This window comes from Solanum verrucosum, unplaced genomic scaffold (genome assembly GCF_900185275.1).
Source record: "Solanum verrucosum unplaced genomic scaffold, falcon-dt-bn FXZP01000009.1, whole genome shotgun sequence".
Classification (NCBI taxonomy): domain Eukaryota; kingdom Viridiplantae; phylum Streptophyta; class Magnoliopsida; order Solanales; family Solanaceae; genus Solanum; species Solanum verrucosum.
The window spans coordinates 1,735,748-1,858,031 of NW_026020231.1; the positions used below are offsets into that span (position 1 = coordinate 1,735,748).

General features: G+C 32.7%; 14 protein-coding genes across 15 annotated transcripts; 7 read left to right on the forward strand and 7 right to left on the reverse strand.

The window, feature by feature from the left end:
• The first annotated feature begins 6,633 nt into the window (after positions 1 to 6,633).
• On the forward strand, positions 6,634 to 7,656 carry LOC125832399 (uncharacterized). The gene is made up of 2 exons (XM_049511543.1): positions 6,634 to 7,319; positions 7,412 to 7,656. The coding sequence occupies exons 1-2, from the start codon at positions 6,660 to 6,662 to the stop codon at positions 7,493 to 7,495; spliced, it is 744 nt and encodes a 247-aa protein (XP_049367500.1). The 5' UTR covers positions 6,634 to 6,659; the 3' UTR covers positions 7,496 to 7,656.
• A 1,054-nt stretch (positions 7,657 to 8,710) lies between these two features.
• LOC125832391 (probable xyloglucan 6-xylosyltransferase 5) lies at positions 8,711 to 12,240 on the reverse strand. The gene is made up of 2 exons (XM_049511535.1): positions 10,674 to 12,240; positions 8,711 to 9,115 (listed from the first exon to the last, which is right to left on the reverse strand). Exon 1 carries the CDS (start codon positions 12,059 to 12,061, stop codon positions 10,709 to 10,711), a length of 1,353 nt encoding a protein of 450 aa, XP_049367492.1. The 5' UTR covers positions 12,062 to 12,240; the 3' UTR covers positions 8,711 to 9,115; positions 10,674 to 10,708.
• Positions 12,241 to 13,788: 1,548 nt separating this feature from the next.
• Positions 13,789 to 15,577, forward strand: LOC125832387 (probable xyloglucan galactosyltransferase GT11). Its single transcript, XM_049511531.1, has one exon. The coding sequence runs from the start codon at positions 13,835 to 13,837 to the stop codon at positions 15,569 to 15,571; it is 1,737 nt and encodes a 578-aa protein (XP_049367488.1). The 5' UTR covers positions 13,789 to 13,834; the 3' UTR covers positions 15,572 to 15,577.
• A 14,736-nt stretch (positions 15,578 to 30,313) lies between these two features.
• LOC125832400 (vesicle transport v-SNARE 13-like) lies at positions 30,314 to 33,969 on the forward strand. Of its 2 annotated transcripts, none has more exons than XM_049511544.1 (6): positions 30,314 to 30,439; positions 30,664 to 30,785; positions 31,969 to 32,027; positions 32,114 to 32,302; positions 33,169 to 33,339; positions 33,572 to 33,969. In XM_049511544.1, the coding sequence occupies exons 2-6, from the start codon at positions 30,692 to 30,694 to the stop codon at positions 33,722 to 33,724; spliced, it is 666 nt and encodes a 221-aa protein (XP_049367501.1). In that variant the 5' UTR covers positions 30,314 to 30,439; positions 30,664 to 30,691; the 3' UTR covers positions 33,725 to 33,969. The 2 variants fall into 2 exon arrangements, with proteins under 2 accessions (XP_049367501.1, XP_049367502.1); XM_049511545.1 differs by having other exon boundaries at positions 30,328 to 30,441; positions 30,667 to 30,785.
• A 400-nt stretch (positions 33,970 to 34,369) lies between these two features.
• LOC125832240 (uncharacterized) lies at positions 34,370 to 36,231 on the forward strand. Its single transcript, XM_049511388.1, has 2 exons — positions 34,370 to 34,702; positions 35,974 to 36,231. Exons 1-2 carry the CDS (start codon positions 34,370 to 34,372, stop codon positions 36,229 to 36,231), a joined length of 591 nt encoding a protein of 196 aa, XP_049367345.1.
• A 234-nt stretch (positions 36,232 to 36,465) lies between these two features.
• LOC125832388 (two-component response regulator-like APRR1) lies at positions 36,466 to 42,581 on the reverse strand. The gene is made up of 6 exons (XM_049511532.1): positions 42,195 to 42,581; positions 41,185 to 41,346; positions 40,963 to 41,096; positions 40,521 to 40,688; positions 39,118 to 39,214; positions 36,466 to 37,762 (listed from the first exon to the last, which is right to left on the reverse strand). The coding sequence occupies exons 1-6, from the start codon at positions 42,328 to 42,330 to the stop codon at positions 36,801 to 36,803; spliced, it is 1,659 nt and encodes a 552-aa protein (XP_049367489.1). The 5' UTR covers positions 42,331 to 42,581; the 3' UTR covers positions 36,466 to 36,800.
• Positions 42,582 to 49,335: 6,754 nt separating this feature from the next.
• LOC125832390 (protein NEN1-like) lies at positions 49,336 to 53,428 on the reverse strand. The gene is made up of 6 exons (XM_049511534.1): positions 53,124 to 53,428; positions 52,806 to 52,963; positions 52,055 to 52,101; positions 51,538 to 51,601; positions 50,230 to 50,861; positions 49,336 to 49,804 (listed from the first exon to the last, which is right to left on the reverse strand). Exons 1-6 carry the CDS (start codon positions 53,401 to 53,403, stop codon positions 49,570 to 49,572), a joined length of 1,416 nt encoding a protein of 471 aa, XP_049367491.1. The 5' UTR covers positions 53,404 to 53,428; the 3' UTR covers positions 49,336 to 49,569.
• A 1,204-nt stretch (positions 53,429 to 54,632) lies between these two features.
• On the reverse strand, positions 54,633 to 56,291 carry LOC125832241 (pentatricopeptide repeat-containing protein At5g66520-like). Its single transcript, XM_049511389.1, has one exon. The coding sequence runs from the start codon at positions 56,289 to 56,291 to the stop codon at positions 54,633 to 54,635; it is 1,659 nt and encodes a 552-aa protein (XP_049367346.1).
• Positions 56,292 to 56,683: 392 nt separating this feature from the next.
• On the forward strand, positions 56,684 to 58,019 carry LOC125832395 (putative pentatricopeptide repeat-containing protein At1g74400). Its single transcript, XM_049511538.1, has one exon. The coding sequence runs from the start codon at positions 56,684 to 56,686 to the stop codon at positions 57,962 to 57,964; it is 1,281 nt and encodes a 426-aa protein (XP_049367495.1). The 3' UTR covers positions 57,965 to 58,019.
• Positions 58,020 to 61,375: 3,356 nt separating this feature from the next.
• LOC125832386 (vacuolar fusion protein MON1 homolog) lies at positions 61,376 to 70,954 on the forward strand. The gene is made up of 14 exons (XM_049511530.1): positions 61,376 to 62,237; positions 62,924 to 63,003; positions 63,147 to 63,218; positions 63,311 to 63,350; positions 63,770 to 63,871; positions 64,040 to 64,161; positions 65,888 to 66,020; positions 66,127 to 66,218; positions 67,587 to 67,668; positions 68,031 to 68,095; positions 68,320 to 68,622; positions 68,709 to 68,800; positions 69,763 to 69,827; positions 70,620 to 70,954. Exons 1-14 carry the CDS (start codon positions 61,728 to 61,730, stop codon positions 70,713 to 70,715), a joined length of 1,854 nt encoding a protein of 617 aa, XP_049367487.1. The 5' UTR covers positions 61,376 to 61,727; the 3' UTR covers positions 70,716 to 70,954.
• Positions 70,955 to 71,133: 179 nt separating this feature from the next.
• On the reverse strand, positions 71,134 to 77,486 carry LOC125832398 (ribulose-phosphate 3-epimerase, chloroplastic). Its single transcript, XM_049511542.1, has 10 exons — positions 77,024 to 77,486; positions 76,049 to 76,163; positions 75,639 to 75,779; positions 75,433 to 75,546; positions 73,953 to 74,031; positions 72,503 to 72,612; positions 72,375 to 72,431; positions 71,869 to 71,938; positions 71,665 to 71,765; positions 71,134 to 71,349 (listed from the first exon to the last, which is right to left on the reverse strand). Exons 1-9 carry the CDS (start codon positions 77,143 to 77,145, stop codon positions 71,716 to 71,718), a joined length of 858 nt encoding a protein of 285 aa, XP_049367499.1. The 5' UTR covers positions 77,146 to 77,486; the 3' UTR covers positions 71,134 to 71,349; positions 71,665 to 71,715.
• A 1,121-nt stretch (positions 77,487 to 78,607) lies between these two features.
• LOC125832242 (galactoside 2-alpha-L-fucosyltransferase-like) lies at positions 78,608 to 80,592 on the forward strand. The gene is made up of 2 exons (XM_049511390.1): positions 78,608 to 78,851; positions 79,130 to 80,592. Exons 1-2 carry the CDS (start codon positions 78,608 to 78,610, stop codon positions 80,590 to 80,592), a joined length of 1,707 nt encoding a protein of 568 aa, XP_049367347.1.
• Positions 80,593 to 81,276: 684 nt separating this feature from the next.
• Positions 81,277 to 98,471, reverse strand: LOC125832243 (uncharacterized). The gene is made up of 20 exons (XM_049511391.1): positions 98,258 to 98,471; positions 98,092 to 98,161; positions 95,088 to 95,130; positions 93,636 to 93,713; positions 93,425 to 93,509; positions 93,137 to 93,219; positions 92,733 to 92,790; positions 92,489 to 92,598; positions 91,558 to 91,616; positions 91,306 to 91,402; positions 90,433 to 90,468; positions 88,578 to 88,714; positions 86,560 to 86,630; positions 86,399 to 86,452; positions 85,158 to 85,300; positions 84,203 to 84,343; positions 83,144 to 83,368; positions 82,296 to 82,355; positions 81,490 to 81,810; positions 81,277 to 81,390 (listed from the first exon to the last, which is right to left on the reverse strand). The coding sequence occupies exons 1-20, from the start codon at positions 98,418 to 98,420 to the stop codon at positions 81,277 to 81,279; spliced, it is 2,148 nt and encodes a 715-aa protein (XP_049367348.1). The 5' UTR covers positions 98,421 to 98,471.
• An 8,138-nt stretch (positions 98,472 to 106,609) lies between these two features.
• LOC125832216 (NAC domain-containing protein 100-like) lies at positions 106,610 to 108,174 on the reverse strand. The gene is made up of 3 exons (XM_049511365.1): positions 107,848 to 108,174; positions 107,420 to 107,697; positions 106,610 to 107,332 (listed from the first exon to the last, which is right to left on the reverse strand). The coding sequence occupies exons 1-3, from the start codon at positions 108,047 to 108,049 to the stop codon at positions 106,811 to 106,813; spliced, it is 1,002 nt and encodes a 333-aa protein (XP_049367322.1). The 5' UTR covers positions 108,050 to 108,174; the 3' UTR covers positions 106,610 to 106,810.
• Positions 108,175 to 122,284: the final 14,110 nt, after the last annotated feature.

Sequence of the window (122,284 nt, forward strand, 5' to 3'; positions counted from 1 at the left end):
AATGCAGCTATTTTTATTTCTTTTAACGGAACGATGTCAATTTTTGTCAGAAGAAAATCGATCCGTCATAAGGGATTTTGCCCTTTTGGTTAAATTTTTTTTTGATGTGCCCTGTTTGTTTTTTGAAGGAAAATATGACCCTTTTAGCTTCGGACTCCCTTTTTGTTGATATTTTAATTCATTAGAGTAATAAGGTAACCATATTGTCAAACTACAAAGGATATAATGTTTTTAAAGAATTTTAAAAAATGTTAATAATAAAAAAGGAATTAAAAAAATGTTAATAATAAAAAATGAATAATGTGACATGGCATCCTATTAGGAGAGAGATAATATATTTTTTGTATCAAGTATATTTGAGAAAAAGAGGTAAAGTTGGGTGATATTGTGGTCCTAAAACAAATATAAGTGATACTCCTAGGTAATTTCTCAAACATGGGTGTCTATCTAGGGAAATTACTCGACATTTCTTATATATTCAACCCATTAAACGAGTGGCATTACTTCTTGCTCTTAAAAAATCAGGAGTAATTTCCCTAGATAGTCACCCATGTTTGGAAAATTACCTAGAAATATCACTTATGTTTGTTTTAGGACTATAATATCATCTAACTTTGCCTATTTTTCTCAAAATATACTTGACACAAAAAATACATTATCTCTCTTCTACTAGGATGCCATGTCACATTTTTTAATTTATTAATAGTATTTTTTAAATTATTTAAATGACAGCTTGTTTAATGTATCTATAAGAGAGCATTAATCTATTCTCTATGAAAATCTAGTTACTTCAATTTTATAGCGAAAATCTTTATCCTATGTTTCATTTAGGAGTATTTGCCGTTATATCCATACAAAAATTTAGTCTTGTTGTCGCGGAAAAAATTAAACTAGCTACTTGAAGTTGATGAAGAAACAATAAATTTAGTTGGATATTTAGAGATAAACTAGATATTAGAAACATTGATTTTTACACAAATTATAAATATCTGTTGCTTGTTCACGGTAAAAAATCAAAGGTTTCTTGTTCATGGTAAAAAAAGATTTTTACACAAACTATAAACATTTGTTCAAAGCTTAGGCAAATTTAAACAATAGAAATATCTGATTCAAAAACAAGTAATCAAAAAACCCCTAAATTTTAAGAAAATTACTCCAATATCATGCTAAGTATTCAAATTATTTCACAATTTACACTTCAAAAATAAAAGAATCAGAAGAAAACTTGAATTTTACCTCGTGGCGATTTCTTTGGTCATCAAAGGTATACAGCGGCTCAGGAGACAGTTCCTTATGCAAATTCGTTAATTTATTCCTTGAAGAACCGGAGAAACCACATATTTTCTTGAAGAATCGGAGGAGCTCATATTAGAGTTCGTTATGTAATTTTTTTTTATTGGGTATAATATATGGATCGTCTAATTTTTTTTAAAAAATTGTTAATAATAATAATAAAAAAAAAAAAGAATAATGTGACTGGGCATCCTAGTAGGAAAGAGATAATGTATTTATTGTGTCAAATATATTTTGAGGAAAATAGGTAAAGTTAAGTGATATTATAGTCCTAAAACAAACATAAATGATATTTCTAGGTAATTTTCCAAACATAAATGACTATCTAGGGAAATTACTCTACATTTTTAATTACAAGAGCATGATGAAAAATAACTGAGAATTAATTCAAGCTGTTTTGTTTGCTTTCTAATTTTTCTCTTGGAAGCATCAAACGCCAACTGTATAAAATATTTTTTAAGTACAAAAAATATGAACCTGAAATTTATTATCATTTAATTAAAACAAAATATTACTTCTGTCTAATTATAATTGTCCACTATATTATTTTGGGATGTCAAACAATATTTATCTATTTCATGAAATTAATAGATAATTTTATACTTAGTTTTCAATTTACCCTTATCATTAATTATAGTTATTACTTTATTATATTTTTTAAGATATTATATATTCAAAGGGTGATATAATAAATTACTATTATATTTATAGTTTCTTAAGAAATGTGCAAAGTTAATAGTGGACAAATATTAGACGTAGTAAATTGTTATTACTGAAATGTTAAGGGGAGGAGGAGTTGATGCAATTTGTCATGTTATTCGTGGCACGTTTCTAAGGCAAGTTAATATAAATAAAATATAATTTTTTTCGAAATAAAGCTATGCAATATATACTGTCTTAATTTGTTTCTCATGTAAAACTCAAAGTATGAGTTGGATCCTCTGAGGAAACACAAACAACAAATACCTCAAAGCAAAATCTTTTGTACCACAGACATGAGACATGCATATAATCAAAAAGAAAAAAACAAAGTTACGTTGTCTACACAAAGTTAAGCAATGTCAAATAGACGTAGATTGAATTGAATTGAATTGAATTGAATTAATAAAAAGATTATGTCCTAATATATCTAGATTATTTGATAGTTGACTAGAGTTATGTATCTCTTAGTAATATATGGAATAATTATGAGGAAATTATGTAGGAAATATAGTTATGTATAGAGTTTACTTATTCATGTATTAATTATTAGTATTCATCTTCTATCCTGCATAAGATTATACATAGATACTCTCATAAGTTATACATATTTTAGTTATGCAAAATTTTAAATTAATTTTATATGTAATTTTAATCAACTACCAAACATGATATTACTTATACATAATCTAATACGTTTATAATATTTCTTCTAACCAATTACCAAACAATCCCAAATGTTTATGATTGTTGTGACTCGTGACACCCTTTCATGAGCTAAAAGGAAGTATAGTTCAACGCTTTGTTTAAACTCGAATTTATTCTTTCTTTTACATTTTTCCTTATTTAGTATCTAATCACCCACCAAAGTATTTTCGTTATCAATAGTTTGTATTTCTTTTAGTAAAAAATTAGAAAAGAAACAAAAACACACTAAATCTAAGTTGTCTTATGGATCAATTTAGCTTCATGAAATAGTTACCCAAAATCTTTTGTATATGATCGAGGGATAAGATCCCTTCGACCGTAATGAAATGAAGAAAATCTTGGTAGGAATTAAGCTGTGGAAAACAAATAAATATTTTTAGTGTAATCTGTTTAAATTTGAACTATGAAAATTGAATAGATTAAATTGGACAATTTTATACAGATTGGAGGACAGCCACAAATAAAGCAATGCGATTTTTATGACTTTATGTGAAGACTTGTTTTGTTATCAAAAAAAGCCAAGCATTATCTTGTCTTGTTTTCAGCAACTTCTTTGTGATGTTCAATCAATTCCTTCTTGTCTTCTGGCTAAGTAGAAATTAAGCTTACTTCTTTTACTGCCTTCCCCCGGGAAATCGGTGTTCGGCATTCAGTTCAGTATTTTCAAAGTTTGATTTGGATAATGGTAATTAAAAATAGATATTAATTGTCAAATTCTGAAAAGAACAAAAGGCAGGACCGGTCATAATTTGATTAATTAACGAGTGTTTAATTGTTTTTCAGTTGGATTTTGGATTTGAAGGTGTAAACTGAGAAGTTAAAAAACAAGTAACGCCGAATGTTGAACCCTTCAGACAGCACTAAGCAGAATACTCCACCACTTGTAATTTTTAATTCCGGCAACCATTAATTTGGAGATTATTTGACTAATCTCTTAATTGTGATTTATTAATAACACTGTTGCTGGATTGTATTTAAAGAAAAAACGGAAAGGGTCAAAAATATCTGACTCACAAATTCAGTGAAAGGAGAGTATTTATGAGTCATTTTTAATAAGAAAAAAGGATAAAATAGGAATATCTTGGGGTCTTTTCATTTAAAAAGCGAATGGACTCGTGTAAATGTTTGTTTATTTAGAATGTCAAATCAAGCATTTAGCAAGGGAGATATGCTGGGCCAACGATGGCCCAATTTTTCAATTTCATCCACTCGATCATGTATGGATGGATATGCCTCTTTTGACTGTTAAATTGGTCATCTAACAAAGGGAAAATGATTTGATCTACTCCTCAATTTTGTCATTTAGTACTGATATGTCCCTCATTATGAAAGTGACTCATCTATATTCTTATCGTTATGCAAACGGCTCACATATATCCCTACCATTACAAAATGAGCTCGCATATACCCTTAATTTAACGGAAGTGAAAAAAATAGTTTTAAATTTATATTTTTGACTTTTAATTTTTAATTTTTTTTTATGTAGGTGTATATATGAACTTCTAGCAAAGTTCAAGGTATATTTTAATCTTTTTTATACATAAATTATTTTTTGACGTCTTTGATTATCATTATTTGAGTTTCTTATTCTTATTTTATTATTTTCTTTCGTTCCTTAATTAGTGGAAAATTTTAAAACTAATTTTTTGTGGCTATATTATAATTTAAAACTATTTTTTCGACTATATTGTTATTTAATTTTTGTATTTGAAAAAAAGGGTCATCTATGATAAATTTTACAAGAAAATTAGTGAAACATAAATAAATTTGATCATCAAAATAATAACTTTAAATTAGTCGTTGAAACAAAAAAAAGTAAAAAAAAATTATGTCTGAGTAGGATTAAATATACCCATATGAGATTATGTTTTTTTTAAAAAAACATATTAAAAAAATAAAATTAAAATTAATTTTTTCACTTCTGTTAGAGGAAGAGGGTATATGTGAGCCATTCGTATAATAGTAGGGGCATATATATATGAGCCACTTTTGTAATGAGGGGTATATCAACTCTAAATGACAAAGTTAAGGGGTATATCAGGCCCTTTTCCCTCTAACAAAAATGAATATTTTGGAATTTGGCGTGTTGGTGCGAAGGAATTTTTTTATCAAAAAATTTTTTTGCAATAAATTAAGTGGATTTTTTTTTATGATTGTTATGTTAATGTATATAAAAAGTTTGATTTAATTATATTTATATATAATTTAGACAAATATTATGAGAAATCAGTGAAGTGTAAGGGTGTGGGGTGGTAAAAATGAAGGGTGGGAAAGACACCATTTCTCGCCAAGGAGAAGATGCGAGTTAGATTCCCGCTATCCACCCAAGATCCAACATAAAGTATTTTTTTTTTACTATTTATCTTTGTTATTGAATTTCATAAAATAACATTAAATATATTATTAAGAAAATTAAGGAGTCGGTAGAGTTGGTCGTGATAGTGTAGTGATTCTACTCCTCTTCTATGTTTTCTTTTGCCTTCCACCCCCAAAAAGAGAAAGGTATGAATTAATTACTAGTTAGCAGAACAAGATGTTGCGGAGGCAAGATTTAGATTTGGGACCTCAAGTTATGAGTCTTGCGTGCTACCAAACCTACAATGCATGCAAAATGTTTTCACTTCACAAAACTTGTTTTCCCACCTCCGCTAGAAAAGTCATTTTCCTCATTTCTAAAAAAATATTTTTGACAAATTAAATATAAAAAAATTGAAAAATATCGAAAGTGGGAATTCATCTTTGAGAAAATGGATTTTGTTATGTATTCTTGAAAAAATGAAAAGGGTGGTTGGGGGTTGTGGTGGTGGTGGGATTCCATGGGAAAGTCATATTTTTTGGGCTATCATGATTATTTCGTTGTCAAGGTAAGTACCGTGACTTTTAAGTGACAAAACAAGTTTGTGTTAGTACTTTGGTGCAAAAAATTGTATTCGTGTGAAATTTAACCGGCACTATAATTGCACATTTGTTGTTTATTTTACCAAACATGTGTTTGTAGAAAAAATATACTCAAGATTTCAGGAAAAAATTTATAATTTCTGATGCAAATTTTATAGGAAAAATTACAGAAATTCCACCTTTTAGTTTACTTATTACCATTATCCCCTATAAGTTTTACAAATCTTCAAAATCCCTCATTTTCGCGCATCAGATTAGTGTATCTCGCGCATCAGATTAATGTATCAGCGCTTATATTATTGTATCTCACGCATCAGATTAGTGTATCATGTATAAAATGTATATCAGATTAGTATATCATGTATAAAATGTAATGTATCTTACTTAACGATTAATGTATCTCGCGCATCAGATTAATGTATCAACGCTTATATTATTGTATCCGTTTGAGGAATTTCTGTAATTATAAACTTTTAAGGGATATATTATAATTTTGCCTTAAAAGTATGTGATTTATGTAATTTACCCAATTTTATAAAGTAACTAGGATTGTGTAATTCTAAAGTGACTAAACTTGAGTAAATATTTTGTATGGAAAAAATTATCTAATTACACAAATATTTCTACTATAAATACTAATCTACTTGAAATAATTACATGGTCGTCTTATTAATAATAATTTCATATTAGATTTCAAATCGAATACACCACTCCTTCAAATTTCAAGTCAGATACATGTATCAAGAATAATAAATACATGTATCTTTCGTTTGACTCTCATGTATTCGGCGAAGTTAATATGATACAGAAGATAATTTCAAAAACTAGTGAGATTTGTGTTGTTGGCTGATTTTGTATACTATGGCTAAAGCTTAAACTGGGTACCAAAATTGTGTATCTTTGCACTAGGCTCGAATTCAAGGCAAACATATATAATTGGGCCATAGAATGTCCAGTTGGTAAAATTTGTCACGGGCCTCAGATGTGTGAGCAAATTTGGATGTAGTTCACTCTAAGTCATTTCTATTTGGAAAATGGAAAGTGGCAGGCACTGATTAGTAATGGTGATGGCGGATCCCGATGTAGAAGAAGAAGTCGCAATAACAGAAACTCAGCTGGAAAAGCTTAAGAAATGGGAACGTAGGAAGGATTTTCGATCTCTTTCCGATCCACCACCAGTCGGTTGCTCTATGTTCGAGATCCGTGATAATCCACTCCACAAATCTTCCGGCGAGTTCGCCGTCTTTCCTCCGGTAAACCACGAGAACCTTTACATATCCGTAAATTCACTTCAAAAAACTCATAGCCAGTCATCGTCGCCTCCGTTTCCCTCATCCCCGTCGCTGTCGTCGTTATCATCATCCTCATTTTCACCTTCTCATAGAGATAACGATGATTCGTCATATTCATTCGCAGCCTCAGATTCCAATGTAGTGGATCCAGTGAAATCTGTACCAGATAGTCCTCGTCCCCCAGCCAGAGCATCTTGTTTTCAAGGAAGATGGTGGAATTTGGGACTGCAAGTGTTGTTTTCTAGAATCGCCTGCAATGGTATGTTAAACCGGGGTTTCACTTCAGCTCGAAGGGCTGTAACGATTGTTCTGTCGCCGTTCGGAATGGCGGCAATACTTGTGATGTTTGCGTATTTTCGTAGGCGACGAAGATTGATTAGAGCACAGAATGGGGAAGAGCTGAGACGTACCATTAGAGCGAAAGATGAGGTATGTTAATTTTTGCTACAAAAATTCCCATGAGTTAATCAGTTTTAAATGCAGTCTTGATTTATAATCCCTGGTTGTTCGTTTTTTTGCAGAGAATAAATCAACTTCTAAGTCAAATAGCAGAGATGAATCAGGTATTTGTGGCTATGCACAAACGTAATCTGTCCAAGAATTAGCTGAAATTAGTATGTGTAGTAGTATTATGCAGTGTAGGGATAGTGGTCAATAGGCACACATTCATCGTGCTGAATGTGAATGCTCCAAGTCCATTAACGTACTGCTGTGTATGTATGTAGTTTGAAACTCAATTCTTGCAAATATACTAAAAATGGTAGAATAGCAGCTTCATTGTTTGTTTAGATAGTCAACAAAATATGCAAATGGCCGAAGATGTAACAGCTAACTAAGCATCATATGTCCTGTTATTCCAGAGATACGACACCCCGGACCAAAGAAAGTCATTGATCTCAGTTTAACCCTTTCCTTGTTGCTTTCAGGTTTAATCTTTCCTTTAGGCTCATAATCTTATGCAACTGAACTCATGGTTCTACGCCCTGCTTGTTTGCTAGGTCACTCACTCTACCGAGGGGGTAACAAAGGCTCCAGCTCATTGTAGTTGGCTAAAACCTATAATCTTTCTGTTTAGTGTACATCCCGGAAACAGCTCTGTATCTGCACCCATATATTGGAAAGCCTGCAACTCTAAAATTGTGACCCAGAACAGCTTTAAGAACAAACTATGAGAGCTGTGTGACAATGAGGAAGAACAAAGTTTACAGTGAATTATATAGATTGTTAAAACGATACCTAGGCTACCACCAGGGAAGAAAATACTTGCTAGTCCTTGGCTTCCTGCAAGTACTCCATCATGGCCTCAATCTGGTACTTAAGTGTCAAATTCAGTAGCTCTCAAATGCTAGGGAGTATTGTATCTTAAGTTCTTTTCCTGTCCTCTATTTTCCGTTTTCCCCCAAACACAACTCAGGCTACGTAAATAGCACTGTACGTGAAGTGTCTCATTTCCAACTATTTTAAGAGATCATCAATTAGTGAATAAACATTCTGAACTCCCAAACCATATATGGAGGAAAAATTGAAGCTGATCAATTGCATCAATCAACTGTAAGATACAAAACTACATTGACAAGAATACAGGATTATATCTATGTGAGTGCTTGCTTCAACAATTTTCTGCAATGGCCTTGTAAATGATAGTTTTGTGCAGAGCTTGTGGATGTACTGCACAACTTTTGTGGCCTTTCAAAAAGAAAAAACAGTTGCCCTCAAACCACCATCTGCTGGACAAGTTATCGATATGATGGAACTACTCAAACTTTGGTGAAAAGGCTAAAGAATGAAAGAAGATGTATTAATACTGGTACATTTCCAAGTTCATATAACTTTATGATCCACTATCATATACCAAAAAATCATTAACCAAAAGAAAAAACCGTCCAAGAATTGCAATTATACAAGTGTGATTACATCTTATACCTACCAAAGCTGTAGGTTGAGAGTGAGTAACTCGTGTTGAAGCTATCTAGACGAATTCTACACTCATTCTATTTGATTCCAGCCGTTTTTTCCAAACACATCATTCATACAGTTCAAAAGTCATCTCGCTGAGAAACTAAAATGTTGCTAGAAATAAGTAAACCTAACACAAACTTAAAACCGTGGGAGGAAAAAAAAGATGCAAGGCTTGACCACCAAAGTATAACAACCAGAAGAAGCACGACCACTTCATTCCGAGAGTGCCATTCTCATCCATGACAGGTCAAAACCTCAGTCGCACCCTGTGGAAAATTACTGTTATTATGGACGGTAAAAGATCAAGAAACTTGGGAAACTGTTTAGACCACAAATAACAAATAGTGTATAATGATAACAAATTCCGTCCTTTAGCTCTGACACAATGTTTTTAAAAAAAGGTGCAGTAGAGAGAACAGCGCTTCAGAAATAGGAAGCCTAGATTAGCAGTATTTTCAGTTTCAATGGGATTTGCATGGCAGTTAATATGCAGCGCCGTAAAACCAACATCATCCAGCCCAAATCCATAGTTGCACATCCACTAATCATAATCCCAAGTTATATGGAACTGAGGCATAGTAGTTTTTATTTGGTGTATGTTACTTCATCATAGAGTTTAGACAAAACAGAGGACTCAACAAAGTACAAGCCATATCATATGAATACATTATTATTTAACAGGTGACTTGAGATAAATCATTGAATAGAAAGGTAAAAAACAAATCAAAATCTAATATCTAATGATGAACTCGATAAGCCAAAGCAGATACTTCATAAGAAGAAAACAAACAACAACTACTATGCCTCAATCTCAATCTAGCTATGATAGGTTATATCTATGTCGTGTATTCTAAGATTCATCACATATTAATCAGCTTTACACGCTGGTTGTTGATCTACCACAATCCTCTTCCTTATGATAATAAAAGAGATTCAAAAAGACCATCACCAATATAGACATTTTAATTCGAAGGAGACGTACTAATCCAAGCTCTCAAATAAAACAATATAGCAGTCCTCTAAATCAGTTACCCTCACCCACCCCTGGTCCCCATTCTAAGGTAAGGCATGCTTTCTCATTAGAAAGATAGGGCAAGTCATCAATACTACCAACTAGAAGATGTCCCACCTCAAATTAAAGAGGAGAAGGGAGAACTGCCAAGATTCTTAATCTCCCAAGTCACAAACATCATAGAATTTACAGAGAAAAAGAACTCAACCCTGATATATCGACATCAATCTAGCAATTAAACAAGCATTTTCATTCAGAAATTCCATTTTTACACTTTTCCCCCTCTCTTTTTTTTTTGGGTGGTGAGGGGGGTAAAAATGGAGGCTGGGTAAAAGGTCTAATCGCAAAAAGGCCCCTGCTAGAATGTAGAGCTAAAGTTACATTTGACTACTTGGAAAACCTAACAGCAAAACAGAACACCAAATCTGATGTCAGGCATTCGATTAACAAGCCAATTAGGAGTTTCCATGTGTTAAGCTGGACAAATCTAATAGAAGATAGGGGGATGTCATTTACAAAACAGGGTCACAATGCTGATAACTCAGGCGGGAGGAGAAAATAGATGAACAGTGATTGTGCATCAGCAATACAACAGTTATGGTAAACAAAAATACTAATGAGAAACTAAAATCTTGTCAACACATTCGGAGTACAAGTTATTCAAGAATGACCGAAACACAATTAGGAAATGTGCAATGGTTACTCAGGTTTCAAGACGTAACATGATGCGGAAGGGAGCTATGTGACATGTTTACATTAGTGTGTTAAAGGTCAAACTACATACTCAACAAACCAAAATGTGTCTCATATACCTGCAGATTCTTCTGTGCAAAAGCTGGTGTGGCCACTAGCTCTGAGTTTCTGTGCTCTCATGCTTTGCATGTCGAACATCTAACTGATCTACATACTGTAGTGGATTATCTGTTTCATTCCTAATCCTTTTGATGTTTGGGCTCAACAATCCCTTATGTCTAAACCCATACAAGTTAAGCACTTGATTATCTGCAAAATTGAAAGCCTTCTCCATATTTTTCAAGCACCTCTCAGCAGGATAATCTCCATAGCTCCCACATGGCTTGCATCCCACAAAATGAGTCACGAATGGCCATCTTTCATCGCCCAAACCTGGATGGTACTTCTCAATCATCTCCTCATACCTATCAACTAACCCTGCCCAATATCCATGTAGATAGTAAGAATTCTCAATGGACACCTTGTCCATCCACTGATCTTTCTGTGAGGTCAGCAAGTATATTAGGGCAGACTGATCATCTGCTTCGAATGCTGGTCTGCCCTTTAAGTTAGCTGTCAACACCTTCCCAGCTTCTTCACGAACAGGACCTTTCGGCCCCATTGGTGCCCATGTATCCAACAAATCAAGAGACCACTGGCAATTCCTTAAGAGGAAACTACCCGTGTTTATCGCAACCCATGATTTCTGATCAAACAATAGATCTGGGTAGCCATGAATAACAAGATTGTGATCTTCGTACTTGGAAAAAGGGATCTCAAAAACCATATCAGTGAATAAAGCATCACTGTCCATCCACCATATCCACTCTACTTCAGGGTGTGACAACATTAGCCTACGAATCAACGGCAGTTTAGCCCAATACCCAGCCATTTCCATTTCCAATTGAGCTAAATTATAAACAATTTCAATCCCATGGATCCTACAATAATCAATTTTATTCTTTATAGCCTTCAACAAGTAATGATCCCCAATTGGATTATCACAAGGGGTCGGCGGCGAACCAGTTACTAGCATAACACGAGGCTTACCTTGAACAAAATTAGGGAATTCAGGGTTTTTCTGAAGCCAGAGTTTCTTGTCTTCATCCCAGGCAGTAATCTTCGGACCTAACCTGTACGTTGCATTAAGGCTGAAGAAGTCATCCGGGTCCTTATCGGATCGGATCTCGGCTATGATCCGGTTAGTCTCCTCGATTAGATTCAGGTTCTCAGCATCAGGTCCTGATGAAGCGAGATTGCCGAAACCAATTGTGCCACGTAGGACAAGGATAGTAACAAAGCCGCAAAGAAGAGTAATCTTAATGTTGTTGAAAGTACGTTGGATCTGTCTTCCCCGAGGTAAAATGGAACTGGCACGGCCGCCTCCGGCGCCGCCGTTGGGTGTGGCGGTGGTGGGTAGTGCTCCACCAGCTCTTTTCTGAGCTGTGAAGCTGTTGTCTGGACCCATTAAGCTCAGCCTCTCTTTTTTAGTGTAAAGAGAAGAAATTGGGTAATGGGGGGTTTTAGAGGAGAGGAAAACAGAATGACATGGGAGTCAAAAGAGTGAGAAATGGAGAAGAGATAGGAAGAAGTAAGGAAGAGACAAAGCACCGACGATGGACTGTAGTTTTTCTGAGGAAACTACAGTAAAATTATTATTGGTTTTGTAATGGTTTGTTTCGTTAATTTAAGCTTTGTCTATGCCGTTTTGAGTTTAGTTTATACATAACAGTAATAAAATCCCGCTGTTTGCGGGCTGGATTTAACGCGTTATTATGAAGCCCATGTTCTTCTTCCTCCGTTTGTTGAACTAACATTTAAATAGTCATTACCAGCTTCCTTTCAAGTTTCCTCAATTACCAATTCCACCCTTGTGTGTTTTTCTCACGACATTGTCCTTCAATTCATTCTATTTCACACCCACGACTTTATGAAAGAGATCAAGAAAGATTAAAATATATTTAGAATTGACAGACAGGTACGAGTTTTAACTTTACAACAATATAGGTGAAAAATACTTGTTACTCTTTTAAGTTAAAAATTAAAATTAAAGTTGAGAAGACTAGGATAGAGATTATTTTATTGTTATTCCATGAATATAGGTATAATAGAGTAAATGAAAAGTCAGACAAATATAATTTCAAATGCTAGTTATTCACAATCACAATTATCACATAAAACATCTCACCTGAATAAGTCAAAATTATACTCCTAAGATATTTTAATAATGCGATTCAGTCAAAATTAAACATCTAATTTCACATGATAAAAATAGTGTTTTTTTTTATTGTCTTTGCTATGTTATTACGATCTACATTTAATAATTAGTACCCAGTAGGCTAATACTCTAGAAATGCAAGACCTTAGTTTTCGACAATTAAAGTACCATTAATTAACTCTAGAGAAAATTAGATTTAGAACTAGATGGCCACTCATATTCATTTGTTCTTGCCGGCTTATCTTAACTTTATCATGTGCAATGTGCTCAAACTACCATTTAGATCCCATCAAAGTACAAAAAATAAATAATAGTAGAGTATTATTTTAATGCACATAAATTGTGTGCAGATCCTTAAAAAATTAATATATAGCCTAATATCATATTAGACTAATAGGATGATTAACGACATATATAGGCTTGTTTGTCCAAGGTTTATCTCAATCAAAAGTTTCATATATTAATTCAATACTCGATACATACCTTTTCAAAATTGAGATTGCACAAATAGTTATATTCTTGTTAATTCAGTTGGTTAAATTTTTTCTGCAAAACTAAACGTAAAATTCATCAAATTACTTTTAAAGGTGAAATTTATTAACTCATAAACTAACAAAGATAGAGTTTAAAGAGATGTTTAAAAGTGGTCAGATTAGTGATAGTATACACCCGTAGCATGACGAGATGGGCCTTGGGGGCTACTATGATGCACAACTTTTCTGAATTAAATTTTTAAAAATCTCGTATATGAGACAATTATTATAACATCTGAATTTTAATATATACTTTATTATATTTTATGTCAAATGATTAAAGATTGGTCCGAAATTAATTGAGTCAGTGATTTAACTAATCATATGAACAGTCCAAACAGAACAGGCATATTTATAGCATCTTACCGCCCTTTGTTATCTGCCAAATTATCAAATATTATTTTATTTTTCGTCATGGTCAAAGCCAGAAAACACCTTTTATATGCTTAATAGAAAACAGATAATTAGATCAAGAACATTTGTAAAGAAGATGGATAATTCCTTCACAACAAGGTCTCGCAATAAATTTTGGTTTGTTTTCTTTTTTTTGTTTGTTTCTTGGTACTTATTGCTTTATGGAATTGATTGGTCTTCTTTACATGGAATTGTAACAACGTCACGATACGAAGTGAATTCAATTGAATCCTTTCATCCAACTTCTATTCCTCCGCCTCCACCTCATGTTGATGTTAGCTCCAATTTCAATTCTACAAGTTTTGATAATGCCACCAACGAGACGCGATCCAAGGAGGAAGAATCGTTGTCTAATGAAAATGATAATGTGGTAGTACCTGATTTGGAGGAACTCCAGAAAGAATTGGAACCTTTTTTAAGAAAAATCGAACCTCCAAAAGAAGAAAAGAAGGTTGAGAAAAAAATCGAAAAAAAGGATGATAACAGGGGAGGAAAATGTGCAGGACGATATATATATGTTGCAGAAATACCTAGTAAGTTCAATGAAATTATGTTGAAGGAATGTAAATTGTTGAATAAATGGGAAGATATGTGTCAATATTTGGTGAATATGGGGCTTGGCCCTGATCTTGGAAACCCACAAAGGATTTTTTCGAACAAAGGTTGGTATACTACAAATCAATTTTCGTTAGAAGTCCTGTTTCATAACAGAATGAAACAGTACGATTGTCTAACGAATGATTCCTCTGAAGCATCAGCAGTTTTCGTGCCATACTATTCAGGGTTCGATGTTGCTAGGTACTTATGGGATGATTTCAATACATCAATGAGGGATGCAGGTGCAATTGAGGTCGCGAAATTTCTTAAGGAAAAACCCGAATGGGAGACAATGTGGGGCAGAGATCATTTCATGATTGCAGGGAGAATTACTTGGGATTTAAGGAGAGGTATTGAGGAAGATGCAGCTTGGGGGAACAAGTTAATGTTGTTACCTGAGGCAAAGAACATGACAATCTTAACAATCGAATCGAGTCCTTGGAACAGGAATGATTTCGCCATTCCATATCCAACGTATTTCCATCCTTCAAGTGACAGTGATGTAGTCCAGTGGCAGAACAGGATGAGGGGGTTAAGGAGGAAGGTGTTGTTTTCATTCGCGGGGGCTCCACGTCCTCAACTTGAGGACTCAATAAGAAGTGAAATCATGGAACAATGCTCAGCCACGAGGCGAAAATGCAAGCTATTGGAGTGTAAGGACTTACACAACAAATGCAACAAGCCTGTACATGTAATGAGGCTATTTCAAAGTTCAATCTTTTGCTTACAACCCTCAGGGGATTCATTCACTAGGAGGTCTACTTTCGATTCAATTTTGGCTGGTTGTATCCCAGTGTTTTTCACTCCTGGATCCGCGTATGTCCAATATATATGGCACTTACCAAAAGATTACACCAAATACTCGGTGCTTATTCCGGAAGATGATGTTAGGAAAAAGAAAGTGAGCATTGAAAATGTACTATCTAAAATACCAAAATCACAAGTAGCAGCAATGAGAGAGGAAGTGATAAAGCTTATACCAAATGTAGTTTATGCAGATCCAAGATCAAGATTGGAGACAGTTAAAGATGCATTTGATTTGGCAGTGAAAGGGGTTCTTGGAAGAGTGGATGTAATAAGAAAAGAGATGAGACAAGGCAAGAATTCAAGTATGGTGTTTGATGAAGAATATAGCTGGAAGTATCATACATTTGGGACATTAGAAAAGCATGAGTGGGATAATTTCTTTTTGAGAACCAACAAAGAGAAGTACTAAATTATTTGTTAAATTCTTGCAAGTTAGTTGTATGTAGTCTCTAGCTTGCTAGTTTAATGTAAAGTATGTATTTTATCTCATATCTGTTGTATACCCTATAGAGTTTTTTTTTTTCCTTCTTCTTTTAAAGATTTTTATAAGGTTTTGGTTGACATGGAAGTTCTCCTTGTCTCTTTAAAGACAAATATGATTCTCAAATATTCAAGTCGTGTTTTTAATTTGTCAAAATTGAGTCCTCTAAGTATACTATAGTGATAACGGGTTGATCTTTCCTAAGAGCTCATATCGATCCCGTTTGGCCATGTGAGGTTGTATTTATGTTTTCAAGGGTTGGATTGTTCGCTCATTAAAGCGTACATGAGTTGAATTTAAGATATTGTGAGACAGTTTAATCCATATCAAGTTAATTAGGCTTTAGAGCATTGAGAGGTCTTTTCCTAGTACAAGAGGACCGGGAAGGACGCACCTACAATTTCAATTATCGTATCCGTAACAAATGAAAAGGCATCTAAGCTATAAGACCATTTTAAAATGAGTGCTCTCCTATTCCAAACTTTCATACTTCAACATATATATATGAAGATGATAATGCTTTTAGTTATACAAGTTACTATAAACCAAAAGTATCCCTATAGATCCTCCCTTGTCCTAATATTATGTCTTCTAACAATAATATAAGATGTCTCAAGGAGCCAACTAACAAGATAACAAAACAAATGTTACAAACAACTACATGGGCCCAACAAGTGTGCACTGTCGAGCAAGCCCAACACATTCAATTGGAAGGACATGAGCTACCTCACAATTTACTAGGTAACTCGATAAATTTCACATATGATCATAAACAAATTTTGAATTTAAACTTGATGGATTAAATCTTTAGGATCTTTAGTACCAAATCCATTGCAAGTATAAAATTAAGAGTTCAAATTTTATTAGATTTTCACTATATATTTATACCTTTTGTAGAAAAAAAGAGCATGATTTTCATTAAAAATCAACAAGAAAAAAATGCACTACCACGAGCAACATAAACATAACTAGCAGTGCTCTAGAACATAGACACATCACACAAGAAAACGAGAGGGAAAATGACTCTTTAATTAGTTAACTTTATTTTTTAAAGTGATAGTGGTCTGACTAACTTATTTATTTTTTACTTAAATTAATATTTTGCTTAATTACTTTAGAATATTGCTCGTCACACATACTTGCTTAGCATGATTTATCTTTCTTGTATAACTAGTAAATTTGGCCGTGCTTAGCGCGGTCCTCAATAACGACTTTTCAAAAATAATGATCAACTTTTTACTTTTTACTTCAAAATTCTTCTTTTAAAAAAATTCAAAATATAATTTTGTATTAATATAAATTATAATTTGAGATCAAGACCTTGTTGTTTGCTAGTAATAACTCATACATATATCAAACTAGATATGGGACCCCGTGCCAGCACGGGGCCCAATATATGTTACTGTTTCTGTTTTAATTTATGTGGTACATATGAACTTTGAAGTTAATCAATTTTTTAGTATGTTTTTATATATTTTAAGTTGCTAATTATTTTTTTAGAGTATGTTTTACGTAAATATATTATAAATCACAATAAATAACAAGTTAATTTAAAAAAAAAAAACTTATAAAAAATTCATTGACTTTTGAAATTTCATTTGTATCACATAAATCAGGACAAAGCGTGTAATATATATGAAAATGACATAAAACGTACTATAACTCACAATCATTAGCAACTTAAAATATCTATATATCTATATTTCTCCCAATTTATGTGGTATAGATGAAATTTTGAAAGTTAACAAAAACTTTTTATATGTTTTTAAATATTTTAAGCTATTAATTATTATGATTTATAATACTTTTTACATAAAAAAATTATTTATATAAAGTATAAAAGAATTTTTTTTAAAAAAGGAAACATAAATGTTAGCAGGAGTCCAATCTATGTTAATTTCTATGTTTTAATTATTGTAATACCGATTGAATTTGGAGAGCCAACTAAATTTTTTTAAAGGATTTTTTTATAAATTTTAAGTTGTTAATTATTATAATTTATAATATTTTTATTAATTTTAAACCAATATATGTTTTTCTCTGTCTCAATTACATGAGACATATGGAATTTCGACAGTCAACTAAAATTTTAAAATATGTTAAGTTGTTAATTATTATACCTTATAGTACTATTACGTGATTTTCAAATAAAATATGTAATTTTTTTTATTTCAATTTATATGTCATTGATATAATTACATATATTAAGTAATGAAGAATTAATGTCTAAATTATGTGACACCTATGAATTTTGGAGTGTAAATCAAATTAGTTATATAATTTTAAAAAAAATAAAGCGGTTAATTATTACAATTTATAATACTTTTATATATATATATGATATTGATATTAGTATTATAATAAATTAAATTTTATTATTTTTAAATTTATGATCTCAATTGTTAGCTTATGCCACATTATAAGATGTTCCAAAGTAGATATCAGATTTACAAAAGTGTCGATGGCAGCTAAAGTAATAAAATAACATCTAAGGGCATGAACATATATATGTATATATAAAGCTGAATATAGACAATCTGATGTGGCATCTCTCTATGACCAGTATTTCTATTCATCTTTTTTCTCATTTTTTTGTCATTTTATCTTTGTTTTGTATTTCTTATTTGTATTTTTTTTTTAAAGTATTTATATCATACCTGATTAATTATGCCTTTTATAACATCCAATACACTAATATAGATTTAAGTAAATGAAAATGGAAGATGAAAAGATAAAAACTATTCATTTTTCATAACTGTTTATAATTATTTAGCCTATAAAAAAAATAGTTGACCATTTGTAACAAATAAGAACAAATTTCTTCACTTTGGCTCTTCTTCTTCTGACGATGATGATCAATATATGGTATCAACTTCTGTCGCTAAGATGTCCATCAAATTTCTAGGTCATGTGACTTTTTTAACAAAAGAGAAAGAGAGAATATCTCATGATTCTTGTGAAAACATTGATGTAAAGAAAGAGATTGTGTAACAAAAAGTTCTTTTCAAAATAAAAGACTTTTTGAAAAAATGTTTATTCCTCCTACAAGGAGAGAAAATTCATTGTGGTTGACAAATTTATAAGAAGGCTGATTAGTGTTTCAAAGGGTAAGAAAAATTATTTGGAGAAAAAATCATTCTATTTATGGAATTCGTATCAAATTAGGAGGAGAACAAGCAAAAATTTATTTTGTGATTTGAAAAGAGAGAAAATTAGATATTATTTCTTTCAACCTCATTATTCTTCTAATTTCTTTCTTCTTTTATTTTGTCTTTATTTTTTGTATCTTTAAAGTTTTTTTTTCTTATTTATCTTTAATTAAAGTTTATATATATTTTCTTAAAAAAGAATTTAAAAAGATGATCATATTTAGTTCCTTTCCTCATCAATGCTATTAATCTCATAATTAGTGTTATTTATATTATTTTCTTAATTACTTTTTTTTCTTTCATTTAATTATTCATTTGAAGAAATTAGTTATTATAACTTTATAAGAATTACACATGTATTTTTACATAATTGATTTGTTATTTTAAAATATTTTGGATCATTCTTCATCTTAAAGTTTCTATCTATATGTAATAATAAAGCTAAAATAAAAAATGTGGGGTGACACCTTCTTAGCAATAGATACTTATTTATTCTTATCAATGTTTCTGACATTTTTTGTTATTTTTTCCTTAAAATAATTGTTTCCTCGATTTTTAGTTTTAGTTTTATTTTTTTAGCATTTTCTAATTTTAAAAGACTGAAAAATTTATATTGAAAATTTACAAAAAATAAAAAATGATTTATTTAACTCCTATCATCATCAATATTATTATTAATTTGTTTTTCTTCTTTTCTTAATCTTCATTTCATCATTAATGTAATTTATATCATTTTCTTATATATATATATATATTTGTGACATTTCTTAGAAGTTAGGATTATTATTTATTTAATTTTTTAAAATTTTGAATTCTTTTGTCATACTAAATACAACATGTTTTATTATAATTACATTTAATATATTAATGAATATGTTGTACGAATGAAAAGAAAATTATCATTTCACAAAAACAAAGGTTAAAATATAATTTATTATGATTAAGGAAAGATAAAATTATTATTCCAATATCCATAACCATATATAATACATTAAAAATTAATTGAAAAGTTGTAAATGGAAAAGGAATCACCATTTAAGGAATCATTATTTTTAAATTTTTGAATCATTTCTTCTTCTAAAAGTTTCTATCCATATGTAACAATAAAGTTAAAATAGAAAATGTAGTGACACCATTCTAAGTAATAGATACTTATTTATTTTTATCAATTTTTTCTGACAATTTTGGTTATATTTTTCTTTAAAATAATTATTGCCTCAATTTTTATTTTTATTTTAATTTTAAAAGATTGGAAATTTTATGTTAAAAATTTTAATAATAGAAAAAATGATTTATTTAACTTTTATCATCATCAATACTACTAATTTATTTGACGTTTTTTCTTAATCTTCATCTGATCACTAATGTTATTTATATAATTTTCTTAAATCACTTATATTTTCTTTTTTAACTCTTTTATATATATAAAGTTGGATATGTAAATGATGATGTGACATTTCTTAGAAGCTAAGATTACTATTTATCTAATTTCTCCAATTTTTGAGTTCTTTTGTCATACTAAATACAATATGTTTTATTATAATTACATTCAATATAGTAAACAATATGTTCTAGGAATTAAAACAAAATTATCATTTCAGAAAAATAAATGTTAAATTATAATTTTATTATGATTAAGAAAAGATAAAGATATTATTTCAATATCCCATAACCACATTCAATACATTAGAAATTAATTGGATATAACTGTAAATGAAAAATGAATCACCATTTAAGGAAAATAAATGTTTGCAATACCATAATAATTAAGGAGAGAATAAGATATTATTTTAATATCCTAATTCAGAACTTTTAATCTACTACTCAATTAAAAAGAAAATGCATTTAATAACATTAAAAAGTTATTAGTTTAATATTTTTTCTCATTATACTAATTCAATTCAATCAAACTTAATTTTAAAGATAAAATAACAGCTTCATTTTAATTGTCATCAATATATTTTAAGAAATTATCGTGAAAAGGCTTTTCTTGCACCTTATTTTAATTTTCATATACTATTATTATTTTTTCTATCATTTTTCAATGATTTTTTATTTCGATTTAAAATTTAATGTTTATTCTTAAAACTCTGATGGTACAATTAAGGTGGAGTAGAATATAATAAATGATGATTCTTCTACTAAACAAGAAGATATAACGAAATTGAAAGGGTGAATTTTTTAAATTTTTTTAAATGGATAGGAAATTCTATTAAGGTATCATTACGTCATCATTCATTTAATATAAATTTCATTTGTTGATGCATTTGTTTAGTACTCCCTCTGTTCCTAATTATTTGTTCACTTTTCCTTTTATAGTTGTCTCTAATTACTTGTCCATTTTGACAAATCAAGAAAGAACATTTTTTTTACCTATTATACCCTCAATTAAATGAGTACTTTGAAAATTGCAGAACTTTTCATCTACTTCATAATTAATAGGGGTAAAGTGATAAACTCACTATGTCATTAATTGATTTCTTAATAAATGTGTCAATTTAAAAGTGGACAAGTAATTAGGGACAAAGGGAGTATTACAGTGTTATTTGACATTATGAGATATTTCTTACACATTTAAGGAGAATGGTACACCGGAGTATATATTATATATTAAAGGATCAACTTCATGCAATGGAAGAATTTGTTATTAGCAAACATATTTTAACTTATTTGATAAAAAATATATTCTTCCTCATTTAATAGATGTAAAATTTGTGAAGCTTTATTTTTTTCACAATCTTCATATTATTAAAACAAATAATAATATTACGATTAAACAACAGAGTAAATATAAAATTAATCAAAAATATTTAATTTTAATGATAGTGCGAAGTGCGGCCAAGTTCTCTAATTTAAAACAAAAAAGTCAAATTTAAATGGGTTTACTATAGAATTCCTAGAAATCCAACTTCAAAAATTATGTTAAAAATGAAAACTAAAAAGTGAAATAAATTTAATTGAGAGTTATCCTTTGTCTGTCCCATTTTATGTGACACTTTTTATTTCTCAAGAATCAAATAGTTTAAATTTGACCATAAATTTGCGTATGATATCTTCAATTTTTTTAAAATGAAATTTATATATTTGTAAACTACGTAAAAATCAAAACATTATAATTCATAATAATTAATAATTCAAAATATTTTAAGGATCTATGAAAAATTTAAGATGAAAGATAAACTAAAGAGAGTAAAAGGGGAGAATGGAAAGTAGAAAAAAAGAATAGTTCATCTTTTTGGTGGGCCTCAATGTACAATTTCTATAGCTTTTAGTCCAACTCTTTAGTGCAATGTTGGTCCTCCCAAACTCCCATTTCTAAATAAGAGTAAAAAGTAATGATAAATAATTTAAGCATCAATTATTTTAATAATAATCTTCACCTTACACTTTGATGTTTTTATTATTTAGTTATTTGTTAACCATTTTAGTTATATGAATATAACAATGTCAAACATGAAATGAGTATTTTATTTTTTTATCGGACATCATTTTAAAAAGAAAGGCACAATCTTTCCAAGATAATGGGAGGAAAAATAATAATATATAAAAGACTTGATTCACAATTAAATATTAGGATAATGACATAATTATAAGATGAATGTCTACTAAAATAAAACTAAATGACAAACATTTATAAACACTTAAAATTTTTTTATATTTGTCCTGTCTAATTGAGTTCCTTGAAACACCATCTAAGCCCAAATTAACTTATTTAAAACATGAGGACAGAAAATATGAGAATAATATAAATTTAAACACTTCTAACATTTAAATAAAATAAATAGAAAATTTATGGTTGCAATAGTTCATGCACTCTTAATTAGTAACACCTTTTTTTTTTCTTGATTTGTAATAATTTTTGTGTTTCTAATTAAGCTATATTTAAAGAAATTTATTAAACAGTACTATTTGAGTTTTTAAAATATGTTAAAAGAACAAAATAAAAGGAAGAAAAATACTCTATCTATTTTTATTAGTTATCAACATTATTAAAATGATTGTCCCAAAATATTTATTAGCAAAATTAAATTGAAATTAATTTATTTTTCATTTTGGCCTTAAAATTAATTATTCAGAAAAAAAAATTCTTCTTGTTTATGATTTCTTAAAGAATTTGTAAAAGAGAAATGTCACAACTAATATGGGATGAATAGAATAAACAATATCAACAAATATATTATTAGACAACTCACCTTAGACAATTTTATTAAAATGAAGGAAATGAAAGGAAAAACAAAACAAAATGAAGAGAATCGTATATTAAAAATATAATTGAAAATGAACCCTTATATAAATTTGATTACAAAATATTGAAAACAATTTCATATAAATAACAGGCTAAATAATATATTTTTATTTATCTAAATTATGCAATATTTTATTTTTGTGCAAACCTTGTCAAATTAAATGTTATAGTTAAATCACAGTTAATATCATTTTTTGTATTTTTACAGCTAATTAACCACTATCTTAATTACAATAATATTCTTGGTACCATATTTCATAATTAAACATAAACATATATGAAATTGATAAATTAAGAATTGAATGATATGAAATGAATGATTGAACAATTTAAATTAAAAAAAGACATACTAATAGAAAAGAAAATAAGGTAAACAATACATACTTCTCTCAATTGATTTCGCGTGACAAATAACTTCAGTCTTCATTAGATTCGCAATTTTTCAAAACAATAAAATTCACGACTAAAAATTCTAATTGCCACTAATATTATTTTTCAAAAGGACAACGTCAAAAATTGTGTTTCAACATAAATTTGACAAAAACATTTCAGTTGATTTTGCTTTTATGACTATTTTAATTTTTGTTTCATTCTTTTTCTCTAACACAATTTTTTACTCTCAAAACCGATGAAAAGACAAATAAAAAGAAGAGGAAAAATTTCACGAAATATCGATTCTCTTACGTTGTCAAACCTGATGTTAATAAAGAAAAAAAAAAAGAACAATCAAGAAAATCAATCACCTCTATTTCAAAATTATTCAACTATACATATAGTCAAGAAATCACTAAGAAAAAGGGGAAAAAGTTTACCAAATGTCGATAGTTGATGTTAGTGAAAACTTACAAGTTAACAAAAATACAAGATTACAATTGAAAATAAAAATGAAGAAATAAATCTCTTCAGGCTGAGGCGCGGATATCTCGCTCTCTTTAAGGAGATTCAAGCCCACTGCAGCAAATGTTTTCACCGGTCCAGCAGTAGTCCTTCTTGACTTGTCCCCTCCAGGATACAACAGCCCTCACAAAGTATAACTCAACAACTCTGGACAAGAGTTGAGTCCAAAGCTCCACAAAAAGAAAACCTCCCTTCAACTAATAAGAACTCTCTTTTTGACTAACTCTTTCACTCTATATTTTTCTTGTGTGTAGTATATTTCTTAAACCAAATGAAGACCATCACTATTTATACTAGAAGAAGTCTTCCTAGCAATGAATATGAAGATAATGGAGTGGTAAATAGTGAAGATAAATAGCTTTAGGAGTTACATATGTTACATAGGTTACAAGAATAATGGAGGATGAATAATGAAGATGTAATTGTGTGGGCAACAAATGCACCAACGTGCAAATGCAAAACTGCCCAAGGTGTTGACCCAACGTTCAGTGGAACGTTTTTGTAACCAAAAAATAATGGGCAATAATATCTATGTGCATTGATAGGTGAGTAATGTCATATATGCCTCACCAACAGATGCAATGTAAGAATGCCCACTAACACTCTTTTAACTCAAAGTAAAGCAAATTAATATATTAAAATAGTAATATTAAAATGCTAAAACCAACATTTTTCAATGTAAGAATGCCCACTAACACTCTTTTAACTCAAAGTAAAGCAAATTAATATATTAAAATAGTAATATTAAAATGCTAAAACCAACAGTTGATATCTTATTCTCTTATTCTGTCAAACACCTGATGTTAGAAGAAGAAAAAAAGAACAATCAAGAAAACAAATCACTTCTATTTCATAATCATGCAAATAAAATATAGTTAAAAAATCATATAAATAATACTCAACAAATTATCAAATTGTAAGGCTAAACATATAGTCAATAAATCACTAAGAAAAAAAGGAAAACGTTTACCAAATGTCAATAGTTGATATTTTATTCCGTCAAACACCTGATGTTAGAAAAAGAAAAAAAAACAATAAAGAAAATCAATCACTTCTATTTCATGATCATACAAATAACATATAATTAAAAAAATCACATAAATAATACTCCATCAATTACCGAATGGTAAGACTCAAAATTCAAGCATTCAAAGGTAGTAGCAAGTAGGATGCTTGAAAGATATTCATCATTGGTTGTGATGTGAAGAAATTGTGATTGTAGCTATTTATCATTTATTTTCTTGGGTTAAATTTGCTGAAAAATAAATACACAATAATTACCTATCATTATTGATTGTTTCTTCATATTCTTCTTAAATTCTCCATTTAACTACAATATGTCATATCATATATAAATTGTCTATTCTCTTCAATTACCCATTTTCATGTTGACCCTTAGTCTTCATCCGTTTATTGTTACAATATTATATAGGGAAATTTAATTTTAATTACTAAGGCAAATTAAAATGAATCAAATTAACGGAATGGCTTTAGAGAAAAAGGAGAAGGGGGAAATTTTTTAAAAGGAGAAAAAAAAATTTAGGTCATAGAAAGGTGTCATATCACCTTATATATATATATTTAACTTTATATTATATATAGATATAGATTAAGTAAAAAATTGAAAAGTGTAATTCATGGATAATTATTCATTGTAACAAGTTAAATGATAAAGAGGAAAATGTTTAAAATATGTTGTCATTTTATAATTAAAATAAGGTAAAAAAGAGAGAGAGAATAAATAAATAAATTATTAAGAGTAGAAATTGGAGAGGTGTGAATTATGAATAATTACTTGGCATGTGAGGAGTCTTTATTGTAAATGTTCTTCAATGAATAAAATATTTATTTGTAATAAATTAAGAAATTCACTTTTACAATAAAATCTATCTATCTATCTCTCTCTCTCTCTCTCTATATATATATATATATATATAAAGCTGAATATAGACAATCTGATGTGGCACCTCTGTATGACCAGTATTTTTATTTATCTTTTTTCTCCTTTTTTGACATTTTATCTTTGTTTGTATTAATATATGTATTTTAAAAAAAATTGAACGTATTTATGTCATACCCAATTAATTATGCCTTTTATAACATCCATTACACTAATATAGATTTAAGTAAATGAAAGATGAAAAGATGAAAAACTATTCATTTTTCATAATTGTTTATATTTATTTTATCTATAAAATAAAAATATTTGAGCATTTGTAACAAATAAGAACAAATTTCTTCACTTTGGCTCTTCTTCTGACGATGATGATGAATATATGGTATCAACTTATCTAAGATGTCCATCAAAAGAGAAAGAGAGAGTATCTCATGATTCTTGTGAATATATTGATGTAAGGAAAGAGATCATGTAACAAAAGTTTCTCAACAAAATAAAAGACTTTTTGGAAGAATGTTTATTCCTCCTACCAGGAGAGAAAATTCATTTTGGTTGAGAAATTTATAGGAAGGCTGATTAGTGTTTCAAAGGGTAAGAAGAATTATTTGGAGAAAAAAACAATCTATTTATGAAATTCGTATTAAATTAGGAGGAGAATAAGCAAAAAATTATTTTGTAATTTGAAAAGAGAGAAAATTAGATATTCTTTTAATTTCTTTCTTCTTTTATTTTGTCATGATTTTTTTGTATCTTTAATTAAAGTTTTTTTTCCTTATTTATCTTTAATTAAAGTTTATATATATTTTCTAAAAAAAATAATTTAAAAAGATGGATCATATTTAGTTCCTTTCCTCATGCTATTAATCTCATAATTAGTGTTATTTATATTATTTTCTTGATTACTTTTTTTCTTCCTTTTAATTATTTGTTTCAAGAAATTAGTTATTATAACTTGAATTACATATGTATTTTTACAAAATTGATTTGTCATTTTAAAATTTTTTGGACCATTCTTCTTCTTAAAGTTTCTATCTATATGTAATAAATAATAAAGCTAAAATAGAAAATGTGGGGTGACACCCTTCTTAGCAATAGATATCTATTTATTCTAATCAATGTTTTCTGACATTTTTTGTTATTTTTTCCTTAAAATAATTGTTGCCTCGATTTTTATTTTTAGTTTTATTTTTTAAGCTTTTTTTAATTTTAAAAAGACCAAAATTTTTATATTGAAAATTTGTAAAATATAAAAAATGATTTATTTAACTCCTATCATCAACAATATTATTATTAATTTCTTTTACTTCTTTCCTTAATTTTCATTTCATCATTAATGTAATTTATATCATTTTGTTATATAAGATAATCTTCATTTTTACATGATGTGTCATTTCTTAGAAGCTAGGATTACTATTTATCTAATTTCTCAAATTTTTGTATTCTTTTATCATACTAAATACAACATGTTTTATTATAATGACATTCAATATATTAATTAATATGTTGTATGAATGAAAAGAAAATTATCATTTCACAAAAATAAAGGTTAAATTATAATGGGTAAAGGGTCAAATATACCCCTAAACTATTCGAAAAGGTCTAGATATATCCTCCGTTTAAAGTTTGGCTCACTCGTGCCCTCGTCATCCAACTTTTCGTCTAGAATGCCCTTATGAGCGTTAGTTGGCCTGCTGGAAATATCCAACTCATTTTCCATTTCTTTAAATGTCACATGGAATTGCCATGTCATTTTGACTTTACCACATGACATTTATATGAAAATGGAAAGGGATCAATTAAGCCCCTAAAAAATTCGAACCCATAAATCAACCCCCCTTTTAAATAAACTACCCAACCCGTTTTCAATAATTTTGTTTAATTTTTTATTTTTTTCGGTAATCCGAAAATGAGTAATTGATTAATAAAAAATATGAAAAAATAAATAAAATTAACGCCAAAAATTCAAAAATAAATATTGTAACCTTAAATTCAACAAAAATTTTTTTTGGTAAATCCCGAAAATGAGTAATTGATTAATAAAAAATATGAAAAATGTGAAAAAAAATATAAAATTAACGCCAAAAAATCACAAAAAAATATAGTAACCTTAAATTCAACAATTTCAACAAATTTTTTTAATTTTTAGTTTTTCGGTAAATCCCAAAAATGAGTAATTTATTAATGGAAAAGGAATCACCATTTAATGAATCATTATTTTTAAAATTTTTGAATCATATCTTCTTCTAAAATTTTCTATCCATATGTAACAATAAAGTTAAAATAGAAAATGTAGTGACACCATTCTTAGTAATAGATACTTATTTATTCTTATCAATTTTTTCTGACAGTTTTGGTTATATTTTTCTTTCAAATAATTGTTGCCTCGATTTTTATTTATAATTTAGCATTTATTTTTTATTTTAAAAGATTGGAAATTTTATGTTAAATTTTTAAAAATATAAAAAATGATTTATTTAACTTTTATCATCACCAATACTACTAATTATTTCACCTCTTTCCTTAATTTTCATCTCATCATCAATGTTATTTATATAATTTCTTAAATCACTTATTTATTTATTTTTAACTCTTTTATTTTCTTTTTTACTCTTTATATATATAAAGTTGGATATGTAAATGATATACATTTCTAATTAGAAGCTAAGATTACTATTTATCTAATTTCTCAAAATTTTTGGGTTCTTTTATCATACTAAATACGATATGTTTTATTATAATTACATTCAATATAGTAAGCAATATGTTCTAGGATATAAAGAAAATTATCATTTTAAAAAATAAAGGTTAAATTATAATTTTATTATGATTAAGGAAAGATAAAAGATACTATTTCAATATCCCATAACCACATTCAATACATTAGAAATTAATTGAATATAACTGTAAATGGAATATGAATCACCATTTAAGGAAAATAAATGTTTGCAATACCATAATAATTAAGGAGAGAATAAGATATTATTTTAATATCCTAATTCAAAACTTTTGATCTACTACTCAATTAAAAAGAAAAGGCATTTAATAATATTAAAAGGTTATTAGTTTAATATTTTTTTTCTCATTCTACTAATTAACGATTTTATTTATTTTTAGCATTTATTTTTAGTTTTAATAAATTGGAAATTTTATGTTAAAATTTATAAAATATAAAAAATGATTTATCTAAATTTTATCATCATCAATACTACTAATTTATTTCACTTCTTTCCTTAATCTTCATCTCATCATTAATGTTATTCATATAATTTTCTTAAATCACTTATTTTTTCTTTTTTAACTCTTTTATTTTCTTTTTTACTGTTATATATATATAAAGTTGGATATGTAAAAGATGATGTGATGCTTCTTAGAAGCTAAGATTACTATTTATCTAATTTCTCAAACTTTTGGTTTATTTTGTCATACTAAATACGATATGTTTTATTATAATTACATTCAATATAGTAAGCAATATGTTCTCTGAATTAAAAGAAAATTATCATTTCAGAAAAATAAAGATTAAATTATAATTTTATTATGACTAAGGGAAGATAAAGATATTATTTCAATATCTCAATCCCATAACCACATTCAATACATTATAAATTAATTGAATATAGTTGTAAATGGGAAATGAATCACCATTTAAGGAAAATAAATATTTGCAATATCATAATAATTAAGGAAAGAGTAGGATATTATTTTAAAATCCTAATTCGGAACTTTTGATCTACTACTCAATTAAAAATAAAATGCATTTAATAATATCAAAAGGTTATTAGTTTAATTTTTCTTCTCATTCTACTAATTCAATTCAATCAAACTTAATTTTAAAGATAAAATAACAATATTTAAAAACAAAAACATTTAACAATATTTTTTACACAATATTTCCACTTTGGACAAAAATATCCTTGGAATGTGCAATTTCTTAAAAACAAAAAGTCGGACTCATTATTGATGTATTGAAGGATGCTTTGGTAATTTCCTATGATGAATTCGTTTTGTTTGTTTCTTTTAAATTTATTTTACTATACTAAATAATTCTATAAAATATTATGAATCACGATAATTAATTACTTAAATATTTAAAAGATATAAAAATATATAAAAGATCTGATTGTAATTAAATATCAAGAAGTTTAAAATAAAAGATTGAAAAAAGAAGAAGATAGACAACATATATTGAAAATTGAAAACATATAAATAATAAATGAGCCCAAATGAACACTTGTCATGTGCTAAGTAGTAGATATTTCCACTTACTATATATATATATATTTATCTTGTCCGCATCAGAAAAGATAACAACTACGAATTTTCTCGTTATTAAAAAAGATTATATATAAAGTATTTATGTAAAGTGCATGCAATATTTAAATTTGAAACGTGCGATCAATTATTATTTTTTCAGAAAAAAGGGGGATTTTTTTTAAGGGTAATAAAGTCTTTTGGACATGTTTTACATAGTGCTTGAAGGGTCTCCTATAGGATAATCATTCTATTATTCGCGATAGTTCCCAACAGACCGTGCCAACGAACTTCCGACTAAGTCTCCGATCGCCGACCGGTCGGCGTATTAGTCTCCTTTCTCCGATCAATTCAAGGTGCGTATCGATCTGCTCTGTGAATTATTTAAATGATCTACTTGTATTTGTGAAATTATCGTATCTTTAGGGTTTGATTTGTTCGGTTGTCTAAGAATCATGGCTCCAGCCGATTCGAAGGATCACAATTTAGTGTATTATTTATTTTTTAACGGAGAATCTAATTTAGGGAAAAAGAGATAGTTAAATTGACTGAAATTTACGGTCGTTTCTTTGATCTGAAGGTATTTGTGAACTTTGAGAAGGGGCAGAATGAGTCAGGTATTCGAAGGATATGAAAGACAGTACTGTGAGCTTTCAGCTAATTTAACGAAGAAATGCAACTCTGCTACTATCCTTGATGGAGGTGAGAAGAACAGCCATTTCCCTCCTTTTCTTTGAAAGATGCTCTTTTGATGCATTCTTGTTCTCTTCTGAAGAGTTTATGCATAATATGTCAATTTCTGCTTGATATTAAAAAGAACAAGCCGGTGCAAACACCACAATTATTAAAAAGAAAATTTCTGCTTGATTTTTTTGATCTTTTAAATCTCAAAGAATATTTACAAGAATAAATAGCACTGCTCTTCATGCTGGATTACACAACATGTCCTATAAAACCAATTTGTTTTTAAAAATGGAAATAATATGTCAATCTGTGGTGGCTATAGCTTTTACTAAAGTTGGTTAGATTGTTTTGGTTATTTGGCTAATTATTTACTTTCTCATAGCTCAGTGTTTTCCTGCTGGCCAGTTCTATATATTTTAACTTTGGCAAATGGATGAGATTTTCTATCAAGTGAGCAATTGGGAAGATTATAAAAATGGTTCTTAATTGTAGAACTTTGTTTAATTTTCCAAAATGTGTAGTCTCTCTCTGCTAGCATTTCAATTGATTTTTGTGAAAAATGCATAAGCTATTTTAGCAGGTGTTAATAAGATATCCAAAATGAGGAGTATAGAGTTAGCAATGGGAGGAGATATTACACGTGCGAGGTCAAGATATCTAGTTTGCTTTTAGATACACATTAGGTAATTGGAGTGCCTGAAAGTAATTTTGGCATTACTCTTATGTGTAACTGTGTTCCAGATGATATAACTACTGATATATTGTAATGATCTTTGACTGGCATCATACATATCACTATTTCAGTACTGTTGTTTATGGAAGCAACTCGTAACAAGAAAGTTACAGTAATACAAATCCTGTAACTAGGGTGGATTATGCAGGCGATAACATTCTCTTGATCTTGTAAAAAATGGATATAACATTCTCTTGACATAATTGTCCTGAAATCTACCCCAGAAAATGCTGCTAAGTTACATTTGAAACCTCCGCTGTTACTACTTGTTTTTGTGTTCTTCTGCATTTTTTACCATTTGGTGAGTTATTGCCTTTTTGTTGCTTCTGTTACTTCTCAATCACAGGGCTCATTAACCTGAGATTTCTGTATTTCATTCTATTTTGGACCTCTGTTACAGCTTTACTCTTTGACCATTAGCTCAGTTGCTTTTTAAAACTGTTTCTGTGTCTTTTGTTCAACTTGCAGAACAGAAGAAACAGAAAGTGTCTGAAATAAAAGCTGGCCTAGATGATGCTGAAGCGTTGGTAATTCGTAAAGCTTTGGCTGCAACCTGTTTTTGCTTGTTTCTGAAATATTTTGGTTTATAATGCTCTTTTGTCCTCATTTCCAGATTCGCAAAATGGACCTAGAAGCTCGGAGTTTACCTCCAAATGTTAAAGCCACACTTCTTGCCAAGTTGAGAGAATATAAGAGTGATCTGAACAACTTAAAAACTGAAGTGAAAAGAATCACATCAGGAAATGCAAACCAAGCTGCAAGGGATGAATTGTTGGAATCGGGAATGGCAGATGCTAACATGGTAATCCCCTTTCCCTATCGTGTTTTCAAGAATCAAGCTAGTCAGTTCGTGAAAGTAGATTCTCATTCCCTTCTTGTTAAACGTAGGTGGCTAGTTTCCAATTGCTACTTCAATCCTAATGGCATGCAGATAATTGTACTGCACAGACTGACTATCATAGTTTTCCAGACATCTGAACCAATAATGCTTTTCTCACATTGTATTACTTTACTGGTTTACATTTTCAACTTTCTCTTTGTGGTCTACATCAATTTTAGGTTCTATTTTTGGCCCCCTCTTTTGTGTTGTTTGAATGGTTTTCCTTTACAAGGGAAGTACCAGTGTGGTGTAGTTTATGTCAAGAGGGAGAACAGCAAGTAGTGTAAGCTTCTAAGCAGGTTGGAACTTGTATTACTCCGTCCATTCCATTTTATGATAGAGGTATTCGATTGGGCACAAGGTTTAAGATGTTAATTTGATTTTTACTATATTTGTGATATTGGAAAAGAACGTTAAACTAATAGTTGAAAATTAAATCTGATAGAGAAACTTCTCTTCGAGTTAAAATCTAAACATTTAAATGAGTTTATAATCTTGAAAGTTGTGAAAGTGGTATAGAATATAATTACTTGTGGAATGGTGTCAAATACGTCTGGAATGTTGCATGAAGGAAAGAATATTCATATAAATTGGAAGGAGAAACATGAAGTTATAAAGACCTCTATGGCAAGCTCGTTGCTTGAGTCTTCTTTTCGAGCAATCATATCTTTTATCAATGTACTGTCAGGATATCTTATGCGAGAGTGAAAACTTCTTCACTTTTTGATTGACGCTTCATTGGAAATTATGCTCTTGCTTGATCAAAATTTTGATCTAATGCCATACAGGTGTCTGCTGATCAAAGGCAAAGGTTGATGATGTCAACAGAGAGATTGAACCGTTCAAGCGACAGGATCAGGGATAGTCGAAAGACAATGCTAGAAACTGAAGATCTGGGGGTCTCAATTCTTCAAGATTTGCATCAACAACGTCAGTCTCTTCTGCATGCACATGACACGGTACACAATCAATTCATTTTTATTCATCATATCTGAACAGCCTAAACAAATTCTGAAACTAAGAGGTGGACAAACAGAGATTCTGATATGCCATTAATGTGAATATTAAAAGATCATGTGGTTTGATAAATCTAATTAAATTTACTTTAAAGAAAGGTTTCTGTGGAATAAGCTTGAGATTAACATGCGTAATTATGTAAATGCAATGATCAGTAAGTTTCTTCCTTCACAGCTCCATGGAGTGGATGATAATATTAGCAGGAGCAAGAAGATTCTGACTACAATGTCAAGAAGGATGAGCAGGAATAAATGGATCATTGGCACTATCATTGTTGTCTTGGTCCTGGCTATCCTATTAGTTCTTTACTTCAAGCTCGCCCATTAGCTCAACGGATGGTTTTCAGGATTCTGCCGCTTCTCATTTGTTACAGCAAAACATTTATCTTTGGACACACTGCTTCTGATTTCACAGTTAGTTGCCTCATTTGCGGTCTGTGTGGTGTGGTTTGGTAGTGTGCTTCTTATACTGGCAATTTTCATAATATTAATTCCCATGTTTGTCTATTACTATGTTTGAATTTGGTGATCCTTGTCTGAAATGAGTAAAATGTATTTAATGTTATGCACCAATTTAGTCTCTTTCCCTTCTTTTCATCACTATCGCTCTTTGCTTTAGCCCACTCATATCCCCCCCTGTTCTTCTTTGGACTTATTATGGTTAATCTTTCCAAAGGATTGGATCAGATAACAACCAAGGTCATCTAAAAACGAATTATTATCTTAAAAAAGATAAACCTTTTCAGATCCAAGAGTAAGAGTTGATTGCCCTTGTGTACAGTAATTCTTTATCCCCCTTGGAAACCTACGCTTTTGAATGAGATTTAGCATCTTTTATGAGGAGGATCCGTCTGTTATTGCTTAAAGTAAAATATGTTCCTTTAGTACATATGTTCAGAAAACACTTGGGTGTAAAATGTGTGTATATACATAGGTTTTATTTTTTGCAAAATAATATAGGGCGATAAAGGACATGTACGGTGGAGCCAAGACTCGGGTTAGAACGGTGGGAGGTGACTCGGAACATTTCCCAGTTGAGATGGGGTTGCACCAAGGATCAGTCCTTAGCCCTTTTCTATTTGCTTTGGTGATGGATGAGATGACGCGGTCTATTCAGGAGGAGGTCCCATGGTGTATGTTATTTGCGGATGACATAGTACTGATTGATGAGACGCGGGACAGAGTTAACGCGAGGTTGGAGGTGTGGAGACAAACGCTTGAGTCCAAAGGGTTTAAGTTGAGTAGGACCAAAACAGAATATTTGGGGTGCAAATTTAGTGATGCGTTGGATGAGGCAGATGTAGAAGTGAGACTTGCCACACAGATCATTCCTAAGAAAGAAAGTTTTAAGTATCTTTGGTCTGTAATACAAGGAAGTGGCGACATCAATGATGATGTCACACATCGCATTGGGGTTGCTTGGATGAAATGGAGGCTTGCCTCTGGAGTCTTGTGTGATAAGAAAATTCCACCTAGACTTAAAGGTAAGTTCTACAGAGTGGTAGTTAGACCGACCTTGTTGTATGGAGCGGAGTGTTGGTCAGTCAAGAACTCACATGTTCAGAAAATGCAGGTTGCGGAGATGAGGATGTTGAGATGGATGTGTGGGCACACTAGGAGTGATAAGATTAGGAATGAAGTTATCCGGGAGAAGGTGGGAGTGGCCTCTGTGGTGGACAAGCTGAGGGAAGTGAGACTGAGATGGTTTGGTCATGTGAAGAGACGGTGCGCAGACGCCCCAGTGAGGAGGTGTGAGGGGCTGGTTGTAGAGGGTACGCGGAGGGGTAGAGGTAGGCCTAAGAAGTATTGGGGAGAGGTGATTAGACAGGACTTGGCTCAGCTTCACATTACCGAAGACATGACTCTAGATAGGAAGGAGTGGAGGTCGCGTATTAAGGTTAAAAGTTAGTAGGGCTAGCGTGTTGTCTCTCCTTGCAAGGGTAGGGGTTGTTAGCGTGTGTAGTAGTCCTAGTCTTGCACTTGCAGTTCTTGTCTGTGATATCGATAGCCTTATGTTGTTTAATAATGCGTTTCACTTCTCTCATTGTTTATTGATGTTACTTTCTTCCTTTGTTGATTGTATACTATCTTTCGTATTAGATGGTATGTATATACACTGTTTTCCTCGCCTTTTACTTGGATTTGATGTACCTGAGCTGAGGGTCTTTCGAAAACAGCCTCTCTACCTCGCACGAGGTAGTGGCAAGGTCTGCGTACACTCTACCCTCCCCAGACCCCACCTAGTGGGATTCCACTGGGTATGTTGTTGTTGTTGTAATATAGGGTCAAGGAAAATCTCAAATCTTGTACTTGGCAAGTATGTTCTGAGATCATGCATTTTTGCAAAAGTGGTCATTTTTCACCTGTGAAACTCATCTAGTCTCGGTTGAACATGGGTCAGTAACGGTCTGCAAATACCACACCTTGTGACTATTTTGCCAACGGAAAGCTCTCCAGGTTAAGCTTGCTTATGTCCGATTAAAAAATAAACCACAGAGAGCTCCCAAAACTCACAATATTGTGAAGGCAAGAGGCTCCAACTACTCTTTAAAAAAGTAAAACATGCATAACTTTCAGGTATCACCTAATGCTACCCGTATGCCACCGTTATGGATAGAAGCAGCAAACAATGATATACTAAGCTTTGGCAATATCTCAGAGTTGACCACGCAATCTATCTGTTACATACAGATTCCATCTTTCTTCTCTTTTGCTATTGTAAAATTGAAAACAGTTTTCGGAAAAAATGTCACTGTCATCTCATTACTTTGCTCGACTGTGAAATCACTGGCTCTGGCCACCTCACTCTCCACGATAGTTCCTAAATTCCAGTGACATTAGACAGGAAAAGCCAGTGCCGCTATAACACAATTAGGGCCTGTTTGGATTGGCTTATGGCTTATGGCTTATGACTTATAAGCCAAAAGCCATAAGTTAGAATTTCTAACTTAAGACTTTTTGACTTATTTTGATTTTAAAATAAGTGTTTATAAACACTTTTTAACTTTATCCAAACACTTCAAAACTGCTTAAAAGCTATTTTTGACTTAAAAGCACCTAAAATAAGTCAATCCAAACGGGCACTAAGTTCTCCTGTCCAGATTGTTTCTCTTAGAATCTTGATTTTAGCTTTATACATTTCCTTGTTAACATATAGTGATATGATGCTGAAAAGCAGTGGGATCACGAGGATTTCTTAATTTTTCATTGCACAACTGATCATGCATGTAGACACAGTCTCTGAAGGTAAGTTGAAAGCAAGCCTGTTCCATTTGTGGGCTGTTGATCAAACTGAAGCATCTTTCTTTCTGCATTCATCCTCGAGGTATAACAGCTCTTTGCACAGGTATTCTGAGAACACAAACCATTCATTGACATGGAAAACTACCAAAAGATTGCAATCATCATAAACACATCGATGGATCGTCCTCAGGTGAATCAAAGTTTCCAGTTTGTTCCTCCTCATCCTCCTCTTCATCAACATCATAATCAGCTGACGCAGGATGCCCATTAAGATCCACATTCACACCATTGACCTTCCTTACAAACTGTCCTCTCACACGAGGTCTCCGTTCTGCCAGCTTTTTTCGGTTAACATACCTGATCTTCTTGTCAAAACATCTTTCCTTTCTCTTCTGTCTAAACTTCAACAGTGCGGCTTTTCTACGATCAACTTTGCTCCACTTACCTTCAGCCGAAGGCAAATTTCCAATTGTGGGCCATTGATGTGGTGTTGGCATTTCGCCAGGTCGTAAGCATAGGCCCATAGGGTAGTAAGGAAATGATGACATCCCATGCATATGAGGGGGATATGGTGGCATATGATTGTATTGAGGTGACGCAGCTGAATTAGCATGGTTGTGGAGATCTTGCAGGTTCTTCTGATACATTTGTGCTGATGGTGGCATCATGACTTGATTCATTGCTCCAGGCATAAAATAGGAATAAGCATTTGGAATGTGAAAATTCACAGCATCACGCTGGGCTTCATTGCGCGGATGCATGTACACCTGCGAGAACTCCTCCATCCTTGAGTTCCTCTGTTGCGGTAATTCTAGTGATAAAGGGGGAGTAGAGGACCTTTCCATGGAATACGAATCTGGTAAACTGTTACTACTTGGATAGTCATCAACATGTGAATGATTTTCAACTGCATCTCCATTAACTTGCATTTGAGTTTCAATCTCTAAATGCCCTACAGCTGCATTGGTCTTCTCTTCCATCCTTGATTGGTGAGCCACATTTTCATGGGTAGAGATCATTCCTTGGTCATTGCTTTTAGGCATGCCTGATTTGACATAGGTAAAGAATGCTGAGGACTCACCTATCTTCAGTTCACTCTTCTTAGGAAATGAAGAAATTCGTCCTGTTCAATAAGCATAATATTAAACTTAAACCCATCTGTAGAAATAGGAAAGGTTAATCTCATATTGTTATAATTCTCAGAAGCATACCAGGCAAAGCATATTACCCGTAGTAATCAATTTCCGGGTCTGTTACATATACTAGAGCACAGAGATTACCATTGAAGTTGCTTATTAAGTAACTCATTTAAAAGGGCTATTTGAACACAAAAGTTTAAAGGCATTTGTACATCCGTTAACAAGTACTCAATGATTGCCCTAAACCATTCCAACAACAACATACCCAATGTAAGTGTAATCCCACAAGTGGGGTTTGGGGAGGGTAGGATGTTGGTGGACCTTGCCCCTACCTTTGTGGGGTAGAGAGGCAGAATTGCAAGAAAAATATGACAAGTAAAATAGCAATGCACAAAGAAAATGCAACAGCAGATAGTAATATACGCAAAAGAATAAAGACACGTGACTACTAAATAAGAAGAGGAGGCTAGCCCCCTAAACCATTCCAATGATAAAATACATCAAACTCGACTTTAGGCAAAGGAATACAGAACCTACTCAAACTTTTCCTCAGCACATGCCAAATCTACAAACAGTGGTAAGGCCTGCTTCTATTACTTGCTTACACTACCACTACCTTAGACATGCCTCACATTTCCACTAAATAGTTTATGCTCCAAAATTTGAGTGTTAAAAAGACTAAATATGTTGCTCAGGCTCTCCAAGAACATTGTTGTACCTGTATCGGATCCTCAAAAAATGCACCACTTTTGGAGATTCGACACACACCAATCGATATTTTTGAAAAGTCCGAGCAACATATCACTGGCTAATGATTTCAGGCTAAAGTAACAGCAATATACACAAATACCTAGAATATACCTTTCAAGTATGAAGGAAAACTGGAAAAACAGAATGATTTTAGGCTTAAGCAACAGAAATATACTCGAATGCCTACACTTTTAAGTACCCATAGAGCATGGAGGAAAGTGAAAATGCAACCCAAGTAACAAGCTACACTTCTCTCTTCCTTCTTTGGGTTGGGGAAGAATGTCGTGTGTGTATGGGCAGGAGGCTAAGTGCCGTATATGGGTGAGAAATATGTAATAGGTAACCTACTCTGTCAACCCAATGTTGCTTCCTTTAACAAATAGCACTAAACAAACTTGACAACAGAAAAAAAAAAACTAATGAAAGGTAGTATTCACTTTCTAGAGAGATCAGTGAATCATTTTTTTTTTTGAGAAAGGTAACATAGATCAGTGAATCATTTTGTTCCTCAGGTTGAAAATAATGGCAAGTTAATCGCATTACAACAATCAAGGAGACTGAATGACTTAAAGCCATATGAATCACTGACCTGTCTGTCGATTATTAGTTCCTGGCACATTATACTGACACTCAAATGGAACCACAACCACAGTCTCTACAGCAGCAGTAGTGGTGGCAGCATTGATCTGAAAATATAGTAACCAAGAGACGGGAAATGCAAAACCATCATATGTCAGTTTATTCCTCTCTAATCAGGAAGGAAACTATTGCTGAATGTTAGAAAACAGTAACAGGTTCATAAAAAGGCATGAACAAAGGTTATTATATCACCATAGGATGTCAGAAAACCGCACTCCTAAAGATTTGCAATGTGAATATCATTCTTTTAATATTTGTATCAGATAATAATTTTTGACAAATAATTGTCTGATAGGAGTAATGATTAAGTCTCTTTAAAAAATCTGAAGGTTGGGTGTAAGGATGCAAGAAGCCCCTTCTCAGTCTGTTGTTTGTCACTTGGAATTGATGCAAAACTAACGTGCATTACAATTGTTATATAGTGTGCTTAGCTGTTTAAGATCTGCTAGCAGGAATTAAATTGCTTTAGCAATTTATTTAGTTGTTAATAAATTGCTTTAGCATATTACCACCCTTTACAGTGGTCTGAAATTATTGTAAGATAAGCTCAACAATTTGGCAGTTACAGCAGGGAAACAAGAAAAGAATATTTTAGTAAAGGGGTATGCCTATATCTGTTAATGACGACATTTAAACAATAGCTTAAATCAGCTCATTATCATTAAGAAAGGAGGAAAACAAGTTTTAACTCTATCTAAAAATTTAATAAACAGCACATTGACAAATGGAGGTAGACCCCAGAAAATGACTCAGTGGTTGCTGAGTGAATTTGTGCTGCAGCTAGAAAACATAATTTGCAAGTAATTTTCAAAACAAAGGGAGCTTCTGGTGCTTCCAGGAATTTAGGTTCATCATCCAGGTATTGGGATATTGATGCTGCTAGCTACCATGAATTATTCCAAGAGATTTGAGTTTGGTCCATGACCACACTAAACCATATTCAAATAAAAACCTATCTTGCTAAAGAAACCATAAGTATGTAAACCTAAAAGTAACACCCACATCAACACGATTAGTCAAAGGTCTGATGACAGTTCACCTTCCAGTTTCCCTGGAGGAGGAAACAGAGTGTGTCAACGGCAGCAGAGTGATGGCATTAAGTTTTGTAATTTTTTTTAACTCCACCCCACAACCAAGAAGTCACCCGTAAAATTTCATATACCACTTGGTTATGTCAACTTTCAATTCTGAAGCCTCCACACTTTCAAGGCTTATCTCAAAATTACAGACTTACAAAAGAACAAGTCACTGATGCACACAAAACAGTCACCTTGAATACAGAGAAAATATGAAAGCACAATGATGAATTTTAATAGTGATGTTATGAAAATTTGGACTGCCATGCAAAATTACCTCATCTTCGAACTGAATAGACGGACATAATTCCAGATTGACACTCTTCCGGGACTTATCATCAGTATCATCAGAGAAAAGAGTAGTGCTATTTGTATTATGATCACTGGGGTCTGATAAAATCAAATCAAAGTCGTAACTCAGGATGTTCTTCTCTGCTAGTCCAAGCTGTACATGGAACAAAAGAAAAGCAAGGAACATTAAATGGATGTTTGTCATAGACCATATAAGAATCCAAAATTATAGGGTAGAGAAGTTCCCTTCATGCAACTAAGGAAAATGATGTCAAAAATAAAAAGGGTTCAAACATTTTTTGTTTCTTTATTAAGAACATGCGCCTAGACCCTTCTATTTACCTTTACACTAAATCAACCAAAGTCTTTCAAGTAAGAGAAATGCAATTGCTAAGAAGAATTGTTAAGCGATCAAGTAAAATACATGCCATTTGCCTTCTTCTCCACATGTGAGTCCACAAGTTCAACAGCTCATTAGTGCGGAGAGGCTTCACAAGGTAGTCAGCTGCTCCAAATTTGAGGCACTTGACGACAATAGAAACTTCATCTTGTGATGACATCACTAGGAAAGCGAAAAAAACAATGAAATTATTTACTGCTCTTTCAGTACAGTCGAAATCAAGTTATAATTTATACAAAGTTATGCTTACTGATCACAGGAATGCGTCGCAGTTCTTTATCCTTCATAATGTATTTCAACATCTTGTATCCTTTGGTAATAGGAAGGTCAACTTCAGAAAGAATGATATCTATATCAGGTCCTTCAGCATTCAGTGCATCAATCACTTGTCTGGGTGACCTCACTAAAGTCACTGCAAAGAAACAATTACCACCATCAACACAAGAACATGCAGTGCTGCCTTAAAAATATCATGTGTATTATAAGCCAAGTAGCCAACTGCAGACTGACCTAGGAGCAAACAAAGAGTAACTTACTAACAGTGATACAAGCATCTTACCCCAGTCACTGCTAGCCCCCAGGTGTTCTCTGTCCTTTAGTTTGTTTTCATTATTCATCTATCTATTCTGAGATGGAAATTAATTAATACCAACTAAGCTAATATGTGCAAACTATTTCCTTTTTAAAGATCAAGTTCTACACTCCACCATTTTCTTCTCATTTTGTTGCAATTTTCAATTTGGGAAGGGGGAAGAACTGGGGATTGATGAACTTGAACCTTTTGGCAAAGTTGCAAAACTGAATTCTGCCCCACTCCTCCCCCAGACCTTCAATAATTAGATGAGGGAAAGAAAGCCTCTATATCACTATTATTACAAGACATCAACAATTTAATTAGAAGTGAGCTGAGAGATAAACTGAATGAACATTAATCTTCAAAATGATCAAGGAGAAGCAACATGGTTAAGTTGGGAAAATCAGAGCTCATATTTTGATAAAGCAAGTGATCTGTCATCTGTAAAAACACGGGAGTCAAATTAAAATTAACAAAAACATTCCACTCAGAAGTCAGAACAAGAGTACTTATAAGACCTTAGTTCACATTAATCTACTACCTGCTTTAGGAGAAAAACATAAATCATCCCATATCAAATCGCATACAACACATACATATTACTAACAATAATGGAATAAAAGAAAAAAACATAAACTAGGAGCTCCAAGAACTTCATTAAACACAAGAGCTAACTGAAATATTACCTTGATAAGAACATTTGCATAAGAGTGTTAAAACTTCCTGCGAGCTACTGAGATCTTTATCACACAGTAAAATCCGCACTTTACTCCTATCAATGAACCCATCCCCACTCTTAATAATCTTATTCTTCTCCATCATCACCAGGAAAGTAGTCAAATCAACAAACTTCAAAATTCCAGCTCCAAACCCCCACAACTCCCCCAATATCACTACTACAAAACCTCCATTAAACGCACTCCCCTCTCTTCACAACTAGTAAAATTAGAACTTAGGGTTTCTAATTCATCCGGTTTCATTAGCGGATCACCTAGTCAATCTTATCCAACGCAAGGACATACATCCCGTTTTCTGCCCTGTACTAAACAAACAAGCAGCAAACTCTCCGGCACATCGGACGGAATCAACAACCGGAAAAAAACATAAATTCACAAATCAACATCACCGTTCGTCTGACCGATCCGCCGGCGCAGGTTAGCAAGAAACTACTTCCGGTAAATCTGTACAACACTTCCTAAATCGATTCTACCTAACCTAGAGTAAAAGTCAAGTTAGCAAAAAAAAAAGAAAAGAAGAGGAAGAGTCTCTTCTGGTTCGTAAGGTTGTGAGTGGTCGTCGAAAAGTTTCAGTTTTTTCTCAGGCCGACGAAAAATGAAATATTTTTAATATAGCACTCTTTAGGTAGATGGTGAGAGCTAAAGTGCGCTGTGTTTTAGGGGTGAAAATATCTGAGCCGTAGAATAAAGAAAGAATGAAGGGTGATGATTGGATGAAGTAGGCGTAGGTGGCACGCGGCGTAAGATAGTGGAATGTAATTACGTGGAAAAGAAAAGTGAAAAGAAAAAGAGCAAAAAGGGCAAAAAGTGAGTGGGAGGATATTTAGGGGGTGTGGGAGGATATTTTGTTAGAGATAGAGGAGATGCCACGTCACATGGAGATCTGGTAAGGGCGTGTTTGGATTGTGAATTTGTTGAAAAGGGGTAAAAAATATGTATAAGGTTTCTTATTGGTTATTAGATTTGGATTTGGATTTGGATTTGGATTTGGATTCGGGTCCCAAGAAATAAATTGGAAGGCCCAATTTTCCACACACATATATTCCTCACGTGTGAAACCAACTTGCCTTAAATCTTCAACATGCTATTCTTTTTCTGATCTTATCCATTCACTTCTCTTTTTCCTTTTTAGTATAAAGAATTGTACGATTACGGTAATCAATGAAGTGATTGAGATTGAGAATTTAACGTCTCAAGTGAAGATAAAAATACTAGCTAATTCTTCCATATGTCTTAGCAATAAGAAGAAAGAATTTAATTACATGAGGGATTATGCATCATGGGATTGTTATCTTTATTCTTCATTTGTTATGTTAGGATGACTCAGTCATGTATAAACATATCACAGATAGAATATATATATAAAAGTCTTTTGAAAATATATTATCTTATTAATATTAGTGATTTTTGTCATTGGCTCAAGTTAAGACTAGACAATGATATCTTTACTTCTTTTTTCTACTAGAAAATCCTAGAATTTATTCCTACCACACATGATATAGTGCTCCAGCTAATGTCATTCTGTAAATTTCAATAGTGTTTCTTCTTCCATTGCAATTTGTTATAACCAGGGGTGTAGGCACATGCAACTCGTCCAATTGGACACCCTTCGTCGGAAAAAAATATCGTATATATACGTAAATTGATACACAAAAGTGATTAAATAACATATTTTGGACACCCTTGATATAATAGGTTGTTATAGCCTAGTGGTTTTAGACCTTTTTAATGGGTTTCAAACACCTTGAATGAGTTAGTGGTCACATGTTTGAATCTCAGTAGCAACAATTTTTAATTTTTTTTTAAAAAGACCTTTTGTTATGTAATTTCTCGACATCCTTCATTAAATTTCTAGCTTCGCCACTGGTTATAACCCAGTTACAATCCAATGGAGGCCTTAATAAGCCCTACCATCTTAATAAATCTCCTTCATACCTCTAATAAGATGGTACATTCAAACAATAATGTGATGTTTGTTTCATCTACAGTTTGGCACAAATTAAAGGACATGCTGCTTTATCAACAAGTCCCCATAGTGTTAGCTTGTCTATGATAAGCAACTTGTCATAGATTGTTGAATTGTGTTCGCGATAAAGTATTTTTCGTAAAACTTTCGATCGTCATTACGTTAATGCATATTATCCGATTGCCAATAATAGCTGAATGAAATCAAAAATTGAGAAACAAAGTGTGTATTGACTATTGACCATTGATGGAAATTGTGGATTGAATTGAATGTAAGTTGGCTTCACACGTAAAGAATATATATATATATATATATATATTTTACTAATATAAGTGGTGGGGAAAATTGTGGCTTTGAATTAAATTTTGGAAGCCGAATCCAATTCAATAGCCAATAAGAAACGTTTTACATATTGCAGCACCATGTGATCCTGTACTCCCTCCTTCACAAATTCACAATCCAAGCACTCTTTTTACACATGGCATCTCCTCTATCTCTAACAACATATCCTCCCTAAATATACCTCACACTTTTCTTTTACCCTTTTTGATCTTTTTCCCTTTTCACTTTTTTCTTCCTACTTTCCACGTATTATAATATTCTATTATCTTACAACCACATAAATTCATGTGTTCTATCTTGATTCTTGACCCCTATGAAACCAAACAGAATATATTCTTCAATAAGATGTTTTTTTCATTATGCGGAGGTGATTAGCTATAATATGATATAATTTTAATGTATTGAGGATATAATCTCTAGATGAAAGCTAAACGGTAAGAGATAATCTCCTTGAACTCTAAGTTTGAAGAAGAGTTTTGGTTTGAAGTATAGGGAGAGAGGAAGATCACTGAATCATTTGGCTTAGGATGAAAAACTGAGAGACGAGAATTTGTTTTTACAAACCTTTGAAAACTTCTCCTTTTCATAGAAATTAGAGAGGTGAATTAATATATTTATTGAATTGTCGAAACTAACAGGACTCAAATTCACAACTTTTGCTTTGACATGGTGGTGCTTGATGCTTTCCCTTATTAGCATTATTATTTAGTAATCATGTTGTTCTTTTTCATCGATATGTGTATTACTACATTTTTTTTTTACTTGCTATGTATCTCGCTATTTTATTATATCATACTTTGATTTCCTTTTTTATTTGTCGAGTTGAGGGTTTTATAAAAAAAAACCTCTCTACACCACAAAAGTTAAGGATAAGGTCTATTTGTATTCTATTATATATGCCTTGATCTAATTTATGAGATTATATTGAATATGTTATTGTTGTTGTTTGAAATACGGAAATAAAAAAAAGTTTGCTTTTTCTTAGAATATATAGCAATCTTTTTAGTACACAAAAAATTAACCCGATTATCATATTCCTCAATGTAAATTTTGCTCTCGCTTGCATACCTCAAATTAAATGAAGATAAACATATACTTCCTTCTTTCATTTTCACTTATTCATGATGAATTTTGCATTTATTTTAAAAAATAATAAAGGATTAATTACTTGAGTGGATCCTTTTTAAAAAATAATTACTTATTTTAGACATACTCTTTTATTATTACCATTTATAGCAATATAAAACAATATTATATATTTTATTACATTTTTCTTTCTCTCGCCTTTTTCTCTTTTTTGTCTCTCAGCTTTTTAATTTTTCTCTCTTTCTCGCTCCTTTCTTTTTGTTGCCCTTTCTCTCTTACTTTCTTTTTGCTGTTTTTTCTTTTTTTGCTTTCCTTTTGCTGCTCTTTCTCTCTCTTTTTCTGTTGCTTTTTTTTTTCTTTTGTTTCTCTCTCTACTTTCTTTCGTAGAGTAGTCAATGATTCGTAGAATGAATAAAATTTGTATCAATAATTAATTAATTAAACAAATAATTTAATTGTTACAAATGAAGAGACATAATAAATTACAAAATGAATTAAACTTGAATTAAAAATGTATTACACACATTTAAAGTTGAAGTCAAAATATATTACACACAATGATCTATAGAGTAAATTAAACTTGTATAAATAATGAATTAAACAAGTAATCCAATAGTAGCAAATAAATAAAAAATTTGCAAAATAAATGAAATTGCTTTAAAATTGTATTACACAATATTAAAGTTGAATTAGAAGAGATAATTAGAATGAATGAAAAACGTAACTAACAAAAGACAAGACAACGATCTATAAACTGAATTAAACTCATATTATTCATGAATAAAACTTTTATCATATGTATCTTATAAATTATCTTTGCTTTTATCACTGAGAAAATGAGCGATAGTTGCAATATGTATTAAAAATGTATTATTAGTGTGTTACCTAAATTATTCTTGTTGGTATCCGTAAGAAATGAGTGAAGTGTGCAATACGTATTATAAATGTATTATTCATAAATAAAACATGTATTATATGTGTCTTATAAATTACTTTTGGTTTGTATCACTAAGAATGTGAGTGATGTTTGCAATATGTATTAAAAATGTGTTGTGCATGCATTATAAATGTATTATAAGTGTGTTACCTAAATTATTTTAGTTGATATCATTAAAAAGGGAATGAAGTTTGCAATATGTATTATAAATGTAGGATGTATTGTTCATGATTTTAATACAATTATGAAACATATCTAATACAACTTTAATACAAATGTGATATAATTCCGTAAACTTCATCCTTTTCGAGCTTCAATCCAATTTTTTCCTAAAATCAATTTCAAACTTAACCAAACCCTCTTAAAATTGGGATATAAACTCCAAACGATATTTTCAACTATTTGTAGGAACAACCTATCCAAACTAATCGCAAACGAAAGAGCAGTCAATGATTCGTAGACTGAATAAAACTTGTATCAATAATTAATTAGACAAGTAATCTAATTGTAACAAATGAAGAAACATAATAAACTGCCAAATGAATTAAACTTGAATAAAAAATGTATTACAGACATATTAAAATTGAATTAAAAGCGAATTAAACATGAATGCAAAATGTAGCAAACGAAAGAGCATTATGTGATTTGTAAACTGAATAAAACTTGTATTAATAATGAATTAAAGAAGTAATTCAATCATAACAAATCAACCAATAAACCGCAAAATGAATTAACTTGTATTAAAAGTGCATACACAAATATTAAAGTTGAATTAAGCATGGATAAAAAATGTAACTAATGAAACATCAGACAATGATCTATAAAGTGAATTAAACTTATATCAATAATGAATTAAACAAGTAATCTAACAGTAACAAATAATAAACAACAAAAAACAAAATTGCATTAAAAGTGTATTACACAATATTAAAGTTGAATTAGAAGAGAAAATTAACAATAAATGAAAAACGTAACTAACGAAAGACAAGACAATAATCTATAGACTGAATTAAACTTGTATTATTCATGAATAAAACATGTATTATATGTGTCTTATAAATTATTTTAGTTTGTATCACCAAGAACATGAGTGATGTTTGCAATATGTATTACAAATGTATTGTGATATGTTATAAATGTATTACAAGTGTGTTACTTAAATTATTTTGGTTGATATCACTAAAAAAGGAGTGAAGTTTCTAATATGTATTATAAATGTATTGTTCGTGATTTTAATACAATTATGAAACATATCTAATACAACTTTAATACAATCGCGATACCGTTCCATAAACTTCACCTTTTTCGAGTTTCAATCTAATATTTCTCCTAAAATCAATTATAAACTTAACCAAACCCTCTTAAAATTGGGATATAAACTCCAAACGACATTTTCAATTATTTGTAGGAACAACCTAACCAAACTAATCACAAATTCGTAAAATTCAAATAATGAATTCAAAATTTGAATCTTTATAATGACCATCAATGGTGAACTCTTGTTTCTATAATTTTAAAGATTTGAAATTTCTATTTGAGAACATGATATTGTACAATTTTTTGATTTTTCTATTCCTCTTCTCGTCGTGTTTTTGGATAAAAATAGTGAAATATGGGCAAAAACTGATTTAAAAACAGTTATTTAAATGAAAATTTCAAAAAAAAAAAAAAAAAAAGAAGGAAGAGAAAGAATGACACAGAAAGAAACGATGAAGAAGAAGAAAAAAAAAGAGGAGGAGAAAAAGGGCAGAGAAAGAGACGAAGGAAGATAAACAGTACAATTTTTTAATTCTAAAAAATTGTTATATTTAGTTAGAAAAATTGTATTGCCATAGATGGTAAATATTTTTTTAATATTGCATATTTATGTGATTTACCCAATAATAAATGAAATGCATGTTTCATTATGATATCCATATTCACTGATGTCATAGTCTTAATGGACTTGACAAATAATTTGAAATGAGTGATATAATTAGTGTTAATGGCAAAGCAAAGTAATAATTATTATTTTTCTCTTGATACACTAAAATGGATAAGAAAAAATGAAAATATGTTTTTAATACAAGTAAAATTAATCGGAGAGAGTAATTTTCTAGACAAAATAATGAAGTTTTCTGCATACATCATTTTCAAGTTCTACTTGCACTTTTGTCATTTAACTAAGCTAATAAGTTTTTTCTTAATAAGTAGGTATTTATTTTCCAAGAGAGCTTACCAGTTAACATGTCCTTTTCTCATCCTTCATTTTCATAACAATTATTTGTGCCAATATGCCTTTGCCTTTCGTTCTTGAAAAAAGCTAAATAAAAGCAATTTAAAGTTTTTTGTGAGCTAGAGAACAAAAATGTACATAAACAATCATACAGCAGAGGACCACATGGTGGCGTGCGGTCACGTGGCCGTTTGAGAGACAAAAGTTACAAAACAATCAGATCACCACATATTATCTCACACTTGTACATGACATAATTCCATTAAATGAAAAATTAAAAGTAGAATTAGCAAAACAAGAAAAAGCTAATCCAAATTAGGAAAAGATGTATTATTTTACTAGACGCCAAGGTGAATTAAGTTAAATTATGGTGTACTAGTAGTATTATGATTGAGACATCATCCACTTCCCACAGGCAAGTGGCGTTAAGAGACAAAAGTTGCTCAACAACAACTATATACCTGGTGAAATTAGAGTATACGCAAACCTTACTCCTACCTTGTAAAAGTAAAAAGGCACAAAAGTTATTCAGTTGGTACCTAAAAAGCGAGTTAAGGAGTAAACATTGGTTGCTTCTATATTTGGAAGCGATTGATCTAAAAATCATTTACAAAGTCAAAGTATGACAAACCTTTCATTTTTCAATTCATCCAGCAAGAGACAGCAAATTAAATCTCACTCTTGACAGATTTCACACCGACTTTCTTGTGAAATCTTATAAACAGTCCAAGTTCAACCTAAGTTTAAGATATACAAGTCAAATCTGGGATCTGGTTTATCAGGTGGAATGGATAATCAACTTGTTTGCTACTAAGCGGATGCCAGCATTCTGTTGGACGTCATATGAATCCACTGAGAAGTAAGCATCCACGAACGTTCCCGCTGTTATCAAGGATTCCAGTTCTTCCACATCAAATTTACTAAAGATCACGAGCTTCTCTGTTGTGGAAGATTCTTTCTGGTATATCTCCGTGATCCAACGGAAAATATTGCCATCTATAACAGTTGGTAAACTGCATGTTTACACATATTAGAAATTAGCTAATAGCACAAGAGGACTATCATCAGTAAAAAGAGACTGCTTGCTCCGATAAATGAAGCAGGATTAACAGAGGATGTAAAATATCACATCGCCACTTTATCTGGTGTATTTCACAACTCTTATGTCCTAATTTATAATAAGAATCTTGGGATAACCATAAAACTAAAGAACTCGTAAGTAACTCATGTAGTGACTCGATCAGGATAAGGGCACATAATTTGTTAGTGACATATATCCACCCACCCTCTAACATTAGAAATCCTGAGGTGAGAAGGGATGATTTTTTATTTTTTTTAACATGAACTATACATGCAAGAAAATGGCAAGCATGTTACCTGGTCTTGGAAAACAAAGCATATTCACTTGTAGGAGGGGGAGAAAAAGATCTAAACTTACTTTAAACGGACAGTAGGATAGTTCATAAATCCAGGCTTTCTAGTTACCACAGGCCTCCACTCTGAGCTGCTACTTGAGTCCACAGATAGCTTTTGAGCCCGATCATCAACTACATCCAAGATTTTGCACAGGTCCGATGATGCATCAACCACAAAACTCAGTCGTGGCCAACCAGCCTTATTAACATACTTTTTACTAATATCAAACCGCACCTTCATTCGTCTACAACAAACTAGTAGTTCACCATAGTCGTGCAATACTTGTATCTTCTGAGACCCACGATAAAAAGGGATAAGACTTACAGAGACAGAAGGTATGGAGATTTCATTTGGTTCTAAGAAGTCAGTCCAGCCAATGAAGCTCTCAGTTGCAGTTGTGGCAGATCCTGGAGAATATGAACCAGATTCATCTTCCATGACTTCTGACAGAAGGGACTCTTCCAATTCGTCCATGTTAAATGGATTGATTTCTGCTGTAGATTCGACATGACTTTCTATCTTGATGCTTGGTGAGGGTGTATCTGCACTGAAGCCCGTCTTCTCTGGAGTAGCTCTCCCAATTGTTCGGCTTCTTGTAATAGCATTAGGAGACACCCAACTATTCTCTGTAAATATGTCTGGCAGGCTAGATTCCTGCAGCAAAGCCAAATTCATTACTCTGTTCAGCCCAAACAGAAGTGAAGAGAGCAAATAATATCAAATCTGAGTTCATAGAATGACAATATAACATCTACGTGAATGAATCCATTTAAGAACGAACTAAGCGTCAGAGGGCCAATGGAAGTACCAGAACCAAAAGGAATGAAAATACAATAGGATCCAGTCTGGGACACTGGATTAAAATTCAGACAAGGCTTAACTTTATTACTTGCAAAGCTTCAGTATTATCTAAACATTTGATGAATTAAATTTTGGTCAGTCCACCAAAAGCCATTCTAAGGGTCATGACAGAGGCTCCGCAGTCGCAACCTGTCCTTTGACTATATATCAACACATAAAGTGTTAAACCAGTCAAGTTGTGACGAGTTCTACATCATATGTTATCCTAGTTGTCAAACTCTTGCCTTTACCAGTAGTCAGCCAAAAGCCAACTCATATGGCAAGAAATTAACTTTCAACATTCTCCAACTTTTAGCGCGATGCACCTAATTTAGATGTATCCCACTCAATATTAATGGCTGTCAAAGGACCTGACAAGGAACAATGAGAGTAATGTGACAAGTAATTAACTTTAAACATTCTCCAACTTTATGCATCATCACCAAACATACAAACAAAAAACATTAGCTGTGATTGATGACTGGCTTACCATAAACAAGACAGTTGCACAGTACTTCAGCACTTCAAGATTCATTCGGACATCATCCAAACTCCTGAAAATAGTCGCAGGGAATATTTGCAAACTCAATATCAATTGAAAGAGTAAAACTCTTAATTCCACATAAAAGAAGCATCCAAAGTATCAAACGAAGAGGACATTACATTTCCTATAACAAGAGTGACCATCTCAATCCCTTGCTTCAACAGGGGCCAGAAAAAAGAATGCTAAAACAAGGTGGTAACTTACAGAACAAAGTTGAGGAAAACAAGAAAAAGAAGACATGAAGCAAACTGTATGAACATATTCTATTATGCTTATTTTAGTATACTGAGCAAGAACAAGCACATTGAGAAGTTAAAAAGAAGGAAATAAGCCTAGTCCACGTTGTCCAACCTACTAGTCAATAAAGGTACACAGCGGGACCAAAGAACATAAAACTCACGTTAAAAAAAATATTTTTCAACAAAGGGGAAAAGCACACACAAAAAAGGAAAAACTCTTTTACCTATGTATTTGCTGTCCAAGGCCAAAATAAGTAGCAAGAGAGGCCAGCTGATAAATGAAATTAAAAAAAAAAAAAAACCAATCAGCAGTCAACCCAAGAGAGTAAGAATTCATCACTTGTACCCTTGAGATAACATCCATTACCGTACCCAAAACTTAAGCAACCTCTCCTATTTAGCAGAAGTGACCTAAACTGCAAGTGCAAAATGTCCAATATGCAGTGTAAAGTATGCTTGCATTAAACACTCCTGCTTGTTTCTCAGTGTCTGGTATCTAGTGATGGATACTTTTCCAATTTTCTCTTTTTTTAACTTCCTAATAAAACTCAAACAAAGTTTGCAGAAATAGAAGTTAGAACAGAACTACAGTAATCCATTTTACTAACCTAAAAAAGTGAGATTTGGGAGGATGGAAATTATCACACTTCAAGTTTGAAAAAAGAAAACCCCGAAGGTGACAAAAGAAAGTATATGCTCCTAGATGACATGCTTCACAAAAATAGGGAAATTTATTAGGCTAATATAAGCACATATTGGATGGAGTATTTGTAAACAAAGTCTTTTATTTCTGTTTCCTTCATTGTTCAGTGGCTTGAATAGAGAAAAAGATGTCGATAACCATTGAAGCAAGCTCTTACCAAATCTGATGAAGAGAAAAATGCATCAACCACATTGATTTATTAATTAATTGATTAGTTCTAGTCCAGTAACTAATATTGCCTACTTTTCCATATAGGTGGAATATTTATATACCTTCATGTCACCAGCTCTCCTTCCAAATCTCTGAGTCAATAAGGCCAATGTATCAATAATTCCTATAGGCTCTGGTGCTGGCTTATTAATCCCAGCAAATGCTTCCCGTATCCGGTGACAATCAAATTTCAGTATATTGTGGCCTGCCCATATTCTCCCTGCACAAACAGCATAACAAGCACATTTGCCCTTTGCTAATAAGCCATCCAAAACTCAATTTATCGAAAATACAGCTCAAAAATACTGAAAATGAATAAACACTCAAATGGCACGTAGAAAGGGATAATAAACAGGGGAGCTGGATGGTGTAAAGCTAACCATGGAGAATGTCATAAACTTTGTCAGCGATTTCAGCGAAGGTGGGAGCAGATGTGACTGCTTCCGGGTTAATGCCGTTACAGCGAACAGAGAGGGTGGGAATGAGGGAGAGATCAGTGGGCCTTACGAGAGTAGAATAAGTCTCTTGCTCGACGAGCTTCCTTGGACAAACAAGAATAGCCCCAAACTCTAAGATCGCAAATCCTTGTCCGGGTCGGGTTGGTACAGTAGTTTCAACATCGAAGAAGGCAACCTCCATCCTCTCATCGCCCATCATCATCAACTCCGAAAATTAAAAACTAGCGAGGAAAAATGGTTCTTTCTTCCGGCAGGTATTATGGATATTAGATATGTATAGACGTGCATGAGAAATGTTTCACAGGAAGAAGAAGCTTCCTTTATTTGCTTACTGATTTTGCAGGTTCAAATTTTCTATTCATGGTCTATCCCGCCAACATTTTTATTTTCAAAATTTTCAGAAAAAAATAATTCATAAAATAAAATAAATGAGACCTAATACAGGATTTTATCACATATTTGTACACATTGGAATTTTGTGGAACTCTACAAAATGCGTTCAATTCGAGTTGGGACTCTACAAATTGTGTTCAATTCAAATTAGGATATTTGGAGGCTACTCAATTCTAAACTCTAGTTCACGCCTATATAAAAGGTACAAAATTCCACAAAAGTCATGAAATATTCATATAGAGGTCAAATTTAAATCATCCTAGGAAAGTAGAATCAAGACCCTTGAATCATGTAGGAGAGTAGAATCAAGGAACAAACAAAATAATCATGGATAAATCTTAGGAGAGTAGAATCAAAACCCTCAAATCATGTAGGAGAGTAGAATCAAGGGACGAACAAAATAATCATGAATAAATCTTAGGAGCGTAGAATCAAGACCCTCAAATCATGTAGGAGAGTAGAATCAAGAGATGAATAAAATAATCATGGATAAATCTTAGGGGAGTAGAATCAAGACTGTCAAATCATGTAGGAGAGTAGAATCAAGGGAGGAACAAAATTGTACCCGCAAACTTGATGAATAAAATTATGTTTCTTCATATTTTTTTGTGATTGTAATTTATTTTCTATCATTTTAAAATTTGTTGCAAACAATATTATTTCCAAAAGTAATTTGATAAATTTAAAATAGGTTTAATTTTTGGGCAGGGAGGGCATAACTGCTGAGTGCTGAGCCATATTCTTTGTTTAGAGCGTCAAATGAATTACTACTATATTGTTAGTAGTTCAAACGTGTATGCCTCACTAACCTGAACATTAGTATACCTCGACCTCACGTCTATCTTCCTTGTTTGCTTACAAATCTATATGAAGAAGCTTGAGATGTTTTCAAAATTTTGGGTAATGTCTATCTTTGTGAACAAATTCGGATCTGATCATATAAAAACTGGCTAATTCGAACAAAGAAACTTAGTATATCATTTTGTTCTCAAACTATTCAACTTGGTGAGACGGATCTATTTTCAAACACAATGTACATCAAACTATTAATTCCCCCTCCGAAATATTTTGCGGGTAACCTTGCAATTTGGCTTGACTAGTGAGCAGACCAAGCATCTCATAGACTGAACAAGCATGCTTGTGACTTAGGTCACTGGCCAGAAAATTATGAGTGGTACCGTCAGCTTCGATTTTGCTTTGACCTGGAGACTTTTTTACTCCCATTCCAAACATCTTCTGTCTCGTGATTACAACATCTTGCCACCTCTTTTCAGTTGCATATAGATTTGACAAGAGCACGAAGTAGCCAGCAGCTCTATCAGGTTCAAGCTTCACAGCCAACTTTTGAGCTATGCTAGAAGCTAGTCTCACATTTTTGTGTATCTTGCATCCACCAAGAAGAGCACCCCAAACAGCCTCATTTGGCCTCATAGGCATTGTCTCAACAAGCGCCACGGCGTCATCGAAAAGTCCAGCACGACTTAGCATATCAACCATGCATCCATAGTGCTCAATCCTCGGCTCGATATACCAAGTCTCTTTCATACATCTAAAGTATCGGTATCCCTCATTGACATAACCAGCATGACTGCAAGCAAACAGAACACCTAAAAATGTTATCTCATCCGGCCTAACATCATTTCCTCCCCAGCTTTCCATCTGCTGGAAAATAGTTAGAGCTTCATGTGCATACCCTTGTTTTGCAAAACCTGTGATCATACTGGTCCAAGAAATGGAGTTTCTTTTAGGCATCTCTTCAAATACTCGATAACCTTCCTCTATTTCACCACAACTAGCATACATATGTATAAGTGCATTGTAAAATGACACCAGCACCGGCTCATTCCTCAACTGTGAGGACTCAACAACACTTGAATGAATCCACTTCCCCAGATCTAGAGTTCCCAATTCAGCACACGCTGATAAAACAGCCACCAAGGTCACCTGATCGAATTCCACATGGTTCCTTTGCATAAGGCGAAACAAAGCTAGTGCCTGTTGACATCTTCCATTCTGCGTACATCCTGCAATCACCGTCGTCCAGGAAACAACATTCTTATCTGGCATCTCATCGAAAATTCTAATTGCCTCATCAACATCCCCATTTCTAAAATACCCAAACAGCAACGAATTCCAAGTCACAACATTTTTCTCGATCATTTCATCAAACACCTTCCGTGCATCATCAATGCAGTTTTGCCCTCTGGTAGTTGAATATAAATTAACCAAATTAGTCTGAACAAATACATTTAGCAAAGACCATTTTTTTACAATCTTCCCATGAACCTGCTGACCTTCCCTGAATAAACCCCCTTTTGCGCAGCCATTAAGTACATAGGAATATGTATACCCATCAGGCATAGCAGTTGATATCTCCATTTGATTAAAAAGTTCAATAGATTTCTGTGGGTTTTCGCGACGGGCATGACCCCTAATAATTTGGTTCCAAAGGGTGGTGCTTGGACTTCGAACTTGACTGAAAATATGGTCGGCATATTTGAGACTGTAAGATGTTAAGAAAGGAGAAAGTAGTCTTACAAGAATGAAATTTTTCTGGGTAAATCCATTGGTGATAACGTGGGCGTGGATTTGTGTTAGCTGTTTGATGGATTTGCAGCTCTGCAAGAGAGAGAAGAGTCGTTGTTGGAGAGCTCTTGATCCTCTCTGCTTGGCGGGAACTGATTCTTCAACTGACATTCAACCTCACAATTAATTGAAATAGGGTATCCTTTTATTCTAGCAACTCATTATTTGGACTTCGGTTTATTGACATACTCAGTGTAATTGCACAAAGTGGGATTAGGGGAGTGTATAGACTCTGCAATAGAGGGTACATAGAAGTAACAAAGTACAAGAAACAATGAATAGTAATACAATAACTACAACAAAATAATACGTGAAGAACAAGAAACGGAAGTACCTATTTTTAAACAGATGAAAGGCTAAAAAGGAAGCTCATTTCCATTAATTCAGACACTGTTGTAAATGAACATAGTAGAGTACAAAGACCAGACCTATAAGTTAAAACTTATAAGTTATAGCAGAGCTACTTCCTGGCCATAAAATCTAAGCTCTGCACATTGTGCCAAATGATAAGATTCTTGCATAAGGTGGCCAAGCCTTTTACAAGCGCAGCGCAACCCCTAATCAATCTCCCTAAACATCTTAAACCAACAAGAATTAATCTGAGTCTGAAAAGTTACCTTAAGTCCAATCCAATCAAGACCGTATTGTTGTTCTCTGACTTGCTGAGGAAAAAGATTTCTGCAGTAGATAGCTACTCTCTCTTGTATGTCATCAAAGCTTGTGCTAAGAAATCATTGGGAACTGAAGGGCAACAAACCCATACCCTTGTAATCAAACTCGGCTACGAACCCATCATTTTTCTTCAAACATCGCTCATGGATATGTACGCTGCAACTACAAATGTTGCTGATGTGCACACGGTGTTTGACGAAATACCCAACAAGAATGTTGTGTGCTGGACTTCACTGATTTCTGCGTATATGCGAAATCAGAAACCATACAGAGCTATAGAGATATTCAGGCAAATGCAAATGGATGGTGTAGAGCCTGATCAGGTAACATTCACTGTTTCCCTGTCGGCCTGTGCTGATATGGGGGCATTGGATAAAGGGGTGTGGATTCATGATCTTATAAGTCGAAAGCCGGAGTTTAGTGAGGATTTATCTTTAATGAATGCTCTGGTGAACATGTATGTAAAATGTGGGGATATCAGAAAAGCTATGTTAGTGTTTGATAATATTAGAGTTAAGGATGTTAGGACTTGGACATCCATGATTATTGGGCATGCATTACACGGCCAAGCAGAGGAAGCGCTAAGGCTGTTTTCAACATTGGAAGAAGAAAACAAGTTAAGATCAAGTCAAAGCCGAGGAACTAAGGACCAATTACTTGTTCCGAATGATGTTATGTTTATAGGGGTTCTAATGGCTTGTTCCCATGCGGGGATGGTGGAAGAGGGGAAAAGATATTTTAGAAGTATGATTGAAGAGTATGGCATAAAGCCCAGGCATTCTCACTTTGGCTGCATGGTGGATCTGTTATGTCGTCTTGGACTGCTAAAAGAGGCATATAGCTTTATTTTGGCAATGCCAATTCAGCCAAATGCAGTTATATGGAGGACCTTATTAGGTGCCTCTGGTGTTCATGGCAACGAAGAACTTGCTGCAGTGGCTCAGTCTAAATTACGTGAGTTAAACGCTAGTCTAGTTGGTGATGATGTTGCGTTGTCTAATATCTATGCTGCCAAGGGCATGTGGGAGGATAAAATAATGCTTAGATATGAGATGACACAAAGGAGAACTCCTGGCTGTAGTACAGTTGAGGTGGGGAAGTTGCATTCTTGAATGTTAGTGCAGAAAAAGTGATTAACCTTCGGATTAGTTTCTTGCTCACTTCATAGGTACATAAGTGCCAGCTTTTTATCAAGGACATTAAGGGTGTGTCCATGAAAAATATTTTGTAGGAATATAAGTGGATTTCTTACTTATTTTCTCGTGTTGCTGCTCCTAATCCGCTTTTTCCTACTCCGTCTCCTCCTCCTCCTTCGTACAATAAATTGTTTTCTTAGTTATTTAACGTGTAGTTAGTATTGACAAACTTCAGTTAAAAATCAAAAGGGTTGTTGCTCCTCTTCCACTTCTTCCTCCTAGTCTCCTCCTCCTCCTCTTATAATAGTCCAATCATTTTTGAGAAATCTCTGATTGGACAACTGAAATTATTTGAATAACTCCGAATATTGATCTTTTCGCCAAACTTCAAACATACGAATCTAAAGTTTGGGACACTATGTCAAACTTGACAAAAAAAAATTGTATTAACAAAATTTTGCAACTTTAGTCGCATATGTTTGAAATTGATTCCGAAATGTTGAGATGGCAAATAAGGGGGGGCAGGACAGGGCAAGGAAACACTTAAACGGGTAGTTGGGGGCTTTGGGTGGGGCAATTGCTTTTTTGAAAATCTAACTAGAGGTAGGATAGATGGCGGGCCAGTAGTGTTATACAACAAGTAATATATCTTTTCTTCTACTATATGTGATACAATGGCTATGATACATACTTCATGAAGTTGTTTAGATATATTTAATTTAATATCAGATACAATAATCATGCAACACGCCCATTCCATAGTTTAATTAGACGAATCAAATACAATATCAACTTTGTATAGGTATATGTTTATAGATTTTTGGGTGAACTACATAAATTTTACTACTTTAGATCCTAATTACTAGGATTCCCATTAGTTTTTTTATATTACTTTATATACCATTTTTTGGCCTTCGGATACATGTATCATGGCCGGTCAGATACATGTATCCATCAGATTTAAAAATCGAGATACACTATTTAATTGTTTTTGAATTAAAGATTGTAACTTATTTCCTTAATTAAAGAAGTAAATGATGGAAATTAACAACCAAAACGGATATAGAGGATTCTTCCAAATCAACTCTTACCACTTTTACTAAAAAATCAAAATCATAAACCGTAGTATTTCTGAAATTGTAAACTTCATCTTCTTCGTCAATACCTTTCTGTGTATCTTCAAGTTTTGAGATTTTTTTTTCCAAATGGTCAATATCACAGTATGATTGAGGCATTCGGATTCATGGCTCTCTGAAATCAAATACAAAAATTAAGAATCGATGAAACACAATTTAATAGCGCACAACTTGCCGACACTGATTTCTGGTCTTGACAACGTTTCTGGGCCCTCAAACAGGGAGTGCTGCTTTGTTTAGCCACCCCAGGAGGTGCTCCTTGGCAACCCATCTACTCCCACTCTATGTCAATTCCTCCTCGAAAGGAATGACACACAATCAGTATTATTGCTGCTAGAATAATATTGCATATCACCAAAAAATCAAAACACACTAAATTTGTCCATGGCTTTAACATTGACATATTTCATAACTATGAATTGAGTGTACACGCAAAAGCATTGAGATCAGCTATATAATGGAAGACAATTTAATTACAATAATGAAATTCGAAATGAGATGAGAATGAGATATTTTATGGAATTAAAAAGATGTAAATTCGATTGCGGGTTATATCCATTATGCATAACAATTAAAGATCAAAATTTTGGCCGTAGTAATAATGGTGAAATATCTTTTGAGCAAGATACATCAATTGTTTGAATGAGAGTTGAAGGTAGAACTGAAACTACATGTAATGCTATTTCAGATACATATATAAAATTTCATTCATTTCTTTTCCAAAAACACAAAAAGTGTATAAATATTCTTCTTTCTATTAATTCGTTTTTCTTTCTTTGAATCTTGATTTTTATATATATATATAATTTTTTTTTTTTTTTTTTACAATAATCAATCTTCATTTCGAATTATAACCATGATGGTGAAGTTATTTTTTAGCCAAATTCATCATCTTTTCGATTTGAAATTGAAAGTGCTAGTGCTGCAAAAATAACTTGAGATACAAAGACAATGAAAGCTTAATAATCAGATACATAGTGATATTATATCAAATACATTAATAAATATACTAGATATAACCAGAGAGGCATATGCACGCTAGATACATTAACATAAAAATCAGATACAAGACATTAACGATTTAGGTACATTAATAGAAAGTAGATACAAGACATTGGAGATTTAGATACATTAATAAAAAGATAGATACATAAAGATATTAAATGAGATACAGGAAAAACACACACTAGATACATAGGGCTATTAAAATCAAGGGCAACTAAAATCAAATACAATTCATAAAGTTTAGATACATTGAAATTACAATTAGATACATATGAAAATTAAACTAGATACATAATAAAATAATTTTACCAAGTTCTGGAGAGATGGCAAAGGGAAACTTGATGATAGAGAAAAAATATTAATGGTAATTGGATCATTAATTTTGGTGTTTAAATATAAAGATAATTAATCAATTCTAGTTTTAAGGGATTTGTGTATCTAATATGTATTTAAAATATATGGTATAAAATATTAAAAGTGGTAATATATGTAATTGTTTGAAAGTAGAGATAATATTAGTATATATGGTAGAGATGTATGTTTAGTTATGTAGTTTTTCCTAGATTTTTAAAATTTTATTTTATATAAGCATAAAGTCTAATCTATATACATTTTCTTAATAATGAGTAAACACTTAACAACATTCAGATACATGCTAAAAAAGTATAATTTATATACATTTTTATAAGATCTAGTCCACCTACAATAATACTGAATTTTTTTATCAGATTATACTACTGAAAAAATTATTATCTTTCAATTAAAATATATAACTAAAAAATGATAAGTCGATAGACGCGTGAAATTAAAATATATAATTAAAAATTGGTAAGTCATTAGACGCTTGAAATTCAAATATATAACTAAAAAATGATAAGTCATTAGTCGCGTGAAATTAAAATATATAACTAAAAAATGGCAAGTCGTTAGATGTGAAATTAAAATATATAACTAAAAAATGGTAAGTCGTTAGATGTGACATTAAAATATATAACTAAAAAATGATAAGTCGTTAGACGCATGAAATTAAAATATAAAACTAAAAAATGGTAAGTCGTTAGACGCGTGATTTACTTTTAAGTTTAGCGTTTTAGTTATATTCTATTTTTAAATACACATAATTATAACATGTATGTAGATGTGTTAGATACATGTCTAATGAACTAAATATGGTACTAACTGCAATTTTGAAAACACAAGATAAATCACGTAATTAGACTCTAAACTAATGAAATTTGTATTTTTGCTCTTTATAAATTTCAGATGTGTTTTAAAAATAGGGGTCCTCTATCGGCAATTTGTGCACTGTGCACTTTCCCCAATCTAAGCAAACAGCTTTATCACACTAAGCCCAAAGTGTGATACGGAACCCGGGTCCAACTGTTGCAGGCGCTCTACTTCGGCGAAGTCACCTACCGGTCAGAGAAGTGACTCGCTCTGTGCCTGAGGAATGGTAGGAAGAAATGAATACTGAATTTCATCTACTCCAACTTCCATGGTAGCTTAATCATTGCCTATGCTAGGTTAATTGTCTATCGTACTGAAATCCTGACGATTCTGTTACTGTTTTCGGTCCCTGGCCGTTGACAGTTTTCACTATGCCTTCCGATGCTGACTTATCGGACGATGATCGAAAACCTAAGGTTGGCCCTAGCGCTAATTCCATCGATCAGTCTTTGGACGCCATCGAGAATCAATTATCCTCGATTTCAGTTGGTCAATCCGAGTACGAATCCGAAGCCGACTCCGACGTCGAAATCAAGGAACCTTCGTCATCGAATCAGGATAAGCTGAAGGAGCTCCCGAATGGACTGTTGAATAGGAATTCCGAAGCTGATACTTCTGAGGAGCTTCCTCCTATCAATGTGGTTGAAGACGTTAGCTCTTCGGTACCCGTGTGGAGGAACAATTCCGAAGAAATGGAGGCTCCGGCAAGTCCTAGTAGCAGTGGCTATGCAGGTGAAAGAGGGAGTAGCAACGCTAGTAGTAGGGACACTGGCATTGAGGAGGTCGACGGTGAGATTCTTGAAATTGGCAATGGTGATTCTTTTGATGGAGGTTCGAACTCTCAGGTGCAATGGCTTCCTGGGAAACGCCATGGCAATGAGGTGAGTCCAACAGAAGCTAGTGAATGTGAACTCTTTAAGTAGTAATTGTGGCTAGTTTAGCAAATACTAAAACAGTGCTTTGCAATCAGGGAATTTTAAGTCTAGATAGTCTTTTAACACAGTAAGGTCAAACTGAGTACAACCTGTAGGCTGCAATAAGATTCAACTTTGTGACTACCTGTAGGATGAAATCTCACATTTAGATTTTAAAGGGCATGAGCAGTGGATGTGGTAGCAATTACGGTTTATAAGCTTACAACTTTTTTATATTTCCTCCTTATGCACACACTCTACTTATCAAGACTTCCAGCTGCATTTTCATCAATTTGATAACTGTGCAAATTAGAATTGTTGAGAAACAAGTCAAGGTATGTTTAAGAGCTCGCCTCGATGACAATGACAATCAAACAATATTTGATACGGCTATTTTGCAGAATATATACTGATGAGATCATGAGACTAATTTATATGCAACAACTAAAACGTATCTTCAGTAGCATTAAAAGGGAAGTAAAGGAGATCCACTGTTGATGCTATTTTGCAGAATATATACTGATGAGATCATGAGACTAATTTATATGCAACAACTAAAACGTATCTTCAGTAGCATCAAAAGGGAAGTAAAGGAGATCCACTGTTGATATGTTCAAGTTTATCTTTTGAGTCTTTTGATTGATGAAGTGCAGGATGATGCTTCCATTTCCTGGAGAAAAAGAAAGAAACACTTCTTTGTCTTGAGTCACTCGGGAAAACCAATATACTCGAGGTCAGTGTTAAAGCAGCCCCCCTCCAGAGTGCTGAATGGCATTTATTAATTAGAGTACTACTACTATATACTGTTGTCTGATTCTTCCTAATCATATTGCTGTCCTCTGAGATCTGTTATTTTATTTTATCATTCGTTTGAAGATATGGAGATGAACACAAGCTTGCTGGATTCTCTGCCACTTTGCAAGCCATCATTTCGTTTGTTGAGAATGGGTACTTCGCCTACCTTGTTACCTGGTAACCCTTCCTTTTCAGCAAAGTCATAGCGGGATATTGAAGTTTGCTTGATTGGTCTTTTTTTTCAGGGGTGATCGAGTCAACTTGGTCAGAGCCGGGAAACATCAGGTCAGTCTCTTTTGTGTTGAAATTCTCTATAATGCAACGATGATGGAACTTGTGCTTTCTTGCATGGTCGATGCCTCACCTTCTTTTATGATATTTAATACTTGGAAATTTTGAAGCTGCACGGGTTAGGGTGGATGTATATGTTCCTGCTTACTTCAGTTTCATGCTAGTCTTTTTTCTTTTTAAATGCTTGAATGTTATTGTTTAAAAATCGGCATTGAAGGAAAGAAGGAAAGAGAAGATAGCGATATGCTGTTTGGCTTTGCGAGTGAGTGACCACCTAGGAATATTTTGTAATTTTTGCAATTGAGTTGCAACATTAGGCAACTTAACTGGAAGCCTTTCTGCTTAATCATTTTTAAAATATGTGCTGCCTGATTTTCGTTTCTTGTTTAACGGATATTTAAGGCTTGTTTCAGGTTGTGTTTCTTGTAAAAGGACCTATTTACTTGGTTTGCATAAGCTGTACAGAAGAGTCATATCAGTCACTGAAGGGACAACTGGAGCTCCTCTATGGTCAGGTAAGCCAGTTTTTTTCTTTTTTGTTTCTTCTTTCGTTTCTTTTGATTGTTCAATTTTGTACTAATTGAGGTGCTGGCCTGGTCATAGTTTCCTTAGCATGTTAATTGACTGCCTGTTGTTCTGACGGATGGATGCAATTGCTCATGTATTAGTTGGTATCTATGCAGATGATACTTATTCTTACGAAATCTCTGAACAAATGTTTCGAGAAGAACCCTAAATTTGACATGACTCCTCTGCTTGGAGGAACAGACGCCGTCTTCTCTTCTCTAATCCATTCATTCAGTTGGTTTGTGTCTATGCTCTACCTTCACTCTCTTTCTCTCTGCCTTTATACTTATCTTCGTCGTGATACCTTTTAGGCTTTTACTTGTGACATATTAGTCTTGCTAATTGAGATATCATATACTTCATATACTTTGGTGAGTCCGGACTGAGGACAATTGTTAAATCTTAAAGAGTACTGAGACAATCTGTCTCCTTGGAACTCAAGAAATAACTAAGGAAGCTTTACCCATTTATTATAATCATATAATTTATCTACTATGGTTTGAGACGAAAGTCTTATAAAAACCCACTGGCAGTGTGACAATATGTCATGTTTTCGAGAGTATAACTAAGTAAATAAAAATGTGCTCTTTTAACAACTTAAAGCTTCAGATGTCAAACATGTTGTCAGGTAGGCAGAGGTCTTGGGTCGAATCTCATCTCCACTCATTATTAAAAAGAATTATCATGTGCTTGGCTCATGAAAAAAGAAACAGGATCGCACATGACGGGGCCTGTTGAGAATATAAGTAAGTAACTAAAAATGTGCTCTCTCTAACAACTTAAGCTTTTAAATAAGATGGTCACACATTTCAAAAGAAGAACTACTAAAAATATGTTCCTTAATTCTAATGACATATACTTTGTCTACTATGGTGTGAGATCGCAAATTTTTAAATCTCAAGAGTTCTGGACATTCTGTGTCATTGAAACTTTGGAGAACTTCTGGTCCTTATTTGTTAACTTGTTTTTAATTGCATATGGGAAGGAAATTTTTTATTGAACTTGAGAGATGTAGAAGAATTCAATGTAACAGACACACGATCCTCCTTCCATAAAGCTGGGGGTTGGGAGAGAGAGGAGAAATAAGGATCAGGAAAACATAAAAGTTGGAAGTTATTTTTCTGTGTAGGAACGACGAAAAAGTGAAAAGATTATTTTTCTGCCTACTGTTTAGAAGATTTTCTGTAATCCAGGGTATTTGACAATGCACAAAATTTATACTTATAAGTTATGGACAAGATGGTCACTAGAAAATATTTTACATTGCCAAAAAGGGAAGGCATAAATTTTTTATATGTAGCAAAAGTTCCGTTTCATCTCTGCTGAGTTCCTGTATTATCAGTTCTAGCTTTCTAGCATAATTGGGACCACTGTTTTTTTATGCTGATAGAAGAATATTGTTCTCTCTTGTCTAGCTACTCCCAGACCCCACTTTGTGGGATTTCACTGGGTATGTTGTTGTCTTGTCTAGCTACTACTTGTTGATATAGTAGATGTTAATGTTGTTTCCCTATAAAATGAACCTTATCATGAAAGAAAAACTAAAGTGCTGTCTGATAAAATTGTTTTATTTCCTATGAATACGCTGTATATTAGACTTGTGTTTACCCTGCAGTTGATTTAATCCTATGCTTCCTCATTTTTGTTGTTTCTCTTTTTTTTTAATCCCAACACTAACTATAAAAGGAAGCTTTTCTTTACCATATTTTTGATGATGTAGATATTTTACTATTTTTTCAACTCCTTCCAAAAGGTTCTGCTCAATTTTAAGATACAATCTGGATGTTCTTCGAAGGGGAAAAAATCTTGGGAAGCTTGTTGGTTGAATTTTCAGAATACGCTGTTCAGTTGACCTTGCTGATAATGCAAACTTTTTTACTTGGTTCTAATAGAAACTGTTTGTACCTGTGCTAATGATGTCATTACCTATACTAATATATTAGCTATGCTTATTTTGATTCCAGGAACCCAGCTAACTTTCTCCATGCTTACACATGTCTTCCACTTGCTTATACAACAAGGCAAGCTGCTAGTGCGATCTTGCATGATGTAGCTGATTCAGGGGTCCTGTTTGCCTTATTAATGTGTAAAAACAAGGTCTTGTTTCTATTTCTTATTCTTCTTTCAAATTGCACATTTCAGTGGTGCATAGGTTTCAGTATACTATATTGTCTAAAGCATTCTGTTTTAAGTTGATTTGCAGGTTATCAGTCTTGTTGGTGCACAAAAAGCATCTCTTCACCCTGATGATATGCTATTGCTCTCCAACTTTATTATGTCTTCTGAATCATTTAGGCAAGTTCAACTAACTTCTGATTCTTGTTTGGGCCATTTGCTTGTGAATCTGGTACAAATATTTGGAGACAATTGATAAGCTCATTTCGCACATGTATATGCATATTTTTGGTGCTGTTTAGCCTTATTAGGCTGGTAACTCGTCCTCAAAAGCAAAACCTTGTAGTCATATGGTCCATATTGTACCTGAATTTGCTGACCTTTTTGAATAGATGATTGGGGCAGTCAGTTATCGAGGCAGACGTGGCCTTTGAGGATACAGATGTTACTGTAAATGTCTGCGCTAATTTTAGTATATTTGTCCTTGCATTCTTGGTAGGATTATGTAGTAGCGTTTAACTAATTACTATTATGAAATTTCACATTACTTTATATGAGTCTAGTTTCACGTAATTAGATCATTTCTACTAGTTGTTACATTTCAAAGTTTCCTAGATTTCATTCACTTAGGTTTCATGTGCTTTGATCAATTCATTTCCGCAACAAAGGACCACTTTTTTCTTGAGGCTCCAAAACATTTATCTGACCGTCACATGATCTGGGCTACTGTGGAAATTTTCACTTTTATGCGTATGGTCCCTCTTGATTTGGTGTAATGACTCACCTACAAGTTCTCTCCTGGACATTTGTCTTGTGTCCTGAGGCAGCATGTAGCTAATGTATCTTTTGGCATAGCTAGGAGTTGTTTATCATCATGACATTGCATCCAAATTCTTTTCTTCTATTCTGTGTGGTTGGTGTTCATAATGCTTCTCCCTCTCATTGTTGCTTTAGTTTTTTCTCTTTTTCTGTGCCCCTTGTTCACTGTGAACGGTTGGATCATAGCTTACATAATAATAGTACTCCTCCGTTTCAATTTATTTGTCTGGTTTTGAATTGGCATGAAATTTTGAGTAAGTAAACAAGACTTTTGAATTTTGTGGTCTTAAATTGAAGATATGTCAAATGTACCAAAATTTCCTTTAATCATGTGGTCTTTAACATGTCATGTGGAAAGTTGGAACTAAGGAGTTGCCAAAATAGGGAAGAGGCATTCTTTTTGACAAAGTTAAAAGGAAAGTAGGACAAACATATTGAAACGGAAGGAGTATAATTTGATTGCTGAGAGATTATATTAAACTGAGTGATAGCCTAGTGAAAAGGACCTAACCTTGATTTGGGGTTCCTGTCACCAAGAGAGGAACTGGGAAAGGACCATTGACGATTCTTGGGCAGAGAGGATTTGGTGGTGGGGTTTCTTCCATGTTAAGGAAATGATAACAAAATAAATGATAGATCACATGTTACAGCCCACTCAAGGTCTGTATTCCATTTATACTTATTAATTTCTTGGAAGCTATGTTATAACACCTCATTGATGTCATGCAGGACATCAGAATCCTTCTCACCAATTTGCTTACCAAGATATAATCCCATGTCATTTCTACATGCTTATGTGCATTACCTCGATGTAAGTTGGGACGGTGCCAAATTACTCTTTAATAGTCCCCTTCTCCCAAAATGTTGTCAATTTCCCTTCAAAGGGTAATATTTATTACTTTGTACTACAGATACATTCTTACAAAATTTCAAATCTGTCAAAATCTATTATTTTATCTTTTATATTTTGGCTGTTCTTTTGTACAACTTAAATGTTAACTCTCTTATTCCATGCAATTCAAAATAAGACTGTCAGCTTAATACAGAGGAAGTATCTTCTGATGAAAGATTTTAAGTTAAATCTCTTTTTGATTCTTGATAGTAGGTTGTCTTACAATAATTCTAGGATTTTGATTTTTCCAAATTACCCAATTTTGGTGCTGTATATTGCAGGTTGACACATACTTAATATTGCTTACTACAAGTTCAGATGCCTTTCATCATCTTAAAGATTGCAGGTAAATCATGTTCTTTCATTTCTTTTTTTTCAAAGTACATTTGGTTCTGCTTTTCAAAGCTGAAGTTTTTTCTTCTGTTTCCATTAGATCTCTGAACCATGGGAAATGTGAGCCATGTATATCTGTTCTTAAATTCCGTCAAGAGGCATTAGCTTGTTAAACTAAACTAATTTTATCTTTCCCATAATAGCAATGTTAAGGCAAAGCTCTTATCTATCTTGTAGGATTCGTATTGAAAAGGTACTGCTGGAGTCCAATGTACTTAATGAAGTTCAAAGATCCATAGTAGATGGTGGCATGCGTGTTGAGGATTTACCTGCTGATCATGATTCTCATTCTGGAGCAGTCTCCCTTCATTTGGGTCAGCCTGGACATACTAGAGAATCATCAGAGAGATTTGCTGAAGCATTCATAGGTGTTGGGGGTCCTGCTGGACTTTGGCATTTTATGTATCGAAGTATTTATCTTGACCAGTATGTGTCGTCGGAGTTTTCTTCACCAGTAAATAATAGACAACAGCAGAAAAGGTATTACTTTAAGATCAAGTTGCTGTCATAACAAACAATACTTCTGTCTCTTTTCCCCCCTTAAAGACGAGATCTTTTATCTGCAGGTTGTATAGAGCTTACCAGAAGCTTTATGCATCCATGCATGACAAGGAAATTGGACCGCACAAAACTCAGTTCAGAAGGGATGAAAATTATGGTACGTACTTTGGCTGCTTCCCCTGCTCTCCTCTTAAGCTCTTGAAGCATGAAGACCTTTCTATTTTCTTCACCTAATTGAATGTTTGCATATAATATTTATGGCAGAAGTAAGCTATTAATTAAACAGTTAACATGAATCAGTGTTGACAGTCATTTCCTTCCTAGACGACTCTTGCTGTCAGAGAACTACAGCTGACATGTCACTGCTGCCTTTTTTGATTGTTGTCACAGAAATTTTTTCCACCATAACATAGCATACAAAGTTAGTTAATTGAGGTCCAAGTTGCATAGATAATCTGATCTACTTATCCTAAATCTTATTTTTTTTCAAATTTAAAATAAGTCTATAGAACCTAGATCTATCTATCTTTCTACTTGCATAGTACTGTAGAGCAGGTTAATTTTCTTGTCAAAGCTTTGAGGTTGGCATGAGAAGTCTTTGGGTTAACACTGACAGTTGCTGGGTGAGATGTCAAAAGAAAAAAATCATTCTCCTATTGATTTTTATTGTACTTCATGTTGCTGTTGGTCGTTATTCATGAACAAGAAAAGAATATAAATCTAGTGAGTCGTAATTGCAAGAAAAGTGTGATCCCTTGCAAGTTTGCAGGTAATTATTTAAAAATACTTTTCATACTTGTACGTTGAGCCAATTCTAAAAGCTAAGTGCATAGACATAAGTAAATGAATTGTTCTTGTTGAGGATATATGTAGTAATTAATTGGCATCATTATTCATATTCCTTAAAATTGGAATTCTTTCAGGAAGGTGTTCTCTATAATTAAGTTCAGTTTTCACTTTTTTGGTTCCAGTATTGACCCTTATTTTATTTTAATTTCTTTCAATGGTTACTGAATTTTGGGTTGGGAATTCAGAAACATAGAAAAAACGCCTCATGACATTGTCACATGATAATGTTTTAGTTTCTCTTGGGATAACTTCCTTACCTTTTTCTTGCAGTTCTACTGTGCTGGGTTACTCAGGATTTCGAACTTTATGCAGCATTTGATCCCCTGGCAGACAAGGTTTGATTATTTATTTGTTCTTTTAAGCCTGTTATTTGTCTTAGTGATATCCTGAGTGTCACTTTTATTTTTGAGAGCTTTTCCACCTATCATTTTATGGGCAGACAAGGTTTTATTATTTATTTTGTTTTTCTAAGCCTATCGTTTGTCTAAGTGATATCTTGAGTGTCACTTTTATTTTAGAGATTCCACCTATCAATTTAATGCTGTCATATATGCTAAGATGTGACTCCATTTGTCTTTGGTTGAGGAAGGTTTGGACTATTCATTGGACAGTTTAGGTATTGAAACTTTGGCAATTCAAACATGAAGACCAATGAGATTTAATAAACCTTAGTTCACTTCTGTTCTGTACTGTAGTGAGCTGGTTACCATTTATAATAACACATGAGATATGTTAATCGCTAGGCCATGAGCCCTAGCGATTGAAATCAAAATCTCACTATTTGCTCAACAGAGAGAATCCACCCCTAAATACATGTTAACTTATTTTTTATGCATCATTGTCAAACAGCTATTATTTGAGATGTTATTTCGGGACTAGCGTCAGTTTACTTACCACAATGAGTACTATACTGAAATTCTGATAAGTACGTCAAAGCTGATTTTGTCTATTCGAAACTTCAATAGTGTCTAATAGTTTAAGCTTCATCAATGTGCTTGACATGTGGGGTATTATTCACAATAGTGATCCTATGACTTTTCTTATGCCAATTATTTGGGAATGTGAGCATTGCACTATTTACCTGTGATCTTACAGTTTTTAACGTTTGGTAAATTTCCACCTTGCAGGCTCTAGCTATTAAGACTTGCAATCGAGTCTGTCAATGGATCAAGAACATAGAGAATGAGATTTTCTTGTTAGGAGCCAGTCCTTTTTCATGGTGATTCTCTCCATGTTTATCTTTTCTCGAATTCCTTATAATAAGTTATTGTTGCCTCATTTCTGTAGGCTTCCAATTTTTGTGGTTATTTAGAAAATGCCAGTTGTAGTTTAAAGTTTGGCTGTCAAGATATGAGTTGTCTCACTCTAGCCGTCATTTTATTTTCTCTTGTACAATTTATGAAATTTTGTACCTTTAATCTGTATCAAAGGTTTATTGTGTTCTATATATACCATCTTTTTTAATTCCTGCAGTATCCAACATCTGAAAGAATAAAAGATTTTGTTGAATTTCGAATGTGAATGCCATACTGGGACTAAAGCGCCACAGAATATGGTTGCAGTTTGTAACCATTTACTTCTCGTCCCCTTCTTTTTTTTTCTTCTCCTAGAGGAAAAGGGCATTTTTTCGGAATTTGACACTAACTCATTAACATCTATAAAATGTCATCTTGAAAATTGGATATTCAGTACAGATTCATCTTGTTCCCTATGCAAGAAAAGTTATACAACATATAGTATTACACAACATCCAAGAGGTGGGCTATTTTATTTATCCTCTTTGTGTAGGTTGCAGAGTGAACCATGCTTGCAGTCTCGCAACTATTTGTGCTTTGCTACTACGTATTGCTCTGTCATCTGCATCAATGTAAAAAAAGCTACTGTTAAGGACTCCATAGAAACGTAAACAACTAAACGATGAAACTGCAATCCACTGATAGTGATCCTCTTGTAAAACATATATGGATAACAGAAATCTCTCTGTTGTAAATACATGTGGCATAAACTTTTTGTATGTTTAATGAATACAAAGATATGAAAGGTCAACCTTAAACATGGTTCCCTCTACTGATCACACAAGGTTATAAAGATATGATAATGAGAAGGAAATAACTATCTTAATGTAATTTGACTGAAAAAAGATGAAAAATCAGAAATTAGCGATGGACATACACAAAAACAACTCTGTATTAACAGTTGTGACGATGAACATACACAGAAATCTCATACAGCAACTGCTTCAGGCCTTTTGCTTGTCTTGATCCCTTTAATAGCTGCAACATGTTCACACAATATGTAAGTTCTAAGTTTATTAATCAATAAACATCAAGTTCCAAGCTTCTCAGTATGGCAAAATAAAGAATTTTATATCCTTGCCTTCAGCATAATCAGGAGCTCCAAAGACAGCAGAACCAGCTACCAAGGCATTGGCTCCAGCTTCAATGACCTGCAAGAAAAAAATGACTGTTAAATCGTAATCTCATAAGGATAAATGGTTGGTTGGTTTGATACACCGTGTTCACTTTGTCATTACCACACGCAATTCTCTACAACTTGAAAGTAGGTTACTCTTCAGTACAATATAAAACACGTTTGCCGCAATAAATGGCAAAATTAGGAGAAAGATAAGGTTGTGCTCCATGAAACCTGGTAGAATATCAGAACAATTTAGGACAAGATTCGAATTCACAAGATACAACAATCCCGAAGTAGCATTTTCACACCACTTGCAATGCTGCCTGCAGGTAAGATTTATCCTTCACATCCTATGACTTATCCCAACAATACATGGAAAAGAAAAATAAATCTTTTAAGAGTTAATGAGGGTCAGGTAACAAGCTTAATGGGTGAGGGGTTTATAATCACGGGAGAGCATCATTCACCTTGTAAGCATTTTTGGGACCAACTCCACCATCAACTTCAATCCAAGGGTTTAATCCCTGCAAAGTTAACATAAGAATGTCATCACATTGCATAGTTTGCAGAGACTGAAAAATGGTAAAAAAATTACCCTCTCGGCGCAGATTTTTCTCAAGTCCGAGATTTTCTTGACCTGACTCTCAATGAAGCTCTGTCCCCCAAATCCAGGGTTTACAGACATAATCAACACCAGATCAACAGCTGTTGGACGAAAAAGAAACCATAAGCAATTTATCAACCTGGCTCACTTTGGATTCAAAGCTTAGTGCCTTTTCCGATCTAGCTTTCCAGAGGCAGCATACAGGTTATAGACAGGAAGATCCTTGGTAACCAGATTAGAACTTTGCTACATGTCTATTTCCCCACCCCTTTAAAGATTGACGAAAGCTTAAACAATTGAAAATACAGGACCTCATATTAAGAAAATGGGACCTTGAGCTTACTCAACTTTAACAGCTAACTTAGGAGGTAAGGATTGTCTAAAACCATATAATTGCCCATTATTATTTATTAGGGAAACCAAGAATAAGGATTGGTTCTGACTCTAATAGCATATCTGAATAATATACCTTGAGCCTAACTCAATACAAAAGACTAGCTCATGTGGGGGACTCTATAGCCTTGCTTCTCAAATCAATATCTCTAAGGTAAGTTTTTCATTGGAGCACTCAAACTAATATACAAGTAGTTCTAGGGTACACTTCCAATGCTTTTGCTTCATTCATCAATCTTGAACCGTTGCGGCATTGTACAGTATATTCAGAATAGCTCAGACTAGTAGGAGCTAAGGTGATTTGACATGTTTTTTACCATATGAAGTCAAGTTTAAAAGATAACATAATCTATATCACCTATTTAGAGGAGTACTTCTCCCATTTCTCGATTCCAATTTCATTATTGACTCTCACATCACCAATATAAAAGAAGAAAATTGAACCAGAAAATTATAAGAAAAATACTAAGAGAATCATCTCTGGGAAGTTGTCTCTTAACTTAAGGAAATGAAAACTCCAATTTTTTAATAGATGCTACAAGTGTCATAACTCATGTACAGAGACCAACAACCATTTGTTTCTACACTGCACAGTTACTACAGATTTATGGAGCATTTTCTTCTCTCTTTTTGGACTTAATTGGTCATGCCTTGGAATACCAAGGAAAACTTTGAAAGTTGGAGACATGGAAAGTTGATCAAGCCATCAGGAAGATTTGGAGAACGATCTCTGCAAGCATTTTTTGGGTTTTGTGGACAAAATGAAATAGGAGATGTTTTTGATGGTGTATCAACTCCCAATCACTCTATAAAGGTTAGGTGCTTAATGCTTCTGTTAAGCTGGCACAATTTGTTCCCTGTAGATTCTCATGACAACCATTTGCTCCCTGTTAGCTCCCTAATTCTAGAGTAGACTTTTTTTGCTTGGGAGCTAGCTCAGTTTTATTTTTGGGTGCAACATCTTTTGTAATTTGCATCTTCTTGATGCCATCAATGAAACCATTTACTTCATCAAATAAAAAAGTTTTCTTAAGAAGCAATATCTTACCATCAAGGACATATTCAATTGCGGTTAAAGGGGTTCCAGGATTGAGGACAACCCCAGCTTTTGCTCCCAAACTTTTAATCTGAAAAAGAAACAATCAATAAGGTGGTCAAGACACACTTAATAGGTGAAACAATGAATAAGACAGCTAAAAAACACAAGTTACCATGAAGTTAGAGCTATATCTTTGGGTAACAAAATCATAATAATCTGAAATATCACCAGCTGAATTTCTATATCACATATATTCACCATTACAAATTACAGCACACCATTTTCAATGTCATGGAACACAACTAACCATGATCCTATATAATTTCTCTAGAACTGATGGTTTATTTTAAATAGATAAAGTAGATCATATAAAAGGTAATCAGAAATCTTAAAGAGAAATTTTAAATGAGTTAGTGTTCAATGTAAGAAAAGCAAGCACTCTACATTTTTTTCTAACCCCCATGGTGTGAGGATGCTTTGCATCATGTGGAAAATGTTTCAGAGAGACATCATCTATAATAGAAGTAACAAAATTCATCATGAATAATTAATCAATTACCTCCAACAAATCATTTATAACTGATATCCTAAAAGAAAAGCATGCAATAAAGGTAAATGGAAAATTCCAGTATTTAGAATTCAGGATACTGCGAATCAGCATGGATTGATCTTACAAATAGAAAATTTGTAGTAAGTGAAAACGTTAGGCTGGTGATATTCTGTTACTTATGTACAACATTCCTAACAAGAAGCCTGTTACTGTAGCCATTTTAAAGTAGGTTTGCAATCAAATTCCTATGAGTAGATAGTCATTACTGACAAAGAGATATCTAGAATTTCGGCAAAAACAAACATGCCTTTGAGCATCAAAAGGTCTAAAGAATTACAAAATCAAGAGTAAATCTTTTAGATACGTGAAGCCAAAAAATTCAAGAGACTGACAAAGGCACTTAACAAGTCCCATGTACCAAAATTTTTAGCAAGTGTAAGGCAGTTTTGATAGGCCTTTTCCCAAAGAAAAGGTTCAGCGAATTTGTAGGTTTGCTCCTATAGAAAACTGCAGAAAATTTCATAGGAAACACACTGAGAAACACAAGTCTTTGTTTCAAAGATCACTTTAGCAGTCATTGCGGTTCACACAGCTAGCTGCAGTAGCCAAACAGATGCAATGCATCAATATGGCTAAGATAGCATAATTTGAATGTCATTTTGTGCACTTACTACAAACAGTTCTGTATAGAGCAGCTAAATAGCCTTTTTACAAAAAATATATTTTTCATGGGCCAACCTATTATGTAATCCAAAAAACTCGAGGTAGAGGAATTTGTCAGGTTGCAGTGCATTAACACTTTCGAAAACACTGTTGATAAGAACTTTCTAGACTCCTTGTATGATATCATAAGTACAGCTTGGGTCCGTATTATGCAAGGAGACATTGTTTTTGCTAATTCGAATTGAAGAAGGGCAAGAAAGAAAGACAGACTCTTACCTGATTTATTGTACGATGCAAGTGGATCGTAGAAGATTGCTCACAGTGAACACTGACAATATCAGCACCTGCTTTTATGAAGTCAGGTACTCTCTGGTCAGGTTCAACAATCATCTGCAATGGTCGGTTGAAATTGAACATTAGCAAAAGCATTTTCACGCATATAGACCTGAAATAGTTTTACCACATGAAAAAAAAAGAAATACCAGATGCACATCCAATGGTAGATCTGTGATCGGGCGCAAGGAATCAACTACAAGGGGTCCAATAGTTATATTTGGAACAAATCGACCGTCCATCACATCTACATGAATCCAGTCGCAGCCTGCCTGCTCAATTGCTTTCACCTAAATGCATGGAAGGCACAAGAGTAAAACACTTACATGTGATGAATAATTAACCAGCTTAAGAGCCATTCTTAAGGGAAACCACAAACAAAAAAGAAGAAATTCATAAAAGAATTGACCTAAAATGAGGAAGGCAAAATATATTTGCTCAACATTTTAAACTTGTAGATGTATAGAAATATTTCTTATATCCAGTTTCCAAATAGAAATACACCTTTTATAAGATCTATATAAAAATGGTAGGGCAAGAGACCCATATGACCACAAACCTGCTCTCCTAATTTAGAAAAGTTAGCAGAAAGGATGGACGGAGAAACAATAATGTCACTTTTTGAGAACTTATCCACCCGAGAAGAAGCGTTCACCACAGTTTGAATTCTCCTCCTGCATTTACAAACAAAATTAGGAACTATATTTGGACAGATTGTGACGCTAGTATAAGGGGGCATAGTTGCAGAAAGATAAACACCTACTAGTGAAATTTCCTATATTTTAAGATAGGAATAAGAAAGAAAAATGCAGTTGTTCAAGAAAAGTAAATGAATTGCCCGTGTCCAAAAAGAACAAAAAATGTATGAACTCAGCTGATATATTCAAGAAATCGGCTCATTTTTACAACTATATAAGCAACATTGCATCACCTAGTGAGCATAATCTCATCAGTGAGATAGATAGTTAATAGCTACTGGAATCAAATTCAAGTTATGGTTGGTGCCTGTTGAAAAACATAGAAATCAAAGTGACTTGAACAAGGATTAAATCAGAATGTAAAAAAAACATGACATTGTCAAGAAGCATTCCTGCATGAGCTTTACATTATCAACCAATTGCCAATTGAAGAGGGTGGTTCTTGATGCTATTAGATTCTAAATTGTCTACCACAAGACAATCCTGAATTGCATATTATCCAGCTTAGAACATTGACTCTTCAAGACCATTTGCTTACCACACACAGGAAAATCAAAACTTCAAATAGGATATGAAGCATATTCACAAACATAGGGAGTGCAAAAATTCCTGTTATCACAACAGCACCAAGAAAAAGATCCATACACCCTTTCTACACACCCAAAAACATCAAGGTCCAATTTTTTCCCTGTGGAAATGACTGATTCAAGACTTCACACACCAGGCTAGCAATCTAGTTAACTTGCGGACCATAACTCAAAGTACAACGATTGTTAGTAAAGGAGTTAATTATTAGGAAGGGAAAGAAAGTAAGACAATCAAGAAATTAGAAAAACCTGGTGAAAGTGAGTGAATTGGGGTTGGAGAAAGAAATCTTTTGAAGCTTTTGACTCCCGCCAAATCCACTAATTTGGGATTGTAACAGAGTTGATGAACCCAAAGAAGAAGCAGTCGCCATTGATTTTTTTTATTTTTTTTCTTGAAGCAAACTTTTCCCTTGTTGAAAATTGAGGATAAAGGTTGGTACTTTGTCAATTTGAAAGCACCACAGCTCAAAATTCCAACCACCCTTTTGAGAGACTTCCAAGACGAGAACCGAAAACTGTTATTTTTGAGGAAAATCAAGAATGAAATATCAGGTGGACACGTGTCCGATTTGGTTTCTCATAGCGGCTTTGCTTATCTTCAATGGTTGGCCCTTCTCTTTTGCTAACTCAATTTGTAGGGAACAGGGGACCTCCCATCCTTCATTTATCGCATGATGGCCACAAGCACACAAACCAAACACCAACGTAGAAAAGCCAAAGCCAAAAGTCACCTTCCTTATAATTTTATATTCAAGTTATTGTAACAAAGTTGTGTTTTATTTCTAGGTAACTATTTATTAGTTGCATATATTCATGAGTTATAATTTAAAAGTATAACTTTTTTTTTTTTATAGATAATTTGATCGTGATAAACTCTAGGGCGGAGTCGGTTGAGGGATTCATTCGATTATTTAAATTATGAGTTTATATATAGTTAAAAATATTTTTATGTATATATAGTAGATGTTGAATCTCCTTGGATTTCATTATGTGTTTATTTTGAACTTTCTTAATGAAAATCCGAACTATGACACTAGAGATAATATCTTAGATTATGAGTTTATATACTTTGAACTCAAAACTTTACAATATCATACTATATATCAGAAGGAAAATAACAAAAACTTTTAACAGATAAACATAATTATATTTGGATTTTACTTTCTTGAGCTCTTAACAATGAGTTGTTAATAATTGATGGCTAAAGAAATAAGAATAATTGAAAAAAAAAAACTATTTGACAAATATATGTTCCAGTTTGTATCTGTATATAGTTTTAATTTAATGTACCAACTCTCTAGAAGTCAAAGCTTGCCTTCTTTCAAAGTAAACATTCAATTATGTGTTTCTTCTTGTTTTGGACTAATTTTACTTGCTTAACATTGTAAGAACATTAATAACTTTTGATAGTATACAACTTATTGACCTGAAATAGTAATGGCATTGAATCTTTTCGAGGGTACTTTTTTCTTTAAGTCGCGGTCATGTCTTGCCCCCAATTTAGTTCCAAGGGGGTTGGTGTCGAATATAAAAACTCAAGCTCAAAGTATCATGTTTGTCCAAATTCGACCAACATTCTATGAATGATCAAAAGATTTTAATAGCCAAAATGAACAACATTGAAAGTCATGTATAACGAAAAAGGAAACAACAATAGAGGCAAGATGATCTGCACTTTGCAGACAAAGGAAAGCAATCATCACTAGTAAATTGAAATTAATTGAATCGGTACATAATGTATCCACCAACCATTGAATTTGTTGTTAACTCTTTGCCAAATCTGTTATTCTACATTTGCAACTGTCTTTTCAGTTCTACTTGCTTCGAGTGACTATGAAGCGATCCAAGAAAACCTTCAATGATCAGCAAGTTTCTACTGATCGCGAATCAGGTACTGTTTTGAAGAATTCAGAGTTGAAATGGGGTCCGAATCCAATGACACTCGTGGGTTTTATAGTTGTTCTCTTGATGGTTCTTACGATTGTTTTCTCAGTTGCATTCTTTTTCGGGGACTTACCTTCTGATTGCTTGTGGACTTTGGCTGAAGCTAGAATTTTTCATGTTAAACATTCAAAAGGTGCTGCATTTTCTCTTTATTTTCCCACTTTTCCTTTCACTTGTATAGTATTTCTGCAATTCAAGTTTGTTGAAAATAGAATAATATGTATAGAAATTACGTGACATGTCATTCATTATGTTTCATAATGAATAAAGCTAAAACAAAGGAGCAAGTTTAGCAACAGAAGTTTCCATTTCATGGAATTTAACTTTTCTGATGCAGAGAAAAAGACTTGTTTGTTCTACTGAGATTGTGCAGTAATCTTACTCTTTTCGTTTTCTTTCTTCCAACCACAGTATCTGAAAAGGATATTCTGCAGCCACTGACAGTGCCAAAAGATAAACTACTTGGTGGTCTTCTTCCTACTGGATTTGATGAAACATCTTGTTTGAGTAGGTATGAATCACACTTATATAGCAAACCTCTGCAGCATAAGACTTCCTCTTATCTTATCTCGGGGTTAAGAAGATACGAAGCTCTTCACAAGCAATGCGGACCTTACACAGAATTATACAACAGAACAGTAGACCTTATAAAGTCCGGTGAATACAGTAGTGGTTCTTCAGTTTGTAACTACGTTGTTTGGATATCGTATAGTGGTTTAGGGAACAGAATACTAACCTTAACTTCTGCTTTCCTTTATGCTCTACTCACAAATAGAGTCCTTCTGGTTGACCCCAGAGCTAATTTGCATAACCTGTTTTGTGAACCTTTTCCTGAAGTTTCTTGGTTGCTTCCTCCAGATTTTCCTATTATTGATCAGTTTAGTAGCTTTAATCAGAAATCTCCACATTCTTATGGTTATATGGTGAGAAATAATGTCACAGGCAAGTCAAGAATACCTTCATTCCTCTACCTTCATTTATCTCATGACTTTGATGTGCAAGATAAATTATTCTTCTGTGACACTGACCAAACTTTTCTCCACAAAGTCCCTTGGCTATTTGTGAAGTCAAATAACTATTATATTCCTGCTCTTTTCTTGATCCCATCGTTCGAGCAAGAGTTAAACAATCTTTTTCCAGAGAAAGAAACTGTCTTCCACTTCTTGGGTAAGTACCTTTTCCATCCAACAAATTCTGTATGGGGGCTTATTACTAGGTACTATCAAGCTTATTTAGCTCAAGCAGATGAAAAAATAGGCATTCAAATTAGAGTTTTCAGTTTAGGTGTAAGCAATTTTAAGTATGTGTTGAATCAAATATTAGCTTGTGCAACAAAGGAGAATCTGTTACCACAGGTTAACCTGAATGAGCCTATAGTCAATTATTCTAGCAAGACGAAGACTATAAGCATCTTGATGACATCTCTGAGTTCACGATACTTCGAGGAGATTAGGAACATGTATTGGCAGAATCCTACTGTGACAGGAGAGATTGTTAGTGTTTTTCAGCCAAGTCATGAAGAGCATCAACAAACTGAGAAGCTGATGCATGACAGAAAGGCCTTGGCAGAAATGTATTTGCTGAGTTTAACTGATAAATTGGTTACAAGTGGATGGTCCACTTTTGGTTATGTGGCTTATAGTCTTGGAGGTTTGAAGCCATGGATATTATACAAGTTTAAAAAAGGGACAGTCCATGATCCGCCTTGTTTTCGAGCTACGTCTTTGGAGCCATGTTATCATTCTCCCCCTTACTACGATTGCAAGAAGAAAACAGCAAGTAATAACACAGTTAACATTGTTCCTCATGTGAGACATTGTGAGGATAATAGCTGGGGTTTGAAGTTATTCGATCAAAAAGGTGAATTGTTGTAACCAACAATTGTTGCAGGAGTAGTTACTATAACTTATTTCAAGATTCTTTCATTGTTATGATTCTTAGACACAACCGTATTTTTACAGTTTTTGATGAAAGCTAAACCATAAATTTCTGTTTCTGTTGGGACTCTTATTTGTCTGATGGAAAGTACTAGTGCTTTTTTGCTGGACTACCTGAATCACCAGACAAATATGTTACGTTTCAAGCCTTGATCTGAGCAGATGATGCCTTCATTTAAGATAAATCCCAATTCTTGATTAGGAGGACCATCTGCCAATGGGACCAAAATAGTAAGGTTATAGGTACCCTTTACTGCATGACAAACAATGGATTACACGCTTCCTGTTATATCAAAATTTAAGCCCCTCATATGGTTGGCAGACATTTCATAAAATTAATGTTTACGCACTCTATGTAACTAAACAATTTGTAAGAAAAGAAAATGGAAGCGAATATATAATGGTAGTTTTTAAAATCAGAATCATGACATATTGTCTTGGGTCTCATTTTCTTTTTCCTTAATAAATTAAAAGTAAACTACTGAAGAAATGTGTTTACAGGTCAAGAAACTTTATCGAGCTCAATGTACATGACTACATGGTATCAAAGCCAACAATGTAAACAGTTAGGTAAAGGCGGTGGCTGTTAGTTATCCGCCTGCTCACCACCAGTTTCAACTTCTACCCTGAAACTGAAAACTCCGCTTGGTAAGCATCTTTTGGGTCCACGTCGGTCATAGAAGGTGGAACAAGATCGTTTCTTGGGCGAGTTCTTCGCTTTCGCATGGTTGCGTCCTGCAAAAAAGATACAAAGGTGGAAACGATCCAAGTCAATTTTCAAAGAGGTCAATATACACATCGTTTCAGGAACAAACTGAAAGTGCCTATCACTACCTTTGCATTTGGTTCATTTGACTGATCAGGCTCTCTGGTCTGCTGGTTCGAACGTTCTGGCTCATTGGATTTCTGGCTTGAATGATCAGGCCCGCTTGACTGAGCTACCTGACTTCTCTTAAACCAAACACTGCCAAATGAGATCAGTGCTGCCAGGAGCAAGAAAGGTCCAACTCTTGGATCGCCGCTGTAATCATGAACTTTATTTAGGAAACTTTTGACCCTATGAATCAATCCTCTACTAGGACTAACAGTTCCTTCAGACCAAGATGACCAACTGGAATCTGCATCCTCTGGGACCAATTCAGGAGTTCTTGTTTTCTGCAACAAAATGTATATATAAAGATACAGAAATAGAAAAGGAGCCTAGGAAAGGGATAAAGACAAGTTTCTACTGTTTTACATCCTTGCAATAATCAACATATGAATAACATGAGAAATCATTATCTCAGGATTTTGAGATCTATTTTTCCTCCCACGTTGATTAAAAGGACATTGCTCCTGTCACTCCTCCCACATACATTCATAAAGTACCTTCCAGACTAGTATCCATAATTCCACCCAAGTGAGAGATGATAGATCAATCTCCATATAGATTTAGTAGCAAAGGGTTAATAATTCTGCACATGCGAAGTCCTGGTATATCAACTACACCAACTGGCAACTGCTGTCATGAATAGAGCTTACAATCTTGAAGGAGGGGCGTCATTTATAAGATCCATTTTCAAACCCAAAACACCATTGAACCAAAAAATAAGAACAAGATCCTTTTGGTGTGAACAGAGAGATTTGGGAAATTAACTTACAAATGAAGGAAGGTTCTTTGAGTCACCATCTTTGATAATCTCAGAAATCCATTGTACGATCTGTCATTCCAATTTACCATACATTAGATATCTAGATATAATCATCATGAACGTTCTCATACAAGTAGTTGGCTCGATAATGAAGAGTCAAACAAATCTCAGGATAGATTATATTTTCTTATCTAGATTATTTCTCATGAAAGCGGATAATTCAGTCAAATACCATACAGGGAAAACACTTAGAGAGCCAAATATTATTTGGAAAAGCATATTACTTGCATGTTCTTAAAGCAAGAGGCATTTGACTATAAATGAGGCAGTCTAGTAGATGGAAAGGAGTGAACTGTTTTTGCATGTCCTAGTTAGTTATAAGGGGTTGCTCAAAAACAGAAATTCACAAGTTTTTCCAACTTCACAACATATGCGCTTTTTTATAATCTTTATGAGGGACCTTGTGTAACTATCTAAAAGTGGTATCATGCGAACATGTGAATTTTGGAAGGAAACCAGTGGGAAAAGTAAATAGTTTAGGAAGAAAAAACAGAGCTATAAATGCTCAATTAGAAGCAATTTTGGAAGGCTCATCACTGAGTGAAGCAAAGAGAACCATGGAAGGAACAACTTTGATATCGTCCACTATAGACGCTGTAATCTGTTTTCAACAGAAAAAAGAATTGCTCTACAGAGCAAGGGAGAAGATGCTTTATATACATATTTCGGTGCTGCTGTCAAGGAACACTTGATAGATTAGCTAGTGAGTTTATACTCAAATCACAAGAGAATGAGAAAACCAGAATCATCATGTGACTTGCTATTGTATTTCAGGGGATCTCTGTCAGTCTACTGACCTGTTCAATTTTATTAGAACCATTGTATTTTGCCACAAGCTGAGCTGCAGGATCAGTTTCAACATTGTACAATTCTGAGAATTTGCTGGTTGGCTGTTTTCCAACATTCTCTGTATCATTCCTATCATAGCGTACAATGAACAATTGTGCTGTGTCTGTTATATCCCTCATCGGCCCACAGGTCTCATAACTATTTTCTGAATTAATGTAGAAGAAACAGTAACTCTGTAGAACGGAGAAGCTGTTAGCCTTCAACATGGCAGAAAGAAGAGTCATCCAACATAAACATAAGAACTAATCAAAACTTACATGCTCAGATTATTTATATAAATAAAAGCCTAGATTTAGAGGAATAATAGCATAGGGAAAGAAAGTTAGCTATATGACTCACATTCAAGTTCAGGGAGCATCTCTCAACTATAGAAAGGGAAAAAAAAAAGGTTTCCAAAACATGACGAGTATTCAAGATTAACAACATTTGGATCCAAAACCAACAGGACATTAGAGCCTATCAAGTAATCAATCAACTAATCCCCAATCCCAAATTAGTTGGAGCTGTGTAATATGGATCCTCTATATCCATTATTCTGTAATAGCTAAATAAAATAAAACCATCAAGGCAATCAGTTAATGCACCTTCTCCAAAATTGTGCAAAAGAATAAATAAATTCACAGAAGTTCCCTAGAACTGAAATTTTTTCAGGAAACACTATAAGAATCTAAGATGGGGAATCAAATACGCACAAACAAGTAATTGAAAGATTCCTAGTTAAATATCAAAGATAAGAGGTGGAAGGAGTTTGATCTTCACTCTAGAAAATAAATACTAAAGAATCTAAATTCATGCTTTTCTGTAGTTCTCTATTGACTCCGCTCCATCAGTCTGTCAAAAGACAACTCCTACTGCTGATGGGTATGAATCTACTAACAGATTGATCTAATAATATAAAAGGCAATGATAATTAGGGCGCTAAAGTTAAAAACCACTGGTGCTACAGAAAATGTAATCACGTCACTATTTAACCAACACAATGCCAAAATTTGAAGAGAGGTTCTCACTTTCTGTGCTTCCCCATCAAGCCAGGTAAATGTCAGCCGTTTCTGTTTTAGTGCAAGCAGAGCTGGTGCAGATGGCAGATCTTGATCCACTGCAGTCAAATCTCTATCATTTGAAAGGGTTTCTTGAATCCTGCGCATGGTCTTATGTGATAGATAATTTACACCATCAGCTAATGTAACAGACATTCAAAGCATTTAACATTTTTTGCATGTCGCTTAATGTAAAACAAGAGTTGGAGCATATGAATCTACCTAAGTGGTGGTCATAATGAGAAGTACTTCAGGCCCCAGGGGAAGTCTCTACCGCATTTTAGGATTAAAGGAGTTCACCGGAAAATGCATTGGAAGGATGAGATCTTTAGCTTTTATATAGGACATAACAAAACGGAGAAGGCATATATAATATGAAGATGCAAACAAGTAGACATCATTATGGACAGATTATTCTAGGTGTTGGTATCTTATTAAAGTGTTCCAATTCTAATTAAACCTTCATCTCAACATTCTTAAATAGAATTGTTAAGACAGTTCTAATTGTTGGAGATGCACATCTTCTATGTATTATCAGGTGATCCTTAGCAACCCACAACACAAATTTCGTATGATCCAGGTAGTCCAGCATGGCCATTTAACATCACAAAAGTACATACGCTGAATAGGACTTTATAAGTTCATGTCATTCATGGGCTTGGGTCTTTTGTTCGGCCCATACTCGGGCAGATTCATGGTATTACTAGTGCCAACATCTCTCTCTCTCTCACACACACACAGAGTCCCCCCCCCCCCTCCCTCTCTCTTCCTCTATCAAAATTATCACACTACATCTGCCGCTAATCTCCATTCAGATTTTCTAAAACTAGATGGAAAGATAATCAACTAAACATCTGAGATGGAAAAGACAAATTACAGTGTAGAAGCTTTCATTAAGAAAAGTGGACTAGAAAAAAGAGCTTACTTCACGCATTTCGTTGAGCTCCTTGCTATACCTCCCAACTAAAACAACACAATACCATATCTTGGTATCCTTTCCAGCACGTGAAAAACCCCGCGGATCACAACCCAATTCCTTTGAAGTTACACTCCTCAATTGTGGAAGCACTGAATAAGTATGAAACAAAAACCAGCAAGATCCATGTTAAAACTATTTCAGGAAAGATTGTAAGACACATACTAGCAGAGGCACAATTTTTGAAGTCTTTTTTCATATTTCTATATCAGGATCTACAGCACAATAATCAGCATCTTAGTTTTTCTCCATCCAAATTTGGAGAATTCAAGACATATAGACACAAATATAATCATCCTTGAATTATGATCACAACACAAATATTGGAACTCATATTTCCGCATGTTGTCAACTGAAAATAATCCAATCTGAAGATACCCAGATATGCATTCATAGAGGGCTATGAATGACTGTACCAATTTGCATGTTGGTAGTCTTCAACTCAGGCATAGATGTAGAATTAGTTAAATGGTCAATGTCATGACTGTCGTGAAAATTCCTAGACAAGTTTATGCAGAACATGGGAACAAATTTGAAGCAGCTACAGTGGTCACATGAATAACTACACCTCAATTAACTAGTAATGAAATATAATTCCTTGTTTGCGTCTGTATACATAGTACTAACTACTAACTATCCCTCAAGAGCCATTTCATGACACTCTAAATGAGCATAGGCAAATGCACAACGCAGGATGTAACAATCATTTTAAGACTTCAATTTTATATTGTCTTTTATGTTCACTCGACTACTGCCAGCTCTAGCCACAATGATAATTAGTTGACTTAGGCCTTAGTCAACAAAAAGAAATCTTGGTGAAGTGGTACTACTTGGAGGAACTTTACTTGAAATCAATGAGCAATAAACACTTCATAGCATCATGGAAAAAGTGGTGATGAGAAGTTTGAAGTAGGTGTTCTCCTTTATTGATTCTGGAAAAACCAACATCATTCAACAAGAATAAACAGGATAACTCCAGGGGGAAATTTGCTAAAACAATCTATAATGAGCACCAAATTTACACTATGATTGCAACCACTACAGTAACATGAATAAAATAAACCTGGCTGACTGGAATGTATGTACTAAAATCTCAAATTAACTAGCCAGCACAAACATATCAGATAAAACAATTTATGAAACTGACGAAATAGATAAAAACATTGGTAAAGGGGAGAAAAGATAAGTACCATGATATTTATTCTTCTCCATAATATCCACAAACAATGAACTGTTCACATAGCCTACAATCATGTACATATTTTTAGCTTGCTATCTTAGAGACATCACTTATCACAGCCACCAGAAGTTATGACGGTATGAAATATATATAAGGAGGGAATAAACTTGCCATGATGAACAACAGGTTTGACACCTGTTTCTTTTAGAAATACAATGGCAGGAGCAGATTCGACCCCTAACCTGTATAGATAGGACATAAGGTCATATCACAAAATATTTCAGTGAAAATTTATCATAGGAGCAGAGCAAAACGGTATAGTCATAACTAGATAAAAGTTATGCATTTCACATCAAAGAGATCTGTATTCACATAAATTTATAGCCCCTTTTCTTTTCAATATTAGACATGGAAGAGGAACCAATCATACAAGAAGAGAATATTGCCTGGACAACATGTATTAGCTGACTAAAATCACGTCATGAAAGTTCCATCTAGCAGTGGTCAATAAACTTTTTTAGGATGCTGCAATAGGATGACTATCCAATCAACATAATGTCTTTCTCAGTTATTAGCTAAAATACATCAATTATGAAGCACTTCAAGGTAACTTATAAAAGGAGTACCTCAAGGTACTACTTAATGACACCTGACCATAGCAATCAATGCTCAAACTCTGTTGCCGCACTTTTGTAGGTTAATTCTGTTATTTGTAGACATATAGCAAAGTACAAAACTATAAACGACAAGATTTTCAGGCTTCAAATCAGTGGAGATGATTGGTTCTCCACAACAAAAAAACGTATTTATAACATTACTTGTAGACATCCCCACTCAGATATCGGTTGAACAGTAATAAAAAGGCAACCAGGTTGCTAACTGAAAATAAGATTCCGGGTATATTTGGAATGCTATTTGTGAAATTTGATAAGAAGAAGAAATTAATAAAATGATCGGCTATATAGAGAAAAGACATGGGATTCACGTCCAGCCCAACTAAATTGGAATTGAGGCCCAGCTGATTAATTGTTAGAAAAAGAAATTATTATGCAAGAGAGCTAAAAGAATAAAGAAGTAGATACAGATTACAGACATCCTTTAAAGATAATATAATCAAGTTACCTACCTAATTTAAGTCCAAAATGAGACAAATTTTAAAGAATGTGGAAAATGTTAGGAGAATTATTGACCTATGCATTCTTTACCATTTAGGGATAAAGAAAAACTACTAAAAGTTGGAATCAACAACAGATACTGAACTAGTTTTAAAAAAATAAAAAAGATCAACTAAGAAAATTTAAAAAATCAAACAAATTCAATAATATAAGAAAATAAAGAGAAGTACTCTCTTCATGACATGGTTAAAATTGGGGTACTCAAGCAACTTTTTTCCTTGACAACACTTCTCTTTAAACAAAAATCAGATAGTCCAATTTTACTTTATTTTAAAAAGTTGGTAATATGCCTCTTTTGCCCTTTTTGGAGAAAAAAATACTCAATGTGTCATGTTCAAAATCAGCTAATTGTATAGTTAGAAACTCATACTCCAAATAATATCATTCATTTAAGATGAGGGAGTAACTTTTAACAAATTTGAACACCAACTTACTATACCCAGGAAAAAATATATTCATACTTAATCTAGAACCAGATATATTCATAATTCAGGAAATATATTAGAAAGTAATTATTTTCTCCATGTTATTACCATCAAACACATGCGTGTAAAGTAGTTTTGTACCCAAAACAAGACTAAGATTTAGAATGATATGACAGTTGATGCCTTCTAGTTAGTAATATAAGTCTTCTCTTCCAATAATGTTTTATTGTTATTCTTTAGATCTATGTAACCTTAAACTGTTCACCACACAAAATCAACTTCCAAGCTGTTCAACCTTCACTCAATGAAGAAAAACCAAAAGATAATGGAAACCAGTGAAGCTATGAGAGATGATAAAGAAGGGAGAGGGAGAACATTTTTTTTTTTTTGAGAAGGCGGGAGAGGGAGAACATTTTTTTTTTTGAGAAGGCGGGAGAGGGAGAACATTTGAGGACAAAAGAACAGGAAATCAAGAACCTATTCAACACCCCTCTCCCACCAAAAGAAAAAAGAGAGAAAAATTAGCATGAGAGGGAGGAAAAATACACAACATAGAGGGTAAAAGAAACAGCAAACTAGTGTACATTACATATTCCACCACAATGAAGATTCTCCTTCCTGCCATAGCACGAATGCGAATGTAGCATAGGCTGAGTAATTCTTAGCAGCTTGACGTATAAATGGAGTTGCCCGCTCTCCAGTTTGAGAGAAGAAAATGACCTTGACCTTATCATTGAGCAAAACAAGAAACTTGTCAGATTCTACGCAAGTAACCTAAAACAAGTACACATGGCAGCACCAGGGTAATAAAGATGACAATGACAATTGAAAAATGTCTGCACTTGTTCAAGCAGGGTGTACTCTTGCCTAAAATAAAATTAGTCAAGCTAGACTAAATATAATGTGTATGCAGCCAATCCAATACAAAATACTAAAACCCGTGACAGAGAGTATACCATGCCCTCAGTTTCTAGGAAAAGGAAGTTTCTTCCTACAATCATCTCCAGTGTTTAAGTTTGGCCAAATCTCTTAGAATGATATAAATTTTCGTCTATTTTAGGTGACGGTTAAGTTTGTCTTACAGTCCGGAATTTAAACCCTAAAGTCTACGATTTTCAATATTTTGTCGAAATCCAAGCAAGTATTTTGACGCTGGCCAATAATTGTCTGAGGATTTATATCAACTGAGTAGTGGACCTAGTGTTAAAGCATATTCATCCTTTCAGGGGCTGGGATTCAGCTTTAGTTTCATGGATGAGCCATGTGTTTCATAGAAGTGTGTCCTTCAAAAAATGACACAAAGTGATCCTAACAAGAAGAGGACGGTTCTTTGGATCTCAAATTTTTGGAGTTGGGTTAATATTGGTAATATTGGATATTGAAATTAGTTATTCCAAGTGCTTTTGATCGATATGGTACTAAATTCATATGTTTGGCACTTTTTCAATGTCGTGAATTGTGCACTTCTCTTCAAAGAAGCAGTGCGCTCCACTTCTTGCTTTTTGCTTCAAGTCCCATTTTGTTGAAATCTTAGAAAGTACTTGTTTCTACTTCGACCAATAGTTTTCCAGGATTTATATCAACTGAGTAGTGAACCTAGTGGTAAAGCATATTCTTCCTTTCAGAAGGCTGGTGTTTTTTTAACAGAATGTCGGAATTTATTTTAGCTCTAATTTTAAATACTAAGGGGTCGCTTGGTAGCTGACTAGAGTTATGCAAGGATTAGTAATACAAGGATAAATTATGAGGGAATCTATGTTTCATTTTATGTGGCGCTTAGTTTCATGTATTAGTTATTACTGCATAAAATAATGCATGAATTTCCTCATAACTTATATATGTTTTAGTTATGGGGGTTTCTTGCAAACCAAAGACTGTATTAGGTATGTTGAATTCTATACATAGCAAAAGAATGCTGCCAAACATGGTATTACATATGCAGGATTTAATACATGAATAACTTAAAGAGCTCACGTTGAAAAGTGTTTCTTTGGGATCTAGATTTTTGGACAATGATCGATTCCAGAAGAAGAAACGGCCTAGTAAAGGTGATTGCATTATGGCAATACTTTACTAAACTTATTGGTCACCTTTCAAGGCAATGTTTGAGCAACATCCCAATATTTTAACAAACAAAAGCCATTAATTAGCATATCATAATTAGAGGAAAAAGTTAACAGCAGGATGCTCTTCAAGATGGTTTTACACTGATAGAGGACTACGTGAATGTGACCTTTGATAATTGCATTGTGATGACCTCTAAAAATATTATTAACATAGATGCGGATGAACTGGTAAATATAAGGGTAACTCATAAAGGATACTTTACTGTGCATATTAATCAAGCTAGTCAATTATAATTGCAGCAACTGGCTATCTCTCATCACTTTGTTTTCTTTCTTTTTTACAACTGAAGTAGTTGGGAAGGGTGTTAGAAGTTGTACCTTGTGAGGTTTGCTTTTCAGCAGAAAATCTTGAGCCTGAAATTAAAAAGGAACTGTGAATCAGAATATTTAAAACTAGTCAAATATCAAACCGTACTTTATTGAATGCAAAGCTTGTCCATCTTTCAACAAGTTAAGCACAACATTTACATGCATATTGTTCATCTAGGAGTTACCAGATATAAGAATGTGAAAGTGGAAAAACTCATTATTTACAACTAGAAAAATACATCTGTCTGTTTGCCTGTTGGACCAAGCTTTTTGGGAGACGAGGAATGCTTATTATTTTTTTTAAAAAGTAATTATTTTGAAGAATTAAGGAGTTTGGCCTAAGCTTTTTTCTCAAAGGAAAAAAGGCATTCTAAGTAGTAGCATAAACCACTTTCATGCTTCAGACTGGAATCAAAAATTTATAACTTCTCCTCGGAAGCACAAGCAGAAACGGAAGTTAATTTTTCAGGAATACTTACCAAACTATCCCTCTTAATTTCTCTCCTCTGTTATAATAACAATTATGTAAGATGTATAGATTTACCAATCATATGAATATTAAGTAAAATATTCCAATTATTACTTTGACTTAAATATATTTATAGATAAATTTTGTATGTATGTTTTTTATTTATTTTTAAATTTCATTAAATAAAATTGAGAATTTTAATTTACAGTCTTCCATAATATATATTTAAAATCATTTATCGGTTAAAACAATATGGATTGTAAAGTGAATCTTTACCCGTCTTTCTCATCATAATATAACGCTAAAACCACCTCCTTGAAAATTTGGTCAAACGCAAAATTGTGCAACGAGAGCAAAATTATGCAACGAGAGCAGAATAAAACATAAGATGAAAGCTAAATCACATATGTTACCATTGACTCCTTCGAGTAGTACCGAATACGAGGCAAACTTAGAATGGACATTGCAACCCAATCGGTAACTGAATCAACAGAAAGTTCTCCGTCATACCTAACCAGATTATAAATTATCATTAGCAAAATACAATAAGCAGGAAATTGTATTGAAGTCAAAGTAAGTGTGCACTCTAGTTTTGAACTTTAATCAAGAAACATGTCTGCATGGCAAGAGAATAACCTGAAGAATGGTGAGAAAAGGAAACTTACCTAGACATGCACCTTAAACCTCTACAACCTGGGGGGAAAGCCACAAGTGCTGGAATTCCTGTAAGTGAGGCAATAAGTCAAGTTAAAAAGGGTTGAAGAAATGTGGGAAATACATGCATCCGTGTCAATTAATCCATAAAAGCATAATGAACTTCCTGCAACTCCAATTCAAATTTGGTGGACGAAATGAGCCCTACAGAAATTGTAAGGTAGCAAAAAAACAAAGGATAAGTCCTAGATGAACATTACAGTGGTAAAAAACTATCTGATTTAAGTCAATCTCTTCGGGCTGTGGCCCTTCCATGGACACTGCTTACGCAGTCAATCTTGATTCCTTCATCTTAGTGCCAAAAAATAGACCTAGTGAGCTGAGTGGTGCAGAAGATTAGTGTATCAAAAATTCTTCTCCTACGAATTGCACTTAATGTATGCCCCACTGAACACAAATGTATAATTTACACAATACATCATCTAAGAAAGAGATTCATGACATGACCATTGCCCCGACAATTCAGTTTCAATGTCTCCAGATCATCTACTAGTGCAAAGGCTTTTTTGTATTGTCATCTCATATGTACTCTTTTCTAAATTCGATGAGCTATAGCATTTCAAGTCCAACACATATTCCCTCTGATGAATTAAGAGAAAACATGATTCAGAACCTAACAGCAGCCGTTACTGGTCAAGTGTTGCAGTCAAGTTCCGAACACCACATAAATGCAATCAAATTCTTATTTCATTCAATCCAAAATATATATTTATTTACTTATTATATGTTAACAATTGAATCCCACACCTATATATGAACTCCATGAAGTGTGTTTCAAGTTGTATATCAGCAGAATACTATATAACAGCTACACTTTTCTGTTGAAGCATTTTGGAGGAATGACAAAGTAATATTTACATTTTTTTTATTAAAATACTTTCCATGTCTTAAATATGGTAGTCCACCAGTTCTTTTCTCAGCTAGATATGTGGCAAGTTGAACATCAGCAAGATCAATAACTCCAGTATCTGCGACCCCATCTAGCAAAGTAACTGAACATACAAGGCAGAAGAAATAAAGGGATATATACACCAAATAACATTAGCAGGGTAAAAGAAAAAAATACCAAATAGCATAGCAAGATTACAGACAGAATAAATGGCTGCAAGAATATTCAAACTCTTACCAATTCTCTTCCATTTGTTTGAAAATTGAGCACATCGTGTACTCCCCGGAGAGAAAATCTAGACAAGAATTTTGATCAATGTTTCATCATAGGAGTAATTTAATGAAAAAGTATAAACTAAACAATGAAAAATGATTATACAGCTCTCAGAAACTATACGACAGATATTAAGCTAAGTTAGTAGCACAGGCTCATCATGCAAAAATAGTTTCATGGCATGTCATTGAGCGATATATCTGGCAATGCACTTCATAACACCCAGATGTATAAATGAAGGAGTACATTCTAGTAGATACAACAGTATGTATGGAACTATCCATGTAGAGGGAGTGAATAATGAAAGCACAAACTAGTAGATACATCAGAATTTGAGTAAGAAAACCAGTTTGGCACACATATTTAACCTGAATTAGCAATGCCTTATCAGTTTCAAGCTTGGATAGAAAATTCTCAGAGTTGATGACATCAACAGCATGATCTTCAGGATCTAAGGTATAAAGACAAAGAAATCTGCATCAGATAAACATTTTTTGAAACTGCATCAGATAAACATAGCTAATGACTCTAGAAAGAACAAATCGAAACTACACTAAAATCACTTGAAGTATCATATTATCCCTCGTTTATATTTCTGTGGGGTTTGGGGATGGCACCGGGGAGGAAAGGTGATTTCTGAAGAGGTGTTTACAAACCAAAAGAAATTGTCTCCAGGAGAGGAAGGGTGATTTCTGAAATACTTCTTCCAACGTACTGCTCTTTAGCCTTTTCAATAACATGCTGAATAGGGAAAGAATAAATATATTAAAACATAAAATAGAACACATTAATAGGGAATCTGAAGAATGTACAGATTCCAATTTTTGGTACTAAAATCATCTGTACAAACTAGAACAGAAAACTTACAAATTGCTCATCAATGCTGAATAGGTCATAGTCTCTTTTCCAAATTTTATTTGTCAACAACTCAAAAGCATATCGAGCCTGTGAAAAAATTATGCAATGATCATGATATGGGGAAAATTCCTAGTATGGAGAAAAAATAAGGCAGATTGGTCATGATAGGTGGTGCAAGAAGCCAGCCAACAGGAAAGTAAAATTAACCACTTCATAGCTGTCCAAAATAGAAATATCAAGACCTCTAATCACAGAAATGGCGGCAGCTACGGACATACCATGTCACCAGGAAAAAATGCTAAGACGTGTCTTGCAGATCTAATTGCATGCCCATGGTTAAGGGCATTGAGAATGCACAAGCCAGCAATAAGAAAACAAACACAATGACAAGAAGCTAGCAGATAGAGAATCTACCAATATTTGGATGGTTGGTATGAGATAATCTTTCAAGTAAAAGAAAATATTTTTTCCAAAAAGCAAATAATTAGTGTTAGAATCAAAAGAAAATGTGAAAAGACCAGGGAGATCCAACAGCATGAGAAGAAATATAATAAAATGCAGTCTTCTTCTTTCTTAGATTGTTTTCCATTAATTAACCTGGTTTTCTAAAGTTTTTCCTTCATTCAAGCCATAGATTTTTTTTTGAGAAAGCCTTAAACTAGGATTGCTTTGCCACCAAAATGGTCAAGTGTACCCTCACATGTCCTACATCTACTTTTTCTAGGCATGTTAAGTCACCATCATATAATGTAGAATCTACAATAGAGACTTAAAATTGGGAACTCATGCTTGCTAAATGTTGGTCAACTATCTGAAACCATTAAGCAGAATCACTACGCTTCATGATTAACTGTCCTGTTTTTAAATCCATCCGCATACTTAAAAGAAACGTTCTTCCACCACAAACTTGGAGTGATGAATGGCTTAGTGGGACAGCTGAATAAAGATATGCATGAAGTGTCCACCTTGATCCCCACATGCACTCTAACTTCATTTTATGTAGGACAAAAAGCAGAAAGTTGGTCAATTGGTGGGGTCAAGGAAATTCAACATTGAACCAAAATTTGAGCTTTGAAGACCATTGACTAAGGACAAAACAATCTGTAAACATGTACTTGTTTAGGTTAATAAAGATATTGGGTGTTCATTGACTCCATTGCTATAACAAGATCAGGGCCTTGCTTTAAAATCATAGATAAGATCAAGGACAACGGAAATTGCAGATTTGAACAATAGGATGAACTTTCACAATGCCTTTGCCTCTATGCGGCTATCAAAAGATCAAGAAAAAAATAAAATAAGGGACATTAGTCACCAGAAATTTTTTTGGCATACAGATGATACTTTTTTCCTTTTAAAACCACATGCTAGTTTAATCATGCTTCAGTTTTCAAATAAGGAAGTTGAAACGCACCATTCACTGTACAGCAAAATAATGTCAACTAAGTGCTGACAACTAACCTTGATAAAATCAATGGTAGAAGGAACTTCAACACCTGAATCCCTGTATATGATACAATTTTATTTCCAGCAAATATAATCCAACAAACAAACCAAAGCAACGTTTTTTTGTGCTAAATACTGGATTTGATAGCAAAGATGTGCAAGTGGTAAAGTAAAAGTGCAATAAATTCTAAGCACATTTTGTACAGATCTCATAGAAAGCATCCATATAATGTCCATGAAGTCATATCAACTAAACCTCATCCAGCAAAGGGATATTAAAAAGGGAAACTTTCAAAAACAACAAACATTAGCCCTTAAGTAGGACTCTATAGCTATAGTTTACTTAATTACAAATAATAGCAAAATGTTAGGGGAGGAGAGAGGCAAGCGAGATCTGGGAGAGAGAGGAGAGAGTGTATTTTTTCGTAAATTTTGGAGGAAAAAATACAAATACAAACTGATTTTTATCAAAATGAATACATATTAAGAGGAGAGAGGCGAGCGAGATCGAGAGAGGGAGGAGAGAGGCGAGCGAGATCGAGAGAGGCGAGCGAGATCGAGAGAGGGAGGAGAGAGGCAAGCGAGATCGAGAGAGGGAGGAGAGAGGCAAGCGAGATCGAGAGAGGGAGGAGAGAGGCGAGCGAGATCGAGAGAGGGAGGAGAGAGGATTGTATTTTGTATTTATTTTGCATTGCATTCTGTATTTATTTTGTATCAATTGTATTCGAAATACAACGAATACAACTGTATTCATCCTCTCTTTCATTGGATACAAATACATTTGACAGAGAGGATGAATGCATATTATATTAGAATGAATACAAACACAATTGATACAAACATACAAAATACAATTTTCCTAATACAATTGAAAGAAAATACAAAAATCTCACCTATATTTGATTGAATACAATTGATACATAATATATTTGAATGGATTTATTCTTATTGGCGGGAGAGGGAGAAAAATAAAGAGGGAGAGAAAGAGGGAGGAAAGCAAGGGAGAGAGGGAGAGGGTTTGCTATAAAAACAACATATTATTGTTTATTATAATATTTTTAAACTACAGATGTTTTCCATAAAGAAATTGTAATTTTTGCCATTTTCCATAATTTCCCTATTAAAAACATACTAAGTCATTGGTGGACCTTTTCAGTTTTTGCCCAAACAATGGAGATAAATTCTCTGAAACACACATTGATAAGAAAATGGACATGGAGCCTAACTGAACCCTCCTAAAGCTAGCTCACGAGGTGAGTATTTCCCGAAACCACATAAGGAGACCAATTATTCCATCTACCACCGATAGGAAACCTAAAACACATCTAGTTACAATTTTTTTTATAAGTATGAAGCGGGATTATCAAGTTACAATTTATAAACCAAGCATCAATTATGAAATTTAACGCTTTGCTTAGTTTAAGGGATAATTTATAAGCACGGTAGAGTGGCATAAGGGTGTGTTTGGTATGAAGGAAAATGATTTCCAAGAAAAAAAAATTCTTAGAAAACAAGTAGGTATCTTACTTACTTTCTAGTGTTTGGTAAGGAAGCAAGATAATATTAACCCAACAACATTTATATGTTGTTTAGCAAAATACTATGGCGGCGGGATGGGATAGGAAGTGGGGGTTAGGGGTTGCGAAGTTGGGATGATCAAGGGGTGGAGGTCGGGGGGTGGGGAGGAGACAATAAACCTGGAATGCCATTTATGCAACTTGGGAAATCATGTTCCTTATTTTTAAGGAACTTATTTTCCCAAAGAAAATGTTCTCCAAATATTTTGACTAACCAAACATGAGAAAATTAAAAACACTTTCTGAAAATATAATTTACTCCTTACCAAACACACCCTTATTTTTCTTTCCATAAGTTCAAATTTTCAAAGAGGTGGCATAGTGGAGCTTTGTTTTATCGATTAACTGAATTTCTAATTGAGCAGAATACATTCGGGATACGTAAGAACATCTATCAAGGATGAGTAGATTGAGTTAGAGAAAGATTAGTGTAAATAAGAACTATCTGCATAAGAGGGTGCAGGGTTAAATATTTAAAAGATTATGGTGAACCCCATCAGCAAAAGAGGCAAGGTAGCTGATTGTCTAAAATGCAATAGTACAGAGTAAAAGCAAAATTAGCACAAGATACAAGGATTACAAGTACAATTGGTGATGTGTCATCCACAAGATATTAGCAAAAGTGAAGATTCATAATCGGTATTAAACTACCATTTCCGCCTGAACTAGTTTAACTATTACACAAAGGCAAACCCAAACAGAACAGCTATTTTAACAAGGCCCATTAACGAATTTCAAAGTATTCTTAGGGAAGTGATGAGACCTGTCGACTGAGACAAGATTTGAGCATCTACAAATTTCATGACAATAAAATCAGTACACCTACATGATGAATATATTGTACAAAGTATGAGGTTAATTCCACACACCCTAAAGGTAAGGTTTTGGAGCCCATTGGCACCCTTAAAAGCTTAAATGAGGCATGAACACCCCTTAACAAGGTGGACTAACCACTCAATTACCAGAAAAAACTCGACCAGGAAATGCTCATGTTCTACTTTCAGAGTACAAATATCGAAAACCCCTTAGAGTAAGATATATTTTTTTCAATTTTCTTTGTTATATATCAATAAGTTCTCGAGTGTCTTTCGGAAACCAGTCTCTCTACCTCCACGAGGTAGTGGTAAGGTTTGTGAACACTCTACCCTCCCCAGACACCGCTTGTGGGATTTCACTAGGCATGTTGTTGTTGTGTATGTCACTAAGTTATTCAACATTATCTGTATTTTTCAAAACTGGTTCTGAACATTTAAATACAACTTGAGTGTCAATGAGAATTTTAATATATTAGCTACTTAACCAAAAATTGTGATAAGTATGAAATCTTGTAGTAGTAAAATAATGTAGTGTTGAAACATGAAAGATATACTGACAGGTATAACAAAAGATAATCAAGAACTTGTCGTATTATTAACAGTAGAATGCCAGTGAAAAGGGGATACCACTTTGAAGAGAGTTTTTCGTATGCCTGATTGACTTCCTCAATTGAACTATGCGCTCTGATACCCAATACTACAGGAATCAAGCCAATTAATTCAAGAAATGAGAAAAACGTGGAATACATCTTGGAAACAGAATTATAATGAATTAATCAGAGTGTGGAGTCACCATCATAATGCGAACGAGGGAAGGAACGAGGAATCACGATTAGTTGATAGAAGAGCGAAGTAGAGAAAAGTATAAAAGGGATAAAGTAAGCCTTGAGCGTCGACAGTAGAGAAGAAGTGGCCGCTGGTTTTGCCGGAACCCTAGAAACGGAGGATGTCGCCATGATCGAGCGCGGACAATGTGAGGATCTTCTTGGAGTGTGATTTAAAACTGTGGCCGGAATCCCTTTGATTCCTTTTTTTCTATCGGGCCGGGCCAAGTATTTCCATATTAACGTTTTTGCGGTTGGGTTCTGAATGTTTTTAGTACTCCCTCCGTCACTATTTACTTGTTAAAGTTGAAATTTTGATAAATTTATCAAAATAAATAAATATTAAAATTTTGAAGTATTTTTTATATAAACTTTTAAATAAAATTTATTTTAAAAAAATTAAAATTTCTATATTCAAATTTACGATCAAAATTTATAAATTTGATTATATATAGAACTTTTAATTATGCCATATGAATTGGAAAAAAGAGAATATTATATAATTCTGTTGCTTTATTAATGTATATTTTTGTTATCCATAGATAAAAATTTGATGTGATATAGAATTAGTAATAAATACTAATGCTTTTATACTTGTATGTGGTGTTTGCACAAAGTTAATAGATGCAGAGGCGGAGCCACTTTAGTAATAGGTTTCAATTGACACCCTTTCATAAAAAAATTACATATGTTTAGTTAAAATTAGATTTTCAATTCTATATATAAAATATTTTCTTGATTTCCCTTCTTCTTCTTTTTCAAATTAAATTTTCAATTCTATATATAAAATATTATCTTGATTTCCCTTCTTCTTTTTTTCACATGTGTCTATTTTTTAATATTTTGATACACCCCACGGTAAAAAAATAAAAATAATCATGCCTCTAAATGCATAATATGTATTTACACATATATTTTTATCATTTAATCCTAGTTAATTAACAAGCATCTTACCTTATTAGATTACTCAACTATAACTAATTTCGATGATTTAGTAAAAATATTTAGGTGTGAATAAATATTTATCATTATAAGTTATATTCAATGTTAGACTAATTATATAGATTTGTGTCGGATAAAACTAGGTAACAGTACACTAACATGAACAACCAATAGTCCAATATGTAGGTTCAATTTATGGTCAAACATCATTTATTTAAAAATAAAAAATAAAAAATGGTGCACTGAAATGTCCTAGCTAGTCCTAAGTCCCATTCAATATGTACTTTTCAGTTTTCACAGGAAAATTATTTGTGACATTATAATATGGCAAAAAATGGAGTAAAACCTAACATGAAGTAAACTTTTATTATAAGAATAGAATAGTACACGACAATAAATAAATAAAACAATATTCTACAATTCTTCTACATAATAAATTATGGATATTATTCAATTTATAAGAATCTAAATACATTTTTATAGGTTATATATCATTAAGAAAAAAAAACAATAATAAACCCCATAAGGCCTCCATGAGAGAATGTTGTTAAATATTTTGAAACATGTGACAACAATTGATCTATTTTTTACAAGGGTTGAATTCGTTTTTCTTTTTTCCCCTTAGCATCATGTGATAGATATTTGCATTTTAGAAGATACATATGTTGTAAAAACTATTGGAAATCACGGAAATCTCATAGCTTGATGCGTGTCTATGGCATAAGTAGTAATAATATTTAAAAAGTAAGTTTAAAATATGTAATATTGTCTCTTAAATATATATGTGGGGTGATTTTTCTATATTAAAAATAAAATCTAAATAAGATGCTGATAATATTATTTTGAGATCTATTAATTATTTTCCTAAAAACTTGAACAGTAACACTTTGTTTACGATACAACACCAACAAGAGTCTGTGATATCTAGCTAACACAAGCACATGTAACATTTGGGAAATAAAATATCAATACCTCTCAAAGCATACCAAATAAATGACCTTATAGTTCTTCAATCATTAAGATAAATAAAGTCTTCTCCTCCATTGACTTGGGTGTAAGTCACACAAATATGCTTAGTAGCATAAAGTCAATCACCCAATTACTCACACTGACCACAATAATTACTTGAGAAATAATCACAATAATAATGTCATCTACTTAAATTAGTTTTTGGTTTAGTAGGATTGTCAATTTTCTCAAAGATTTTATCATTGACTTTAAATATAATATATTTCTCAATATTTGTGGTAACTTACACCCAAGTCAATGGAGGAGAAACTTTATTTAATAATTAATAGTCTTTAAAAAAAATATTAGCACTTGTGAATTATTTGCGAACTTGTTAATCTTTGGGGAGAAATTAATTATATGTTCATGCTTGAGATGATGGGTGCACTATTAAAAAAAGGTGAATCTAAGATATAAATTTGATCGTTTTAACATTTAGGTTCTTATTTCTAAAAATAATTAAAATTTTAAAATTATAGGTCCAAAAATATTTTTAGCTATCCAAACCACTTGGAGATGCGTTATCCAATTTTAGAAAGGAAAATAAAACGAGATAAATAAAAGATTCAAATTTCTAACCTCATGTAGAGAAGGGCACCAAATCATAATTGCACGGTATGATACTTTAACTATGGGTTCACATATCTATATTTAAATATTTTTTAAAAAATATAACACTACTACATATGATTTCAGGAGGAGAGCATGGATTCACGTGAACCCGATGACCCCATCCTAGATACGTCTCTAATCATAATGTGAGTTTTTTCTATGCAAATCAGACTCCAATTTAAATACGAAACACAAAATAGAAAAAACATATGATTCTACCGTCTACATAACCATCAATGATAAAGTTGTTAGATATATTAAACATCGCAATCAACCAATACTAACTAAATTTTGAATTGTGTTAGTCCTTTGCTCTCTTACCTTGGAATAGTGTATCTTATTTGACGTAGAATAAAGAGAGAAAATATATTGCACATTTTATCAAAATTGATTATCCATTTAGCAATAAGACAAATCCCAATGGATCAATTTCAGATCCTCCATATTGATATCGTCATCAAGATAGCCGCCAATTGGAGATTAATTATGACCATCGACCATTAACGCAATCTGAAATTATAATAAAGCAAATCAAAAAATATTATACTTGAAAAATGAACATGCTCTTATGTCGAGGGAATTTAAAATTTGTGTATAAATAGTAAAATATTTTTACCTTACTTATGTAATATAATTTTTCTACGAAAGAAACTTACTTGACCACATGCTATAATATGATATATATAGGTGATCAAATATCAATATGTCATGTTATATCTCCCAAGTGATGTTTGTGGTGTTATTTCACATGTACAATTGGATTATATATAGCAAAACGTGTTCCAGAGCAAAATCCCAACAGATTTTGCCAACATTCAATGAACTTGTTCATCATTTTCATTGACTTGAACCATGAAATTGACTTTACTCGATCACATGCATATTACTAACATTATGACATTGAATTTAATTTCTGTGATTGGAGAGATTCAGAAAACTCCTAGATGAAGCAATCAACCATGATGACTGCCTAAATTCTTTTAATTTCTTCTTAGATTTTGCTCGATATTTGTCAACTTTAATTTGATATAAATGTATGCATGCCAATATCAAATAAAATGTTATCTGGTCACGGTACACGTTGAAATTTTGTGGGACTTTATAGGACGAGTGAGGCTACTCTATCATAAACTCTCGCTCATTCATATATAAAAGGTAATACATTCCCTTGAAGAGCGATCATGAAAAATTCATAAATTCATAGAATATTCACAAAGAGATCAAACGTGTCAAACTTTTTTTGATAATTAAATACATCGAGAAGATTAAAAAAATCTTAAGGAGGTCCACAACATCCTTTAGTTCAAAAAATGTCATTAACGGCCTTGGAATTATGGAGAAATCTTAAGAGAGAGAAATAGATTTATACTCACAATCTTGATGAAATAATTTTTTTATTTTTATTTTGTGATTGTAATATATTTTGAGAAAAAATATTGCAAACAATCACAAATATAGAAGTATGTTGAATAAATATGCAAAGTCCCAAAATGCTTTTCACAATTCAGCATGGACAGAATTTTACGACTAGAAGAAATATAACTAAGTGTTGCATTTGACAACTGCATTTACTACTTTTTTGTCTTTTTATTAATAAAAAGATTATATAACAAAAACAATTGTAAAGGGCACGTGGGATAATATTAATACTCGTTGTGACAAAGGAAGAATAGGATTGAACTACTAATTTATTTTCTTATCTCAAAATAAGTGTCAATTTAATTAAAATTATCATATTATAATTTATTATTTATTAAATTATTCTTATTTAATAAATATTTTTTGGAAATTGTACACCGTTAAAAAAATATGGAGTATGAGGATATAATTGAAAAGTAAACAAAATTTTAAGATGACATTTAATTTTGATATAAAAAAAATTCACTATAAAAAATAATATTAATTTGAGAAAAAGAGAGTAATTTAATGGGTAGGGGAAAAAAAAATCAAGAGCCATAAATGACTAACGATTTCAATTCTCCCCCTTTCACACTATACAGGCATATTTTTAGCCAAACAAAACGACTTTATGTTTAAAAAAGGCTATAGGATAAGCTTCAAAATTAATTTCCATACCTTATCTTAACAAATTATTTGTTTGCATCTCCAATATATCTTGCATTTACACTTTAGTATCACATAAATAATCCAATGACAAGAGATAACATTTTTAGTATAATGAATTACTGAATTATGATGATCACTATACGAACGGCTATATATGATTTGTCCATTTGCTAGATTTGTCCAACGTAACCTATTTATTTTCTGTTTTAATTACATAAATTTTGCAAACAACCTTTTCTGTAATTAGTAATTTTAAAAAAGTTGCAAAGTTTGATTAACTGTTAATTATTTGTAATCTTGTTAAAATGTTACCTCCTTGTAACAACTTTTTCGTTTCTCATAATTGTCGTGTTAACTTAGACTAATTATACAATGATGATGTATATGAAGTCGGTTATCTTTGAAAAAAATAGAATTTAGCGATGAATTTTTATTAGCTACGAGTGAAATTGGTATCACGTGCCAAGCACCTGAGGCATGGAGGTGGGGCTAGAGAGAAATATGATTACGTGGCAAGTGAGTGGTGGACAGAAAGACACCAGTTCGTTAGCCTTAGCCACCAGGTAAGAGTGACGTAAAGACGAAACCTGAAGCTCGTGTCCTATTTGGAAATGACCTGTCAAACCGTTAGACAAAAACCTTATTCACTCTTTACTTTCCGCTTGGTGATTGGTGTTCGGAGTCTATATTGTAACTTGGATTAAATTTGAACTACGTATTGCAAGATCCATTTAGGAATAACACTTCGAATATGATTTTCTACATACTCAAGTTCGAATTCAAGATTTGTAATTAAAAATAAAACAGTTTCATCACTGCACTACGATTCATGTTGATCCATAGTTACAATTTGCATGCAGAAAAACAGAAGAACAAAAAAAGCACGTCAAAGGTTTGGTAAATACGTGATTATGGGAGGTTGGCCATTTGCCTGAATCACTTAACTGTCCTCCACTTGTCCACTAGTCTTCTTTACCACCCTCCCTTGCTTTTGTTCTTTTCCTCCTTTTTCAGATTTTTTAAAAATTTAAAAGATACTACTATCTATTTTGATATTCAACAAGAAAATTTGAATTTAAAGTCATATATTTCTACTATTAAAGGCAATTCTATTTGTATTAGTGGAGAACGTTCCTGTAGTTTAATTTATCATAGGATTACTTAACTCATATTTATTATCTTTAAGAAATATATTTTTTTATTGAAGGAAATTAAAATAAAAAAATAAATATGGCATTCAATTTCTAATATAATAATTACTAGAAGAATGATCATTTGAGAAATCAACTCGTGAATCTAAAACATAGTAGTATATGGCTTCACAAAAGCCCAATAGTTATTTTGTACATTTATTACATAAAAAAAATCTTGATTAATTAATGACAATATAGCTTAATTTTCACTAAATTTAAGTATTATTTAGAGACAACTACTTGTGATAATTACTCTCTCTGTTCCTAATTACTTGTCCACTTTTGAATTGGCACATCTATTAAAAAAATAATTAATGACATAGTGAGTTTACCATTTTACCCCTATTAATTATGAAGTGGATGAAAAGGTCTACATTTTTAAAAATAATTAGTCATTTAATTGAGGGTATAATAAGTAAAAAGAATTTGTCCTTTCTTGATTTGTCAAAATGGACAAGTAATTAGAGACAACTATAAAAGTAAAAGTGGACAAGTAATTAGGGACAGAGGAAGTACATTTTAACACTCTTTGGAAATGTCTCTAAAATCTATAACGACAATAACTCCCATGACAATTACTTGATGTCGATAAAGACTTGAACACTCTTCATTAATATGTACTCATAATATTATTTGAGTGAAAAAATGGAAAAAGGGAGGGTCTGGTTCTAACAAATTTAATTAATCTAGTAAGAAGGTCATGCGTGATTAGCATTTAATAAGGTCGATGAGAACATTAATGAGTAGTAAGTCCATAGTTACGTGGATCATATGTTGGATAACGTTTAATATTCAAAACAATATAATACATAGTAAATGTGAAAAATATTTATTTTATTTTATATATAGAGACGCGTTATAATTGGCTACACATGAATTTTGATAGCGTATGGTTATTAAACAGTATTTATTTAATGTACAGTTTGAATACATGTGATTTTATTTCAAACATACGTACCTTAGTTTTCGGTCAGGTTCAATATTTTAACACCAATACATGTTGTAACATTAATAAAAGTCACAGTATAATTATGGAGTAATATATTCTGACAAATCATAGCTGAACACTACCAGATATTTACTACTACTCATATTTATGGTGTTGTTCACTTTATACTGAACTTACCATATGCTTATTAGTTCAATTTTTGGACTGTTTTCTGATCAATTATTATTTGTTTTAATTGGAAACATACAATACTTAACCAAATAGACATGTTGCGAGTCACAATGTCATGTCACTTATAAATTCTGTCAACAATTGATCGTATGCCTTGATATTATATGTGAATTGAATATGAAATTTACCAACTTTAGTTCCATTTGGTCACTCATCTTTGTGTCAAATTTTAAATAAATTTAGGACAGAGCTAGAATGCAACTTACGGGCTCAATTGATTAGTTGAACTCAATATGTTTTATTCTAAATTTTATATTTGTGTCATAAAATTCACTAAAATGTACAAACTTTTAATAAATAAAACCTAGTTATTAGCATTTGAAATTGTAATTATAGAATTCATAACACATCAAATTCAAATTTTGAATTCAATTCGGTGAGAAATCTAAAACCGCTTGTTTTACATGAGTGAGTCCACGGGGCGGAGCTAGATTCAAATAGTGTATTTGTATTAAGAAGTTTATTAAATATGTATAACTATTAAATTTAGAACTAATTTATTAACACTTGAAATCATCCTTATAAAATTCAAATCCAGGTTAACATTCTGACTTCGCCTCTATGTCACAGCTAAAGCATGAAGGAAACATAGAAACGGCAAAACTTTGGTCATGCTTAGGGCCTTGAACTGTTCCTTGTTTTTCTAATTTAATGCGTGGCGAGAAGCATGTTTTTCCACTTATTTCGTATCTCTAACTCAACTTGATATATACATTACATTATTGTTGTTACAACTAATCCCCTTGACATTTGGTTCGTTTAATTCCTACAATAAACAATAATTATTACTATATACTCTGTCAAAGAAAAAGCAGATAAAACAGAAGAAAACGACTAGGCCCTCAACTATTAACATCATTTCTTTGACAAGACACCACGTGGTTTGGTTAATACGCTGTTTTGACATCTGAAAGTGGTCCTAAGAACTTTGAGATTATCTCCTAATCATGACACAATTATACACAAATTGTGGAGATTTGGAGGAAGAAACAGGTCCATGGCATATTGTTTAATTTGAGTCCCATAAAGTGTTCTTCGGTTGTTTTTTTTTTAAGGAATTCCGCTAGGCAAAATGTGTCTTGGGCTAGTTTTTATTAATATAAAAAAAACAACCTCAAAAGAGAAAAGTATCAGCAATTGAGGCTAGACCTTATCTTTCTGAGACCCATAGACAAGAAAGTAGTTTCAAAGGGAAAAAAACACAATAAGAGATTAGTATGCCAACCAACCTGATTTCACAGAGTCACATAATATTAATACTAATTTTTTTTACAAGTTCAATATCAAAATAACTAATAAGAGGCAGTGAGACAAATGGGAAGTGTAAAATGACGAACAAAATAAAATAAAATTGTGGTAGGAGTATAGTTTTTGGGACATAATATGGTTACTATGTTGAATGCAACTTAGGGGATTAGTAAATCTATACATATAACAATTAATTTCACACCATAATAGCTATTACTACTAATGAAGCTCTATGTCTGTTCTTCTTTTTGCCTTTTTTTCTGTCAAGAATTTCAGTAAGTCCAGAAGCAATCAAGATCCTGCTGAGCTGATGTAATTTCAGTGTTCATATCAGTGCTTATACCTGTTTCTTGGGATACACTGATCATATCTGTCTCCTTTTTGAAACTCTGATGTTGAATGTTCTGTCCGTAATTTTCAAGCAAATTCCTCAGAGTTGCAGGATCTTGTATAGGAAATGAACCTGGCTGTGGAAAATTGTGTTGAAGAGGGACATTTTGGTTCCAGGTGAACGAATTTGGAAGAGAGTTTCTTTGAAAAATGTCAATGGAATTCGAGAGAAGAGGGAAATTAGGAGAATTGTTGAAGGAATTGATCGTGTTGTTTTCTTGATTCTTTTGAGTAGTAACATAATTGGAGAAGCAGTGCACGTGACTTGGTGATGAATCTGTCAATGGTGGCAAAACGGAATTGACCATTTCATTTTCATCAGAATTCCCTCTCACAAGCCCTGAAATGTGAATTTTCTTACCACCACTTGTCTTTTGAAATACTCTGCAAATCACCCAATCATTCTGTGCAATAGTAAAAAAAACAGAAATTAGGAATTGTGAAATCAAACAGAGGGGATAAAACAGAGGATTAATGCATAAAGTTTGTACCTTTACTGTTTTAGGAAGATTATTAAGTGATAATCTTCCTTCTAATCTGTATTCATGAGTTACCCAATTTGTTTTTTCACCTCTTGGAGCTCTCCCTTTGTAAAAAACCAAAGTTTTCTTCATCCCAACAAGAGATCTTCCTCTAAAAATCTCCTTGTCTTTTCCTGTAGCTTTCCAATAACCTGCAGCAGTTGCCCTGTTTGTCCTCAAACCAGTTGGATACTTCTTGTCTCTCACACAAAAAAAGTACCATTCTTTTTCCCCAATTTTCGCCTTCCCTACAATCATAGCAAGAATATCAGCAACTTACTAAGCACAAATAGTCGATCAGATTTACTGTTTGCTTTTCCTAGCCAGTATTATAGATGAGTTATACACCAACTATATTTAGTTTAACCAGACGACTAAAAGGGAGAAATTCAACTTACATGGAAGCTCCCAAGGTTCAATTTTGTTCATGTCAACATCTCCAATAGCAATAGCAGAGAAATTCATATCAACAACTTTCTTAGACAAATAATGAGTAATTAGCTCTTCATCAGTAGGATGAAAGCGGAATCCCGGAGGAAGTTCCATCTGCTGCTGCAGTTGATCATCCATTTTAACAGTTCCAGAAAAATTCTCCATCATCAAAATAGCCTAAACACCCTTTTGTAAAATTTATGATTTTTTTTTTTAAATAATCAGGTCGTTACCTAACAGTTCAAAAAAAACAACAAAGAAATAATACTAAATCAAGATTCAAGAACTAATATAAAGTCTTTAAAAATGATATCTTTGGTCTTTCAGAATCAAGAAGAAAAGTTAATGAAACAAATGAGAAAGTTGGAGAAAAAATCAGAGAAATGATTAGAAGAAGGCCATAAATAGTGGTCTTTGAAGGAGATGGAGAGAAACGTGAGCTCTAAGGAACTATTGTTTTAGGCCCTTGTTCTCTTATAATAAAAAAAACTCTTAATTTTTCTTCTTCTCATATAAACCTCTATACACCCCTTTTTATATTTGACTAAATACATTTCATCTCCTTAAATAAAGCATCAAAATTTCTTTTGTCATATAGTGATTATTTTTAACCAAAAGTCGTGTTTTTCTTTGGAACATATAATTTATTTATATTTGGAATTTCTGTTGTGTAATAGTAGTAGTTGAAGAACCTTTCAATTTTGTTGCTTTCATGAGTTGTTTCAACTGTGTACCAGAACTATAAATCCAACATCACTTTATATGATCATTGTTTCAATTTGTTTGTCTTACTATCTTTTTTTAGTTCATTTAAAAAAATAAAATATTACCTTTCTTTTTTCTTACAACTTTTTAATGTAAGATCATGATTTTTAGTCAAACCACAAGATTTAAAAGGTTTTATTTTTTCTATACTCGTGTCAAGTTAAAAATCAGATGAACAAATTGAAACGGAGCAAACAACATTTTAAGTAATTTTTTATTAGGTAATTGAGTGATTTTCCTAAATTAACCCTCCCTGTTCAAAATTCTGGACTTTTGAGCGTGTGAAAATGGGCTACCTTATTAATGAAATAAATACTAAAAAGAGAAGGTTTACATCATCTTACCTGAAATTAGCTTAATTCCATTTAACCAAGTGAAAATTACCTTTATAACCCTATACTTATGTTCATTTTCAATAAAAAAAAATTAGTTCATACCAGTTTTCCGCATAATCTCCATGCTGTTAGTTTTCTGACTAGACACGTTAACCTCACATTATAAAACAGAAAATTAGTCCAAAAAGTCTTAAGCTTCTTAAAGGCCCTTTCATACTTTCAATTCACAATCATACGAGACTTCAAGATTCTTTTTGTACAACGATGTTAAAAGGATCTTGGAACAATTATAAAGTTATTTTTATGTGACTTATATGTCATAAATTTGAACCGTGAAAGTAGCAATTAATGTATGCATTAGAGTAGTCTACCTACGTCACTTTGTGTGGTGCGTCTCATTTCTGAACTTTACGTGAACGCTAAATACTTTGTGCATTATATATATGGTTATCAGTTAACAATTAATTAATATAGTTTAGTATAAATATCGGGTGTGTTACTTAATTACCTTCTCAATTATCAGTTTCTTTTAACAAGATTCTGTTATGTATCCAATTTGACACTAGAAAAAGGGACTTTAAGGGGTGTTTTATCTTGAAAAGCAATTTCTGTTATGCAACTAAATAGTACTAGCCTAGAAGGTCATTAGATATTAATTGTTGTTGTAATATAGAAGCACTAATAAAGAGCTAGGCCAGGGCCATGAGAAGATACAAACATATGGGTGATTGGGTGTAAGAAGTTCACTTAAAAAGATTACTCTTTTTGGACTCATCTTCAACTGTTTTTTTATATACTTTTTTCCATTTCTTATTCGATATTTAATATTTCTATTAAGTATTCAATTTATTCTAATTCATATTACGTAAAACACATTAAAAAAACACTCACTAACATAACTTTTTCTCATAATCAAAAATTAAAATCTCTAACTAAAGACGGAGGACTATAGCTATCCCCACCAGGACAACCACAAGTCCACAATCATTTGATTTGTAACTGTCTTTATGTACTTACATAAAGCTTATTATTGCAGGCCATCATATCTTCTTTTTTTTTGTTCAATTATAATCTTCTTGAATGTGCTCTACTCTTCGCATAATACTTTTAAGGCTTAATTATCGGTGATCCTTTAAAGTTGACACTAATTTTTACTTAGACATTTTAATTGAGTTTTGTTCATTTTAGATACCTTATGTCGGGTTTTACTATATCATTTTGACATTTTTTGCTTACATGGCTTAGTGAGTGTAATACACTTGTTGAGCACGCGTGAAAAACCTATTTAGCTGATTTTTTAATTATTTTTTTCTTCTTCTTTCCCATTTTCAGCCACCATTTTTGCAAACTTAAATATCCAACATGGTGAATAAAAATAATGATGGAAACTATTTTAGAAATTTAGGAATAGATCCATTACAAGATTAAATATTAAATTATTCATGAGATTCTTTCTTGAAAGAATTTAATATTTAAAGAGGAGTAAGTTTTATTTTTGGTGAATTATAAACTTGCTAATTAGCGTAAAAAAGAAAAAAGAAAAATTTGAAGAAGACATTAATAAAAAGAAAGAGTATGTAGGTGCCCAGATGTTTTAGCAAACAAGAGATGGGAGTTTTTGGAGAAGACAATGGGGTGGGGGAACGGGTATGTGCAGATATTTCTGCAAATGAGTATGGGTATTTGGAGAAGGCGGGGCAGGTGTTTCTGCAAATGGGTATGGGTTTTTGGAGAAGACAATTGGTTGGGGGGGTTTGGGGGGGGGGGGGGGGATGTGGGGATTTTATTGATTTAATTTGTTTTAAAAAAATTATTTGGGCAAAAATTCACGTGTCATGGAGTCATTGGTTACTTTATTTTTTACTCAAAATTCATTATTTATAAATTGTTTTTGATAAATATCGTTATTTATTTCGCCACTCTACACGTCATTCGCGAGTGTAACACACACCTCATATATTTTTGTTGATTGGCAAAAGAGTGTCAAAATGACACAGCGAGACCCTACATGAGGTGTCTAAAATGAACATCGCCCACTTGAGGTGTCTAAGTGAAACTTCATGTCAACTTTAAGGGGATGCACAATAGTTGCGTCGTATATATTTACATCGATAATATAAAAAAAAAATTAGTAAACTTTAATCTGTTATAGCAATTAATTTGTCTTACTTTTTTTAGAGACAATTATTTGTAATTATATTTTAGGTGAAAGTTAACTTCCTTTTTATTCTTCTACCTAGGGTTTGGTTGGTCCATACTCCATCATTGATGAGAACGGGAAGAATTTAAAACTTGTACTCTGAACCCAAATAGGAAACATTAGAGTTAAAAGCATGCGACAAAACGACATTTCTTATTATTACTCCCTCCGTCCCATTTTATTTGGCACTTTTCGGATTTCGAGATTCAAACAAGTTTATCTTTGACCGTAATTTTTCATAGATCTTTTAAACATTTTGAATTATCAATTATTGTGACTTATAGTACTTTTTACATAGTTTACAAATATATAAATTTCATTTAAAAAAATTGAAGATTCCATGTGCAAATTTCTGGTCAAACTTAAACTATTTGACTCTCGAAAAACGAAAAGTGTCACATAAATTGAACAAAGGGAGTAATTTTTAATTAATATGAGTACATTCAATCACTAGTTAAATTAAAATCTTCATTTTTATTTTTATTTTTATATAAAACCAAGTGTTTACTTTAGAGGAAAGAAAATGCTTCAATATTGAATTCAACTTGTAAACTTGTCAGTTGTCATCCTTTACATGCATGAATTTAATTTAATTTAATTTAATTTAGACAATGTATGAAACGTTTTTGTTATATCAAACTAATTAAGACACTTTATTTTGTTTGTTAATTGAAAATGATAGTGTGTGAACACTTCATAATTTATTCATCTTTGTTGTCCTAAAAATGGTAGGATTTTTTTGCACCTAGACAAAGAACTTTAGTGTGAATATGTCGATGTGAAAATAGAGGTGCATTTACTATATGATAGCATACACAAACAATAATGACAACCATATACTAACAATTTACACTTTTAAAGGAAATTTCTCATATAATTGAAGAACCATATAACAAGAGCAAATCCAAAGGAGAGAATTAAAAAAAAGCACCTTTAATAAGTGTAGAAGTTTATAGTACTAGGTGTATGTTCTAAACTTTTCGAAATATTTGAAAATGTCACAAAATCTAACCTTACAATGTTTAATTGCTATTCAACCGATGTCCAAGAAGAAAATAGATACTACAAATGTCATGTAGTAACTCCGGATTTATGATATAAATATCAAATTTAGCCCATAAAAATATAATTCACTCAAGTATGAATGGACTAGACTAGAGATGTTACTTATATTCAATGGTGGATCAATTTGAGCATCGCCCAAGTTAGCTCATTTAAAAGTTACGAGCTAATTTGAACAACCTAAATTGACGCATAACAAACTAAAGCACACATAAAAAAAATATATACTATTATTTTTTAGTTTGGGTTTGATTGGATATAGTCATCATAAATCATTAATAAGAAAAAATCCTCGTTAGTTTGATTTAGTAATTAAACAAACTACGTTTATTAATATAGAGTGATTTTTATACTTGGGTGGATTAATTAGTTATACGGCACATTGTTCAGCTCAAATTAACCGTCCATTTTGATCTAAACAAAATCTGAAATAGCTGATACCTCTACTTATTTATTGATTCAATTTATTTTAATTCACCTAAATTTAGCTTTAACGTATTCATTTCACACACCCTAAAATAATATATTCATGGCAAAGAAGTCCTAAAATTTACAAATCTTTTATAGAATAGGACCCCTAGCTTATCTCTTACTTCTTGTAGAAAAGACTAATTAATTATTGTGAACCAAAAAATATTTTCATATATAAAAAAATAAAAAATAAAATTTGAAAAAAGGACAAGTGGCCTCTCTTTTTCTTAAAAATAGCAATAGTAGAACTTTCTTATTAAGGAAAGAAACCTAACTATAGGAGGGCCATCTGTCCAAGATAGCATTTCTTAATTAATTAAATTACTATAATCTTCTTTTAATAACATTGAACCGTTCAGATTGGCTTAGATAGTCAAACATTCATATCAGCCACCAAAATTTGCCCAATGAAGAAAAAATAGTTAGTGCCGCCATGTATAGCCAATAAAAATCATCATCAAAAATCAAAATACACACACTTGGCTACTCCCAATTGATCCAAGCAAGAAAATATTTTAAAATTAAAAAATTTAAATAGTAGTAGTATTTCAAATCTGTTCAAAAAATATTACTCCACATTTATCCCAATTTGTAAGACAGATATGATATATTTTTTTTTAGTCAATTTAAAAAAGAATGATTTATTAATTTTTTTATTTGAAAAATATTTAATGTCACTATCAATATTTTATCGATTCTGCTTACTTGGCAAAAAGTCAACAAATTAAAGGTTTTTAAACATTACAATTTACAAGTCTCTCCATATTTCTTAAATTGCATGCTCAGTCAAACTACATCATGTAAATTGAGTTGGAGGGATGTATTGTTAAGTTGCAACCTTTCTCATACTAATATGATGAAAAAGACACATCTTAAAATGTTGATCAAAGTTCTTGAAATTTGACTCTCAAGAAGCAAAACGTGACAAGTAAAAATGAACGAAGGAGGAGGAGTAATTAATTAACTAAACTCTGGTTAGACTGGTTTAGTTTAATTAACTCGAGGGTTGACCAGCAAACTCAGGGATTAGGCCAAGTCCTGTTTCTTTTGTTCCAACACATACCAAGAAATGAGACAGCTAGTTTGGCTTACAAGTTACAAGAATATTGGTTCCTATTGAAAATTAATAATTAAGAATAAAATTAGGTAATATACATAGGTATCACTTTAATTTTGAATTCTTTACTGTTTGCTTTTTAGACTTAATTCCCAATCTTTAAAGTAATTTTATAAAATATGGTATAATGATTGACGGATTCATCATGCATTGCCTGACTATCAATTTATGATAAGATGGTGATTGTTTTTTGGTCAGCTCATTGTTATCATGTTTTTAGGTCCAAAGCATACATCAATTGCCTACAAATAGCTTATGCATTATTTAAAGGGATTAAATTACTAGGTTTTATTATTATTATTATTATCTATATGGGCTTATGTGTCAGTTCTTCTTTCTATCTGTGGATGAAAAATTGCCATGTTTCTCATGTTCACAAGTTTTATAAGGTTTGACCAAAAAAAATAAAAATCATTTACTTGATAAATCAAATTAATGATCTCACATTTTCTGAATTTGATTCTTGCTGTTAATAACTAGTACAGTTTGGTTCCTTTCTTTATTTGAAGGTTATCATTATATGTTGATACATAATATATATTAGTCTGGTTGATCAAACTTTCGAAATCTACTTATTTAGCCAAACACCGGATCAACTCTATAAAATATGCATTTTCCATTACCTCCAAGAAGCTTAGCCAAACAAACTAGTAGTCGATGAATTAAGTGATTTATTTTGAATTCGATACTGGATTAGCATGTTACTACTTATTAATCAATCAAAGGTTTTGATTCTTAAATTCTTTAATTTGTGTCTAGCGGAAACAATACATACTAGCGTCTAGAACATAGTATATGAATTTACGGAAATTCACTAGCTTTTATGCCAATTTATATTTTTTTTAATAAATTCATTAAATTTCTATAAATATGTGATTGTAAACTCAATTGTCATTAATTATATGTTAACTTGAAATTATTATCAAAGCTTGTAAACTTTAAATTCTGAATCTGCCACAAGACGTGTCTCTATGATTATTGCATTAGTAGCAGCATGACACATTGACATGGTGTGCTATAGTTCGATTTTTTAATTTTTAATAGATGGAGAAGATATAACATACCCAATTTTATGAAAAATAACATTATCCATTAATACATGATGTGTGCAAATATTAATCAAGATCTTGTTAGCAAAATATAATAAAACGATACTAATTATAATGATCACGATGGTGATGATGAGAATAAATAAATAAAATATTATAATGATTATATATAATCTCATAAGGAATTAAGAATATACTTAATTTGCCAGAAATAGTTGCTCTTTCTGATCTCATAATCTCCTGTAGTTTTCATCTAGATGTCTCTCTTAATATACTAATGAAATCATGCCAGATGTCTCTTAATATACTAATGCTCTGGAGGATAATCATAAAGCTCTAGTAATTAATATATTTAAAAAGGAGTGAATTATTAAGAAAAAGGATAATATTTTTTATTTTTTAAAATTCAAACTATTATTGCCCTTTAATTTTTAACACTAGCTAGTCATTCTTTCAATTTTTAATCAAACAAATTGTTATATATTACTCTTTTCTGAGAAACAAGTTTGAATCTTCAATATATAATATTGTGTAAGTTAATATCAGAATGTATTATATTATAGTGCATTAAATATAATTATGAATATATTTGGATAGATTATTGTATCACTTTTCGTCGTTACATGTCAAATATTAATTAGGATAAACTTAAAAGAAAAGTGTGATATACACAAAATAGAATTGTTATAAAATATGTATTAATTAAATAGTAGTCTTTGTATAAAACAGTATTAGGCCTCATTGACAACCCAAACCGGAAATTAAGCACCACATAATTTAATTGTTTGGTTCAAAATAATCAATTAAAGAAATGATGTCACAAGTTTATTTGAAAAATTCCCAAAAGCCTGTCAAATCCCCGCAAAACTTGGATGATTTCACTTCAATTTTCATTTTTTAAAACCTTCCTTGCTCTCTAATGGTTGAAAATGAAGTATCTTAAATTAGTTTAATAAGAATAACAACTAGAAAGGCCAGACAAAACCATCGACAAATATGACTGGGATGGATAAAGTTCTCTTATCATTAATTAAAAATTTTGAGTTAAAACTTTTGAAATAAATAGATGTATGGTAGAGAGTCATATTTCTTTTAAGAGTCCTACACAATGCAAATTCGAATTAATTAAGTTGTAAAAATCGAATATATAAATAGTTTTACCAAAAAAGGCGTTAAAAGGAAAAAGTTGATTGAAGATAATATATACATGCACTCTATATTTTTTTATAAAAAATTAAGAAATGTTTTCTGGGAATTTAATTATGATCTCCATATTTTAGATTTTGAGGTCATTTGTAGAACTTGTTTTCTTCCATGAGCTAATATTTGATGGCTTGCCAAATTTAACTTATATGTGAGAGTATAATGAATTTTCATCTGTTATAACAAATAACTTCCTTTATTATCAAAATTATAATTATTATTATTTTTTATAGAAAACTACCGTGTCTCTCAACAAATTAGTGATGGAAGGGTCCCATTAATCCTAGTACTTATGCAAATTTCACACGAAACCTTTAATTTAATGTGGGAAACAAAACAAAAATACAAGAATGTCACCCCCTAATCACACTTCTTAGTTCTATTCTTGTAAACATTTTTAGGATGTTTTTTGTGGTAGTTATCATATGATTGATCACTTTTATTGCTTTTTCTTGCTTCATGCGTATAATATATAACCATTTTCTTTGTGCCAAAAAATAAAAATAAAGTTGCTAGTCATTGTCATTTATTCTGTTTTTTTTCCTCTAATTTTTTCATTGACTTTGCGTCATGGTATGTAATTTTTACTCTTTCAGGTCATTTCAAATTAGTTCTTCTTGTGTAACTATTATTTTTTTCTTCCTAAATTTACAAAAGTTTGTTAACAAATCGCAGGATTTCAGTTTGACGCAGGAAATTAATTAATCAAATAATTGAAAAAAGAACATATTGTTAGTGTTGAAAGGCAAAGCTTCAGAGAGGCCCAATATAAATCAATTGGGTGTATTTGATAGATACAAAATTAATTAACCGTTTGATTATGAGTCATTTTATTTGCAATTTAGAGCGAATATATTTTTATTTTTTTTAAGGCTAATGCATATGTTAATGATAACTAATGAGAAAGTATTCAAAGAGTACATTAAGATTATTTTTCCCTCAGGCCTAAAAAGTTGATTTTATACATATAGATTACGCTCCAAACCATATTGGTTTTTTTTTTATGACGACAACACAAAGCCGCAACCGCTATCTTTTGGGTGTGCACAGGGGTAAAAACCTCGCTTCTATGCAATAGCTTGCAAACCACACATGAGAGGTAACTAGGCAAGTCCGATGCGACGAGCTCGACCCAGAAGGCAAACTCCTTGCTTTCACTGGCAATGGCAATGGATTTCAAACTAGAGACCTCCAACATGGATAGATCATAGATGTACTGAAACTAATAATTAACAATAGAGGTCAAGCTTGATCTTTCGTTGCTTAAATCTACAAGAATATGATGACAATAATTGAAGTGGGCTAGTTAGCTAACTCTGGCATGATCCCTTTGAAAGCAGCAGATAGAGATAATAGGCCTACCAGAAATGATTAAGTAGAATTATCCCCCACATTAATGGGGAATGGTTATAACATAAGGAATGCACGGACGAGTGTGTACTTTACAAGCAAGAATCAATTGCATCTCCCCTTGGACTTTCCGTAGTGAACATATGTTGGATATACTCGGTCAATCGGTAGATGCGATATCTTTGAACCGTCGAGCTTTGGTGTATACCTAGACAACCATATGTCACACAATTAACCCTTTACCATTTATGGTTCTTACGGTTGTGTTTGTTTCAGCCATGAACACCTCCTGGTTTCATGAGTGTATAGAGAATAGACTTTTGACATAAAATTCTCTTTGAAGCGGCTTACACTTCACACTCACATAGGTGATTTCTAACCGTGTCATCTCGTAGATACACTATTTGGTCAAATCTGCCAAACTTAGCAAATCATTAAAAACTTTAAGCTTTATTAACTCATTAACAAGCCTTAAAGTCTTAACCTTGTTCCTGAACATTGTCTTTATCATGAGAATGGATTGAGTTGATTGACAATGTCGAACCGTCAGTCACAACTTTGTTTTTCTCCTTGAATCTAGCTCTTGGGATCTCCAGTCTGCTAGATAGAGTTACCGCCATGCTGACTTGTCCTAAGCCGTAAACCCATTCCCTTAGATAATCTTTCAACTGCCTCTCTCACTAGGCCTTTCGTTAGTGGATCTGACACATTATCGCTTGACTTCACATAGTCAATTGTGATAATTCCACTAGAGAGGAGTTGTCTTACGGTATTATGTCTCCGTCGTATATGACGAGACTTCCCGTTGTACATAACGCTCCCTGCCCTACCTATTGCTGCTTGACTATCACAATGTATGCAAATAGGTCCCACAGGTTTGGGCCAGAATGGAATATCCTCTAAGAAATTCCGGAGCCATTCAGCTTCTTCACCGGCCTTATCTAAGGCAATGAATTCAGATTCCATTGTGGAGCGAGCGATACATGTCTGTTTGGATGATTTCCAAGAGACTGCTCCTCCACCAAGGGTAAACACATAACCACTTGTGGACTTTACTTCATTTGAGCCGGTGATCCAATTTGCATCACTATATCCTTCAATAACGGCAGGATATTTATTATAATGCAAAACATAGTATTGTGTATGCTTTAAATAACCCAACACACGTTTCATTGCCATCCAGTGAGTTTGATTCAGATTACTAGTGAACCGATTCAGTTTGCTAATAGCACATGCTATATCTGGTCGCGTACAATTCATAATATACATCAAACTTCCCAACACTCTGGCATATTCCACTTGAGAGTCACTTTCGCCCACATTCTTTTGAAATGTAAAGCTTAAATCAATTGGAGTTTTGACAACATTGAAATTCAAGTATTTGAACTTATCCAATACTTTTTCAATATAATGAGATTGAGATAATGCTAGTCCCTGAGAAGTTTTCAGAATCCTGATCCCTAAGATCAAATCAACAACTCCTAAGTCCTTCATATCGAACTTGCTGGACAGCATGCGCTTAGTAGCATTTATATTGTCAATATCTTTACTCATTATTAACATGTCATCAACATACAAACAAACAATGACTTCATGATTCAGAACGTTTTTAATGTAAACACACTTATCACATTCGTTAATCTTGAATCCATTTGTCAACATTGTTTGATCAAATTTAGCATGCCATTGTTTGGGTGCTAGCTTGAGTCCATAAAGCGACTTCACAAGTCTGCACACTTTCTCTTCTTTACCAGGAACCACAAACCCTTTAGGTTGTTCCATGTAAATTTCTTCCTCCAACTCTCCATTTAAGAAGGCTGTCTTTACATCAATTTGGTGGATTTTAAGATCATGCACTGCCGCTAGTGCTATTAACATTCTAATTGATGTTATCCTTGTTACTGGAGAGTATGTATCAAAGTAGTCCAGACCTTCTTTTTGTCTATATCCTTTGACTACAAGTCTAGCCTTATATTTGTCAATAGTCCCATCGGCTTTCATTTTCCTTTTAAAGATCCACTTTGATCCTAAAAGTTTATTTCTTGGAGGAAGATCAGCCAATTCCCAAGTATGATTACTTAAAATTGATTCGATCTCACTATTGACAGCTTCTTTCCAATAGATTGACTCAGATGACGACATAGCTGCTTTAAATGTTGGAGGCTCATTTTCAAGCAAAAATGTCACAAAATCTGGTCCGAAAGAAGTGGATTTCCGTTGGCGAGTACTACGCCTAGGATCTTCATTAGGTTGTGCATTTTCCTTTGATTCTTCCCGTGATCGTTTAGATCTTTCACTTGTCGACTCACATTCAGTTTTATACGGATAAATGTGTTCAAAGAACTCAGCGTTATCTGACTCAATTACTGTATTCACATGAATTTCAGGATTATCAGATTTGTGAACCAAAAACCGACAGACCTTACTGTTCACAGCATATCCAATAAATACACAATCCACTGTTTTTGGTCCAATTTTCACCCTCTTAGGTAAAGGAACTTCTACCTTGGCAAGACACCCCCACACTTTGAAATATTTCAAGTTGGGTTTCCTTCCTTTCCACAACTCATATGGAATTGATTGCGTTTTGCTACGGGGTACCCTATTGAGTATCTTGTTAGCCGTAAGGATGGCTTCTCCCCATAGGTTTCTTGGTGAACCAGAACTGATTATTAAGGCATTCATCATTTCCTTTAATGTTCTGTTCTTCCGTTCAGCCAATCCATTTGACTGCGGTGTATAGGGTGCAGTAGTTTGATGGATAATACCATATTCCAAACATATCTCAGCAAAAGGAGATTCGTATTCTCCACCCCTATCACTTCGAATCATTTTTATCTTTAGATTCAATTGATTTTCCACTTCATTTTTGTATTGCTTAAATGCATCAATTGCTTCATCCTTACTATTAAGCAAGTATACATAACAAAATCGAGTGCAATCGTCAATAAAAGTTATAAAATATTTTTTCCCACCACGAGATAGTGTCGACTTCATATCGCATATATCTGTGTGAATTAAGTCTAAAGGTTTTAAATTTCTTTCAACAGACTTATAAGGATGTTTAACAAACTTACTTTCCACACAAATTTCACATTTCGATTTATCGCATTTAAAATCAGGTAATACTTCTAAAGTAACCAATTTCCGCAAGGCTTTGTAATTTACATGTCCCAAACGGGCATGCCATAAATCATTTGACTCCAATAAGTAAACAGAAGCAGAATTCTTATTAATACTGTCAACAACCATTACATTCAGTTTGAAGAGGCCCTCAGTGAGATAGCCTTTTCCTAAGAACATCTCATTCTTACTTATTACAGCTTTGTCACTACCTAGGACACACTTGAACCCGTTTTTAACGAGCAGTGCAGCAGAAACTAAATTCTTCCTAATAGTAGGAACGTGCAGAACGTTGTTCAGAGTCAACACCTTGTCGGATGTCATCTTCAACATTACTTTCCCAGTTCCTGCAATCCTTGCTGTTGCTGTGTTTCCCATGAACAAATCTTCATCAACCTCAGCAGGAGTGTATGTTGCAAAGGCTTCTTTCGCAGAGCAAATATGTCGAGTGGCACCTGAGTCGAGAAACCACTCCTTAGGATTTCCAACTAAGTTGCACTCTGAGATCATTGCACACAGGTCATCTGCATCTTCCATCTCTTCCACGATGTTTGCTTGGCTTTTGCCTTTGCCTTTGTCTTTGTCTTTGTCCTTTCTTGCAGCACGACAGTCAGAAGACTTGTGACCAGCCTTACCACAATTGTAACAGTTGCCCTTGAACTTTTTCTTGGCCTGTTCTGACTTCTGTCCGTTGGACTTCTTTCTCTTCTTGTCTTTTGTAGGAGCTTCTTCAACAATATTAACTCCAATTACTGTCGAACTCTTACGAGACTTCTTTTCGGCGGTTTTGTTATCTTCCTCAATCTTGAGCCGAATCACAAGATCTTCAAGCTTCATTTCCTTACGTTTGTGCTTTAAATAATTCTTGAAGTCATTCCACGAAGGAGGTAACTTTTCGATCATTGCAGCCACTTGAAACGCTTCATTTACTACCATATCTTCAGCAATCAGATCATGGAAAATAAGTTGAAGTTCCTGCACTTGTGATCCAACAGTTTTACTATCTGACATTTTATAGTCTAAAAACTTTGCGACCACAAACTTTTTCAATCATGCATCTTCTGTCTTATATTTCTTCTCAAGTGCATCCCACAATTCTTTCGAAGTTGTCATTGCACTATAGACATTATATAAGTCATCCTCTAACGCACTCAAAATGTAGCGCTTACATAGGAAGTCTGCCTGTTTCCATGCTTCAATAATCATGAATTTTTCTCTTTCTGGCATTTCAGCAGAAGGCACTAGAGTTACTTCATTGGTAAATTTCTGCAGACCAAGAGTGTTAAGCCAGAAAAATACCCGTTGCTGCCATCCTTTGAAATTCACACCAGAGAATTTTCCCGATTTCTCTGCTGGTGGTACAGCAGTTCGGGTTGGTGCAGCAACAGCCACCGTAACATTGTCATTAACTATTTCAGAATCTGTAACAAACAGAAATTGATACAAATGACTCAGTAAGCAATAACTTAAGTTGCAAACTTAACAGGAGTATAAAACCACGAAGGTTTTTCTCTCCACTAGAAACACAGATTAAAAAGTATAAACTAATTTCCTTAAGATTGTTATCAATCTGTGTATAAAAAATCAGAATTACTGATTTCAATAAACTTTGCAGAAACACGAAGTAACCAAAGTTTAATAAACCAGTAAGAATAGATGAACAGAAATTAATTGACAAAACTAAAATCTGTAAAAAACGTACCACAATCTGGAAAAACAGAATTAGAA

Bases quoted from the DNA above. Each gene is read 5' to 3' on its own strand.
- LOC125832400 (XM_049511544.1), top strand. From the start codon at position 30,692: ATGAGTCAGGTATTCGAAGGATATGAAAGACAGTACTGTGAGCTTTCA. The intron at 30,786-31,968 runs GTGAGAAGAACA...TTCAACTTGCAG, and splicing joins TGCTACTATCCTTGATGGAG to AACAGAAGAAACAGAAAGTG. The intron at 32,303-33,168 runs GTAATCCCCTTT...AATGCCATACAG, and splicing joins GAATGGCAGATGCTAACATG to GTGTCTGCTGATCAAAGGCA.
- LOC125832395 (XM_049511538.1), top strand. From the start codon at position 56,684: ATGATAAGATTCTTGCATAAGGTGGCCAAGCCTTTTACAAGCGCAGCG.
- LOC125832388 (XM_049511532.1), bottom strand. From the start codon at position 42,330: ATGATGGAGAAGAATAAGATTATTAAGAGTGGGGATGGGTTCATTGAT. The intron at 39,215-40,520 runs GTAATTTTGCAT...CTATATTTTCAG, and splicing joins CTATTCAGTTCGAAGATGAG to ATCAATGCTGCCACCACTAC. The intron at 37,763-39,117 runs GTCAGTGATTCA...CTTATTGAACAG, and splicing joins AACTAATAATCGACAGACAG to GACGAATTTCTTCATTTCCT.
- LOC125832398 (XM_049511542.1), bottom strand. From the start codon at position 77,145: ATGGCGACTGCTTCTTCTTTGGGTTCATCAACTCTGTTACAATCCCAA. The intron at 75,780-76,048 runs GTTTGTGGTCAT...CCATGCATTTAG, and splicing joins TTTCTAAATTAGGAGAGCAG to GTGAAAGCAATTGAGCAGGC. The intron at 71,766-71,868 runs GCAAGGATATAA...AACATGTTGCAG, and splicing joins AGCTCCTGATTATGCTGAAG to CTATTAAAGGGATCAAGACA.
- LOC125832390 (XM_049511534.1), bottom strand. From the start codon at position 53,403: ATGATGATGGGCGATGAGAGGATGGAGGTTGCCTTCTTCGATGTTGAA. The intron at 52,964-53,123 runs GTTAGCTTTACA...CTGTTTGTGCAG, and splicing joins AGTTTATGACATTCTCCATG to GGAGAATATGGGCAGGCCAC. The intron at 49,805-50,229 runs GTAAGTTTAGAT...GTAAACATGCAG, and splicing joins TATCCTACTGTCCGTTTAAA to TTTACCAACTGTTATAGATG.
- LOC125832386 (XM_049511530.1), top strand. From the start codon at position 61,728: ATGCCTTCCGATGCTGACTTATCGGACGATGATCGAAAACCTAAGGTT. The intron at 63,219-63,310 runs GTACTTCGCCTA...CTTTTTTTTCAG, and splicing joins ATTTCGTTTGTTGAGAATGG to GGGTGATCGAGTCAACTTGG. The intron at 68,096-68,319 runs GTAAATCATGTT...TCTATCTTGTAG, and splicing joins CATCATCTTAAAGATTGCAG to GATTCGTATTGAAAAGGTAC.
- LOC125832242 (XM_049511390.1), top strand. From the start codon at position 78,608: ATGAAGCGATCCAAGAAAACCTTCAATGATCAGCAAGTTTCTACTGAT. The intron at 78,852-79,129 runs GTGCTGCATTTT...TTCCAACCACAG, and splicing joins TCATGTTAAACATTCAAAAG to TATCTGAAAAGGATATTCTG.
- LOC125832391 (XM_049511535.1), bottom strand. From the start codon at position 12,061: ATGGGTCCAGACAACAGCTTCACAGCTCAGAAAAGAGCTGGTGGAGCA.
- LOC125832399 (XM_049511543.1), top strand. From the start codon at position 6,660: ATGGTGATGGCGGATCCCGATGTAGAAGAAGAAGTCGCAATAACAGAA. The intron at 7,320-7,411 runs GTATGTTAATTT...GTTTTTTTGCAG, and splicing joins CCATTAGAGCGAAAGATGAG to AGAATAAATCAACTTCTAAG.
- LOC125832241 (XM_049511389.1), bottom strand. From the start codon at position 56,291: ATGTCAGTTGAAGAATCAGTTCCCGCCAAGCAGAGAGGATCAAGAGCT.
- LOC125832240 (XM_049511388.1), top strand. From the start codon at position 34,370: ATGTACGGTGGAGCCAAGACTCGGGTTAGAACGGTGGGAGGTGACTCG. The intron at 34,703-35,973 runs GTGAGACTTGCC...CATAACTTTCAG, and splicing joins TGGATGAGGCAGATGTAGAA to GTATCACCTAATGCTACCCG.
- LOC125832216 (XM_049511365.1), bottom strand. From the start codon at position 108,049: ATGATGGAGAATTTTTCTGGAACTGTTAAAATGGATGATCAACTGCAG. The intron at 107,698-107,847 runs GTAAGTTGAATT...CTATGATTGTAG, and splicing joins TGAACCTTGGGAGCTTCCAT to GGAAGGCGAAAATTGGGGAA. The intron at 107,333-107,419 runs GTACAAACTTTA...ACTATTGCACAG, and splicing joins ATCTTCCTAAAACAGTAAAG to AATGATTGGGTGATTTGCAG.
- LOC125832243 (XM_049511391.1), bottom strand. From the start codon at position 98,420: ATGGCGACATCCTCCGTTTCTAGGGTTCCGGCAAAACCAGCGGCCACT. The intron at 86,631-88,577 runs GTAATGTACACT...CTATCTATACAG, and splicing joins TCTTCATTGTGGTGGAATAT to GTTAGGGGTCGAATCTGCTC. The intron at 82,356-83,143 runs GTCAGTAGACTG...TTGGAATGACAG, and splicing joins GTTCTAATAAAATTGAACAG to ATCGTACAATGGATTTCTGA.
- LOC125832387 (XM_049511531.1), top strand. From the start codon at position 13,835: ATGGATAATTCCTTCACAACAAGGTCTCGCAATAAATTTTGGTTTGTT.